The sequence below is a fragment of the Chionomys nivalis genome, chromosome 14 (assembly GCF_950005125.1).
Source record: "Chionomys nivalis chromosome 14, mChiNiv1.1, whole genome shotgun sequence".
Lineage (NCBI taxonomy): Eukaryota > Metazoa > Chordata > Mammalia > Rodentia > Cricetidae > Chionomys > Chionomys nivalis.
In genome coordinates, this window is record NC_080099.1 from 10,486,063 (window position 1) to 10,629,927 (window position 143,865).

At 44.0% G+C, this 143,865-nt stretch overlaps 4 protein-coding genes and 1 non-coding gene across 7 annotated transcripts in view; 2 read left to right on the top strand and 3 right to left on the bottom strand.

Annotated features, from left to right (window-relative positions):
* Window positions 1-13,185: 13,185 nt before the first annotated feature.
* On the top strand, window positions 13,186-61,022 carry Katnal2 (katanin catalytic subunit A1 like 2). The gene is made up of 16 exons (XM_057788889.1): window positions 13,186-13,239; window positions 25,210-25,280; window positions 26,443-26,609; window positions 28,172-28,217; window positions 31,211-31,325; window positions 32,322-32,420; window positions 35,078-35,176; window positions 35,362-35,439; window positions 39,199-39,297; window positions 41,614-41,677; window positions 41,770-41,888; window positions 46,516-46,607; window positions 51,161-51,271; window positions 58,490-58,652; window positions 59,862-59,964; window positions 60,679-61,022. The coding sequence occupies exons 1-16, from the start codon at window positions 13,189-13,191 to the stop codon at window positions 60,816-60,818; spliced, it is 1,617 nt and encodes a 538-aa protein (XP_057644872.1). The 5' UTR covers window positions 13,186-13,188; the 3' UTR covers window positions 60,819-61,022.
* A 5,071-nt stretch (window positions 61,023-66,093) lies between these two features.
* Window positions 66,094-92,820, bottom strand: Hdhd2 (haloacid dehalogenase like hydrolase domain containing 2). 3 transcript variants are annotated; one of them, XM_057788601.1, is made up of 7 exons: window positions 92,680-92,820; window positions 89,180-89,290; window positions 84,913-85,121; window positions 81,870-81,954; window positions 72,468-72,684; window positions 70,106-70,169; window positions 66,094-67,120 (listed from the first exon to the last, which is right to left on the bottom strand). In XM_057788601.1, the coding sequence occupies exons 2-7, from the start codon at window positions 89,278-89,280 to the stop codon at window positions 67,017-67,019; spliced, it is 780 nt and encodes a 259-aa protein (XP_057644584.1). In that variant the 5' UTR covers window positions 89,281-89,290; window positions 92,680-92,820; the 3' UTR covers window positions 66,094-67,016. The 3 variants fall into 3 exon arrangements, with proteins under 3 accessions (XP_057644584.1, XP_057644585.1, XP_057644586.1); XM_057788602.1 differs by having other exon boundaries at window positions 92,672-92,820; XM_057788603.1 differs by having other exon boundaries at window positions 92,755-92,800.
* LOC130887119 (small nucleolar RNA SNORA40) lies at window positions 86,755-86,878 on the top strand. Its single transcript, XR_009058345.1, has one exon. It is a non-coding gene; the product is annotated as a small nucleolar RNA SNORA40 (small nucleolar RNA).
* A 5,405-nt stretch (window positions 92,821-98,225) lies between the features above and the next one.
* Ier3ip1 (immediate early response 3 interacting protein 1) lies at window positions 98,226-105,679 on the bottom strand. Its single transcript, XM_057788605.1, has 3 exons — window positions 105,506-105,679; window positions 100,147-100,248; window positions 98,226-99,444 (listed from the first exon to the last, which is right to left on the bottom strand). The coding sequence occupies exons 1-3, from the start codon at window positions 105,594-105,596 to the stop codon at window positions 99,389-99,391; spliced, it is 249 nt and encodes an 82-aa protein (XP_057644588.1). The 5' UTR covers window positions 105,597-105,679; the 3' UTR covers window positions 98,226-99,388.
* An 18,183-nt stretch (window positions 105,680-123,862) lies between these two features.
* The window catches only part of Skor2 (SKI family transcriptional corepressor 2), a 42,422-nt gene continuing 22,419 nt past the window's right edge, over window positions 123,863-143,865 (bottom strand). Inside the window, exons 7-9 of the mRNA XM_057789011.1 lie at window positions 137,869-137,936; window positions 130,479-130,544; window positions 123,863-124,130 (exon numbers count right to left, since the gene is read on the bottom strand). Of these exons, the coding sequence (XP_057644994.1) occupies window positions 130,482-130,544; window positions 137,869-137,936 (131 nt within the window). The 3' untranslated portion in view covers window positions 123,863-124,130; window positions 130,479-130,481. The remainder of the gene's footprint in view (window positions 124,131-130,478; window positions 130,545-137,868; window positions 137,937-143,865) is intronic.

A 143,865-nucleotide genomic window follows, 5' to 3' on the forward strand; every position in this document is an offset into this window, starting at 1 on the left:
TTTCTTTACTTATTTCTCTGTGACTTGGTGTGTAACTGAGTGGCTAGCCCCTGGAATCTTCCTCCTTTTATTATTCCTCTCTGACTCCTAGACTTCCCCCTTCCAGATTTCTCATATTTATTCTCTTTCCCTGCAAGTCCCACCAGTTCTTTCTCTTACTTTGATATTCTCCATTCAGCTCTTTATTAGACCAATCAGGTGTTTTAGACAAAGTAGCACAGCTTCAAAGAGTTAAACAAATGTATCATAAAACAGTGTTTGTATCATTAAAATCAATGTTCAAAGCATAACACATCTTAAAATAATATTCCACAACACCAACTCCCAATGACACACTTCCTCCAACAAGTTCATACCTCCTAATCCTTCTAATCCTTTCAAATAATGTCACTCTTAGTGACTAAGCATTCAAATGAGTCAAAGGGGGGTTATTCAAACCACTACATTCTACTCACTGGCCCCCATAGGCTTGTATCCATTTCATAATGCAAAATTGCATTTAGTCCAACTTCAAAAATCCCTGTAGTCTGTCAGTCTCAACATTATTTAAAAGTCCAAAGTTGAAAGTTTCTTCTGAGGTTCATGCAATCTCTGAATTGTGATCCCCTGTAAAGTCAAAATAAAAAACCAGATTACACACTTCCAACATATAATGGCACAAAATATGTATTACTATTCCAAAAGGGAAGAAAGGGAAGAGAGTGAGGAAATACTGGACCAAAACAAAATGAAACCAGAAGGGCATACTCCAAATTCTGCATCTCTATGTCTGATGTCAATGCACACTTCAAATCTCCAACTCCTTTCAGCTTTGTTGACTACAACATACTTCTCTTTCTTGGGTGGGTTGCACATCCTGTTAGCAGCTCTCCTTGGCAGGTATCCCATGACTGGTATCTCCAATACCTTGAGGTTTTCAAGACAGTCCAGTCTTCACCTTCACAGCTTCACACAATGTCCTCTCTGGGCCTCCTTGCAGGGACACCCCTAACACACTTCATCTCCGCAGCTCTCCTTAGTCTCAGAGGGAGATTCCACAACCCCCTTCTTGAATCTTTAACTCTATAGCTGGAACCACATGGCAGAAGCTCTGCTGTTTGCTGGAGCTGGCCCCCACACTTTTCACCAGCTTTCTGTTGGTGGTGGTTTCCTTTACTGCCTAAACTCTTTTTAATTCCATTGCACATCTTGGAAGCTTAGCTGGGCAAGGGCTTTTTTTTTTTTTTTTTTTTTGGTTTTTCGAGACAGGGTTTCTCTGTGGTTTTGGAGCCTGTCCTGGAACTAGCTCTTGTAGACCAGGCTGGTCTCGAACTCACAGAGATCCGCCTGCCTCTGCCTCCCAAGTGCTGGGATTAAAGGCGTGCGCCACCACCGCCCGGCTGGGCAAGGGGCTTGTACTGAGGTTAAACTTTCTTTATTTCATTTACCATCATGCTTTTCTTTAAACTTTTTATCTCCTCAAGCACTGGACTTAGCTTCATTACACTTTCTCCTGCTCCTTTTCTCCCCTAACTATATTTGTATTTCTTTGTCCAGCTTACTCCTTTTCATCATTACAGGTCTGCATAAGAATTACTAATAACCACAGGACAAGGTCAATACTAAGCTATCTTGAAATCTCCTCTACCAAAGCCATTAATCCAAAACTTTTCAATATAGCCTCAGGCAGGTTTTTCAAACAAGGACAAAAAAGAAGCCACATTCTTTGTCAAAATATGGCAACAATGACAATGGTCTCTAGGCTATCAGTTAAGAATCTCTATATAAGCGGCTCTGGTACACAATAAAGGGGGCATTCTTGGGGCATTTTGGCATAAAGGATGACCTTTGTCTCAGTCTGTGAGTCTTTGTGTGTTTCAATATCCAGCCTCTTGCCCTTTTCACGAACTGTATGGTTGTGGATGGAGCGCAGACGGGCGTGGTGTGCTACATTTAATGTCTTAAAGTTCTAGTCAGTAGAGTAAGTTGGACATGTGATTCCAGCTCGAGCTGCCATTGGACATTTCTAGGCTTAGCCTTTTAGATCAAGTGTGCCTTGTGATTGGCTGACAGGGAAATTGGGAGGGGTCAATGGTTAGACATAAGAGAACTTTTAGGCAGGGAATACTTTGCTAAGGTTCAGAAGCCAACCTTATTACCAGGCCTCATGATCAGAAATGACAGAAAATGAGAATCGCCTTTGCTGGTACCTTTCTTTGAGTGTTTTGAGTCTCATGTTCATTGCCACCTAAAAATCCCAGAATGGGGAATTATCTCCCTGAAGCAGATTAGGATGCCTTTCTGAAACTCCAATAGTCATGTGATAGCCACTTAAAGGAAAGTCTTAATGGTAAAAGGTATAAAGCACACTTGTTACTTTTCTTCAGTGTTGTAAGTTGTTCAACTCTGATTCAGATCTGTATGTCTCACTTGTCCAAAAAAGAAGGGAGGTGGGATGGAGGACAGTGGTAGTCCACACCTTTAGTTCCAGCACTAGCACTTAAGAAACAGCAACGCCGATGTCTGAGTTCCAGGCCAGCCTGGTCTACAAAGCAAGTTCCAAGACAGCCAGGGATACACACAGAAAGCCTGTCTCAAAAACAAAACAAAAAACAATGATTGCCCTTGGTAATTAATCCCCGTATTTCCTGGTAGATTGGACAGAAGGAGAATGTCTGGGTGGTGCTGTGGTAATAGGAAAGGATCAAATGCTTTAAGCCCTAGGGAGTCGACTTGAATCCACCTAGAAGAGCATTTTGGCAGGTCCAAGTGGTGCCTGACCGTTCTACAGAGTTTGGAGAGTGAAGTGTAACAGCCGGGTACTGTAGGACATGGCCAGCATCGCAGCTTTCTCAGGTCACCCAAAGATGAACAACAACCCCAGGTCAGCAGGAAGTAGTCTTGAGAACACGGTGTCCACATCCCTACCTCACCTGCTACCCCTTTCTAACTCCTCACCTTTTTTGTTTATTTTTGTTTTTTAGGACAGGGTTTTCTCTGGGTAAGTCTTAACTGTCCTGGAACTAGCTCTTGTAGACCAGGCTTGCCTCGAACTCATAGAAATCTGCCTGCCTCTGCCTCCTGAGTGCTGGGATTAAAGGCTGAGCCACCACCTCCTGGCTTACCTTTTTATAACAAATAAAAAAGGAGGGATGTTAGTATTCAGGCATCTGTACTGGCCTGCCTTTGAAGTTCTCACAGGATACATCCTCAGCTGTGGCCTGTGCACATTCACTATGTTCCCTTTTAAAAGGTCCCTGCCCTTGCCAGGCAGTGGTAGCACACGTCTTTAATCTCAGCACTCAGGAGGCAGAAGCAAGCAGATCTCTGTGAGTTCAAGGCCAGCCTGGTCTACAAAGTAAGTTCCAAGGACAGGCTCTAAAGCCAGAGAGAAACCCTGTCTCAAAATAAGAAAGAAAGAAAGAAAGAAAGAAAGAAAGAAAGAAAGAAAGAAAGAAAGAAAGAAAGAAAGAAAGAGAAAGAAAAGAAAGAGGGAGGGAGGGAGGGAGGGAGGGAGGGAGGGAGGGAGGGAGAGAGAGAGAGAGAGAGAGAGAGAGAGAGAGAGAGAGAGCAGAGAGAGAAAGAAAGAAAGAAAGAAAGAAAGAAAGAAAGAAAGAAAGAAAGAAAGAAAGAAAGGGGCCCTGTCCAGTGGTGACACAGCCTGGTCTACAGAGTGAGTTCCAGCACAGCCTGAGCTATTACACAGAGAAACCCTTCCTCGAAAACTAAAAATAAATAAAATAAATAGATAAATAAATTAAAAGGGCCCTGCCCAGCATTCGGGTGGCAGAGACAAATGGATCTCTGTGAGTTCGAGGCCAACCTGGTCTACAAGGGTTCCAGGACAGCTAGGGCTACAGAGAAACCTTGTCTTGGGTAGTGGGAGTGGGGGCGAACATCAGGACACCTTCCACGTTAACTCTGTCGCATGGTGTTTTTCTCTCACCTGCCGGTCTCACTGTATAGCTCTGCTGGCCTGGAACTAACTATCCTAACTATGCTGACACTAAAGTCAGAAAGATCCACTTGCCTTTACCTACCTCATATGCATGTGTGTTTTAATTTTCTGCTGCATTTTTGTTTATTTATTTTGTGTAGGTGTGGGTAACCATATAACACATCATGTATGAAGAGGTTCAAGGATAACTGTGGGTATAGGCTCTCTTCTTCCACCATGTTGTGATTTGGATGGTGATTGACAAATGTCCCTCATAGTCTATGATATTTGAATACTTGGTCACTAGTTGGCATCAATGTTGGAGAAGCATAGTTGGTGTGGACTCCCTGGAGGAATTATGTCATGGCTTCGAGAGTTTAAATACTCAAACTATTTTCACTTCTCTCTCTCCTGCTTCATACTTTATTGGGTCTTACTACTTCAGAAGAGTGCATGGCTAATATGAATGGGAGCATGGCAGCAGACAGGCAGGCATGGTGCTGAGAGCTTGCATCCTGATCCACAAGTATGAAACAAAGAGAGTTAACTGGAAATTGTGTCAGCATTTGAAATCTTAAAGGCCACCCCAGTGACACACTTCCTTCAACAATGCCCTGCCTCCTAAACAGGTTCACCAAGTAGGAACCAAGTATCCAAACATAAGAGTCTATGGGGGCCATTCTCATGTAACCACTACAGCTACCATGCCTAATACTTGCTTCCATGTTTTCCCCACCATGATGAATTCTTATCCTCTGGAACCATAAGCTAAATAACTCTTCCTTCTCTAAGTTGCCTTCATGGTGTTTTTTATCACAGCAATATGAAAGTAATTAATATATACCGTGTGGGATCCAGGGATCAAACTCAGCTTGTCAGGCTTTGTGGTAGATACCTTTCCTTTCCTGTTTTGTTTTATTGTTATATTGATACAAGAATCAGAGTTAACTGGGAAGAGGGAACCCACAACCAAGACAATGCCTCTGTAAGACTTGCTTGTGGGCAAGCCTATGGGGCATTTTCTTGTTTGTGATGGATTTAGGAAGGCAGAGGAGCCACCCAGCCCATTATGAGATGTACAGATGGCCTTGGATAGTATTTGAAAGCAAGCATAGCAAGCCATGAGAATCAAGCCAGTAAGCATGGCTTCTGCATCAGTTCCTACCTCCAGGTTCCTGCCCTGAATTCCCTGAACGATGGACTAAAAGCCGTAAGATGAAATAAATTCCTTCTTTCCTAAATTACAAAGGTCATGGTGTTTTAGCAAAAGAGTAGAAACCATAGCATTTTTTTTTTTTTTTGATTTTTGAGACAGGGTTTCTCTGTTGCTTTTTGGTTCCTGTCCTGGAACTAGCTCTTGTAGACCAGGCTGGCCTCGAACTCCCAGAGATCCGCCTGCCTCTGCCTCCCGAGTGCTGGGATTAAAGGCGTGCACCACCACCGCCCGGCCCTTTTTTTTTTTTTATGTTGCCTTGACTGGCCTGGTGTCCTCCCTCTGCAAGTATGTACTCTTACCCACTGAGTCATTTCTCTAGCCCAATTGCCATATGCCTTATTTTTTTTTTTTAATTGAGTGCTAGGAACCAAACTCTTATATTTTTGGTTGTGAGCCTAGCTTTAATGGCTGAGCCATATCTCCAGCCCCTACCTTACTTTTTTTAAAGTTGTCTTGTTTGTTATATTTGTTTGAGACAGGGTCTTACTCTGTGTACTACTCTGGCCTAGAACCTGTTGTATAAACCAGGCTGACCTTGAGCTTACAGAGATTCTCTTCTGCCTCTTGAGTGTCAAAACTAAAGGTATACACGACTATGTCTACCTCTTACCTTGATTTGTTTAGATTTATTTGATTTTTATCTATTTATCGTGTGTGTGCACGTGTGCATGTGTATCTGTGAGTCAGTGTGCACCACGTACATGCAGAAGCTCAGAGAAGAATATCAGATGCCCTAGAATTGGAGTTGCAGGTGGTTGTGAACCACCATGTGGGAGCTAAACCAGGATTCTCTGCAACAGCAGTAAGCATTCTTAACTGCTGAACCATCTCTCTAGCCTCTCTTGCCATCCCTTAGTATAGGAGGTCCTTCTGTTTGTGTGTTTCTTTCATTGGTTAATGAATAAAGAAACTGCCTTGGGCTTTTGATAGTGCAGAACTTAGGTAGGTAGGGAAAACAGGACTGAATGCTGGGAGGAAAAAAGCAGAGTGAGAGAGAGAGCTGCCATGGAGCCACCAGAGTCAGACATGCTGAATCTTTCCCAGTAAGCCACTGCCACGTGGTGATATACAGATTAGTAGAAATGGGTTAAATCAAGATGTGAAAGTTAGCCAATAAGAGGCTAGAGCAAATGGGCCAAGCAGTGTTTTAGTTAATACAATTTCTGTGTGGTTATATTGGGGCTAAGCTAGCTGGAGGGCGGGACAAACAAGCAGCCTCTCCCTACAACAAGCCCTCCCTCTTTTTGTTGTAGAGTTTAACTGTTTAGCCCAGGCGACCTCAAGACTGACAGTTTTCCTGCTTTTGTCTCCCGAATTCTTGGTTTGCAGTCATGAGCTACCATGCATGCTTTCTCTCTGCTTGTTCTCTACCTTGATCCACCAAACTCATTCTCAGTAGTCAGAACAGTAGTCTATCAGTAAATCACATCCAGCATACCCTTTTTTAAAACTTCATCAGCTGCTTAGCGATGGTGACCCATGCCTTTAATCCCAGCCTCAGGAAGCAGAGGCAGGCAGATCTCTGTGAATTCAATGCCAGACTGGTATATAGAGTGAGTTCCAGGACAGTCAGGGCTGTTACACAGAGAAACCCTGTCTCGAAAAAGCAAAAATAAATAAATAAAAAACAAGAATAAAATACATCAGTCTGAGGCCGGGCGGTGGTGGCGCACACCTTTAATCCCAGCACTCGGGAGACAGAGACAGGCGGATCTTTGTGAGTTCGAGGCCAACCTGGTCTACAAGAGCTAGTTCCAGGTCAGGCTCCGTAGCTACAGAGAAACCCTGTCTCAAAAAACCAAAAAAAAAAAAAAAAAAAATACATCAGTCTGAAAAGGAGACTCTAATTCTCTACCATAGTCCTTTAGTTCAAAGTTCCATTGTCCTCTTCACTCTGTGATTATTATCTGTCTTCTTCCACTGCTTTATTTTCTTTTTATTTTTGGTTTTTCGAGACAGGGTTTCTCTATAGACCAGGCTGGTCTCGAACTCACAGAGATCTGCCTGCCTCTGCCTCCCAAGTGTACTTTATTTTCTTTATGAAACGAACCACTATCTTGAGTCATATTAACTCATGGATTACAGGGGTAAATAGTCCTAGTATTAGGTCCCTGCTAGAAAATAAGTTTCATGAAGGAAGCTTTGTCTGAGTCCCTTTGCCAAGAACATTGATTCATAACAAGTATGAAATAAATCTTTTTTAAATGAATGGATAAATGGATGCTTCTATTTTCACTTAAAGGAGAGAAGACATAAGAGTTTCATCTGGAACTCAAAATGTAAGAGGGAAAGAGGGGAGACAGTGGGAGAAGGGAGGTCATTTCTGTAGTAAACATGATCTAATAAAACACAAAGGCTGAATATAACAAGGGAATCTATACTAACGGTGGCTAAGATCCACAGAGAACTATGCTTAGGCATTTTCAAGCATTAGTGCCAGATCCTTTTAGTTTTGAGGGGACTCATCAGGGTTGCTCTTCCTCCAGTAGGCGCTTGCAGATCTATTTCTATTATGAGGTCATACACTATAGCCAGGGCTGATCCATCTGTCAGCCAGAGAGAAACATTCCATGTCTTCTAAGTTTGAGCTGAGTGTTACACTGCTGAAGAGGATTTAAAGTGAGTCATGCTAATGGCAGGACACTTCTGAGTGACAGGAACAGCTGTTGAAGCTGCTCTGGTCACAACCCTTTTTGAATTGTGTTGTTCAATACTTTCTGGCATAATAATCCAAATAACCACAGTCATTTGTTCTACTAACATATACTCCTCTCTCTCTCTTCTTTCTGCTACACAGAGAAACCCTGTCTTGAAATAGGAAAAGAAGAAGGAAAAACCCCAGGTTGTGCAACCAGCCCAGAGGAGGGAGACAGGAAGAGTTAAAAAAAAAAAAAGCCTCAGAGTTCGAGTTAACCTGACTGAGTGGGTGGACAAACACGCGTGCACACATGGCACTGAGAAGAGCTCTAGAGAAAGAGAGAAATCCAGACCAACTAGAATTCATGCTGCACTAGACCATAGTGCAAGTGCGAAGGATAAGTCTCCGGAGCGGGTTGGGGGGAGGCGGGGGGGAGGGGTGTGGGAGAAGGGCAGTGGGAGAGGGAGGAAGAAGCAAAGGAGCCGTCTCCGGAGCCAGCTCATGGTTGCACGTAGCTGCAATACTAATACTTGGCAGAGTTACACACTTGAGGCAGAACACTGAGACTGAGGTCATCTTTTGTGACCTTTTGTGTTCCAAGCCTTTCCAGACAACACAAGTAGTAAATTGAAAAGGAAGGAAAACAACTGAAGAGGCTTTTGAGGGGGCATGAATTCTAATTGGTCTTTATAATAAAAGCTCGGAGTCAGGTATCCGGGTAAAGCTGAAATATCAGAGAAGTAAAGGAGCCATCTACTAGAGAGACTTTTTAACTCTACTGAATCCTCAAAACGAATGGCCAAGATCCTGTCTCTACGAATCCTCTGAATGAATGGACCTGAGATCCTGTCTCCACCCACCTTATATTCCTTTCTCCACCTCCCTAGTGTTGGGATTAAAAGTATATACTTTTGAAGTACTGGGAACAAAGGCATGAGATCCCAAATGCTGGGATCGAAAGTGTGAGCCACCATCACGTGGCCTCTACGGTTGTCTAGTGGCCAGCTCCACCCTCTGATCTTCAGGCAAACTTTATTTGTTAGAGCACATAAAAAAAAAAAAATCACAATCTAGGCTGGATTTGAACTCAAGGAGGTGCTCCAGGTTCAGCCTTCTGAGTCTTCAGACAGCAGGCATGGGCCACCACAGCCAGCTCATGAGTGCTATTGATGGTTTCTAGAATAACAGATCCCAATGTGTTTCATTTTACTTTGCCCGGATCCTCAGGAAAAAATGCTGTGGAGTCAATCACTGTCTATGCCACAAGAACTTTACATATTTCCTAAATACAACTCGAAAATTAAATTACTGCCGGGCGGTGGTGGCGCACGCCTTTAATCCCAGCACTCGGGAGGCAGAGGCAGGCGGATCTCTGTGAGTTCGAGACCAGCCTGGTCTACAAGAGCTAGTTCCAGGATAGGCTCCAAAACCACAGAGAAACCCTGTCTCGAAAAACCAAAAAAAAAAAAAAAAAAAAAAAAGAAAATTAAATTACTGATTTACCCATGGGCTGAAGACGAGATATCTTTTTCAAAGACATGAAAATGACATTAATCTTGTAGGTCTCCATTGGAGCACTTGGGTAACCACAGGAATTATCAATGAGAAACATTATTTCAAAAGAGACTTTTTTCTTCTGATCAGTAGTTCTCAAAAGTGCTTAAAATACGGAGTAGACCAAATTGTAACCAGAGGTACAGCTATCCAAGCTTTGTTATTCCAATTACAGAGCACAGAGATTTAAGAAAATGATAAAGGGCCCTAGGAGGTTTTGAGTGGGAAATAAACATTGCTTTCTTCTTTAGTCACCAGTCCTTAGCCCCCGAGAGGAGCGGCAACCTGTCCTTTGAAGTTTTAGGCTAGGCATTGCCTTCTGTCTACACACTGAAGTCCTAGATAGCATCCTTTCTATCATGAGCTCTTGGGTTTAGCCACTTTAATCACTGTGACTTTTCTCAGCTGAAGTTTCTTTTGTGAGTTGTGCTATGAGGACTCAGTGCCATTCTCCCCAGAGAGCAATGAGTAACCAGACCAAGCAAGAGAATTGTCTTTATAATGATTCTTTATTAGTGGCTTCTATATCCAATGCATTAAGGGGGTTCACACTCTTAGTACGCATGGGAGGACTGTGATAGGCAACACACAAACAATTCGATATCACAATTATTAATCCTACTAATCCTAATACAAAAGACCAATTCCTCACCTCCATTTGGCTTATCAATTATCCATAAAACACTTCTTAACGTTAATACAACTTATCAATTAACATTTCCTAATCTTACCAATTATCCATAAAATATCTCTTAGCATTTCGCACACTAAACACACACATTGATACATCTGTGCTCTTCTAATTATCATTAATGCACCAATCTCAGATTTACAAAGTTCCATACTTGAGTGTAAATACAACCTGTCATTCTCTGTCCTAGGCTATTGGTATCGACTGGACACAGAAGGGTGGGGTCCTTCTTGTGTGGCAAGATTACTTTTGTTACCAAAGTTCCTGGATGCAGCCTTCCCATCTGACAGGGCCAGATGGGTGTGGAAGCTCTAAGTGGGCAAAATGTTCTCTTAATATTTCTCCTTAATAATTTTCTACTTCACACAGTTTTCTTAATTTTCTATTTTCTATATTATACTTACACTAGAGATTCCCGTTTTTTTACTCATTCAGAGGGATCTGTTTCCATGCTCATTACACTTTCCCAATGAAAGTTTGCTTCATCTGCACTGAGAATCACTTTGTTGTTTGTTTAAGACAGGGTCTCACATAGACTGTTTTAGACATGACCTCGAATTTCTGTTTCAGCCTCTTGAGTGCAGGAATATGAGCATGCACTACCGGGCCTGGTTTATTCAGCTCTGTGAATTGAACCCAGCTTCTTTTTCTTTTTTTTTTTTAATATTTATTTATTATGTATACAGTATTCTGTCTGTGTTGTGTGTATGCCTGCAGGCCAGAAGAGGGCACCAGACCCCATTACAGATGGTTGTGAGCCACCATGTGGTTGCTGGGAATTGAACTCAGGACCTTTGGAAGAGCAGACAGTGCTCTTAACCTCTGAGCCATCTCTCCAGCCCGAACCCAGCTTCTTACTTACTAGACAAGGCTCTAGTAACTGAGCTACATCCCAGCCTGATAATTTGTTTATATAACCACCTTTATCAAGAATCTTAGCTTCATTTTCTAGACAACTTGCTTCAGCTTTTACATCAGGCTTTTGCTTCCCTGGAAATTCTTTCTAGGAACACAGGAGACATTTAAACGATATTTATTTTAATTTTACATGTATGAATGCTTTGCCTGCATATATGTTTGTACACCACATGCATGCAGTGCCTGTGGAGACCAAAAGAGGGCCGATCAACCTCTGGAAATGGAACCTAGGTCCTCTGTAACAGCACAAGTTAATCCCTGAGCCTCCGTGTTTTCAGTAAGTGAGCTGCCAAGTAACACTTTCAGTTTCCTACAGAAGCGTCCCCTTTTCATTGGCTCTACCTTTCAGCCAATCTTGTCCTCATTTGTTAATTCATTTGTTTAATTCTACTGGGGATTGGATTCAGGGCTTTCACAGAAGCTGGGCAAATGTTCTATTACTGAGCTAGAAGGCCCAGCCCATTTGGCTTTTGACACATCTTCCTCACTTAATCATTACAGCTTTCTGTCTCTTGGACAGTTAGAGGCCATTGTAGCTTGTTAATTGGCTTGACTTTAATATCATTGTATATCTAGGAATCCATAGGCCAGTTAGTAGGGGACAGTATCAGTGCATGTACCACATACCAATTTAGTTCATTATCTTCTATGGGTACAGTCGGAGATCACCTCCAAGCAATTATAATAGTAACATCACAGACCATTAGTCACAGGTCATCATAACAGATATATAATAAAGAAAAAGTTAAGTGTCATGATAATTATGAAATATGGCATGAATATAGCAGATGCTGGGGAAAATAGTTTCCTAGCTGTAGGGCTGCCACACATCTTCAATTTTTAAAAGCAGGGCTGAAGAGATGCTCTTGCTGGGGACCAGAGGTTAATTTCAGCTCTCACAGCACCAGCTCACAATTACCTGTAACTGGTTTCAGGGGATTTGACATCTTTGACTCACTCACAGACAGATACATACACTTATATAACTAAAAATGAATGTTTAAAAACACAGTTGCTCCATAGGGCAATAAAGCACTACACAATAAAATGCGGTAGGACTCCAAGTCACGTAGTGCTTGGAGATGTTAGTACTTCTAACATAATGCGCATGGGCATCAGCTTTAAACAATGACAAATTTGAACAAGAAGGCTGGGTGTGGTTGCTAATGGCTGTAATACCAGCATTCAGGAGGCTGAGACGGAAGGACTGCCACATGTGAGACCCTGTCTCCGGATCCCAACTCCCCCCAAAAGAGTGTAAAATCATTTGTTATTGAATTTTACAAATAGGAAAGAATTAAAAAAATTCAGGGGTAGAATGTGTTGAGAAGTGTGTGGGAGATGAAGTAATGAAGAAAAAAAGACTAGTTATTCCAGAATGTCATAGTGACTGAGAGGCGACTCATTCAACAGTTAAGAAAGTAAGTTGTTTTTTTGTTTGTTTTATTTAAGATTGAGGACATTTGAGTACTTTATATCTGAATGAAAGAGAGAATGGACGAAGAAGGCAGGAAATAACAAAGAAGGGAAACTCCAGGGGATCAGATGCCCTCTTCTGGCATGCGTGGGCACCCTCCGCCAAATAAAATATTTTTTAAAATGTTCTACTGTATTAGCTTCGAGAGATGGGGGTGGGGGAAAGAAAGGAAAAAAAGGAAGACAATGAGGCCATAAATGAGTTAATATATTAAGAAAACGGAGGGAGAAAAATCCCAGAGCCCACATTTGTCCACTCCTACGGATCTCGGGCTGATGCAAAGACGAAGGAGAGCGAAAAGCTTGGTGCGCGGTTGTATTCCTGAAAGCCTATGTATTGGCAGCCTTCCAGCCTGGGGCAGGATTTCAAAGAAAAGCTGGGGGAACTCCCTAATCTTTACCCTTTGAAGCGGAGGCGTGTGTCAAAACCTAGCCATTGGGCCACAACAGCCTCAACAGCTGCCCAGACCAAGGGCAAGTGCGAACTGGGAGAACGCAAACAATAACGACGCCCGCCCCCGTTCTCTACCAATCACAACCTCTCAGTGTCTTGATTGACTGGGCTCGCGCAAACGCTCTGGATCAAACGTTTTCTGTAACCTTGACTGACTCGTTAAAGAATCTGTCTGAGGCCGGTGATTGGCTGGGACGTCTGGGTCCTGGCCAATCCCGAAGGGGGCGGGGTGGTTGAGCGTCGGATTTCTAGCTGCTGTCCTTAGACACGGGTCCGCTAGTGGCGGGCTTCTCTTCACTCCTCGTGGGCCCTGACTCAGTGTCTAATGGAGCTTTCTTATCAGACTCTCAAACTCACGCACCAGGCGCGGGAAGCGGTAAGGAAAGCTTTCCCAAACAAGCAAGACCTAGGATCGTGCCAGAAACTCTTGTTGCAACAGGCAGATTCGCGAGTCTTCGGTTGCTATGGTGACAGAGGCGGCTGCCCAAGTGGCGCAAGCGCAGAGGCTCTAGTTTCCCCTGTTGAAGGAGGCTGGGTTTGAAGTAGTGATCCCGGCAGGATAAATATAGGATCGAACCGTTGAGGGTTTGGTGATGAAGGTCGGTTTGTTATTACGGAAACTGAATTTTAAGGGCCAGGTTAGGCTGCTTGTGGATGTGAGTTTGGACCTGCGCAAAAGAGATTGTTAGGCTGGGCGTCGAGATGCACGCTTAGAAACAGGCTAGTAGTCTTCGTAACTAGTGCAGTTCAGCCAGAGAGGATGCATAGTGAGACCCCGTCTCAAAAACAAAACAGAAAAACAATAACAACACAATGACATTGTTGAAAGCGCCTCCTCCACCAAAAGAAAAAAAAAAAGCATTGACCTGAAGGTAGAATTCTAGATTTGGGTGCTCAGTTGTCATTACCAAGGCTAGAGCTCATAGGCACTAATTCGCTGCTCCCAACCCCCTTCAGGGTCTCCTTGTGAAGTAGGAGAATTGGCTGTGATCCTATTCACACGAGGGTTTTGTGAATTTACAATACTTCCCATGGTTTCCTGTGGTCTGGATCGTCTGCTACCACCAGCAATATTTCCACAACAATGAACATGAATTGAAAGCTTACCGTAAATGCAGGCACCGGGCGTGAAAACAATAGTGGGTACTGGGGGGTCTGGGCGGGGGAGAGGGGGCGGTGCTGCGGGTGCCGGGGCAAGATGAATAAAATTAAAGCTAAGAAAACAGGGACATCTGGCGCCTGCTCAGGGAGTCAGGATGGGTCCTTTTTATTGATAGCTTTTAAAGCTCCACAGGTGACCACTCCATTGTGTGGCTGAGGCTATGAATCATTGCTCTAGAGTCTTTTTACCTTAAAAAAGATATTTGTTATTTTTCTATATGAATATTTTATTTGTGTTTGTGCACCACCAGTGTTCGGTGCCTGCAGAGGCCGGAAGAGTGCACTGGAGCCTTAGAGAGTGGAGTTACAGACGGTTGTTAGCTGTGCTGGAAATTGAACCCAGATCCTCTGGAAGAGCAGAGCCAGTGTTGCTCTTCTTCAAATTATTATCATTTTTTACCCGGTTTCCCCTCCTTCCTCTATTCCCAGTCCCTCCCTCCCACTTTCCCTTTGCCCCCTCCCCTATCCACTCCTCCTGCATTTCTATTGAGATAAGGGCAGGCCTTCCATGCATATCAGCCAAATATGGCATATAAGACTAGGCACACACACACCCCTTTCTATTAAGTCTGGGCAAGGCAACTCAGTATGAGGAATAGGGTCCCAAGAGCCAGCAAGAGAGTCAGATACAGCCCTTCTTCCCACTGCTAGGAATCCCAGTAGAAGACCACGCTACACCACTGTCACATATATGCAGACTCCATGGCTGTTGATTTAGTCTCATGAGTCCCTATGAGTCCAGGTTAGTTGATTCTGTGGGGTTTTTCTTTTTCTGTGACATCTTGATTCCTCTGGCAGTCAGTGTTCTTAACCACTGAACCATCTCTTCAGCTTTTCTACCTTTTGAAGTGCCGATAATACCACACACAAAAAACACACATCCTTTTGTTAGTCAAGTTCTAGAGTCAACTGCCCTTGGAACTTCCTCACCCAGGAATTAAAACCCACTCCACACTGAGCCTGAACTACCTGCGTCAGAATCAGAAGCACCACCTGATGATAAAACTGATTCTAGGGCTTTGATGGGACTTGCCGAAACAAACCAAGCTGGGGCTTGTGAAACTGGCATCATACACACACACCAAACTGCTTTGAAAGCACTCTGCTCAGTGGACCCGTGTCTTAGAAAGATGCTGCTCAGAGAAGTGATGCTGAGTTCTTGATACAGCCAGTGGGGTAGGCTAGGTGTCTCCATTTGTTCAATAGCTGAATTACAACCTCTACCTTTTCCGTCTTCCTGACTCTGAGATCGTGCCGCAAAATACACCCAGTTATCCTAATCAGAATCTCAGTCACCCACAGTTTCACTTATAGAGGGAAAAACATCACCAAATATTCTTTATTCTATCTCTGTAACGTATCTTTAATAGTTCCTGTCACCACCCCCATTTTGATGCCCAGGGAGCCTTCATGACCACCCCATTTCAGTAGCCTTGTCTCTGTTGGGTTTGCCTCTCCCCAGTCTTCATTGAGTGTTACTCTGTTGCTGGGATCCTTTTAATGACTTTCCATTTCACTTGGAAAAGCAAACCCAAACTTTGACAGAACGTACAGAGCACTACAGTGAGACAGAGAACCGTCTGTCACAGGGTTCTTCCTCACTACCTTTGCTGCGTCTCCCGCAGCAGTAGATGCATTCTTCCTGATCAGACATATTTCCAAACTGTGTAGAGTTTGCACATTGTGATTAATGTATTACCTGTTGTCTGAATGTAACATACTTTCAAAAACGAATTTTCTGAAGCTTAAAGACAAAGATCCGAGTCTTTTTGTTTGTTTATTTTGTTGTTTTGTTTTAGGCCCTAGATGGCGCTAAAGCAGTGTTTAGATGAGCTCAGGGGTAAACGGGTCAGGATTGTTCTGCTTAGGGGTCCCAAGGAGGGGGAAGATAAAGCTGGAGGAGGTGCCAGGGGAATTAATTCATTATAAAGAGAACTGGCTGTCCACGGGAATTTCGGCCCCCTAATTCAGATGCTGTATTAGGATTTCCAGGATGTTTCCTTTAAGATAAATGTCTTGTGTGGCCCAGGATGTTCTCAGATTTGCCATGTTATTTAAACAAAGGAATCCATGCCCTCGGTTCTGAAAAATAATGTAGCATAGTTTAAGACACTTTTCTCTTCTCATTCCTTCCTTTCCTCTCCCCTCCTTTAGGAAGAATTTCTAATGGATGAGTAATCTAGAGGTGACTCTAGGTCTATGGAACATGTCCGGGTTATGTGCAAACACTGTTACATTTCACATAACATTGGAGATGCACAGGTTCTGCCATCTGAAGGGGGTTGTGGAGCCAGTTCACCCCAGGACACCAAGAGATGCCCCCCCCATCCCAAAGTGTGTGTGTCTGTGTGTGCAAGCATATATGTATCTTATAGGTTTTGATCCTTTGGAGAACCCTGATAAATACAGGTTTGTATCACAAAGATTCTATGAAATGCTGATGCTACTGGTGTCTTTGGGTGGCAGATTTTCTCTTACAGTATTTTAAATTTAGTGTTTCATTAAAATTAGCCTATATGCAGGGGCTAGGAATCTAACTCAGTGGATAGAGTGTCTTCATAGCGTGCATCTCCAGCACAACATGGACTGGGTACGACGGTGAATGCTTGTAATCTTAGATAGGTGTTCAGGGTCATCTTTAGCTACACAGTGACTTTGATGTCAGCCTGAGGTACCTGAATGGGACCTTGTCTCAAAAAGAAGAAAGAATTAAAATAAGATTGCATCCAATTTGTGTACCTCTGCCAGTTTTTTTTTTTTTTTATTTCTTTTCAAATTGAATATAAGAACCTCTAAAATGCTCTGAGACCAGGCAGGTTGTAACGAGCAATAGCGTAGGTGGTTTAAATGTGAACACATGATTAGAAACAAATAATGACTGGACTAATGTCCAGGAATGGTTTTTGGAAAGCCTTGTGTACACACACTCATGTGTACACTCAAGATGACTGGGACACGAAGCCAGTCTTCCTTTTTCTCACCCAATCTCACCTTCTCCTAGAACTATCTCTTCTTTCTCATGTACTTTTTAAGAGGTTTCTACTTTGCCTAGAGTGAGCCTTTTGTATTACAATTTATTTAATATCTGTTTAGCTAATGGATTAAGCAGTTGACTAACTTTTAAAATGAGTGTTAAATGCCTTAACTTTTATTAATTGCATGGATCTCTAAAAAACAAGTAATTGAAAATCTAATTACCTCAGTGTTTTCCTTCAAAGAACTGAGGCTTATTAAACTTTAAATGTTAAAACATTTAAGCATCTATTGAAATACCAATAGCTATAAACAATGTTCATTTTTAAATACTAATTAAACAAGTTCTAAATCACCATAAAGCTAGGCTGAATTGTAAGTAACTCATAAGTAACTCATGCTTTATACTCTGCTCTGTCCTTACACAAAGAAGAATAACTACTTCAACGCTGACCACTGCTGCAGCATTGTGGACACCTTTCAAGACTCTGTGGCTTTAAAAGCTGTGCTCTGGGATGCACAGCTGTGATCCCAGCACCCTGGAGGCAGAGGCAGGAGAGCTGCTGAGAGTTCAAGGGTAGCCTAGGCTACATATAGTAAGTTCCAGGCCAGTATGGCCTATTTATAGCTAGACCATGTTTTTTTTTTTTTTTTGGTTTTTCGAGACAGGGTTTCTCTGTAGCTTTGGTGCCCGTCCTGGAACTAGCTCTTGTAGACCAGGCTGGCCTCGAACTCACAAAGATCCACCTGCCTCTGCCTCCCGAGTGCTGGGATTAAAGGCGTGCGCCACCACCGCCCGGCTAGACCATGTTTTAAAACAAAACAAAACAAAATAAAAACCCAGAACGTAAATAGATAAAGTGCTGCTGTTAAACCACACTCTACTTGTAAACCTGGACTAAGAAAGGAGACTTACCAGAGAAGCCGGGACACTTTGCCAACATCATGCTGTACTCATGGAGATGTATTACCGTCACTGTGAACATACAGGCTTTGTATTAAAAACATCCTTGCTGGCTTTCTTTGGCACAAATAACTTATTTTTGGGGGGTGGGGGGAGAGGTGAGATAGGATTTTTACAATCAAACTCACTCTGTAGATCTTGCTGTTCTCTAACTTTGAATGATCCTCCTTCCTCTGCCTTCCACGTACTGGAATTACTGCCATGAACCACAATGTGTGGCTGGGTTTTACTTCTAACCACCAAGAAATAAAAATCTCATCACCCAGATATATCCTTTTTTATATTTTATTTTTTGTTATGTGTATAAATATGTGTGAGTGTGTGAAGGTATGAGTGCAAGTATTCATGGAGTCCTAAGATGCCATGGAGTGAGACTTAAGCAACTGTTGGTGCTGGGAACAGAACTAAGGTCCTCTGTTAGAGCAGTGCATGTTCTCAACCATGGGGCCACAGCTCCAGCCCTGATTTTTTTTTTTAAATATTTATTTATTATGTATACAATATTTTGTCTACATGTATTCCTGCAGGCCAGAAGAGGGCACCAGACCTTATTACAGATGGTTGTGAGCCACCATGTGGTTGCTGGGAATTGAACTCAGGACCTTTGGAAGAGCAGGCAATGCTCTTAACCACTGAGCCATCTCTCCAGCCCCTCCAGCCCTGATTTTATTCTTATCTATATGTATGTGTGTCTGCTGTGTGCGCAGATGCCTGCAGAGCCATAGGACCCCAATAGTTGTTGTCCTAGGTAGTTGTTAGTCACCCAGTCAGGGTGCTGGGACCTCAGGTCCTCTGGAAGAGCTGTAAGTGTTCATAACTTATGAGCCACATCTCCAGCCCTACCCAGATACATCTTTTTCTTTTTCTTTTTTAATATTTATTTATTTATTTATTATGAATACACTATTCTGTCTGCTTGTATGCCTGCAGGCCAGAAGAGGGCACCAGACCTCATTACAGATGGTTGTGAGCCACCATGTGGTTGCTGGAAATTGAACTCAGGACCTTTGGAAGAGTAGGCAATGTTCTTAACCGCTGAGCCATCTCTCCAGCCCTACCCAGATACATCTTAAAAGGACTTTTAAAAACTGGTTTGTGGCTGGGCAAAGTGGCACGCACCTGGTAACTCTAGCACCTGGGAGGCAGAGGCTGGCAGATATTTGTGAATTCAAGGCCAGCCTGGTCTATGCAGAAAGTTCCAGGTCAGCTAGGGCTACAAAGTGAAACCTTATCTCAAAACATTGGTGTAGCCTCCTACTCTGAACTATGGTACTGGTCCCTGAATTAGCTTTCTTGCTGTAAGGACCCAAATTTTATCCCTAGTACTCATATAGAGAGGAAAGTGGTGGTGGGTGCCTATAATCCTAGAGCCGGACAGGCAGAGACAGGGGGTTCCCTAAACCTTGTTGGTCAGTCAGTGTAGCCAAATTGACAAGCTCCAGATTCAGTGAGAAACCCTGTTTTAAGAACAACAATGGTGGGCTGGAGAGATGGCTCAGCGGTTAAGAGCACTGGCTGTTCTTCCAGAGGTCCTGAGTTCAATTCCCAGCAACCACATGGTGGCTCACAGCCATCTATAATGAGATCTGGTGCTCTCTTCTGGCCTGCAGGCACACATGGAAGGAATGTTGTATACATAATAAAAATAAATAAATCTTTAAAAAAAAAAAAAAAAAGAACAACAATGGGCAGAGCTGGAGAGATGACTCAGCAGTTAAGAGCACTGACTGCTCTTCCAGAGATCCTGGGTTCAATTCACAGCACCCATAGTCACGTGGCAGAGGTCAATTCTGGATCTGTATTAAATACAATAAGTCTCTTTCCCGGATTCTGGAACATTCTAGTTCCAGTTTTAGAAGTAGAACATAGTTCTAGTGTTCCGTTGGGGTGTGCAGCCTTTGAAATTTAGGAAGTTTCTTGGCAGAATCAAGGGAGTAATTGGAAAACAAACAAAACCAGATTAGAACCTATGGGCATAACTACTCAAGCTTTTAGCTGAATATTTGATGTGGGGGCTGTAGACTAGAACTATAATAAAGAGCATTTGAAAGAAGAGATGTGTCCTTCTTAACTGTTTTTGAGATAGAAAATGCAGTGCAAAATTTAGATATTATTACAGAGATTGAAACAAGCTCATGCAAATTAATCTCCACTGCACCCGTAAAAGGGAATTGAAAGCGCTAATGCTGCGTGTGGTATAGGTACAGTAGCATTTCCTATGTATATTTGGGGTCTAAATCTGGGAATGACATTCAATGCTTCCTTCTCCTTGGGCTACAGTATCATAGGATTCAATTTTGAAGCTGATAATGGAGCATTTTTGTGGCACAATAGCCCACAAAGGAAAAAGAGGAAGTAAACAGCCAGATCATTGAAACAGGCAAACAAGACCCCTATATTAGATGCTCACTCCTGGACTTTTTGTTCATAGACAGAAATTAATTGAGCATCTAATTGTGTCCATCTCTGGGGCACACCCTCACTTACACTTTCAATTGACCATTTGTTGGTGGTTCATTCTTGGTTTTTAATTCAGAAGATGATTTTCTATGCTAATTTGAAGGGGATGAACAGGAAGATATTGTAGGCCTGGCAGACTTTATATCATCAATTTAAAATTTTGTAAGTCAGGCATTGTGGCTGGGGCTCATAAGCAGAGGCAGGGGGGTCAGGAGTTCAAGGGCAACCTGAGATAGAGAACAAGTTCCGGGTTTGTAATGGATTATTTAAAATGCTGCAGGATCCCCAGTGGCAGCAGGCAGCAGAAATGCTGCAGGTCCCCAAGGGGTGGCAGCAGGCCATGTGGTGGCAGGCAGCAGGCCCTGAGAGCAGCCAATCCCAAGGCAGGGACGGCTGCAGGTCCCTGAGCAGTGGCTGGTCCAGGGCAGGGAGATGCACTGCACAGCGGCAGTCAAGAGACAGAGACATGGATAGGCACGCCATGCAGAGTGAAGTTGGATATTTATTTAGTGGTTATGGAAGGGAGGGGAAAAGAGAAGAAGAGCAGAGAGAGAGAGAAGAGAGAGAAGGAAGGGGAGAAGTGGGGAGAGGCAGAAGCTGCCTCTTTGAGAGGGAGATAGAAAAGAGAGAGAGAGACTCAGGCTGGAAGCTGAAGATCTGCCTGTCTTAGCAGACAGGGGAGGGAGTGGGTGTGGCTTGTCTCTTAAAGAGACAGAACAGATCATTACAAGGTTAGCCTAGGCTTTTTACAGAAGAAGAGCCTGTCTCAAAATTACCAGTAAAAGAAAACAAATGGGGGTCATATAAGCAAGATGAATTGTGGACATGTATAAAATAGTCAACAAGATAAATTCCAGGGGGCATTTAGCAGCATAAGGGGCGTTATCAAGGAGCTGCTAAAGGAGAGTGACCTATTGCTTTGTTAGGAGCAGAGTGTGTAGGCAGCTTGATGCAAATGAGGGTCCTAGATTGCTTGGGGCACTGTTAGGAAAGGAGTGTGTGTCTAACCCAAGCCAAGTGCAGCTCTAGGTTCTAAGCTTGACTGCCTCAGGAGTTCCTAGAGGGAGGCCATGGGGCCAGGAGAAGAGTGGAATAGACCCACGTACTGTCTGATGTGTCCCTCAGTGAGGAGAGTGACAAGACATTGTTGGGTATTTATAAACCTATCAGTCACTTTTCTGCTGCTGTGATAAGACATCATGACTAAGGCAACTTAGAGAAGTTTATCTGGGGCTTACAGATTGAAAGGGTTAGCGTTATGGTAGCAGAGCTGAGGTCACAGGCACCGGGTGCTGGGGCAGCACTGAGAGCTCACATCTCAAAGCCCACTGTGGGATTGAATGTAATTGACCCCCATAAGCTCAAAGAAAGTGGCACTATTAGACGGCGTGACTTTGTTGGAGTATATGGGGTCTTGTTGAAGGAAGTGTGTCACGGTAGAGGTGGGCTTTGGGGTCTTACATATGCTCAAGCCATTCCCAGTGTCTCAGTCCACTTCCTGTTGCCTGCGTAAGATGTAGAACTCTCAGCTCCCTCTCCAGTACCACGTCTGCCTGTGCGCTGCCATGTCCCACAATAATGATAATGGACTGAACCTCTGAACTCTAAGCCCCCAATTAAATTTTGCATTTATAAGAGTTGCCATGGTTATGGTATCTTTTCACGTCAACAGAAACCCTAGCCAAGACCCCCCACCCCCGTGAGTGACCACCTTCTCCAGCAAGGTCACACACCCTAATCATTCCCAAACAGTTTCTTCAGCTGGGGACCAAGTATTTAACATATGAACCTATGGGGCCACTTTCATTCAGACCAACACAATAAGCAATAAGTATATTAAAAAGTAACCTAATGAAATGAATAATAGCTATTAATTATAAGAAAAATACAACTGTCAAAGACTAGTAAATAACAACTTGTGGCTCAGCTGTAGACAATATTTATATGGTCCTAATCATATAGTTACTGCATTCACATAGTTACTGCATACGTAATTGTGAGGGGAAGGGAGAAGGAGGGGAGGGTGTGAGATGCTTAATTCTCATCTAACGTCAACAGGGAAGTCATTTTTCATGTAACTGATGTATTATTCAGAGGCATGGAGCAGAATATTAGATTAGTTAAATAGTTGATTTTTCCCCCTAAAAGAGAGTGAGTTTTTGGTTAATGTAGTAGAATTTGGTATGCAAATATTTTATAAGGTAAAAAATTAAAAATTTTATAATAGTATATTATTTTCAATTTTTAAAAAGATATGGGCTGAGAGATGACTCAGTGTTAAAACTTCTGGCTGCTCTTCCAGAGGTCCAGGATTTGAAATCCAACACTCACAGGTAGCTTCAGGTCTGTAACTCCAGTCTCAGGAGATCCCACACCCTCTTCTGGCCTCCACAGGCACTGCATGCATGTGTCACACAGACATGTATGCAGGCAAAAGACCCATACACATAAAAACAAATAACAATTTTTAAAAGTTATGCTTACTGTGTGTGTATGTATGTTCACGTGTGCATGCATGTGTACATGAGTGTGTGTTGTAGAGATCAGGGGAGTCCATTTTTCCACCAGAGGGACCAAGGGATTTATCTCAGTTTGTCCAGTTTGAGTTCTTCACCTACTGACGTCTCCCTAGCTTCCGTTTGCATTTAGAAGGAAGGAAAGTTTGACATGTGCTACAAGGTGGGTGAACCTTGAGGACCTTATACTAAGTCAAGTTTACCGAACACCAAAAGACGGCTATTGTACAAGTGATTCTACTGTGTAAGGTGTAGACCACAGAGGCTAGCACCGGACCCCGACAGTAAGGGACCCAGGATAGGCAGGGTCACAGGAACAGATGGCAGAATGTGGAGGCTGGGGAGGATAGGGGCAGGGAGCTGATGCTTAATGGGGCAGTGTCAGCTGAGGGAGGCGAGAGCACCCTGAAGATGGCGGTGGAGAAGTGGTGTACCCAGTGCCTCTTCCCTAGACGCTTATGTCTATTTTACTACAATAGAAAGTCGCCCAGAGGGGAAAAGGGAATGAATGGGCTTTGTGGCTCCAGCCTGTAGTTCTAGCTCTTGGGGATGGGAGACAGGAGTGTCAGAGTTCAAGGTCATCCTGCAGCACTTAGCAAGTCTGAGGCCAGCCTGGGTGATAGCTCCAAAATGAAAAAGGAATAAAACACTACTGCTTTTTGAATAATTAATTATATGCATGCTTTTATTTTATAACATTAGTTTTTAGAAAGCTATGAAGGTCGTGTGTGTCATGAGTGTTTGTGTATAGATTGATATTTTGACACAGGGTTTTCTGTAGCCCAGAGTAGCCTTGAACTCCCCATGCAGCCGAGGATGATCTTGAGTTTATGACCCTCTTGTATTCTGTCTTTTAATTACAGGGATTACAAGCATGTAATCTAGTTGTTTCATCCAGTTTTAGGTTTAAGGAAGTGCTGGGTTTGGGTCCAGCTCTCTGTGCATGCTAAGCAAGGACTCTGCTAACTGAGCTACATCACCAGCCCATGTTCACAGATTTTATGACATAATTTGAACTACATAGAAGCCATTTACCCTCCCCCCACCTACTTCTTATCTTTTGTCTTTTTAGATAAGGATAGTTATTTTTTAATTAGGAGAAGTGCTATTGGAAGTAGATATTTAGAGAATACACCAGGAGAATTTACAATCCCAGAGTACTAAATGTGCACATTAGCACTACAAATAAAGGTACAAATTCATTCAGCTTGGATGATGCCTTATCATGCTGGAATTTCCCTTTCCTGACTCAGTGACCTGTCTGGGTTCTTGATGTATGGTCATAGCTTGGGGAAACCCATAACTGAGAGTTGGTCAAGGAACTGGGTTGGACTCTGAGTGAATTAAAGATATATTTTCATGTGATGTGTGTTGTCAAGCTGATTTCTAGGTCACAAGTTTATTTTTAAAGTTTATCTTATCGTTTTGTTTGTATGGGTGTTTGCCTGCATGTATATCTGTGTACCATGTGCATGTAGTACCCCTGGAGGCCAGAAGAGGGCATTGGATCTCGGGATTAGGGTTTGTGAGCCCCAATGTAGTGCTAAGGATCAGACAACTATCTTCTCAGGAGAGCCATTTCTCCAGCCCCCACAAGTTTATTTTGTAACCATGTTCCTTAACCTGGTCTAAATAGCAGGGGAACGTGTTGTGATTTCTGCACGTTAGGGACCCTCACCCATGGCAGGTGAGGAAACGCGGGCAGGAGACAGATTTGCCATGCAGAGCTTGAGTGTGGAGTTTATTGAGATAAAGGAATGGGGGAGAGGAGAGAATGGGAAGAGAGACAAAAAGCTGCCTCCTCAGAGAAAATGGCAAAAAGGAAGAGAGAGGGAGTGGGAGGTCTCTTAACAGGGAACTTTTGCACCTGCGTACAGACTAGGACCCTGGGCTGGTCAGGGTATTTATTGCCTTGGTGCATCCTGCCAGATGTCAGGGCAGGCCAGCATAATGCCTGAATCCTCACAGTATGCATATTTATTTCCTTCTGGTTTTAGACAATAAAAGCCTAGCTAGCTTGGCAGTAAGTTCAACTTGTCACATGAAGTCCTAATTCAAATCAGTGTCTCTTAAATCTACTGATGAGGCACTGGACAGAGGAAGAAACAGGCGGTGGAAAACAGGCTTTACGCAGCCTCTGAGACCACAGAGGCGGGCCAACCTTTTGGCTAGGCTGCTCGGTTTTGACAGATCACCATTCCTCTAAGCCGTTATTTCTATAAAGCACTGCTGTGTCTTGCTGTCCCATCTAAATTTTCCTTTTTGTTTACAGTATGAGATGAGAACAGAAGCCCGGCGGAAAAACCTTCTCATTTTGATTTTGCATTATTTAACACAAGAAGGGTATGTTATCACAGTCGTTTATGGTGATGCCCCTCCGCTCTGACCCTTTGAAAGCAGAGACCAGACGTTACTTTTAGAATAGCTTTGTGTTTACAGAAAGATGAGCAGAAAGTATAGTGACTCCATATATACTCTCTTTCCGCCTGTTTCCTATCTTACTATTACTATTAATAATATTACTATTATTATACTAATATTATTTGTAGTGTTGACAGTGGATCCCAGAAAGCACTCTACAACTGAGCTCCAAACCAGTCCTTTATTATTAACATCTCGAGTTAATTCAGTTGATTTGTTATAACTGGCGAGCCTACACTAATACAATAACATTCTTCAAGTTCATAGTTAACTTCATGGCATTTTACGACAGCAACAGAAAAGTACCCAAATACACACATATTTAGCAAAAAATGAGGAAAGGCAAGCCAAAGACAGTTTCTTAGTGGACTGGCTTATTTGACTGTCAGCACTTTCAAACTAGTTTTGAACAATGGTAGCATCACTAGATGCCCCAGAAGCCGGTGACTTCCAGACAGCACTGTTGTGAATGACAGTGTTTGTATACATTTAACATGTGGTTCAGTTACATGTCTGTAATGATGACGTTTGGATACATTTAACATGTGGTGCAGTTACATGTCTGTAATGACAGTGTTTGGATACATTTAACATGTGGTGCAGTTACATGTCTGTAATGACAATGTTTGGATACATTTAACATGTGGTTCAGTTACATGTCTGTAATGACAGTGTTTGGATACATTTAACATGTTGGTTCAGTTACATGTCTGTAATCTCAAGGCTTCAGGGGCTGTCACAGAAGGATCATGAGTTCTAAGACAGCTTGAGCTATTTAATGAAACCTTGTCCCTAAAACAACCACTTGAAAACAAATAACAAAACCAAAACCACCAGCAAACAAAAATACCCCTCCTCAATACAACAGCATTAAAAAACCCGAACCAGAAAACAAAATCCAACACAAACCATAAAAGCCTATGTAAGGTTCCTTATCTAGAAAAATCTCTTCCTCGCCAGTTTTTCTATGATGTGCTGCTTACTGTCTGCTTGCTCTTTGTGTTGAATCTCTTTGGATCTGCACCCTCTGTTTGCTTTTATCCTTACACCCGACTTAATCTTTTCTCTTCTGTACAACTGCCAGCTATATCGATACCGCTAAAGCACTGGAGGAAGAGACTAAGCTGGGGTTACGGCGCTTTGAAGTTTGTGACAACGTTGACCTAGAAACAATTTTGATGGAATATGAGAGCTATTATTTTGTAAAGTTCCAGAAGTACCCCAAAATGGTTAAGAAGGCGCCAGAGACAGGTACATAGTTTTGGTGTATATCAGAAAGTACATCAGAATGGTACTTCCAGTGCCCACATCTGTAATCCCAAACTCAGGGAGTTGGGGACCTGAAGATCATAAGTCTGAAGACCAGCTTGGCCTATCTCTCTCCCTAACCAAAGATGTTCCCAGGAACATGACTATATGGTTCCTTCTGTGCCTGAAAGAGTAGACCAGAAAGATCTGGAGCCCATCTCAAATCCAGAACTGGCCATTCAAACACGATTGCCTGGATTTTTTTTTTTCTGAGACAGGACTTCTCTGTGTAGCCCTGGCTGTCCTGGAACTCATTTTGTAGACCAGGCTAGCCTCAACCTCACAGATATTCATCTGCCTCTGCCTCCCAAGTACTGGGATTAACGGCACGCGCCACCACTGCCCTGCCGATTGCCTGGATTTTGACATCCGCTAGTCTTTGTGGAGTTTGTTTGAGGACTGTGTTTTAGGGTAATAAGAGCAAAGCCCCAGTGTATTGAGGAGCTCTTTAGAAGAAAGACCAGCATTGACTTCTGGAGTGATGGAAAGGGCTGTTGGAAAACGATAAATGACAGAAGACTTCTTGTTAGGAAGACCTATTATCTATCTTGAAAATAACTTGGAAATGAGTATTGGTGAAGCTAATAGCTCATGTATAGATAATGAAATGCTTTTGAAAGCCATCAATCCAGATGGTGATCAATATAATGCAAAGACCCAGGATAGGTCAGCAGTCAAGGAGGCTTTAGCCGAGGGCCTAGGTTTGTAGTAACACTGACTTAGAAGTCTGTAAGTAGGGGAAGTAATTACAAACCGATGGAGATCATTGTCCTGTTTACAAGGCACTTGTTAAGCCACAGATGTTAACATTTCATGTAGGGACCAGGAAACGGAGAGGAACGTCAATTAAAAATAGCCAGGACCAAATCTAGACTTGGAGGAGGTCTGCAATTTTAATTTTCTTTCTTTTCTTTTCTTTTTTTTTTTAATTTTCTCTGAGCTCTCTTCCAGTGAAGGGTTCAGAGCTCAGCTTGTTTGGCTGGTTGGCTGGTTGTTTGATCTGGGCACTGGCTTCTGCACAGAGAGGCAAGCCCTGTTCTCAAGGAGCTGATTTCTAGGTGGACTGTCCTCATCTAGCCTGGCACCTGTTTTCTCCTGTGAGATTGAGCACAGTGGCTTAATTCGAAAGGTCAGTTGGCAGAATTTAACTCAGTCAATGTTCCTCTCAGACTCATGCAATCCTGGAGTGCCACGTGACCCAGAAAACAGTGACAAATTCGTGAAATCTCAGTGGAGTGGCCAGCCTTAGAGGCGGCCTGTTGTGGGCATGGCTCCACATGTGTCACCACGATGGGTCTCTCTCTGTGTGGTTCCGAATGCCTGAGAAGCTGTGGTCCCTTCTGCTATCTGGGGCCTTCACTTCTCATTAGAACAGCTGTCTGTGGTCCGGAGGCTGAAGCACACACTGTAGGACCGCGGAAGAGCACTGCGAAAGAACAATGTACCTGACAGTTTGCTTGCTCTCTCTTAAGACTAAATTCTCCCCCATATTTGTTTTTCCACAGCAGAAAATAATTTACCACCAAGAAGCGGAGGGAAGAACAACAGAAGGTAAAATGATTCATGATTCGTCGTCATCAATTTAACTTTTTTTTTTTTTTGAGACAAAGTCTCTCTATATAGCTCTGGATGTCCTGAACTCCCTCTGTAGACCAAGCTGGCCTTGAACTCACAGAGATCCGCTTGCCTCTGCCTTCTGAATGCTACGATTAAAGGTGTGTACTGGCATGCCAGGCCTGATCAGTTTACCGCTTAAGAGTCTGTGGGGGCCGGGCAGTGGTGGCGCACGCCTTTAATCCCAGCACTTGGGAGGCAGAGGCAGGTGAATCTCTGTGAGTTCGAGACCAGCCTGGTCTACAGAGCTAGTTCCAGGACAGGCTCCAAAACCACAGAGAAACCCTGTCTCGAAAAACCAAAAAAAAAAAAAAAAAAAAAAAAGAGAGTCTGTGGGATGTCTTTCTTAAAGAGTCTCCAGTGCAGCTCCATGTCTGCTAGCAATACCAGACTGAGGTCATGTGACCTTGGATTCCCCTCTTGTCGCCACTGCCTGGACTTGAGCCAGCGTCTTCAGATTCTCCCGGGGTCACTGCACATTTCTCTCAATGCTATCCAATCTTTCCTGGCCACGTGGCTTCAACAGTCCGGGTCTTCAAGGTTAAAAGATTGACACCCAGTTTCCACAACTTCTTTTTATGAAGATGGAGCAAGCTTCTGGTTTATGCCCCAGGGTTGGCTGGCTTGGTGCAGCAGAGACTGTAGGATTTCGTTAGTATAAAACAATCCAAAAGCTCAGGGGCAAATGAAAGTACAATTCTGGCAGGAACTACACTGTATACTCAGTTTATGCCATGAAAAAAAATTATTTTCCAAATTTTAGAATGTGCCAGAAAAAGGAAATTAAGATTTAGGTAAGTAATTAGGTCTTGAGAGGTGTGCGTTCTGTGTGTCCTATCAAGAGCCTCGGTTCTGTGACTTCAGTTCCCTGTATCCAGCCCGATAAGGAAGAACCAGAGTCCTCCACAGGGCTCTTGGCATCTTCTGTAGCAATGGCTGGCTGGAGCCCATGCCATAACAGCAGCTATCACCGTCTTCTGCCCGAGCCACCACTGCTTTGCCCTGTGCTTTAGGGACAGTGTCACTGCCTCGATGGAGCGCTGTTGCCCTATTCATGGTTCCCGTGAAGCTAGTCAGTCTCTGCTGATGCTAAAACGGCTTGTGCATAGCAACAGCAAGGGCATTTAATAGGCCAGCCTTGGCACGTCCTTGGGCTCCGCTTGTCTTTCAGTGCATTCATGCCTTCTGTGTGCTCAGGGCACATCACTTGGGGTTTCCTCAGTTCTTTTGGGTTGATGTCTGTGTGTGGCAAGCACAAGGGCTGAACCCCAAATGCTTAGTCAAGGAGGAGAATCAGGAAAGCAATGGGCAGTGTTTCTGGCCTCTGTGGACTTTTTAAATTTTTTGAATTTTATTTATTTATTTTTTTAAATGTGTGTGAGTGTTTTAGCTGTCAGTAAGGATGTGCACCACATCTGTGCAGTGCCCACAGAGTCCAGAAGAGGGCATTAGATCCCCCTGGAACTAGAGTTACAGGCAGTAGTGATCTTTGTGGCTGAACCATCTCTCCAGCCGCTCTGGGTGCTGTTTTATGCCGAGATGCTCGCTCAGTAACAGGGTGTGTCATCAGGTTGACTTCCAGTCGTCTAAGTGTTCTTTCCTAATTTTGTGCCTCATACCAGTTATGGATCTGCTGATAATCCAAGGGAGGGAAGTTAGCTAATGAGACAGGTGACAGAATTGGGGTCCCAAAAGGCTTGAGAATTTGGGGGAATATTATTTGAAGGTGTGTTGCTTTTGTTTATGCTGCATTTGTTTAACTCTGCGAAGCTGTGATTCTTTGCCTGTCTAAAACACCTGGTGGTCTAATAAAGAGCTGAACAGCCAATAGCGAGGCAGGAGCAAGGATAGGTGGGGCTGGCAGGCAGAGAGGATGAACAGGAGGAGAAATAAGGAAGAGGGGAGCAAGAGAACAAAGAGAAGAGGACATCAAGGGCCACCAAGCCACACAACGAGCCATGGAGAAAGTAATAAAGAAAAGTATACAGGAATAGAGAAAGATAAAAGCCCAGAGGCAAAAGGTAGTCGGGATAATTTAAGAAAAGCTGGCAAGAAATAAGCCAGACTGATGTCAGATATTTATAACTAAGAATAAACCTACATGTGTTATTTATTTGGGAGCTGGGTGGAGGGCCCCCTCAAAAGCCAGAAGAATAAAACATCACACAACAAAGGATTTGTGGGATGGGCCTAAGACAGTGGAATCTGATAGAATAAAGCTCAGGCTCTAACAAGTCCCTTCCCCACTGCAAGATCAGAGACCTAGAAATCAAGTTAACAGTATGTTCATATAATGTACAAATATTTCACAACAATGCTGGTGCTTACATTTAGGGTAGATCTTCCTTCTCTATTGAACGTCTCTGAAAACAGCCTCACAGACATGCCCCAATCCCATTTTTTGCCTACTGATGAGGATGTACTGAACGGATTAGTTCTGCCCTTGTAGTGATGTGTGATGCACACTCAAACGTGTGCGCTGTGACTCTTATGACAACTGCAGACTCCCTTTGTCCCCTCCACTTCCATAAACCCCATCTCTACCAGCCACTCTTCTGACTTCCAGTCCCATCACTGTGTTTTTCCAGACAGGAACATACTCATGAGAAATCTTTTACAAAGATGAGTGATTTGTGACAGTAGACATAGACGAAGTTTGCTCTCTTTCCATAGTGCGTCACAGCGTTTTATTATTTATGTGTATCTGTGTGTATCTGTGTGCAGTTACCTGTAAAGGTCAGAAGAATGTGTCAGATCTCCTGAAGATGGAGTTACAGGAAATTGTGAACTGTGCTGTGTGCATAGAGCCTCACTGTGCTGTGTGCATGCGTCTTTTGAGAACTCCCTTTAAATGTGCTACACTAGTTATTTACTTACCTTGAATCAAATGGTTAGAATATGTTTGTGAATGTTTTTGCTTTCTTCTATAGGGTGACAAATGACAATTGTCAAAATCTCCCCAAGATCTGTCAGCAGAGGCCACGATCCAAAACCTCAATAGTGAAGACAGGGGACACCAAATCTGTCAAGGATCATTCTAAACAGGTCACGATGACTGCTTGATGTCGTAATATCACACTTGACTGATAAATGACCTCAACAAAAATAGCTTATTTCTTTGTTGTTTTTAAAGTTCTCTTTTTAAAATTGCTGTATGGTTTAATTAAACTGTAGAGTTCCCTGAATGCGGTAGATATTTTAGTATGTTGGAGAAAAATATGGAAGAAAATGTACAAATTCCTAGATTTGCCAGCTCCTTCTCTAGTTTCAGATCAGGGTGAGGGTACTGGACGATTTGGGGCTGGCTGATAAGATCCTCATAGCTGAGAGAAGTGCAGAAAGGAGATCTTCCCATCCCAAACGTGTTTTCCTGCTCCCCAGTGTGGTCCAGGAGCAGCCTAAGATACAGCTGGGCCTTGGCACCTCCTGCTGAGCTTCTGCAAAGCGTGTAGGGTTACTCCTCACCCCTACCTCAACACTAGACTTTCTAGAAGGGGGTGCAGCAAGAGAAGTGGGCCCAGTAGGTGGGTGAAGTCATTGGCTCCCGCCTGCCTCAGGAGATCTACATCCAGAACCTTTTTATCTAGGGCAAAACATTCCAGGTTTTAAAGAGCAAGGGACAATGGAAATCAGGAAAAGGAACAGCAAAGGTTACTGCTGAGGACAGGTGGGATGGGAAGAAGTGATCATGGGATTCAGTTGTCTTGAGAGGGTTATGGCTGTGCCCAAGGTAGAAGGGAGGTGACGTGGGACAGGTGAGTTCCACAGGGGCTGGGCAACTCTGCTGAATCCCCAGACTTGGCCAGTCTTGGTCAGAGGAGAAAAAACAAGCTAGAAAAGCCTGTGGGAGTGGGCTGAGTGCGGGTGTTTGTGCACAGGCAGGCCTGCTTAGAACCCGTGGTCTGGAGTCTCAGCCTCAGGGAATAGCTTCTTCCTCATTACACAGGAACATGGTTGGTTGGTTCTGCAGAGGGGATGGGCAGTCAGAGCCTGGGTCTCCGCTTCCACATCTGGCTTCTCATCATCTTCCTTTTCCTCCAGGAGAATGTCAGTAATCCTCAAGTAGAGAATGCTGACTTTGGCCTAAACATATCAAAAATCCAGAAGAATGGCACAGAGGAAAAGGCCCACCCACGAAGAGTAAGTGGAACTCAGGACCCTAGGGTGGGACGGGGGAGTTTGTTTCTCTCTAGAAAAAGGAAATCATGTGATTTTTGCCAAACATGACCTTGCAACAAAAGTATGAAAGGTTGGCTGTGGGGTAAGAAAGGAATATCCCAGGAGGACCAGAAACCCGTCATGCGATTCTGATCTGCCTGCTCCTTTTTGGAAGGACCTTCTAGAGTGATCCTTCTCTAGGAACCACGGGCTCTTCATTTGAAAATGGACGTTCGGAAGAGAGAGGGTTCTTTTCAGCTTAAAAATTCAGTGATCAGCAGCAGGGGTATAATCAGGTGGTAGAGTATTTGCCTGCTGGTCACAAAGCTCTGTGTTTGCTCCCTGCTATGAGAAATGGTTAGGAGAGAACAAAGGGCCCCGTGATGACAATGACAGACATTGGTGTGCTGCACTAGAGTGAGGACAGCCCGGAGGGTCCCCTGCTCATTTGTTTATGACCCTGCCAAGGGTAGTTGCTTAATGTCCTCCTGCTTAGAGGCATGCTCCAGACTTGAGTACAATTTATTTGTGATCCATGAAGATTAGTTGATTTAGAGCTGACCCTGTGTTTAATAGATATTTCTGCTCCCCTTTCCTTCCTCCTCCTTCTTGTTTTTTATTTTGTTTTTTGAGATAAGGTCTCACTAGCTGGCATGGAACTTACTTTATAGACTAGGCTGGCCTCGAACTCCCAGAAATCCTCCTGCCTCTGCCTCCCAAGTGCTGGGATTAAAGGTGTGCACCACCAGCTATTTCTGCCTTTTTTTCTGATGAAACTCAGGTCTGGCTTTGTAAAAAAAAAAAAAAAAAGTTTCTCCAAGAGAAAAGTCCCAAATGGGGTGGATGTAGCAAAGGTAGGGCAGTGGACCCTTTGGCAAGAAGAATACATGTTCCTCCCGAGGGACCCTCCAGGGTGTCCTTCATTAACTCTTCTCCTTCAGCCAAGATGTTGAACCATGGGTTGCTGCCCTGCACACAAACTGGTCGCTGTGGTATGTGCTGGAAAGGCTACCAGGCACACAAAGCCTGTGAACTGCCTTCCCTGGCCTGCATGGCTCCCTGGAGGCCTCAGGGAACTGATGAGGCAGGAGAGGATGCATTTGCCTCCCCCCAGAAAATGCTCCCTTGTTAGTCCTCAGTGCCTTCTTCAAATTCTGAGTCCCCTGTGGTGTACCTAGCCGTGCTGTGGCTTTAGTCTCTTGTGAATGCCTCACACTGGTCTAAACGGTGCCTCTGCGAGTCACAAGGAAGGGGCTATTTAACCCAGCACTTAACCTTTGAAATAGTCTGCCTGTAAATTCTGTTTCTAGCAGAAATGGCTTTGTGTAAAATGTAGATAGATTTTTTTTCCCTCCTAGATTTTCAAATGTTCATTGGTTGGGTGACAGTGCCTAGGAGGTTTCCCCTAAGAAGGTTTCTCATCACTGTGTTAGGGACTCTAGCGTTGGATTCTGATGCCTTGCTGAAGATGTCAAAAGTATGTTGTTCTTTGGAGTACAGGCTAGGGGAGTCAGTTTGCCCAAGCCCCAGAGTGCTGCAGTGGTCAGGTTGTGGTCAAGCCTTATGTTTGTTTGTTTGTTTGTTTTTGAAATCTGTAAAATGGAAACAATAGCACTGCCTGCTTTAACTGTGAGGTTGAAAGGAGAGCCCATGTCTTCACTGCCACAACAGACAGTCGGCAAACACTGCTGGTTGCAAGTGTGTCTTACCTGCGCCGTTGACTTTCTTTCCGGACTCTAAGGGAAACAGGACTAGAGCTTGGAAGATTATATTAGTTACTCTTTCTATTGTGACCAAATGACTGACAGTGGCAGCTAAAAGAAGGGAGGATATGACTCCCTGCTTTAGGGGATGTCCATCATGGCCGGCAAGGCATGGTGGGGTGGTTTGTCTGTGGTAGTGAGACTCTGAGGTTGAACTCCTTCCCTGGTGTCCAGCCAGGATGTAGAAGCTAGACTAAAGTTAGAGGTAAGTGTAACAACCATCAAAGGACCTCTGGCGGTAACCTAGGTCTGCCAGGCAAGCAGCAGTGCCTCCCATGCCAGACCCATGCCCTTAGGGCCAGATATTCAAACTCATGACATTTCAGAATCAAACATAATAGCAACCATCTGGGTTAGAGTCCTGGCCTCAGCCTACTGTTAGTCTTGTGGCCCTTGGCAAATTGTTTAACTTCCCCAGCTTCCCTTCACAGAAACAAAATTAAAATGTCACTCACCACTAGCAGGGGTGGCCTGAGAACCTTGCCTACCTGTCTTGTCCCAGGCCATCCTCCCCTGAATGAAGCATACAGTCAGCACACGGGCCTATCTTTATCTGCGTCCCAGTGGGTTCTTCCTGAATATCTAACGTTTTAAAGGGGTGTGGTCAGACAGGCCAAGTAGTCACATAAGGAAGGAGATGCTGAGTGTCAGGGATGCAAAACGTCCATGAATTTTACTCATCTAACTCCATTCTGAAGAATTAATTTAGTTTTGTTTTTCTACATAGTCCCGACTTCTGCACATCATCTTATTCAGCAGTAGTTCAGCTTTCTCTTGAGATGAAATCTGCCTGCCATACAAGGGTATAGACACCCAGCTCTAAGGCTACTCTGCTCTTGTGTGTTTATGGCTTAAATAACCATTGCTCCCTTTTAGGGCCAAATCATTGACTTCCGGGGGCTGCTCACTGATGCTATCAAAGGAGCCACCAACGAACTCGCCTTGAACAGTTTTGAATGTAACCCAGACCCTTCGGTAAGTGACCAAACCACCTAAATCTCGTGGAACTTCTAGGAGTATCACCCCGAGTCCAGAGAACTGTGAGATCCGGTCAAAGGTCATTGTAACCAGTCACCGTTAGTTTCTCCAAGATCCCACTTTCCTTCCTACATCGCGGCGGGGCAGTTTTGTAAGGCCAGCCTTTCTGCTCCTCTCCCCAGGAGCGGCTGCTGAAACCTCTGAGTGCTTTTATTGGCATGAACAGTGAGATGCGAGAACTGGCAGCCGTGGTGAGCCGGGTAAGATCTGCTGTTCAGTTCACAAATTTATGGAGGCAGACCAGGGCTCCTGGAGCATTGTGGGCTGCTTCTTTTATTAATAACAATAAATATGATCATTTATTTATAAAGTGCCCCCACTTGCAGAGGCACTCATATTGTTTAGAGGCACAATAATGCATGATAAATAAATTATAGAATCATAAAATTACAATAGAAAAAGCCCACCATCCTACTATAGGGGCCAAGAAAACAGACAGCAAAAAAGATGCAGAAAGGGACGGACAGGTGAAAGGCTTTCTGGCGGGCTCCAGAGCAGGGGAAAGAGGGCTCTAAGAAAAGCACGGAGCACACGTGTGTTCTGTTTAAAGAGCCCCAGTCTGAAAATGCGGGGTCTGGAAGTGTGATGACCTCACACTTGGAAATTTCCTTGAACATAACCAGATTAGTAAGAAAGATTTTTTACCACTAGGCTAAGGATACTTGCAGCTTGCACCATGGACCTAAGGGTGGTGAAAATGAACGGCCAGTGATGCGACCCTGAAATCCTTTGACCTGCACTTGATTTCTGGAGCCTTCTCTTTCTAGCTGGATGGTTTTAAGCAAGCTTCTTAGGTTGAGAATAGATTATTGATTACAGATGATTTTTCTAATTTCCACTGATCTCAGTTTAATTGAAGAGGGAAACTGAGGTAAGGCCAAAAAGATTCTTTAAAAAAAAATCCTCCAGGGCTGGAGAAATGGCTCAGAGGTTAAGAGCATTGACTGTTCTTCCAAAGGTCCTGAGTTCAATTCCCAGCAACCACATGGTGGCTCACAACCATCTGTAATAGGGTCTGGTGCCCTCTTCTGGCCTGCAGGCATACACACAGACAGAATATTGTGTACATAATAAATAAATAAATATTTAAAAAAAAATCCTCCAAAAAGCATACAGTTGCTGAGCTGCAAGGGCATCTGCTTCAGAGGCACTACCAGAGGCTGCTAAGGACCTGCAGATAGAGGCGGGGGAGGGGGGGCACACGGGACGGGGACTCTGCCCAGGCTTGCCTCGAAAGACTCTGGTTGCATGGATGAGTGCATCTGGGGAGCAGCAAAGCTGGGGTGCAGAGAGGGGCAAGATTCTCCACCCTGAGCAGTATCCAGGATGGAGAACTGGGTAGAGAGATAAGAATCCTGGATTAGCATCTCTCTCGGTGCACAGGTCATCCTGTGTGTTGAGAAGCCATTTCGGTGAGGTGGATGTGGTAAAGGGATAGAGAAGAGAGGCAGCTATGAGGTTTCCACCAGCGAAGCAGGGTAAAAAGTGAGCCCGCCAGGATGCATGAGGAAGCAGAGGTTGATGCTCCTCAGAACCCCCCAAATCTGTAGTCTCCTTTCTGTCTCTACAAAAGGATAGCATGAAGTTCAGAGTAGAGAACAGAAGTGACCTGCAGGGATCCCACACTCCCGAGGAAGGGGACACAGCCCCTTCTTGTATGTTTCCAGTGATGGGAAGATCATTTGCAATGACAAATGACTTTGGATGTGTACAAGGAAGAACTTTGGGTTGGGAAATTAAACATCACCTTGTTAAACCCAGTGTCACCTCTAGACTGTGGAGGGAAATGCACTTATCTACAGATTGTTCAAATACCAAAGTAGATGGAGCCTCATTGTGTGCCAAGATTTCCTAAGAAAGGCCTCAATAAGAGATGTGTGCTCTCCCCAAATTTTGGAGTCCTGAGTTGGGTGTGATATAATCTCCATCATCTTGCACTCAGAGGATGAAGCAGGGAAACCCAGCCACACAGTGAGTTCCAGGCCGGGGTACAGAGTGAGGCCCTCTCTCAAAACACAAAATATGGAAGACTGGGTTTTTTATCCACTACCCTGTCCAACAATGGAGAATATACATCACGTGTGACCCAATCATTTCTAATAAATACTGTGGTGGTATTTTGTGTTTTAGCAAATAAAGCTTGCCTGAAGATCAGAGTGTGGAGTTAGCCACTAGTTAGCCATAGAGGCCAGGTAGTGGTGGCACACACCTTTAATCCCAGCACTCTGGAGACAGAGACAGATGGATCTTTGTGAGTTCAAGGCCACCCTGGGCTACCTAAGATTGACGTAGTCTAAAAGAGAAAACAAGCCTGGCAGTGATGGCTCACATCTTTAATCCCAGAATTTTGGAGTCACAGGCCTTTAATCCCAGCACTAAGAAGGTGGAGACGGGTAGGGGTATGGCTGGGCAGAGAGAGAAATATAAGAGAGGAGGAGACAGGAGCTCAGGGCATTCAGTCTGCAGATTCATAGAGACAGGATCGCCCTTTGGGTCTGAGGTAGGAGTAAGAACTAGTGGCTGACCGCTCTTTTTTTCTGATCTTTCAGCTTTCATCCCCTAATATATGACTCCGAGTTTGTTTTGTTTTTATTTCTTTTGAGACAGAGTTTCTATGTAGCTTTAGAGCCTCTCCTGGATCTTGCTCTGTAGACCAGGCTGGCCTCATCTGCCTGCTAGGATTAAAGGTATGCACCACCACCACCTGGCTTGACTCCGAGTTTTTATTGATAAAACCAATTAGAATCCGAGCTACAGTCAGGCGGTGGTGGTGCACACCTTTAATCCCAACACTTGGGAGGCAGAGGCAGGCAGATCTCAGTGAGTTTGATGCCAGCCTGGTCTACAAAGTGAATTCTAAGTCAGCCAGAGCTGTTACTCAGAGAAACCCTGTCTCAAAAAGAAGGAGGAGGAGGAGGAGGAGGAGGAGGAGGAGGAGGAGGAGGAGGAGGAGGAGGAAGAGAAGGAGGAGGAGGAGGAAAAGAAGGAAAAAAGAATTCAAGCTACAAAATACTTCTCAGAAAAGTGGAACTCCTGGTGGGGAACCCTGGGAAGAGGGGAGTAGCTGTAGGACCATAACATTTTTTGCCATTTAAAAAAACATACTTTTATATATTTGAAACATGTGCACATAGCACGTATTTAAACACACACACAAAACAAGTAGATAAGCAGTTTCCAGACTTGTTCTTTACTCAGAATGACATAGGAAAGGACCTTAAGAGAAAGTAATACTCCAGACGTTGTTTGCCTGAAATAGCTCTGATGGAGAAGGGCCCAGAGCGATTGTTCATAGGCGTCTTGTGAAATTGAAATTGGAAAACTGTAAATTAGTAATCAGTAAAAGTGACTTAATTGATTGCCCTGGGGTGGTCGCTACAGGGCTCTCCCGTAAGAGGGGAAGTGCGCACGCACTTGGTTGTTGGCTTCCTCGAACGCTGCAGAAGCAATCGCTCCAGCTGGAAGCAGGGAATGCTCACTAGGGAAAAGGGAAATTGGTTTCAGGGGAGCGTAGGAGAAGTCTCTGTTTACAACAAATTAAGAAAGTGTTTGCCAGATCAAATAGCTAGACAGATACCCAGCTATCGTAAGGATATGTTTTTCCCTAAAAATTAGGGTAATTTGAAGGCATTTCTTCACCTGGTCATAACGCAGCACAGGTTGCTATTGGCTGATGGCAGGTGTAGCTCACTCTTATACCCGCCCCCCCCCCCAAAAGTACCATATTTTACTATCAATATCTTCTCCAGGGAAAATCATTGACTATTTTCCCATCTCTTTGGTAAAGTAACCCCAACTTATAATGTATGCATAGGTCTACATTATAATACTCGGGAAACATTTTTTTTTTATCATCAGCACATTATATCCTATTTAGTCGGGTGTTCTGTGCTGCCGTGTTTGTTCCAGAAGTGGAAGAAAACGTCAGTTTTAGCAAAATAATCAAATGCATATTGCAGGACATTTATCTCCATAACCCCAACATAAAGTGGAACGATATTATTGGACTGGATGCGGCCAAGCAGTTAGTCAAAGAAGCCGTTGTGTACCCAATAAGGGTAAGTATGGGAAGCCATGTTTCTGATTGCTATCAACTAGACAAGCTATGTCAAGAAAAGACGGCGTGATGACTTTTCTGTCTGTAAGGTAGCCTTTTGACTGGGCCACCCTTGGTCAGGGCTAGAGCATCACGTGCAGTCTGTGCTATACCAGTTTAAGTCCTGTTCCTGTTGCAGCTCTTGCAGAGGGGAGGTTCCCAGCACCCACATCAAGTGGCTCGCAGCTGCCGCTACAGCTCCCCATGAGTTATAATACTATAACTCTAGTTCCAGGGCATCCACTGCCTTCTTCTGGTCCTCAGGCACTTGTATGTTACTTGTGCATACTACCACAAAATAAAAATAAATCTTTCTAAAAAGTCACATTCTATATTGGTTCAAAGTGTCTGCTCAGTGGTAACTGAAGACCTAAGACATTGTGGAATATAGCTTTTCAGATGCTAAACACTGACCATTAGCCTGCCTCCCTAAGAGTGTGCTCCCTGTCGTAGACCTCCCAGAAGAGGCCTCTCATTTGTTCCTATGGATCTGCCTCAGACCTAAACCGCCCCCCCCCCCCATTTGCCATCAGGGGCTTTGCTCGGCTAGACAGACAGTCCCTTCCAGGGCTGTGACCAGCAGGGCCAGCATGCTGTTCTCATCACCTGCTTTTGACCATTTTCTACACACCTCACGAAACAAACTGACAGAAGAAACAGCACACTTCAAGAGGGGTGAGGAGACGGTCAGAGTATCGCAGAGTGTTTGCTATCTGACAGGCCACCCTGCCACTCGGAGCCTTAAAACAACAATCTTTGAACAGAAGTTCGCTTGTCATTCTGTGGTGGGCAGTTTAAGCTGAACCCAGCCAGGCTGCCTCATCTGTCTCCACACAGTATCATTTGCCTGGCGCTCCCAGGGTGACTGGGAGAATTGGGGGAACAGTTGGGATAATGGGCAGTCAAGTCTTTTCAGATGGCCAAATCCTGCAACAAACAAGTTCAGCCTTGTACACAGGTTCTTAGAGAGAGGGAAGAAAGATCATGTCCTAACATGTGAGCTTTTTCATGGCCCCCCTTCCATTTGTTTATCTTATAATTCTTTAGCATCCCACTGGGCAAGGTCAGAAGGCCAGGAACCAGATACAGGTGGTGGAGAACCCCACTTTCTTCTGTGGGAGGCTACTATACAGAATTTGTGTAATTTGTGGTCTATAATTTCCTAAGGGCAAGATTACACATTCATTAAAATAACAACAGTAACTGTGTATTGCTACCTCTAACTCCATGAAGCTCTTGATTTTGCCGTACTTTCATTCTAAGGAAACAAAAAAACATTAAATTCAGATTATCTTTCCCTCCCTCCTCCCCCTGCTCAGGTGGGAGTAAGAAATATATTTATTCAGAGCTAAGAGTGAAACCATAGCACAAAACTTTTGGGAAGGATAGAGCATTTTATCAGCACCCTGGATATGCTGTTTTCTCATTATTCTGGGGAACAAACCCACAGTGTTTAACGTGGTCGGCAAGAGAATCTACCACGGAGCTACAGCCCTCCCCGTTTCTGGATGTGCTATTTATGTCCATGGCATTATACCCTTCACAGGCGATGGGAGTGTGTTTGCCATTTCCCCTGTCCTCCACCAGTCCTGTCGAGTTCCTAGAAGGTTTGAACTTGAGCTAATGGAAGAGACCCAACTGAAATCTGGTAGCATCCTCTGAGCCTCCGTGTCCCCAGCCTCTGCCACAGGCTACCCCATAGAGCTTCCCATGGGCACACACCTTTATGGGTTGGTTCTAGGCCTTATCTTGGATCTGTGTCTTCTTTATGATTTTTAAAAAGGAGATGAAGGCTCCACATGGAGAACATAGAGGGAAGGAAATTATATGCATAGAAATAACTATTGTCACTGGGCGGTGGTGGCACATGCTTTTAATCCTAGCACTCGGGAGGCAGAGGCAGGTGGGTCTCTGTGAGTTCAAGGTCAGCCTGGTTTACTGAGTGAATTTCAGGACAGCCGGGCTACACAGAGAAACCCTGTCTTGAAAGAGAGAGGGGGGGGGGAATAACTATTGCCACAGAGAAGAAATAGCTGCATATACCTTTCTTTTCCATATATATATATATATATAGCTTTTCAAGAAGCCACAAAAATTAAGTCAGACATTTTTACCCAGTGTGAAAATGCCCCTGGCACAAACAAGATCCACACAGAGGAGCAGACCTTAAAAAAGTGGGGCTAAGCTTTAGAGGGGCTGTTTTGCAGGAACTCCTGCCCTGCCTGCTAAGAATGTGCAGATTGATGTATTCATGCTCACCTTGTCTTTGTTCTCCAAGTACCCACAGCTGTTTACAGGCATCCTCTCCCCTTGGAAAGGTCTGCTGCTTTACGGCCCTCCAGGTAAGTGGAGGATGTCTGTGGGAGCCTGGCCTTTGCCTGGCGGTGAGGCAAGGAGCAGTAGCCCCTGCTCATGGTCATCCTTGTGTCCCTAGGTACAGGAAAGACGCTGCTGGCCAAAGCCGTGGCCACTGAGTGCAAAACAACTTTCTTTAACATTTCTGCCTCCACCATTGTCAGCAAGTGGAGAGGAGATTCAGAAAAACTTGTCCGGGTAGGAATTCTTAAGATGTTTAAAAATCAGTTTTCTAGAATACCAAAGTACAAAATAATGCTAGAGCATGTTGGTTTTAAGGAGGTATATATGTTAGCCTCGGCTTGGATTGTGACTCCCCAAAGCCCAGGAATTGGATTGACTGTCACATGTGGGTATTAATCATAGTGTCACCAGCAAAACATGGACTCCCTTCTTCTGGAATTTTACCAACAGCTATTTTTTGATTCACACAATTTAGCGCTAAAAGCGAGAATAAAAGTCTCTAAAGTGGCCTACTGTTTCCTCCACTCAAGAACCATTCATTATTAAGCATGTACAGTTTATCCAGTTAACATTTAGTGTGAGGCCACTGCCGTGTGCCAAGACCCTACACTAAGCACTCTGTGGAGAAATTGAAAGACGTAAACCTTAATTATTCTTTCAGATGTTCTGAGCAACTTTTCTTCCTCTGTTCATGGCATGCACAGTGTGTTCTCTCCTTGGAAGGCTGTTTCCATCTTTACAATATCTTGTTCTTGGTCCATGGCATCTCTTACACTCTAACATTTTGCTGTATCTTCCTGTCACCCTAAGAGAACAGATGCTGTGACGTACACCTCGCCATAAAGGGGGTTCCTTGCCAGGAATCCTGTTAGACTGTTGCCTCCTGTAGAGAGACTGATAAGTAATCAATACTAAGTGAATGTAAAATTACTTTCTGAAAAGAAATCATCCTAAAATATTACTCTGGAATTATGGTCCCTCATAAAGCTAATTTCCAAATGATCATAGACTGCTTAGAAGACATAATGGGATATTTTAGAAGGGTTGGTTAAAAAAAATAAGACCATACCTATTATTTATTACTTTGACCATTCATTCATTCATTCATTCATTCATTTCTAAGGATTAAATGCAGGCATTTGCATGTCAGGCAATTACTCTAACACCAAATTAGCCCTTAGCCCCTTGTTATCATTTTCAAGTTGTTTCAAATGTTTAAGTTTTTATGAATTTTTATCACTCACTCAGCATTGTATTTTTCTGTTGCTCTGTTTATTTTAGTGGTACTGTTTTGAGACAAGGCCTTTTTGTAGATGTAGCTCAGACTGACCTTGAACTTATGATCTGTCTTTTGGGATCACCTCATTGTCCTAGGTGCCGGAATTATAGATTGTGTACCACAGTGCCTGGATCAAGATGAAATCTATGAAAATATTTACATTTTCTCCTTTGGTCTTTATCCTGAGGCTGTCTCAGACCAGATCCCCAGGCGCTCCTGTTTATCTGCTGTGTGTGGATCCCTAGGGTTCTGGTCAGTTCTGTTTCAAAGGGCTGAGGTTCAATTAACTACCATCATTATCAGCCTAAAGCTCTTTGGGATGTGTGTGTGTTTAACTTCTGTGTGTTGAGTAACAGTAAAACAACTCACAAAAGACACCCTCCCCTGAAGAGTAGAGATTTGTGTCCCATCACAAAAAGTGTTTGGAACCATGAGCACAAGACACTGCAAAGGGTTTCAAGAAAGTTCCCAGATTCCTTGGACAAGCCCTAGGTGGACAGACATGTACATTTAGATACTTCATGATTATCCTAACAGAGATGGAGAGAAAATGGTTTCTTGTTTAGTGTTGAATGTCTAAAAATGCCAATCACACGAATGTTCCTTCTTTGTGAGTATTTTTTTTAGCTCAGGTTTTTTTGTTTTCTGCTTTAGTATCATTCCAGGAGTGAGGCAATCCTTCCTGTCCCAGGTCTCCATCTCCTTCACTACATATTTAAAAGAATCTAGCTTTATGGAAAATGCATGAAAGCGTACATTTCCTTGATTTGGGATCTATGAGCTCATATTCTCAAGGTCACACGGCAGGCCCCTTACTGAATGAGCCACCTCCCCAGACCCCTAATTTGAGCATTTTACAAGTTACTTTAGAAGATACTTATATTTCTTTTTTCTTATGAAAAATACATTTTCATTTAAATATATGAAAAATATTCAAGAAGAAACTGGAAACCTCTGCCAACCTTGAAGGGTCTTATTTCCTTGTAGAAGTTATTTTTTCCTGTTCTGTGAGATTTTGGGAAGATCCTCACTTGGGGAAGTTTAGTCATTCTGTCCACCCCTTCCTGTAAAGGTTTTTAAGGAAAGCAAATCCTTTAGGACCTTCCCCTCAATCAGAAAAGCGTTTTCTCCCATTTGTTTTTCTTTCTATTCCAATTAAGGAGTTATTTATAGGGAACCTTTGGGCTGTGAACCCCCCTCCTCTCCTAATGCTCCTGCCTCTTAGGAGTTGAGCACTATTGAATAGCTGAGTGATCTCTTTAGCAAATGCATACACCTGTTGATGGTTACATCTCCCTCCCCTTCATATGATTTAACTTCCTCCAAGCACCTCTGGATATTTTAGACTAATGCTTCTAGAAGCACTTACCAGGATTCTATTTATTCTCTGGGAATGGAAACTCAGTAATTTGAGCAATATGGACCTAAGCCCTGAATGCAGTTAGTTCTTCTAACTTTATGTTGAAGAGGCCCTTGATTTCCTACACCTGAGTAAGCTCCTTAAAACTGTGTGTAGTGATACAGGGTTCTAATATCCTCTTTTTCATTGAGTCAATTGGTGTTATTGTAATCACTTTTAAAATCAAGTATAATTGGGCTTCTCTTTCTGTGACAGGAAGAAAAGTTACTTGTTCCTAATTGGCTGGTCTCCAGTGTATGAGAGAGGTCTTAGTGATAAATTTCCCAGAATTGCCCTTTGTTTAATGACTTTTGCTGTGTGTGTGTGTGTGTGTGTGTGAACCATGTGTATTCACCCAGCTATATACCAAATAAACATTTCTACCCAAGTGTCAACCAGTGAGTTTTGGAACATGGATGACTGGCATAGAAGTAAAAATATCTGAATCACCAAAAAGCCCACCTAGCTTAGGTGATGATTCATGAAGGATGCATACCTGGTGCTCCCTAGACAACTTGCAGGGAGTTCCACCAATCACAGAATCTCCTCTCTGTACCAGTTGTTCATGCTTCTACACCCATGGGGATCAGCCTTGTAAGTCTTGTATTTCAAGAGTTCCCAGAGCCTTGTAAACTCCTTTTACTACCCTAGCCTGTAAATTCCCTTTATTCCCTGAGCCTTTTCAATTTTTGTTATTCCTTGAGTCTTCTAAGTTCCCTTTATTTCCTGGGCCTTATAAGTTCCCTTTACTTCCTGAATCTGTAAATTCCCTTTACTTCCTGAGCCTGTAAATTTCCTTTCCTTCCTGAGTCTTGTAAGTTCCCTTCCCTTCCTGAGTCTTGTAAGTTCCCTTTACTTCCTGAGCCTATGAGTTCCCTTTCCTTCCTGAGCCTGTAAATTCCCTTTACTTCCTGAAGACGTTTATGTTCCCTTTATTTCTTGAGTCTTCTTAGCTTCCGTCCTTTGTCTGGGGTGGGGGGGGATATTTCTATTAAAGGAAACATCTACACACAGTCCTTCTCTTAGTTTTGTGACAGGGAAATGGTGACTCATCACCTTGGACTCACTGAGTCAGGGGATGTGAGAGATTTCCTCAGAGGGATATCCTGCCACTCCTGAAAGCCACACGGGAGCATTTCCCTCTTGTTTATCCTGCAATGCTTTCCTTATGCTCAGTGACATGGAGAATAAATCCCTATGGCAGCTGAAGAATCTCTGCTTTTCTGCTCATCACTGCTGCATTCTCCAGTCAGCCAGTGAAGAATTGAACATGGCGCTCGAGAGATCGCTGCAGGATTTAAAAAAAAAAATAAAAGATTTAGCTCTTTATACTGTTCACTACCACTATATCTCCCTATCGAGTTCTTTATTTTGTTTTTATGTCTGTTCTTTTGCTGGCTGCTTTCTTGTTCTTGTTCAGTCTGTCATATTTTACTCTGGAACAGAACATCTTATTCCGTCAAGAACTGCCTTTGGGAATCTGCTCCTCTTGTATTTGAGAGGCAGGGCAGGAGGATCCCCTGAGTTCACCAGCCAGTCTGAGTTATACTGTGAGTTCCAGTCTAGCTGAAGCTGTTTCAAGACAACAAAACCCAGCAACAATAGCAAACAAAAGGGAAAAGGTGTACAAAGAACCTGATCCTAGCAAGCAGTGTTGAGGTGGAGCGGGGCCCTGTGGAATCACGAGGCGAGCAGAAAGGACATTTTCAGTTTGTTATCCATGAGTGTCCTTTTCCTGAATTTCTTCCTTCTGAGAATAATCCTATTTTCTATAGATGAAGGGGGGAAAGTTACTACATGATTTTATGTATTTTATGTTTGTGTCCACATGGAGCCTGTTATTGGCAGGTGTCCCGAGGGTTAACAAGGCAATTAGGAGCTTGGGAACTGAATTTTATCTTCAGCTCTCATACCCATCATTCGGAACCTTGAACTTGCTGCCCACTCTCTATCAACTGATAAATGGAAATAACTGGACCATCCATCCCCCTAAGGTGGAACTAGGGAGAAATAACGGCGATGGTTATAAAGTTGCCCCAGAGTACTGGTGTAGAGCAAATGCTTATTATTACAGCAGTTCTAAACTTTTAATCTGGGAACATTTGAGGGCTAAAGTTGACATGTTTGTCAAAGACTAACTTAAGAATACATATTTGACCCCGCTCTTGCCTTTCCCCACTCAGGTGCTGTTTGAACTTGCCCGCTATCATGCACCCTCCACCATCTTCCTGGACGAGCTGGAGTCTGTGATAAGTCAGAGAGGCATGACTCCTGGGTAACAGACGGTTTGGGTTTGGGTTTTTTTGGTCATCATTTCTCCCCTTCGTAAGTGTGTGTGATGGTCGGAAGCCCATCGATGTTTACCAGCAGAATGAGCCTGTTAATAAGCCCACAAATTTTCTGCAGACACATAGAAAGGTCTTTAAATTAGATCCTGTTAACTGAGTAGCTGATTTAAATAGTTTTTATAACCGGAGGAAACACCATCCCCCCCCTTCCCCACAGAGTGGCTTTCAGGCCTGAAGATCATCCAGCCGCAGGATCCCAGGCTGCCACGATGGCCTAGCTGCCTCAAAATAACCTCCTCTGGAGCCGGAGGGCTGCCTGTGGGACTGGGGCTGGATGGCTGCCTGTGGGGACTGGGGTTGGCCTATGCAGCCGCAGGATCAGCCGATTCTGCATTACATTCTCTGGAGGCAGAGGAACCGGTGATTCTTGGACATCTGTCACATGCATTATTTCTAAAGATTAAGTGTCCAAAAATGTCCCCAGAAGGAAGGAGCACCTCTCAGTTACAAATGCTTTCTGGTTATGCTTTCAAAAGGGCAAATACGGCTGTTTGTTTGCCTGCTTGATTTTGTGCGTGTGTGTGACATATGTTGTATGTGTGCACGTTTGTGCTGGTGCTTGTAGTGTGTGTGTGTGTGTGCATGTGTGTGTAGGTCAGAGGTCTCTTTCTGCATTGTTTTTGTTTGTGTTTTTGAGAGAGAATGTGCCCCTGGTCTGGCCTTTCACATGGATGCTGGGAGTCAAAGCTTAGGTCCTCAGGGCTGACATTTACCAACTTACCTATCACCTCAGTCCCCATTGTTAAGTTTTAAAAATTTATTTTAAAATATTTTATTAATTGAGAATTTCTTTTTTTTTAAAGATTTATTTATTTATGTATACAACATTCTGCCTTCATATATGCTCGCATGCCAGAGGAGGGCGCCATATCTCAGTACAGGTGGTTGTGAGCCACCATGTGGTTGCTGGGAACTGAACTCAGGACCTCTGGAAGAGCAGCCAGTGCTCTTAACCTCTGAGCCATCTCTCCAGCCCCGAGAATTTCATACAGTTTATTTTGCACACATTTGCTCTCAGTTACTCCCTTTAATTTCCCCAGATTCTCACCACCCCTCCCTCCTTTTTTTTTTCTTTTTTCCTGAGACAGGGTTTCTCTGTGTAGTCCTAGATGTCCTGGAACTTGCTTTGTAGACCAGGTTGGCCTCAAGCTCAGAGATCTCTCCGCCAATGCCTCCCAAGTGCTGGGATTAAAGGTGTGCGCCACCACTGCCTGGCTCGTGTCTTTATTTTTTGAAAATTATTTATTTAAAAATTCATTGACTCTGACTTGTGCTGACTATATACTTCTGGGTGTAGGGCCATCCGTTGGAGCATGGTCGACTTACCAGGAGCCACGCCCTTAAAGAAAACTGACTTTCCCCTCCCCTAGAAGCTATGGTCGGTACACAGCTTCTCAGTTAGGAGTGCGGGCTCCGTGCTAGACACTGACGGGCTGGCCCTTGTGCAGGTCTGGTGAGGCACTCAGAGCTACTGAGGTCTTGAGTGTAGTGGTTCTGTCATGCCCAGGAGATGCTGTCGATTCCGGTTCTCCCTGACTCCTTCCTACCCTGGCTTCTGAAATGGTTCCCGAGCTTCAGGAGAGGACGGCTGTGGCAGATCTGTCCCATTAGTGGAGCATGCCACAGCCACTTACTCTCTTCACTTTGACCAGTCTGAGTTTCTGCATTGGCCACTGTCTATCGCCCAAAGAAACTTCTCTGAAAGAATATGAGAGCTCCACTATGGGCAGAGAGTTAGGACTTTAGAGTGCAGTTTTATACTATGCCCAGTTAGCGAAATCATAGTAGTAGGTTGACCCCTGGGGTCTATGAACTCCCCAACCTTGGGTTATTGGCTGGATTTGTAGTACCAGGCATGCACTTTCTCCAGTGAATCAGAAAGCAGTTGGATAGCTCCATAACATCCATGTGACTATTACCATATCCATCATTACTGCAGTTTACAGGGGTTGGAGCTGGATAAGACTGTTGACTCCCAAGCCAGGCATAATGGTGCGCGCCTTTAATCCCAGCACTCAGGAGGCGGAGGCAGGCGGATCTCTGTGATCAGCCTGGTCAATATAATGAATTTCACATCAGCCAGAGATACAAAGACCCTGTCTCGGAAAAACAATAACAACAAAAGACTGTTGACTCCTCCTCTCCTAGCATCCTGCATAGCACCCTCTGGTGAGTTACCCAGTAGGGAGGAAGCTTCCTGGTCAATACTAACATGATTTCTCAATGTGTGTGCTGTCTTCAGCAACAGGGTCTTGCAATCAAGTTCTGATGGGCGCTCAAGAGCAGTATCAGTAGCCCTTGTTTTGGGTTCTCTAGGACACCCCTGACCAATGATAGAGGAGAGGAAAGTCTGAGGCTTTTTATTTGACAACCTACGGATGGGTTCTGAGATGAGTTTAATTCCCTGTGAGGGGCAACTCCAGTTAAACTCTTGTATGAATTTGTGTGTGTGTGTTTGTACACATATATATGTACACACACATACATGATACACACATATGTTGTATATATTTTGATCACATTCTGACAATAAAGTTTTATTTGAGTAGAGAGTGGAGCTAGCCATTAACTGACCATATTAACCATAGAGGACTGATAGGAGACAGGAAGTAGTAAGGCAGGGCTTAGGATCCCAGCCCTTTTGGATGGAGGAACAGAAGAGATAGAAGATCTCAGGTGGCTTCTCCTCTGCTTCTTTGTTTATTCAGGCTCTTACTCTTACTGATATCAGATATCTTACTGATATCCGACTCCCAATTTTTATTGATAAAGAATAATTAATTAAATACATCACACATATATATGAAGCATAAAATAGTAAGTTTCCATATAGCTTTCCCAAACATCCTTAGAGTTCCCATGTATCGTAGACTGGCGTTGAACTTGCTGTATAGTTTAGGATGATCCTGAACTTTGATTCTCCTGCATCTGCCTCCCAAATGTGGGATTACATGTGTGAGTACCGGTGCTGGGGATTGAACCCATGGCTTTGTGGTTGCTAGGAAAGCACTCTATCAACCTGATTGATTTGTTATGATCAGAGATACTTTTTGAAACTTTTATTAAATTGGGCACCTCAATCTGGAAATATAAAAAACAGGTGTTTGGAAAATTTCTGTGTAGCTCTATTTACTAGTGACCTTTAATAGTCTGTTATCGAGACAAAGCCCAGGCTAATAAAAGGCAAAGAATTTGCTTGTTGGAAATATAAAAGTAGAATTAGAAAATAATTTGTGAAATTTTACCCAGTGGAAACCACTTTCCCAGCAGGAAAACAGAGGAACGAAGCTGCAGGCAGGATGGGTGGACTTTACGTCTGACTGACATGGGACATGGACCTGACCTTACTGTGCCTTGTCAGATCCCACTGCAGCCCTCTGCCTTGCTCCATCAGCCTGACAGGAGCAGCCAGCTGCACCCGAGCCACAGGCCCCTGTGTGCTCTCACTGGTCTTCCCCTGCAAAGACAGGCCTCTCTGGCCTGCCTCAGGGGTGGCCTAGATTTGGCTAATTTGGTTCTTCCTACCCCTGGTGGCAAGTGCTTCACCCAGGTTCTCCTTGAGTTTTGGGGTCCCTGTATGGGACTTGAAGATCCCAGTTTAAAACACAAGGACAATGAAGCTGAGCATGATAGTGCACACCTTAACCCAGCGCTCAATGAAGCTGAGCATGATAGCACGTACCTTAATCCAGCGCTCAAGGAGCAGAGGCAGAGGCAGACAAATCTTTGTGGGTTGGAGGTCAGCCTGGCAGTGGGTTCCAGGCTAGCCAAGGCTATATAGTGAGACCCTATCTGAAAAAACAAAAACAGACAAAAAAATTAGGGCAACTGTTTTGATCATGCTAGTTGTGCATAAGTATGGACAATTACATTAACATTAGCACATGCACACAGAGAACAGACACTAATCTTTGTCATTATTATACATTTCATTAGGAGAGGATGAAGCCAACTCAGTGCAGGGATTTTATAAGCACAAATGCACACATACACAGGAATAAGAAGTATGAACATCATGTGAAGCCTGCTCTATAAATGGGTTATTCTACTATGCCATTTCAACTCAAGTCATTAAACTTGATTGTTTAAGCCCAAGCTGGCTGAAGCTATGGAACCTGGGCTAGCTACAAACTCACGGCAGTTTTCCTGCCTCAGCCTCACCAGTTTCAGGCCATCATGCCACACCTGGCAATTATGGCATTTTAAAGGGTTAAATAAAGGAGCAGGTAGACAAAGCTGGGTTACGTTTAATTTCACCATCCTTCTATCATTTTCTTTTAGTTCTATGTCAACCTTCACTTTTCTTCTAAATATCATCATTGTATTATTTACTTTTTATACTTTTTTATGTGAAAATAAAGCACCTGAAATGCCCATTTATTTGCTATCAGAATGGAGCCTGTTTTTCAGCCACAGGGCATTGTTGTGAGGAGGGCAAAGGCTCTGCCAGTGAGGGCCTCCTATCTCCTTGTCTCTGCAGAGGAGAACACGAAGGGAGCCTCCGAATGAAGACGGAGCTCCTGGTACAGATGGATGGGTTGGCCCGCTCGGAGGATCTCGTGTTTGTCTTAGCAGCGTCTAACCTGCCGTGGTAAGGTATCAAGAGAACACGTCACACACGTTGCACGCATTTTCATGATCTACTGAATACTGATAAAAACTTCAGTGAGAGCTATAGGAGGAGGCACTGAAGCCACACACGAACTGAATCCCTAGTGGATGTGAGTGACAAGGAGTCAATCTCCCATGGCCATAAAGACCAATGTGAAAGCAGGCAGCGCCGGTCCCAGCGGTCGGGGGCCCTAAGCTGTATAGGAGTAGAGTCTAGCTCATCAAGAGGCATGCATGCTTTCATCTCCCTCTGCTCCCGGCCATGGCTCCTGCCACCTGACTGCCCTGCGGTGATAGATAGTAGCCTGGAGTTGTGAGCTAGACAAGCCCTTTCTCCCTGAAGTCGCCTTTGTCAGTTTTTTATATTATTATTAAAGTAACAGAAATTAGGATATAGGAGGGACTATAGGTTTTTTTTGAATCAGGCAGAGGTTTTGCATAGACCTATAAATGCTTAATATCTCTAGTTCTCAAAGAACATTTCAGAAATAATGACTTGATTTTTATTGGAATTAAAATTAAAGTTTTTTAAGTTAGGAGGAAAATTCTATCTCTAATGCCATATAGTAAATAGAAAACTAAATAATCTCTAATTGAAAATATAATCTACTCTCAGAGTTTCCTATTCAAACTGTATCCCAGAGTGGTCTAAGAACAATTCTAGAAGAACTGGGAAATAAGAGATGCTGATTCGGGGAAAACAATATCTACTCAGAGAATATATTTTAAAAATGTTATAATGCTCTTACAGTTTTCAGAACATTTTCATATTATTATTTTTTATGTCCTGGATAGGGAAGGATATGCATAAGAAAATATTCTTAGAGGGTGACCAAGGTCATGAAAGGCAAATCAGCCTGTGGCCAACAGCAGTGAACAGGGCTCTCTCACCCCACCCCATACAGCAGCAAGCAGGGGGGGGCTTTCTCACTCCACCCATCTCCTTTTTCATATTTAGGGACAAACGGAAAGCTCCTTCAATCATGCTAATCCTCTGGGTTCCAAAACAAGAAGGATCCAGCATCCTTTCTCCCATACCAGACACACATGTCTTTCATAAACATACATGTAGCCAAAACACTCATACACATAAAAATACGTTAAAATGGTATTAATGAACCTTCAAAGCTATTCTTTGTATTTTGATTAAAACTCTCTGACCTATAACCTTAACTGAGCATGCTCAGAAATGTGGACCTTAGTGAGTATACTCAGAAATGTGCCTTCCCCTAAGCGAACTTTCCTCCTTGCATGTGTGGGTGGCCTGGATAAAACTTTCATGTTCTGCTCAGGAAGAACAACGCTTTGGAGAAACCCTAGTGCACGCTTGCTCTTCCTCCCCTGCAATACCAGCTCTGTCCCCGACCTTTCATCTCCTGTTGGCTTTGTACTCACCATGACATGACCCATTGCTGGAGGTGACGGTTTTATCATTGCTTCTGGTCGACAGCCAAAATCACTCTCTGTAAGGGAGCTGTCCCTCACCCTATGGGGCTGCTTGGTTACCCCAAAATGTCGACAAACAGGTGTCACCACTAGCAGTGAGCAAGCCCCCTTCCCCACTTCTCCAAACTGAGAACTACACCATGGTGTTTTGTTAGTGATTGCCTTTCTGGCTTTTGTTTTGGTATGATCTTATTTTACAGCCCAGGCTGACCTTGATTTCCAGGTCTTCCTGCCTCTGCCTCCTGGCTGCTGTGATTGCAGGAATGCAGTGTTGCCTCTGGTGAGTTCTGTGAGTTCTGAAAAAACACTTTCTTGAGCGCATGCTGCACAGCTCATGGCCAGGGCTTCTAAGTGGTCATGCCATCTCATTGTGCTGTTATGTTTTCATTGTATTATTATTATTATTATTATTGTCATTACTATTTGTATCATGTAGAAGAGATGAAAGCCAGGTCTTTGTATGCCTATGTTCTGAAAAAAAATGCATATCTGTTATTATAGGGTGTAGCAGAGTTCTCTAGAGGAAAAGAACCAATAAAATGTATGTGTATCACAAAACAGGATTTGTCCCGGGCCCAGTTGGACACACCTATAATCCCTCCTGAAGCAGAAGCAGGGGGATCTTCGTGAACTCCAGTCAGTCTGCTCTACATCCTGAGTTCCAGGACAGCCAGGGTTCCACAGTGAGACCCTGTCTCGAAAACAAACACGAAAATAAACCAAAGGGATGTGTTTGCCAGAGTGGCTTCCAACTGATAATAGCTGGACAGTCCAACCCTGTGACTAGCACTCCATATTTTACAAGAGCAGTCTCACAATCTTGCATTTATCTCTTACACAAAAGACTGCACACCATAGAAATTGTTCTGAGTTTTTTTTTCTTAACAAAATACCAGAATATCCTGGAGATCTTTCCAAATAAGGCCACAAATTCTTCCTTACTTCCTTTATAGCTACATAGTCCTCCATTGTGAATCTCTGAAAGTTGATCTAATCTGTCATCAGCATGGCAGCAGGGTTGTTCCTCTCCTGCTATTGCAGACAGTAGGGCAGTAAGGAGTGGGCATGGATAGGCCACTTTTTGTTCCAACCAGTGTAGCTTTGAGATAGGTTCCTGGAAGGAAAACCCCCAGGTCAAAGGGTAATGCACATGGAGTTATGGTGTAGCTGCCAAATTTCCCTCCATAGAGGTTGTGCCATCGTGCGGGCCCACTAGTGTCTTGGTTTCATTACTTAACATTATAGTGAGAACATTTCCAGTGTCATTAAATAATCCTTGAAAATTGGATTTCGTAATAGCTGCCCAGAATTCCCACACGTGGGCTATACCATCATTTAATCATTCCTTTCTGTTCAACATGTATGACGTTCCCAAACTTTATTCATAAGTGACAGGGAAATGAGCTTTCTTGCATAGAAGCCTTTGTGAACAGGAGGGAGCAGGGAGGGAGCTCAGTCAGGAGAGCACTCATAATCCCAGCACCGGGAGGTGGAGACAGGTGGGTCCCTGGGGCTTACTTACGAGCCAACCAAGACTACTTCATGAGCTCCAGGTCAATGAGAGACTCCCTCAAAATGGGGGGGGGTTGCGCCTGAAGAATGACACCCCATAATTGTCCTCTTGCCTCCACACATTACATGCACCCCCAGCACACATGAATGTACACACATAAACCAGTGCACACATGCACAAAACAGCACCTTTGGGTACAGTTCTGGTTGTTATGAAAGATATCTGGAGTGGAATTACTGGCTTTGTATTTTAACTCCTTTGTGGTATATTGCCAATCCCTTTAATAAGGAAAACTTCTAGGAAGAGGGAATATTCTTGATGAATAAGATTTTCCTTGGCTTCAGGATCTCATTTCATCCAAGCAGTCCAGCTTGGGAAAAGAACTAATTCAGAACAACCATGTGAGGAACATCAAATTCCTCACAGTTGGGGTGGCTTTCATCAAGAGCATCATTCTGGCATTGGCAATTCTTTGTCACTGTCTCAGCAGTGAGCTGGCTTACAGCTTTTGTTCACCTGCCTTGGCTGGTCTAGAGCATGGGAGAGGGCCAGAAGGAAGCAGCAAGGAACCAATTCTCTGTGTTGTCCGATGTGTAAGTGAGCAAAGAGAGGCATAAAAAATGTTGTACATTTAATATCACCACTTAATGTAATAGCAATGCTAAGAAACTTAGCATAATTAGGGCTAATTTGACCTGCCTTGATTGTTGCGTATTCACAGGCTCAGGCCTAGCGGTCCAGAGGGAATGAATGCTGAACAGGGCTATTAAGGCAAATTCCATCTAGAGATGTCTACTTAACTCTGTGGTAGCTTGTACAAACGAGGTGGGGGGGGGGCGCTGTGAGTGGTATGCGGACTCTACTGTCTCCCTTGCTGCTTGCTGGTGTCAGGAAGCTGATTCAGGTGCTGTGTCAAAGTATAGCATACACAGTACAGAGCATACACAAGTGTTACAGATTTACATGTTTTCTGTTACTTGTAATTTCATTAGTGGTTTATTCATTAATGGTAATTTATTAATGGTTATTTTGTAATTTTATTAATGACATAGATGCTATCTATGGGAGTCATGCATTGGAACCCTATAGAGAAAATTTGACTGTTTGGGGTTTTGAGCCACTCTACCTTAATTTTTCTTTTCCTTCCTTCCTTCCTTCCTTCCTTCCTTCCTTCCTTCCTTCCTTCCTTCCTTCCTTCCTTCCTTGCTTTCTTTCTTTTCCTTTTTGTTTTTTCTTGTTTGTTTGTTTTTCGAGACAGGGTTTTCTATAGCTTTGGAGCCTGTCCTGAAACTAGCTCTTATAGACCAAGTTGGCCTCAAACTCATAGATATCTGCCTGCCTCTGTCTCCTGAGTGCTGGGATTAAAGGCCTGTGCCACCACCATCCAGCTTCTGACTTAATTTTTCTTCTCAGTTTAAGATGTCTGGGCTGATGACAATGAGGCCAATAGTTTTGAACTATCCATGCAGACTTTCTCTTCCCGGAGTGCAAGACAAAGAGACTCATTTAGCTGATGACTTCCATTGCTAACGGGGAACTATCCTAGCCTAAGCTATCATAATGGGCATGTGCCCTTCAACCATATAGGGCATTTGCTTTATGTTGTGAGCCTTGGCTCTACCTCTGAGGAACCCAGGCTTTCTTGGTTGCCCCACATGAAGCCTTTACAACGAAGAGGCAAATAGCTTAAGTTCCCTATAATTTCAACTTTATCTATCCAGTCTTGACTTTGAGCCTCATTAATTTTAGCATTTGGGAATTTTGCTTCTGCCTCCAGAAGGGTTCCACTGTGCATTCAAAAAGTACTTTTTATATCACGACAAGATTTCTGATCTAGTTCATCTGTGGTCAGAGCCGTCAGATCTTCCCCCTCAGTTACTGGTATTGTGTTTTGGGGTGGGAGTAACCAATGGGAAACATGAGGTGGTTTTTACCCCTATGAAGTGAAACTTCTAGCTCATGCATGCGTACAGCAAAGACTGCACTGCTGCGGCTCCCTTGCTTCATTCTCTGGCCTCTCGGACAGGAGAAGCCGGATGTGCATCTTTCAGGTTCTCTTCAGAAGCACTGCTGTGGGAACCTGAAGGATTAGTCCTGAAATTTACAATTACCATAATCTTCCCCGAGAATGATAGTACAATGCTCACCTGGCGGTGGTGGCGCACGCCTTTAATCCCAGCACTCGGGAGGCAGAGGCAGGCGGATTTCTGTGAGTTCGAGGACAGACTGGTTTGTAAGAGCTAGTTCCAGAACTGATAGGACTATTACACAGAGAAACCCTGTCTCAAACAAAACAAAACAAAACAAAACCAAAAACAAAAAAGGAAGTACAGTGCTTTGTTTCCATTGCCCAATTTCGGAATGATCTCAGTTCCAGGGCCATGCAGTACGGCAAGGACAAAAGTCAAGACCTTAGGAGGATACCTGAAGGTCTAATCTAAGGCATTGTGGCCCTTGGTAGCGCTCAGTGTGGCCAGCGGTATACAGTGTTTTGTGTTTACAGCAGGCAGGGGTCCTACGCACCTCATGCTTACTGGTTGATCTGACCACTGATGAGCTACAAGTACTGACTAACCAGGAGAAGGGAGTCACGAGAACACAAATAACTAGTGTAAAATCTAAGTGCAAGGGCCAGGTGGAGTCTTTTCTGGTGGCCACAAGTTACATTTTTATATAAATATATTGGCATAAAGAATGATTTCTGGGTACATTCCATTTGTCCTTTGCTTCCTCCCTCATATGATTCTATGATTATTGATGTCGCTAAGAGTGCATCCATCAGGCCTGGCTGTCGGAGAGTTGCACTTATTTTGTACCCACAAGCAGTTTTGAGGTAAATCTCTCACTTTAGGGCATTAGTTGATCAATATAGACATCTATATTGAATAATTGCTTTCCCACCCCCACCATGTGATCCTGTTGTCTTGATCTTCCTCTAAAGAAGCCACTCAGGATGAGCTGTGGACACGAATTAGGTACTGTCCAAATCGACACTTGCTTGATACCCTCAGATGTACCATTCTGTCAAATTCTTCCCCTTGCATGTATGTCGTCTAGAAACTTTATGCCAGGTCCAAACTGGATTGCTTGTCCAGTGCACCTCGTGTGCAGAGGGGACCCTGAGCTCTAACCTTGCCACCCTGGTGGTTCCCTTACCTTCTGTGTCAGGTCCTCTGGTGCTCGGATCCTGCCCAGCTTTGCTTTGTTTTGTCATTTAGACTTCACGTGTTAAAATTACCTAAAGTGCTTGATCGAGATATAGATTTTTTATTAGAAATATTGTTTCCTCAGAATTTTAAAGGCCTTGGTCTCTTTTAACATCTCACACTGCTATGGATAAAATTTGTTGTTGGTGTTTTTAATTAGACGTGATCTTGTTCTGCTGCCTAAGCTGATCCAGAACTTGCTGTGTAGCTCAGGCTAATCTTGACCACTTGATTGTCCTCCTTCAGCTTCCCACATTCTGGAATCACAGCTGTGCACTGCCATGTGCAGCTTGAGAAGTGTTATGTTTAATCCATTGTATGTCACTTGTCTTTTCTCTCTGGAAACTTTTGCCACTCTGTTTTGTTCTTGGTCTTCTGAAATCTTACCATGAGGCAGCTTGGGAGTCATTGGGTAGAGAACCGCACCAGCTTCAGTTTTCCAAGTCATACTGCCAGTCCTGAGTCATCAGTAGCTCAGGGGAGCTACTTACCCTTTTAAAGCCTTTGTTTCCTCATCTTCAAAATGCAGGCAACAATAGCACAGCCTCATGGTGTTGCAAGTGAGTTAGCATCTATAAAAATGCTTGGAACAGTCATTTAGTAAATGCTGTTTAAACATTAGGTCTCATTATCATTTCAAATGCAGAAAGCCTTTCACTAGGAGTGTGGAACATCCCATCGAGTTGTTTTCTGCATGAGATTCCTCTGTTATTTTCTCTGAAACTCCTGGTATTGGGCTGTTGGTCTTCTAGACTAATCTCTGTAGGCAGAGACTGCTTGTTGGTTCCCAGCTACCCAGACCTGATATAACCACTCAGAAACTGTATTAATTAAAACACTGCTTGACCTATTAGCTTAGGCATATTCCTGGCTAACTTCTAAAATCTGTCCTTTGACTTCCACACATGTGCCATGTACCCTCACACACCAAACAAACAAACACACACACAAACAAGTGTGAGAAATCTATCTTCTGTCTGTCTGAAGCACTGATTGCTGCTCCATCCATTTCCTGTCTTCTTGTGTGATACAGGGAGCTGGACTGTGCCATGTTACGGCGCCTGGAGAAGAGGATTCTGGTTGATCTCCCCAGCCAAGAGGCCAGACAGGCCATGATCTACCACTGGCTGCCCCCTGTGAGCAAGAGCCATGCCCTGGAGTTGCACACAGAGCTGGAGTACAGCGTGCTGAGCCAGGTGGGCAGCCTTAGAGGGAGCCTCCGAGCTGCCCAGGAGGGCAGAGGAGCCCTCCTCATGAAAGAATGGGCTGCAGGAGACTGGGCTACAGAAAGTAGGAGCTGCGGGGAGTGGCATGGGGTCCAGATTCAGAGAGCCTATGGTCCAATCCTGGCCCTGCAGCATATCAGCTGTGAGACCCCAGGGACCTCACGGCCCTCAGAACCCAGTTACTCCACTTCTAAGTTTCACAGTGGGTGACTGTGATGAATGAACTGACGAATCCTTTGCAAAGGAAAGCTCAGGGTAAGTATCTTGTTAATGTTCTTTGTGTGTTGTGTAAATCAGGGTTCTCGGGAGGAACAGAATTTATGAGTATATGTATATTCGATATATATATATGCGTGTGTATACACATATGAAGGGGATTTACTAGAATGGCTTACATCCTATGATCTAGCTACATCAACAATGTCTGTCTATCAAAGTAAGGCCCACAAATTCAGACCGTGGGGCTGGACGTCTTCAGAATACTCCAGAATTCCCAAGAGGTAGTTGATGGTTCTCTCATCCAGTGAAGGAATGGATTTCCTAGTGAGGACGAACAGAGAGCCAGCTTCCTCCCTCATGGCCTTGAATAGGCTGCCAGCAGAAGGCGTGATGCCGACTGAGGGCATCACCTCGGAAGAGCTTAATTTTAAAGGTGGTTCTTCCCACTTCAAATGATTTAATTAAGAAAATATCCCTTACAGATACACACAGCTGCTTCAGTTTTAGTTAAGCCCAGATGTAGTCAAGTTTACAGCCAAGAACAGCTACCACGGGCATCCATTCCCAGGATCTCTGCTTTGAGTAGACTCTTAAGCCTAATGCTTTCTAAAGTCCCTCAAAACAAGAATGACCTTGTTTATCACAAGCACAAAATGTCCACTTTAGCCAATGTGGACTTGGGGTAAGGGCCCCACTAGGCAACACTGGGTGATTCAGTCTTCCAACTGGCATCTCACAACGTCTTCGAAGGTATGAGGAAGCTATCGCCCAGATGGCCAGTTTTCTGGGCGTGTTAGCATCTCCTCTCTGTCCAACATTGCTTACTCAGAGAGGCTGACATAGTGAACAGGGATGACAAGATTGTAAGCCAGTGCTCTGCTACTGGATCCTGCCTACAAGAGCGAGTCAGATGCCAGCCTTTCTGCCTGCTGACTGACCCTGGCTTTGTGGCTATCTCAGGAGACGGAGGGCTACTCAGGCTCCGACATTAAGCTGGTCTGCAGGGAGGCAGCCATGCGGCCCGTGAGAAAGATCTTCAGTGTGCTCGAAAGTCACCAGTCAGGTATGGCTGAGACCCACAGCAACGGCAGCATGGTAGAGAAATTTGTGCCCATGTATTCCAACTCTTAGAGGGGTGTGGTGGTGCATGCTTGTACTTCAGCCACTTGGGACCTGAGGCAGGATCAAGTTTAAGGGCAGCTTGGGTTACATAGTGAGCTCAAGGCTAGCCTGAGCAATTTAACAAGACCCCGTCTCAAAATCCAAATTCTAAAATGGACTCAGTGGCAGAGTGCTTGCTTTGCGTGCAAGAGTCCCACCCACTCTGACCAGCAGGTGGAGCCTGGAGCCTGGTTTTCCAGGCTCTGTGGCTTTTAACATTTGTATGCTCTCTGGTGAAATCATCACCCCCCACGTACTCAGCTGCATTCTGTTGCAAGATTCGGGCTGCTGTTTTTTTTTTTTTTCTTTCTGACCCATGCTGACATGAGGTCAGATTTATCTGAGATACTGTGTAAAATGTAAACAGTAATTTGATAACAATATATTTAAGTCCCTTTTGGAGGCAGGGTGGTGGGGTAGTTGGGGTGTCAGGGCTGAAAGCCTCTGTTGCACTTGAGAAAGGTCCCCCACAACCCTCTTCAGATGTGAGTTTGAGCTGCATTAGCCGTCAAGAACGGGATATTGTGCAGTCTCCAGACCTGGCCCAGTAACCTGTCAAGAACCCTCGTCACCGTGAGGTGCCGCACCTCGCCTTGACTGTTGCCTTTTTGTCTAGAGAGCAGCAATTTCCCCGTGATCCAGCTGGATACCGTGACCACGGAGGACTTTTTGGATGTGTTGGCTCACACCAAGCCTTCAGCAAAGAATCTGACTGAGAGATACTTGGCCTGGCAAAAGGAGTTTGAGTCTGTGTAAATAAAACTGCACTCAGCCTGACTGGCCAGAGGCAGCGAGAGCCTCCACCGCGTGACTGGGATGGAAGGGAGGAGATTTTTCTTGAACGCTGGATGAATCTGGACAAATGTGTTATTTTGGAGACGAGATCTTGTGTCATGGATGTCAGCAAAGTGAAGGCTTTGGCCACGAGTGTGTGGGTCAGGCAATGGAGGGTTCTTACAATTCCACTATAAAAATTTGAAGAAGTTTCTTGTGGTATTCCTTATTTGTCAACTGAAGTCTTCATTTTGAAGAAAAGTATTTTCTTAGTCTCTGTTCTTAATTTCACATTCTCAAGCCTGTCAGGTACCATCAGTATCCCCTCCCTCCCTCCCTCCCTCCCTCCCTCCCTCCCTCCCTCCCTCCCTCCCTCCCTCCCTCCCTCCCTCCCTCCCTCCCTCCCTTTCTTTCCTCCACCACAGGGTCTCATTGTGTAGTGCTACTGGCTTGGAACTCACTTCGTAGACCAGGCTGGATTTGAACTCACAGGGATCCCCCTGCCTCTGCCTCCCGAGTGCTGGGATTAAAGGTGTGCGCCACCACCCAGCAACAGGCCCAGTCTTGGCAGCCCTGTACAGGTGACTGCAGCTGCGTGAGCTGATGATTGTAGAACCAAGACATTCTTAGCAGAGTGGTGCGCAGCCCATCTCCCTGTCCCCCAGCTCCTCTGAGATGTTCTCTGGACTATATAGAAAGGCCTATAGAAAGGCCTAAAGTTATTTTTTAGTGGGTCAAAGGGTTGGGAAGATAGCTCAGCTGCCTTGCCTTACAAATATGAGGGCCTGAGTTTGACCCTAGCATTCACATAAAAATGCCAGGTCTAGGGTGCATGCTTCAAATTCCAGCGTTGGGGAAGTAGCAGAGAGGGAGGAAACCCTGGCTCACTGGCCAGGCAGGCTAGCCTATTTGGTGAGCTCCAAGTCAATGAGATGCTGCCTCAAAGGGGGTGGGTGATATTTTTGAGGTGACACCCGAGGTTGTCCTCTAGTCTCTCAAACATAGGTACACTTGAAAAAGATTATACACACATTTTATGTATATATATATATATGCATATACATATATATGAAGTTGTATGAGAAGTTGACTTCTTAGTAGTTGGAATAAATAAAATTTAAGTTAATCCAACATGTGGGATATTTTGTTGTCTGTTGTAAATCAGAGTTCACCACACTAATGCCTATGGTAGCAAGGAAACTGATACCACATGAGTCAAGCGTGCCAGGTATAGTGTGAGGCAGAGGCAGGGAGGGGTGAACTGGTGAGGGCCAGTTCTCTCTGAAGGACACAGTAGTGAGTCAGCTCAGACCCAACATCTGCCAGGTCTAATCTACCCAGAAACAGTGGCGAGTGACTTGCGTCTGAACATCATCCTCCAATGGTGGCAACTGGGCTTAGTCACCCTTTCTCCTGTAGCTCTCGCACCCTGTAGACGTCTAAGTGGACCACACTTAGCTCCAGCAAACCCAGCCTTTTTGTCGACGGGTGTCTTCTTCATCTCTCACCAGCTGCCGGCAGCTGCGACTCTGAGTGTTCTCCTCAGACGAAAAGGGACCATGGTTTGAGGTTCTTTTTTCATTCCTGCTGATTTAATGAGATGTTCTTTAAAACAGCGCAGGCCAACAGCTACCTGAGCCCCAGAAGTTACAGAAACTGTTCCCAGCACCCAGCTTCTTGGAAGCACCCAGACTCTTATAGAAAGTCTACCATTGCTTTGACTATGTCAGAGTCCTTTGCATGGCTGGGTTTGTTTTTATACACATCAATGCCCTGACTTGCAGACACTCATCTTAGGAGACAGAGCTGTGCCTGCTATCTTCCTTCTGCTTTAGCCACAGTAAGCATCTAATAAATACAAATTTCTCAGGCACGTCAATCACAGAAACAGTTCCAATGCCTATGACATGAAAGTAAACACTAGAAGATACTCAAAGTTGTTAGTGACCTATGCAGTTCATATGATTTTTGATCTGGCGCCTCACTGTTGCCTCTTAAAGACAGAAATGTGCTTCTAGCTAGGCCTTGATGGCTGCTATCATAAAAAGCCAGCAAAGCCCTCCCTCATGAATTTCTGTGGAGAAACATCTTTGTGATTGATGACAAACAAACATGATAATGTAAACATGGCTCCACGCAAATGACTGTCATATCAAGAAGGGATTCATTCTGCCACTCAGGAAGGGCTGTTTTGGTCAAATAGATTAATGCAGTTTTAAAAATTTTTTACTGCAGGTGCCTAAGGACTTTAATCTCATGTCACTAGAACCACTGATCCAAAGCTAACTGAACATAATAAATACAGGGTGTTTCCACCTTCCCCGCCCTCCAGGATGCTGGAGTTTGAAAGTGTGGGATTAAGGGAGAAGCGACAGAGCTATCATTCCAAGGTAGCATCTGATATCACACCTGGGGACATCTGTGGACCTGTCATAATGGGGTGGCCCCTTTTCTGTGCAGAGCCATCACAGCGGGCTGGTCTCTGTCATGACAGATGTGGTGTGTCAGGCAGGCAGAACCCAGCCTCTAGCTGTGTGAGTCAGGAGCAACAGAAACCCAGCCACTACTGGACTGACTCCCACTCCACCAGTGTGTTCCGTGCTCGTGACAACCGTCAATTCCTATCATGCCCTATCGTCTGTACCTTTCCACACTCCTAGTATCATTTTGGCCATTTGCTGGCCTCGAAGATAGTTGTCAGGAGCCGTGTCCCCCCAAAATTTACAGGAAGCACCACCGTGAGGAGTTTTTGCAGAGGGCTTCATTTTCCAATTGTATTGAGAATAGTCTTATTGACCAAGCCTATCTCACACCCAAATTAACTGTTAATAGAGAGCTATCTGTTAACGGAACCTGCCTCACATTCCAAACTATCCAGACAACTAGGTGTGTCACCTTGTGACTTCCTGACCAAGGAATCGCGACCTGACCCATCGTAACCTTAGACTACGTGACCGGCATGGACCACGTGGCAAGACCCATGCCCCAGCCCCCCAAGCTCCTCATCCAGGGGCTATATAAGCTGTAACCATGACTCTAATAAACGAAGGCTTCGACAAATATGCTTAGCCTTCTTCCTCTTATCAGCCTATGTCTTTCAGGTGGTGCCTCTCCGTGACCCTGGAATAACTGACCAGCCAGGCGGGTTACAAACCCTAGACAGAGTAACCCGTCGAGGCGGCGACAGATAGTGATGAAACCAGTGTGGATCCAGTCTTTTGCGTCAGCACAACATAACCCTTTAATTCTAAGGTGACCTGTGTGCTGTCCCAATGGAATCTGGAGTCACTCTGGGCTGTCGGTGGGGGATTATCTTGATCTGAGGTGGTGAGAAGTGTGTGTTCAGGGTGGCACAATTTCCTGGCTGAGATCCTGGACTGTGTAAGATGGACAAAGGCCCTTGCGAGGTACAGTACATTCTCTGAGTGGGGATGTACGGAGGGTCGCTGCTTCAAGCTCCTGATGCCTTGAATCCCCTACCAAGAAGGACTTGTACTGTGAGCTATGAGCTAAAACCACCCTCCCTCCAGTTTCTTTCCTATTTTTTTTTGTTTTGTTTTTTTTGTTTTTCGAGACAGGGTTTCTCTGTGGCTTTGGAGCCTGTCCTGGAACTAGCTCTGTAGACCAGGCTGGTCTCGAACTCACAGAGATCCGCCTGCCTCTGCCTCCCGAGTGCTGGGATTAAAGGTGTGCGCCACCATTGCCCAGCTCTTCCATATTTTTGATTGTGAGCCTCGCCTTTAACGGCAGAGCCCTCCCTCCAGCCCAGTTTCTTTCATATTTTTGGGTGTGAGCCTAGCCTTTAATGGCAGAGCCCTCTCTCCAGCCCCCCTCCAGTTTCTTTTATCAAGGCATTTTGTCACAGCAGCAAGGAAAACTCAGACAGCTGGTAGAGGAAGCCCCTTAAACACTTGGTTACATTTCCTGCAGGAGGCCAAGAGACTGCTGAGACCCTTACTGGAGTGATTCTAGCAAGTCTAAGATGAGCTATCCTGGACTGCTGGAAAGGCCAGTTAACAAGCCCTAATGTGTGTTAATTATGTTACAGAAACACTCCAAACTCAGATTCCCATGGGCCTCAAGGACACTAGAGCAAGCTGCTTCTTCAGGCTGGACGCCTGGCTGAGGTCCCTCCCGTCCTGTGGCCACGATCCATATGGTCCATCATGAGCTTGACCTTTGCTTTAGCTCTGTCTGTCTCCAGAGCATCAGCTCCACCGTTTCCTCTCCATCCACAGTAAGCCTCCAAGCACTACATTCCTGGGATATTCAGTTCATTTCCACTGGTTCAGTTGTCTGTGTGACAGCAGACATAAAAAGGACTCAGTCTTGCTCAGTGAAGAGATGTGGGACGGCTTGAGGGCACTGTTACAAGATGGCCTGGGCAGGAAGCCGTGAGGCTGCACTCCATCTTGCAGGTGGGGCAGTCATCAGAAAGCACAGGAGTCCTGTGTTCCTAGTGACCTTCGGTATAGTCTCCCAGGTTCTCAACTAGAAAGCCCCTTAGCGTAAAAGCCTTGTCTTCTGGTCTTACTATTTCCCACAATAACTGAAGCCAGCACAGCGTCAGTGCACAGCAGCTACAGAATATGACTCCTGAGTGGGAACTGCCCCTGGCACCCCAATCCCAGACCACAGATGGATGTGGCCCCTTGTCCAGGTGCCAGGGCAGTGCTGCTTTCTCGCTGGCTATTACCCACATGCAGCTCTTCCCGAGGTCTGTGCAGCATAGCATCTGACCTTGAAGACCAACCTCAGCCCTTGCAGGTTCTCCAGGCTGAGTACTGAATGTGGGCTCCCACAATACTGTGTGGGGAGGGGCGAGGTGACTTACTCGCAGCTGTACCCCCAGCCACTCCACACTTCCTTCTGACTGGGCGTGGTAATCAGGTCACACTGTCACCTGCACCTGATAGTGTGTAAGCACTAAGTTGGGGGCATTTGCAGAAAAGAAGGAAGCACTCACTAAAGTACATTTATTTAGCTTTGTTCCCTTCCATCCAAGACAGAGTTGATCTCTAAACAAGCATCAGAGCCTGAGGCTCATTAACATCAGTGTGTGCCTCAATAAGGTGAGCACAGCAATGATGCACAATTACATTCTAATAATTCAATGCCCAAGAGCCCTGGGAAACAATTGCCACGGCCTCGGATTAGCACAGCATGCAAATGCATCGGGAAAATCATTACCTACTTAGTCTCCTTCATTTGGGTGGGTTTAACATGAGAAGAATAATCCAGGCGCCGAGACGAGATCTCATTTTACCACTGTAGTAAGAAGTACATAAAAGCTTGAATCTGTCCCAATAGCTCCTACAAGATTTCTCCCATAGTGTCAGAGGCAAAAATAATGAAATCTTGCAAATGTACAGTTAATAGGTCCCCAGTGGACACTAACTTCAAAAATGCACGGTCTATAAGACATTAAAGGCTTGATTTTAGTTTCTGCACTGTTCCTGTTAATAACAATGTCTAATTAAAACATCTGTAAAATACTGATAGTTTTAATTTTACATAAAATTTCCAAAACAACTGTTACACAGTATAATAGGTATCTGCAATGAATAGGTTATTAATGGAAATATTATTTTAAATTAAATCCGGGTTCTAAATTTAAATTAGTCATCTCTGGCTAATGAAGAGAAAAAGAAGTCATCTGTGCTGGGAATACTGTGGAAGATTTCCTTTCCACATCTGTTAGAGCAGCTTCACTGGATCTCAGTAGAAGGACTTGCCATGCTGCTTCTGTCTTGCATTCTTCTTGGCTCTTCTGCTGGGCTTCAGAGTTGAACTCTGAATCTCGCTGGTAGCCTAAAGCACCTTCCAGTGCATCCCTGTGTGATGCACTGTGCTCAGAGGATCCTCTGTTTCCAGCAGAGAAGTGAGGCCTGCTCCTTCACTCCCGCAGGAGCGGCTCCCCCACAGCCCAGTGAGCCTGATGAATATTTTAACAGGAATGGCACAAAATCTCAACTCTCCCTTTCTTTGGGTCTCATCTTCTTTTACAAAACAAAACAAAAGAGATTAGCAAGGCTTAGGGCTGGCTGCAATTCAATACCCTCTCTCTAATTAATGCACAATGAAGAAGGTTCCACAGGATCAGCACTGGGTGGCGCTGTCTACTGGTGCCACTGTGTTAGAAAGGGATCCATCCGGTCCAGACGATTGGAAGATGTGGGTTCACAGGAGATTCTGCAGAATGTGGTCTACAGCGTGAGGGAAGCTCTCGCAAGTTAAGTAGGGAGGTGGATTAATTTTTTCTTCATCTGTGGCTCGGTATTTCCCTGAAATGAAGGCAAAGTCAGTGAACAAAAACTACAGCTAGAATGCCAGGTTCAGCACACCCAGGAGCACCCCTAAATTACCAGAGAATCAAGGACTCCATTTCCCCCGAAGCACTCTCCCCTGAAGCTTCAGGAGACAAAGGGGCAGTTCAGGATGGTCACATTCATCACTTTCCCAGGCCTTCTGATCGCTCACAAAGGGTAGCTCTAGGTATGGGGTCACCTCACAGCTGAGGCTCCCTTCACATCACAGAACCATCTTCTCTCGACCCTCAGTCCTAAAGATGGGCTGCTGATTTAAATCAACGCGTTTTAAAATAGGAGAGTAGATATAAAGCAGAGGCCAAGTGCAGGCCCGCCGCCTAACTTGGAACTCTCAAATTCATCAGTTCCTGCAGGGGCCGTGGGGGAGGTTTTACAGCAAGGCCCCTCTTCATCACTCTCCCTCCCTACTCACATCCGGTTGTCCCCACTATGTTTACAATTAGTAGCTACCCACTTGTTTAATGACTCACAGCAAGAGGGGCTGTGTTTTCTGGGAGCAGGGATTATATTTGCTCTGCATCCCAATGGATTCCTATCACCTAATACCATGATGGCCACATGGCAAGCATTCCCTAAATATGTCTTTAAAAAATGGGCAGGAGAGAAGACAGGGAAGGAAGAGGAAAAATAGGTAGCTAGGCTCCACCCTCAGCGAGAGGAGAGTGCCTGCCGCTTGCCTGTGGCCTGCATACTGCAGCACATTTTGCTTTCCTTTTCTGTCTCCTCTTCTATCACCTCTATTTATTCTTCAACTTTACCAGGGTTTCTCTGCCTGAATTTAGTCAGCTTCCCTCACAGAACAGACCCGTGTTCTGCAGTTCCCTGATCTGTCAGAGGGCGGTTCCTGTTCTGTCCTGCTGGAGTTCATCCAGTGAGGGAACTAACATCAAAGGTGTAAAGGTGATTAACACACACCTCACTCACTGCCCCTCTCAAGGTGCTAGCTCCCACAGCAAACTACTGCTTAATTCCTCAGCTAAGTCCTGCTGAGAGCAAACTTGCGGGCAGTTCCTACTTGGCATGTCAGTGACTGACTATCCACCTACTTTCTAGATTCAGTGTTCTAAGGCCATGGGCTTCTGGAGTGCTCCTGCTAGAGCAGTTAGTACGAGGGTTTCTACACGGCTCAGTGACACAGTGGCGAAGGTCTATGTCTAGTTGTTGCCCACGCTATGTGTCTGGCACAGAGCAGGTGCTCAGTAATGGTGGCTGAAGGAATGAGGCAGAGAGCCACCTGCCCCATTCACAGCAGCGGCCCTCGCCTGTGTGCTGTAAGATAAGAGTCACTCACAGTTCTCTGTATCAGTATTTCACATCCTAAACGGAAATAAATTCTGGTTAGGACAAGTCAGAAGTCCTTTTAACCAACAGCTGAGCATACAAAACTGACCATATGCTACCACTAAGAAACAACATTGCTCAAGACAGCTCACAAAAAGCACTTCTTACTGAATATGGATTTAGATGTTCAGAGTAATTTTAAATTCTGGGATAGCTAGTGCTTGTCCGCTGCACTGTATTGAAAGTCATCTGCGCCAGCTGTTACCGTGGTTTAGAATGATGGGCTTCCTCTTAGTTTTTCTAAGATCAACAGTACGAATGGCCTGTTCTTGTGAGGGCTAGAGTTGCTTTATTCTTTAGGACTAACTTGATGCAGCGGAGATAGTCTGCTGACAGACCAGCTGGGGCAGATGGGCCATTCACAGTACTGCATAGATCCAGTGGGTGGCTGGTAGATATCCTTAGCTGTATGAGCTGAAAAAAGGAAACATCCAAGGACTGAGAGCAGTTATCCTAGGGCCCTCGAGGGCGGGTGTGTGTGTGTGTGTGTGTGTGTGTGTGTGTGTGTGTGAGTGAAAGCAAAACAAGGAAGGAGGGCGAGCGCTGTTCCTCTTGACTTCTCTCCTGCTTCCTCGTGACCACACCACAGGGCTGCAACGCTCCGGGGTGGGAGAAGATGGAGAAATCTGGAGAGATGCTGTGTTAATTCCGAAGTGACAGCGTTTACTGTCTGCACGGCTCTCAACGGCCCCAGTGAGCTCAAGTGTTTTCACACTGCACACAGTGCCTCGTCGGCTCTTTCTTACTGAACTGCCTGACATTTCCCAACCATCTACACTTTTGTTTCTGTTGCTAATCTCAAAGCAGTTCTGGAGAGACCGCACTTTGGTGGTCACTGTCCTGTACTAACTCTTCCGTGACTCCATGTTTCCATTCTTGCTTGATCCATCCCACACAGCTGTCAGCACAGCTGAGCCCAAGACGCAGGATAGTTAACCACTGCATTGCTGTCAAAAGACCGGGTGAGCTGCACCTGCCAAAGAAGGCATTTCCTTTCCCCTAAACTTGAGAGACTGTGAAGGAAACGAATTTTAGTGGAAATAATTTGTTAACTCTTGTTTTTCTCTGATGCTAAAGTTCAACCCCAGGGCCGTGTGTGGACATGCATTCTACCACTGAGCTGTATTCCCAGGCTCCTGAACTTTTGAGCATCAAAACAGAACAAGTTATGAGACAAGAAAAATGGTTTCTGCATAGACTTTTAAAGAGTGCACAATGAACAGACAGGAACGACCTAGCAGGCCTGTTCCTGGAGATCCTATACAACTGTGTGTGGCTCTCTGTGAGTGTCCCAATGCCTCTAGCCTGCTCTGGCTCTCAAGCACAGCATCCCTCGCTGCCTTTTCCCTGGAACCTAAACTCATTTGCTTTCAGCTTCATGGCGGGAGAGAGCTAACGTGCCGAAGAGCTCTGCCACTTCCGCCAAGGCTGTTGTGGCAACTGTGACCTCTGATAGCCTGGTTCCAGGGAGACCGAGTTTCCTGACTGCCCCAAACTCATGGCAATCCTCCACTCTCCGCCTCCCAAGTGCTGGGGTTAAAGTGTGCCACCACGCCCCACCCCATCTTATCTGTGAAGTCACATATAGGAGATACATACCAGTTTTGACTAAGATGCCCAGCATGCCAGTGTTCTGAGCCCCACCAACATCATCCCTGCAATCCTGGAAAAACAAAGACATTAAGACTTGGCTTGCCAACAAACTCCACCAATGACTGATTGGGCTGCACTGGTCACCTAAAATTCCCTGAGTCTTGGTTAGGGTTTCTATTGCTGTGAAGAGACACCATGACCGCAGCAACTCTTAGAAAGGAAAACACTTAATTGGGGCTGGCTTACAGTTTCAGAGGTTTAGTCCATTATCTTCATGGTAGCGTGCAGGCAGACATATTGCTGGAGAAGGAGCTAAGAGTTCTACATCTTGATCTGCAGGCAGCAGAAGCGACCTGCCCCACTAGGTGTGGCTTGAGCATATATGAGACTTTAAAGCCTGCCTCCAACAAGGCCACACCTCCTAGCAGTGCCACTCACTATGGTCAAGCATTCAAACAAATGAGTTTATGGGGGCCATACCTATTCAAACCACCACACCCTGCTTATCTTCTTTCTTAAAATACAAGAAAATAACATGTGTATAAGGGGTTAAGGAATTCTGTGTAACGTTCTTGCTGGAAGCCATGCTGGAGAGCAAGATCAGGGCAGAAGGGAAACATTACAGCAGGAGCCCCAGTAACTGAACACAGAACACAGTGATGTCTCCATGCTTCTCACATGCTTGTCTCTGAAAGGAGACCACGAGAAACCACATCCTTGAGAGGTAAATTATCTAGCTTCAGTCAGTCAATGAGCCAGATTACAAAATAACTTTTCTGTGGCTCAAATGTCTTTCAAGCCCACCCAACCAGCTAGGATCAAGTGAAGGAGTATATGTAAGCAGACTGTCTGCACACATTTCACACTGGGAGTCAGGTGTCTGGAGGGAGCTCCTTGGACCAATTCTTACTCAAGACAGAGATGAATATGCCTGGTGGGGCTGGGTATGGTGGCACATATCTATTTATGGTCCCAGTACTCAGGAAGCTAAGACAGAAAAATTGATGGAGCTCAGAAGCTTGAGGCTGGCTGGGCAGCACAGTGAAATTCTATCCTAAAAAATTTCCCAGAAACCTGAAACTTAGCTGACATATACCTGGTTGATTTTGACAATGGATGTGGGGTAACTAATAACTCAAAGTCTGGAAGGGGCATCAAGACAATCAACCTTGCCAGTTCATGCCTGAACACACGCTCACTTAGATCATGCCTGAAGACAATTCCTTTCTATAAAAAAGATCACTATTACTCAATAGCAGTCCATGGAAGTGATTTTTCCCAAACACCAACATCTTCCTTTCGGGTCTACCAAAGATCTTTTATGTTAACACAGCTGAACCTTCCCTGTTGAAGAAGTGAGGATGGGGAGGAGCGGAGGGGAACTGCCTGTCTCCTGGATAATGGCAGCACACAGCTGAGCACATTCTCATGCTTCTCCCTCCTATCCTGCAACCCTTGGGGTTTTCAGCCCCGGATAGTTAACTTGTCAAACACATTTGTCTGGGGATCAGGTAGAATGCCAAGAGAAAAAGGTGGGACAAAAACCATAGTTTTTCAAATGATGATCAAGTTCAGTGACCGTTCCATCAACTTCAGTGGAAGACTCCAGAAGCAGAAGGTGGCACCAGGAGGAGTGTGGCACTTTCACCCCTAGGGACTAAGACCCGAAGAGGGACAAACCTTGAGATCTACATGCGGCAGGGCTAGGTGGGAGACCTACTTCTCTAGGTTTCCGTTTCCTAATGTGTAAAATAAGGGTTGGACCAGACAGTCTTAGTGGTTGCTTCCTGCAGCATGCTGTCATGTAGAGCATTCATACCAGCTTACCATACACAGCACACACAGCAAATATACCGGCTCAGTTCGTGAGGACAAAAGCCAGGTGCACATCACCACTGGTGACTACTGAGGGCCTTTACTCATTCTGGGCTCTGCCCCACCACTCAAACAGCTAAAATGGTCAGCATCCCTTGCTAATGGATACAGCGATTGGGTAATTCCATAAGTATATGCTAAAAAGGTAACAATGATAGAATTCTTTTAGTATAGGTTGTTTTCTGCATAAGCTACATTTAAAAAATGAGATCTGTATTGGGATTTTCTTTGGCAGAATACATAAAGCATTTAGCTGACTGGAGTATAAAGGGTTTTTCATTATATATATATATATATATATATATATATATATATATATATATATATATATATATATTCAGTCACTATGGAGACACATTAGACACAACATCTCTGTCTTTACCAGAATACCACTGAACATCCACAGGAAAGCTGCTATAGGAAGCAGGGATTTGAAGCTATATCTCAAAGCAAGACAGATAACTCAGGACATCTCTTTGGCTCTAATACTTACATCTCCTATCATGATGGCCTCCTCTGGGGCACAGCCAGTGTCCCTCAATGCTTCCAGAAAGAACGTCTTCTCTGGTTTCCCCACGACAATGGCTTTCGTGTCTGTGGCATACTCTAAGGCGGTCACGAATGGTCCTGGTCCCAGGGCTAAGCCATCTTTTCTCTTGTAATACCTGGCCTTGTGGATAGCTATCAGAGGGGCTCCATCCAGGAGTAACCTAGAGAGATGGAGGAAATGGAGATAGGCTAAAAGCAAGTCTTTTATGAGTGGGGGAAAACGTCAGACTTACAAAGTGGTTTTACTCACATTCACAGAAACAAATAGTTTCTTATTAACTTTTAATGACTTGCTGTCTTCTAATGAATTCACAAAGAACTGCTGGGAATTACACGCAGATACAAAAGAAAGGTGATAGATTATTAAATTTGGGATTGCTTCAACCTTTTACCTTTAGTGATTTTACACACTTTACCCAAATCACCAGGGAAAGAGAATTAAGAGAACTACAGCTAAATAAGGCACTGGAGGGAAGAAGCTTAACTTAATGAGACGAGTTGGTTCCCTTCCCTAATGGGAAGCAGGAGGCTCCCGAGCCTCTGAAGACACCACAGGGTTGTTGCTGCCGTGATGAAGGAGCCCATGCACCAAGTATGTGCAACTCTGTCTCCTCTACTTCAAAATGTAAGTTGCTTTTTACTTTACAAGCTTACTAGAGAATTCTCTAGTTTCTCCTTGTAATTTTCCCTCTTCATAGAGCCTTCTGACTGCTCTCAACACTGCAATTAGGCCATCATCCCGAGAGACCCACTAACCAGGTTTGAAGGGCAGCCCACCACCAGGTCTAACACAGGCCATACACTCACAGAACAGAGGTGTCAAGACTTCCCAGCAGTGTGAGAAACAAGCTCTACATAAAACTAGGGAGCTTAGGGACTCAGGCAAAAACATCGCAAATCTCCACAAACTCAATACCTACCTCTCAAATCTGCCCCCATCCCAACAAAGCAGTGTTAGCCAAACAGAGGTAGTCGCATTTGGTTACTGTGTAATGGAATTGGAGACATGATATTATTACTTAATCTGATTTTAACCATGAAATAAATGACCTCACTAGCTTAATTTACCTTAAGTCATCTACTTAGTTAAAATATTTAGTATGTCCATGGAGGAAGAATTCATCACATCTTATCCCTCACAATTATGAGTAATTAAGCGCTCGGCTATGAAACTGCTAAATTATTCTTGTCAGTGGGCACAGAAATAACTTCCTGTGGGAGATGCAGAATTCCGACATTTATGATTAAATATTTTATTAAGTAAAAACCAATGCCGGACTATTAGAGAGGTTTACTGTTAGTTACTACAAATTGCTCACAGAACAGGACCGAGGCTGCAAAGCCCCTCTGCTGGTCTTAAGGAAGCACAGTGCTAGCAGTGGCTCAGTGCAGCCCGGGATGACTCACCTAGCCCCGCCTCCCAAGTCCATTTATTTGCTTCTCCACCACGGAACTGAAATTCTTTATGTAGTAGACCTCAAAATTGCTTTCCACTTATAGAGCTAAACTAAAAACTCATTTGATTTAGCTTAGTTAATATTTTATTATATATTAACTGGGGATGAGAATTACCATTCTGATCGATGTGTATACTTAATTTCGAGTGTCTTCCCTGGAAGGGATGAACTTGTGGGTTCCTCTCCATCTCTCTAAGCCCGAGCTGTCTCCATAGAGGCTGGGATGGTGGCTCTTGCCTACTGCTCTCGGCTCAGCATGAACCTCACTGCGTCTTGGAAAGGTTGAAGCACATTTAAGTATATGTTTTCTAGGCACAGATTTAAAGGTCTTTTGTGGTTAAATATTTTTCAGAACATATGCAAATAGAGCCAGGCATGGTAGCACATATCAGAATTTCTCTGTGGAGGCAGAGGCAGGAAGATCTCAAGTTCAAGGCCAGTTTGGACCATACAGAGAAATGCTGTGTCAAGGAAAATGATAAGTGTGTTAAAAGCAGCTACTTTCTTCCTCGAGTGCTCCAGTATCTACTAAGTCGGCAACAATGGGGCGTTTCCATTTCTATTACTAGAAAGAACATGTTGGCATGAAATGTGAAACTTCTGAACTATAAGCCTATTGTGGCATATGAAATAAAAGGAAAAGACAAGAAAGCCTGATATCAAAGCCTCTGCCTATAAATTTCAGTCCAGCAAAGACAAAAAAAAACTGAAAAAATCCTAGCTGGGGAACAGAGTCACACAGAAAACCCAAGGCAGCACAGTAAGGGATAAGCTGCCCAGAAGCAGATGGGGAGTTACATCTCAAAGCTGCAGAGGACCTTAGAGGGACCTTCTTTCACAGAGAGCCAGGACCAGGGTCAGAGCTGGGAACTCTCCTAGATACACTACTCCACCTTTTCAAGGAACTGCTCTCTGAGGCTAGGACCAGTCTGCCAGCATTTGGGGTGAAGATGGGCTACGTCTGATCTGTCAGATACCCACACATCTAACAAGCAGCCTCCCTCACCTAGTTCCTCCCTGACTGCTCTGTCCACCTCAAGAAGCTTACCCAGACTCAAGCCAGAACCCAGGTTTACCTGGATTCCCCACTCATTCCACTCTCCCCGTATTCCGATCCACTAACTGTTTTCAAAACAAAAATTAAAGTTTCTCAAAACACTCTTCTCTCACATGCACTAGACTCAACAGCCTCCCCACAGATCTGCAAGCTGCCCTTGCCTGAGGATCCAATCCGCTGCCCGGCAACAGGGGGAGTCTGTCATGTTCCTCCTTAAGACCTTCAATACTTCTCACTACAGGCGACAGGGAATGCCGGTCACACAGTGGCCAGGTCTTCCCCATCCCACCCAGAGCATCTCCAGCCACCTTCCCAACCATGGGCAGTGTTAAGACACTGTCCCCTCTCATTTCCTAGAAAAACCCTAAAACTCTGTCCTGCTTCGCAGACTCAATGTTCCCACCACCGAACGGTCCCACACTGTTCACAGAGCTTTCTCTGACAGGTCTGAGCTTGAGTGTTAGGCATAAGAGAGAGCATTCCCAAGCTCCTCCTTTGAGCGAGCAGACTTCCTCCTCACTTGCCCTGTAGTTCTATCCGTCTGCTTGGTCTGTCTTCCTCACTGGAATAGAATCTCCAAATTGGCCTTCAGTTTTATTCCTCACTATATTTTCGGTTTAAGATGGCCTCATACCTCTCACAAAATGGTTCTGAATTAAACTCCAAATAAATGAATTTACATTCTATTTTTATAGGCTGGAAGATGTATTATCATTTAGATGCAAATCCATATATTTAATAAGGCATCTGAATGTCAGGGATCTCCTAAAAGGTTAACTAACAAGCTGAGTCTAAAATTTATATGGAAGTGCAAAGGCTAACGCATAGCCAAGGCGATCATACAGTAACCATGGCAGTGTAGCGATGAGGAATCTACAAACACGCTACATACATGGTCACTTGGTTTATGTCAAGTCATTCAGTGGGGGAAAGAACAGGTCTCTTTTATAATGTTTCTTGAACAAGTGAATATGTATTAAAAAATGACTCCATCAGTGGGCATGGAAATACACACACTCAGCTCTTGGGAAGCTGAGGCAGGAGATCACAAATTCAATGCCAGGCTGGGCTAGATAAGAAGACCCCGTCTCAGGCCTCACTCAATCACTCGTTCTTACCTCTTCTGAGTCATAAAGACTCAAAAAGATCCCATACATAATAGTTAAAGGCAAAACAACAGCTTAAGAAGAAAATATAGCATCTCCATGTCCTTGGGGTATAAAGAGTTATAAAGTGGAACAGAAGAGAAGAGTCACAAATTGGACCCCATTAAAATGAAGAACTTTGTGCTCTCATTATTAAGAGGAGAGCAAAAAGACAAATCCAGTCCAGGCTACAATATCTGCAGTACCTACGGAAACTAACACTGGCATATACAACACACCAAAACCAATCACACACCCGGCGGGAGTGGTGCACGCTTCTAATCTCAGCACCTGGAAACAGAAGCAGGCAGATCTGAGTTCAAGGCCTGGCTGATCTACAAATTAAGCTCCAGGACAGACAGAGCTGTTACACAGAGAAACCCTGTCTTGAAAACCCAAAATAAATAAACAAATAAGCAAATAAATAAAATACCAATTACACATCAATACAAAAAATAACTCAGCCAGAAAAGCAAAAGATGCAAATGGACACATCATAAAAGAGGCTGTCTAACGTGCAACAACGAAGAGTTTCCTAACGACATTACTCATCAGAGAAAGTAAGACCTCACTGTGCATACCAAATGGAACAGCCGCAACTCCACAGACAGTCAACGGACTGGTGAGAATGTGGAGTAAGTACAACTAATGAGAATGCTAGACTTAGTGCTAGCACCGGGAAAACTGGCAACACAGACTAAACTAAAGCATTGCCTGTTTCACTATCTGGCAACTTCATTCCTCAATATATACCCAAGACAACAAATGTGTATGTCCCCAGAGACATGCAGAAGAATGTTCCAGGAGCAAAGCTGCACACAAAGCCAGTGCCCAGGAAGAGCAGATAAAGAGGCCTGGAGAACACATGCGATCTGCTACACCACACAGTGCAAGAATGAGCAGACAGTCCTCTGCCTGTCAACACGCAGGCAAATCTCAGAAGAACAAAACAGATCATGAACTGGCCATAGTGACAGAAACCAGAGCAGGGGTTACCTGGGGGAGGAGCAGTGCTACTGACAACGGGAGCATCTGGGGTGCAGCGCTCTTTATTGTGAACACAGCTCAGGTTACACAGCTGTCTAAAATCTTCTGGTAGCATTTTCTGCATTCCTCATGTCCAAAGCTTTAACTTCTTTCTGTTTGAACTTGTAGGAGTAGGTTCTCTCCTTCCACTATGTGGGTTCCAGAGATGGTCCTCAGGTCATTGTGCAGCAAACACCTTTAGTCACTCAGCCATCTTGTTGACCCTTTCGGATTTTAATTAGGACTGCATAGTAGAAAGCCACTTCAAAAATAGAACAGTCCCACAAAAAATTTCTAATTTGATCTTGATACCACACTACTCTGAAATTGCTCCTGCACAGGGTTCCAAATATCTAGGTTCAAGAGTATATGCAAACCGTACTCACAGAGGCCATAATGGCTCATCTTCTCCTGTCCCCTTTGCGCTCCTCTTCTGATTCATAATTAACATGCTGGAACACTTAAACCTGATTTTTGTTGCTATTAAAGGAGATAAGTTCCTAAGGAAGTACTCTTCTAGTCAACAGCAACGTTAGCAATTTCCTCCCACCTTGCTGGGAAGAAGGAAGGTTCAGTGGGAGAGGGAGGGGATGAGAAAACAGAACGGGAGATGCTGGGCAGAAGGAAGGTTCAGTGGGAGAGGAGGAGATGAGAAAACAGAATGGGAGGTGAAAATAACTACATTTCTTTATATGAACATATGGAACTATAAAAAAGAATTAAATGATATTATGAATGTTCTGCCTGTGTGCCTGAGAAGGGCCTATGCATCTGGAGCTTCCTCTGGAAGGGCAGCCAGTGTTCTTAGTGGTTGAGCCGTCTCTCCAGTCCAACCAGCTGTTTAATAAGAAGGAAAGAACCCCTCAATCCAAAACATACCCAAATCTTCACAGTTCTGACCCTGCGAGAGTACTCAGACAAGAGAGAGGTCATCAGTAGAACTGCCCCTCAGGCAGGCATCCCCTACGCGTCTGAATGTGAGGTTGTGATGCCCCGTGTCTCTGTGTACTGTGACATTGTTCTAGTATATACGAGTATACGCACAGAAACTGGCTATGTGCCGAAACACTGAGTCACTATTATGATTCTTTCTAGGTGACAAAAGCAGATAATTTCTAGTTTGCTCTTTCTTAGCCTTTATAATTTTCTGCAATGGAAACACGCTATTTCCATGACTAGTTATCTTTTCGACTTATTAATACTAGGATAAGGCTAGATTATTAAGTGATCGACTTACGCTGTCTTCCTTACGCTGCATTACTTAAAGGCTCAAAGACCGAGCTCCTAGTTATGATCATAAGATAAACAGACCTTTCTATAATCAAGTAAGACTGTTGTGAAATTTAAAAATATAACTATGTTCATATTAATAAATCATACAATATTTCTAAGAAAGAAAACTGGTGAAGAATTATAAAAGATAAAAATTAATACTTTCTATCAGTTCGGGATAACGACATATGCAACACAGATGAAGAAACGTGTGGGAACAGGAGCACCACACTCACCACACTCATGGTCCAAACACTACAGTTACCACCAGGGCGTGGGTGTGGGGGCATCTGTAGGCACTATCAAATGCACTGGTGATTTCTACTTTTTAAAATTGCCAATAGGTACAGAACACTACCTCTTCCTGTAGTGTGCATTAAGAGGAAAGAGGTCACTATGGGTTCTTGGGATTTGAATGTTTCAGACAAAATAAATCTAGATCATACGCATTTTTTTTACAGCTGGTTTATATTCCTTTCACCAAATCAATTCTTTAAAATCATTTGCAATTTCACTCAGGCAGGTAAGACAGATGTATGTATGTGCCATGCATTTTAGAGAGGCCAGTTCATTAAAAATATAATAGAGATGAAGCAGTGTAATATGAAATTTGATGCATCTGTCTTGACGCATAATGCCTGTGAAGGCAGTTATGCAATGGGCTTTAGCATCCAACGTTTATTCTCATTATCAACGTGAATAGTAATTTAATCGGTGTTTCATTTGAGATGCCTATATTTGCCACATATAATCCAAACAGCTGCAGCCACTGGGTGGAAGGCACGGTCTCTGTGGGAACATCAATATGCAAACAAGGCCAAGACCCAGAATCTTTGTTAACTCTCCATCCAGCTGTTAAGTGCGTTTGTGAAATTAGAGTTGACCTATAAGTACACTGTAATGTTTAAAACGTGGTCTGAAAAAATCAATATGGTTAGGAAAGTGTACTAATTAGACAGCATCCGAGCAATCACAGAGCCAGTATTATGTCAACATACATTTTATTACCCTGAGCCTAGTATTCATTTAAAAGAGACCTCCCAACTTCCTATTCAATATGTCCTTCCCAAATTACCAGCTAAAATCAATCAATAATTTCTTCTTGAAATCTGTGGCTAGATGAATGCATAAAAAGTAACAGGCGTAAGGAACAATGCAGGTTTCTATTTCAAATAAACCCCAACTCTGATATGGTTGGAGGTCTTACAAAAGGAAGGCAGACAGGACAATTAAAGTGTGTGAAGCATAAGATATTTAATAGCATATACTGTCAAGTATATTCTCAAGCCATTCGGCAATTACTAGACGAATTTTAAGTAAAGGTTTGAGCATCACAGTGCCTACAAGAGCTGCAAACAATGGTGATTTGCAAGGATCAATCCATTAACCAATGATTCACAATGATCATGCACAGAGCAAAAAACCAAAAAAAATGCCTGCCCTCAAACTGCAATTTCTGCCCATTCAGTTTTACATGAGGATGGCTATTTTCCAAAACTGACAGTAAACAATGTAGCCAGATGTGTAAACCAGCTACTGTGTTTAATTAAAGCTTCTTACAGGACATACACATGAATAAATGAATTCTACATCGAGGATATGATAGGGTGATTCTTGTATGTCCTTATACTGGAAAGAAAACTAAAAATAGTGTTCTTGTGGTTAAAATACTAGACATCTACCAGGCCACTGTTTGTTTTTCCTTCTTTTGTTTGGTTATTTTTGGTTGCTGTTTTGAGTTAGTGTCTTGCTTTTCAGGCTAACCTTGAACTCTACGTAGCTGACTGAGCTTCTGGCCCTTCTGCCTCCATCTGAGAACCAAGGACTTTGAAACTGGTAGGCAAGCACTCTACATCCCTATCAAACCATTGACATTTTTTTGTAAATTGATTCAATGTATCTTCTGTAATATTTTTAACTATTTATCTGCCATAAATGCAAAGGCAAATTATACTGTTCAGTTGTTTGATAAGAAAAATCACAATGAGAAAATGAAAACTTTAAGGGGGAAAAATCACGAGGGGCTGGAGAGATGGCTCAGTGGTTAAGAGCACTGGCTGTTCTTCCAGAGGTCCTGAGTTCAATTCCCAGCAACCACATGGTGGCTCACAACCATCTGTAATGAGATCTGGTGCCCTCTTCTGGCCTGCAGATGCACATGCAGACAGAACACTGTATACATAATAAATGAATAAATAAATCTTTAAAAAAAAAAATCACGATATCGCTCCAGATCAGATTTGTAAGTAAATTCTGTCCAACTTATTTTGGAAAGTAAGAGAACAAGTCCATGGTTTTCCTTTGGAAGAAGCTGCAGGAGCTCGTGCAGGCTAAACACACACATACTGGATTGACAGCACTGGCGTGCATGTGTCTGTGAACACTGCTGGAGCATCTCCACCTGGCTGTCTCACCAGCTCTCGGCTACTTGCAGAGGCTGGAATCTGACATTCTTCTGGACTTACTCTTCTTCAGCCTCCATCCCAACAATTCAGCAAGTGATGTACCTGAGCCTCCATCTGTACTCTACAGCCAGGTTCTAGGGCAGTCCTTCATTAGCACCAAGGTTCCACTCTTCATAGCCTGGCTTCTCATGAGGGGAATCACCTTCACTATTTTCAGTTGAGGAGCTGGATGTTTCTCTCTCTCAGTGGCTGGCATTGTCAGTGGAAAATGCCAAGAGTAATAAAATAATAATAATAATAGTAAAAACCACAAAAACCTACTTCTTTTCTAGCTGCAATTTTATTATGAATTCCTATTCTAGAACATTGCTTCAATATATAAGAGGGGGAAATGATCACCAGGCATTAACGTCCAGATTATTAGAAAAACAAACAAAATGAGACGATGCACGTAAAGGCGCTTGCATCAAAGCCTAGTGACTTAAATTTGATCCAAAGGACACACATGGTGAAAGGAAAGAAGACCCAACTCCTGAAAGCTGTCTGAACTCCATGCAGTGACAGATGTGTGAGTGAGCATGTTTGCATGTATACACACACACATGCACACATGCACAAGAAATAAATGTTAATTTAAAAAATTAAAAACAAAGCTGGGCATAGGGGCACACGCCTTTAATCCAAACGTATGGGAGAAGGAGGCAAGTGGATCTCTGTGAGTTCAAGGCCAGCCTGACCTGCATAGAGCGTTCCAGGACAGCCAGAGCTACACAGAAAGACCTTGTCTCGAATGGATAAATGAATGAATATAAAACAAAACCCAAGATAGTCAGTATTATTTAATGCTGACCCAGAAGTGACCTGGAAGATGTTGTCCTCATGTGCAATCCAGGTAGTCAGAAATTAAAAACAAAATCTCATGTGCTAAATTCTAAAGAAGAAATGAAGGGTGAACATAGGTCAGAGGGAAAGTAGCTGGCTTACCGAAATGCCTGATTCAGAAGCTGGTAATGGAAATGTTCTGGTGCCAGGCCGATGACCACAGCGTTGGGGTCACCTGTTTGTACTCCTGGCAATGGAAAAAGGGAGAGTTTAAGGCTGCCACACTGAGTGACAAAATCTCCACTTATGTGCACATTGCTGTCACCATAATTTGAAGTACATTTTGAAAATCTTAAGAGGAGAGAGAGAAAAAGAGAGAGGGGTGGGGTAAGGTGAGGAGGGGGAAAAGATATTATCATTCCATATTCTTTACACATGGTTTTATAGCTATTGAGTATCTAGAATACTTGCACTGAAAATTATAACCTGGTATTTTCTGGGGATGTCTGATTTCTGAATGTTTCCCTGATTACAGCCAGGAGAACATCTATCAGAGCATCAGTGGCTGATGAGGGAATGAAATTCTCAGAGGCAAGGGAAATTAGACTTCCAATTGGCATATGCATGACAAATATGTAAAGTACCATCATATAGAATTCTACAGCTTCATAATAATTTCCTAATCTACCTTTAGTTTCATACATATTAAAGCATGTTTTAAGGTCTTAGTATTTAATAATAGAACATCAAATATGACAAACACATTTACTTTCATAGTGATAATTTATGTACATTCAAACACATAATTTTGCATATACTAATCCACGTTTGCCCATCATTGTGTTCAGACACCCATTTTCAAATGTCTTTCTTACTAAATGCCATGAGTATTAAATAACTTGTTAAAGTTTGTTGCGGGAACAAACTAAAATAACTGCCTGCAGTGAGACCTGAGGTTTAGTGTTAATTCTTCGTCTTACAGCTGGCTTTGAAGCAGAGATAGTGTTGGCAAAGATATTCTCATTTTCTTAAAATATTCACACACATTGATTATTTTCATGTAAATAAACATGTTCCAAGAGGTACAGTCCATCACTGAATGGCAAGATTTCTTTCAACCCTGACTGAGGATTCTGCTTTTATGTGCCAATTCTAGCTTACTGCTGCACATTGCTTCTGGCTTCTCAGCCCTGAACACTAACTCTTCAGCTTCCTTGACAGTTCTGCGGGCTACCACATGGCCTTGTAAAATTTTACATTTTAATTGTGTGTGTCTGTGTGCGCATGTGCACAGCAGTCATGGTGCAAGTGTGGAGGTCAGAGGACAACTTGCAAGAGTCAGTTCTCCCCTTCCACAATAATAGTCCCCTTGGATCAAACCCAGATTTTCAGGCTTGTGGCAAGTGCCTTTATTCATGGAGCCATTTTGGTAGCCCATGACCTTTTTTTGTTCTCATGAAAATATCCATAAACACACGAAAGCAGAAAGCTAGTATTATGAGCCTAGATAGATCCATCGCTCTACCAATCCGCCCTTGTGTTTCTGGAAAATCTTTACAGAGAAAATCCCAGGTTACTGTGTCATTCCACTCTTTCATATTTCAGTATTTTTAATCAATAATGAAAATATTAAAAACCTTAATATAAATACCAAAAAGTCAACAGTTCCTAATATCATCCAATACTTGAATTTCCCCAAACATCTCAAACTGTTTCTTAACATAGGGAATGTCAAACTGGCAGCCTATAATCCCCCTGCTGCTTTTGCCTGTTATCTTTTATTTCTCATTTTCTAAGTTCACTTCCACCCCTTCTTGGTGCAATTAGACGCTAGCCCTGGAGAGGCCAAACACTGCATTTGGCTGACTGTAGTGGTGTTTAAGTCGTTCCTTTATCCCTATCTTTCCTTTATATACGTTCATATCCAACTAGTTTATTTCATAGGCGATGATACTATGAATTTCCTACTATACTGTATCATGAAACATGAATCTGGTATTCTACTTGCAGCGATGCTGAAATTGATCAGCAGAGACAAGGACCCATTACCCACACCCCTCCACTCTGAAGGTCACGTCACCCTTGCCACTAATGCTTTAAGGTCTATTGATATTCTTGCCTGTTTCTTGAGGGCTTATCAAGTGATGATGTTTAATTCGGTCATTTCTACCTGGGATTCTTTATAAAGAACTTAATTTTTATCAAATATTTGGTTATTCTAAAATATGGTTTAATTGAAGAAGTAAGGAAGTGCTTGTTGCAGTCTTTCCAGAGCCAAGGAGCTAGAGCCCTCCCACACCGTTCTCTTCGGTAGTGAAACATTCCCTTCTAGTGTTCTCTGGACATGCACTCATTATGAGGTCTTTGGCAGTTTCTTTACAAACATAATGCACCAAGCACGACTCATCTACTACTTGCTGAGGCAGGGAGCTGCCAGCCACTTTTCAGGAGCTACAGAAGGAAATGGCATCAGACAACATAGTCTGAATACGAGTTTGTCACTGCTCGAAGGCACGCTCAGCGGAAGACTGTACAATCCGGAAAATTTTCAGAGATGGTAATGTATTTGTTTTTCAGTTGAAGGCAGTCAAAGTTGGTTTCTGTTTCCCTACAAGTGATAATTCTGATTGGTACCTGGGTGTATTTCTTATTAGTACAGGTCTGGAGGTTCTGACCAACCTGGAAAGCTATCACGTGGAATTATAATTAGAATATTCACATCTATTTTGTATACTTATCAGTCACAGTCTCATCTAGGACAACAAAGCAATGCAGCAAAGCTTCATATAACTAGGACATTTCTTACAGTTACTGTTTCCAAAGTAGAAACAAGTTTTCTCTTTACTGAAAAATATTTCCTATTAATTGCGAATGGCATGTGTTCCTAAGAAGGCCCTTATTTATCTCATCTAACCAAGAGAAGAGGTGGTGAAAAAGAATTGAGAAACATTAGCTCAGATCCACACTATTCACACAGCAGGTGACCTGGCAAAGTCGACCTCAGAAGTGCAGGAGCAGCTTTCATCTCATCTGTAGGGCTCCATATGCGGGGGAGCTGGCCGGCCAAGCTACGGACAAGGCTGCTTTCTGTTTTCTCGGTTTGTCTTGTGGCCCATTTCAGTACTAACAGAGAACTCTAAGGAGATGCCTTTTCCACACGCTCTCAGGTCTGTGAACTTGTTTGTAACTCCTGAGTCTCTCTCACCTGTGAAATCAGGCAGTGCACGGTCGTCAACCAACAGCATGGGCCTCACTTGCTTCTGCTCTACTAAGTTCCGGGCCGCCGTCAGAGAAGTGAAAATCTCATCCTCGGAGATGTCAAACTCCAATTTCTTCAACCTTTCCAGTAGGTCCTGCTTGCTCTCTTTGGTTGTATTGGTCACAAACCTAACCATCACAGAGGCAGCGCGCAACCTGGGGAAGACAGACCAAGAGAGAAGGGCTGGCTGGTTTTGTCTCATGGGCCACAGTACCACCTATTTTTTTAATAATCGCCCGACACTTACAAATTGTCTATACCATATGGGCAGTGCTTCACCTCCAAAAGCTGGAATTTTAAACTCTGAAAGCCATGTCTACTTTTGTGAGACCTTCTGGGCTCCAGCTTCCCTGTGCTGTGGAGTTTAGTGAAGAAACGAAGCCCTACCATCCTCATGGGTCTGAGAGGTGAGTTATCATAAAGACTACCCACTGATGGAACATGAGAAAACTAGGCTCAGGGAAGCGAGTAACTTCCCCGCTAGGCAGCACTGTGGGTACGGCAATGCTTCCATGTTCTGGAATAGTGTTTTATTTCCCTTACTTGAAGAACAAAGGATGCCCAGTTACTAGAGACCTGAGAAAGGATTCTGGAAACAAGTGACATAAGAAAAAACCCCAAACAAGTCCAATAGATAATCCAGCACATCTCACAAATGTGCTGCACCCCAGTGAGTCGCTGTGTTTATAAACAGAAGTTACTTGGACAGCTCAGAGAGATGCTCAAAACTGGTTTTCTAGCTGGGCGGTGGTGGTGGTGGCGCATGCCTTTAATCCCACACTCCACTCAGAAGGCAGAGGCAGGCAGATCTCTGTGAGTTCGAGACCAGCCTGGTCTACAAGAGCCAGTTTCCAGGTCAGGCTCCAAAGTTACAGAAAAACCCTGTCTTGAAAAACAAACAAACAAACAAATAAATAAATAGAATAAAAAAACAAACAAACTGGTTTTCTTGTCAGACCCAAGAGCTGTTAGCTGTACTTCTACAGAAAATTTGAGGCTGCTCTGGGCATAGTGAATTTAAGGCCAGTCTGGGCTACACGCAAGACCCGATCTCCTCTTGAACTGCTTACATGAAGGACTGATTTGATTCCATCTGCTTCTGGATAATTGGATGGTTTCAGAAAAATAATTTGTGAATCTGGCCTTCTTTAAAAATAATCTTTTCTTGGTTCAATAGTGTTTTAACATAAAATCTAGAAGTAATTATAATTTAACTATAGTTTAGAATTTATATTAACAGCGTTGCTTTTTATGTCTTCCCCAGAAGGCTACAAAGGCATAAAAGTACTAAAAACAATTTAAAGCAAGCAAACGAATAAAATAGAAAAGAGTTTTAAGAATTCACCCAAGGAACATTAAATAAAATTATTTGATTAATTCACTGTAATCACGATTACCTCTATAATGTCTGTGTGGTAGTTTTTCAGCAAAACACACTAAATGCGGTGGTTTATCTAATAAAAGAAACTGACTACTTCAACATGGCTCTTATCCCAAAAATGGGAGTTACTGCGCAAAAACCACACCCGTTCAACAAACAAAATCTTTTCGTGTCCTTCACTTCCCTTGTCTCCTTGTTTCTATATAAATCACAGTGGTAGGGCCAGTGGAAAGATTTCCCTGGGAGGAAAACCTGCCAGAGACTCAGACAGAACAATGGATGGCCTCCTGCCTGACAAAGTGCTGGTTCACAGGCCACACAGCCTCACAGAGGTGTCTCTGTTCAGCAGAGAGAAGATTTTTCTCTCAATCTAGAGCAGAAAACTCCTCTTCAGAGCAGTAAGACCTAGTACTGATGTGTGATTTTGTTGAACTTATGGACAAAGACTTAGACGGGTGGTAAAGTAAGTCCTCTTTTTCAACCCAGAACTCTTTGTCAGTGTGGGTTTGGATATATACATAGAGGAATATGATACTTAAGACAATTAAAAGTAATGGAGGTACTGACAATAGGTTTCCACTTGAACATGAGGTCTGGAGTTGAAGGTGCGAGTTTTACTGTGAACGAATTGTGTTGGCTTCAATGAAGCACTGGCATATCCCACAGGTCTGTAGTCTTCCTCAGCCCTCAGCATGACCGACAGTTTGTGGGAATATTACCTGAGCTCAGCCGTGCTAAGAAGTTGTGCAGGGTTCATTCTAAAAGGGATGCTGAAGTAAACAGCTTCTAGAAATTAATGTTAATAATCGCAGGGAATGCTGACATTGCCATCAGTATTTCCATTGTTCAGATGTAGATCAAAGAAAATCAAAGAGAAGAACCGTGGGTTTGGAGGGAGTAAACATCAGCTCACTCTAACTGGAGGGCGATCTGGAGGGGAAATCAAGCTCTGGCTCTGGAGAAGCTGTGGTGACTCTGACAAGTAGTAAAGGAATCATAGAGGAAATTCCCTAGATAGAAAAGCAGAGAGTTTAAATAATTCTGCCTAATTTTACTTATTTTTATAAAGCCCTTTATACAGTGTGTAGAAAGTCAGCATTATTGTTTAGCTCAGCTTCTCTGGTATTTTTTATGGAGGAGATAAAAATTAAGTTTAGCTGTTAAAAATAAATAAAGCTGGGATGTCCCTCAGTTGGAAGAGTGCCTGCCAGCGTGCAAAGTCCTGGGTTCTGCTCCCCAGTACTGCAAATGCTGGGCGTAGTGGCATACACCAGCAATTCCAGTCCGAGAGGTTAAAGTAGGAGGATCAGAAGTGCAAGGCCACCTTTGGCTGTATTTTAAGTTCAAGGCCAGCATGAGATACTTGAAAAAGCAAGAAAGCAAACATAGAAGCTCACCATAGAAGGCCTGACTCAGACAGAGATTATGCTAAGCGATGCAGTCTAGCTGGGCACCCAGTTGTCTACTGGTTAAATACTGCTCTACCCGTCTCTCCTCCAATTACAAAGCTAACGTCATGACTCCAGAAGAACAGGCCAGCTCCACTGCATGAGCACCAGCGACACTGGCATTCTTATGTTTGTGCGTCTACATGGAGAGGGAGGATGCAGCCTGTGTCAGCTTTTGCCCTCATACCCAGCAGTGGTGATACTTGTCACCTGAATTTAGATTAACAGCACACAGTGAATATTCTAAGGTTTGAAAATGACAAGTACCAAATTTTATATTGCTGTTTTGAAAATCTCTAATTTTGTTCTCAAATATCCATATTCAGTTGACGATGTGTATATATGTGCACACTTGTGTGGGTGTGCACGCGTGTACATACATTAGGCCAGAGGGCAAGCTCAGGTGTTTCTCCTTCGGTGCTGTCAACCTCCTTTGAGACAAGTCTCCTACTAGTCCGAAAATTGTGAATTTGGCTAAGCTGGCCTGCCAGTGAGCCTTGGGTCCACCATACCTGGCTGTAAGTGGGTGCTGGGAACTGAACTCGGGTCCTCATGCTTGAAGAGCAAGCACTTTCTTTAATGTTAAAGATAACCTCTAGTGCCTTGGTTATCTTTAACATGCCTTTACCACGCATTCTCTGCTTGTTCCTAGACTTGTACTTGTTTATACTGTAACTGATGAATCAAAAATATAAGACAGTCTTTTTTTTTTTTTCTTTTTTTTTTTTTTTTTGGTTTTTCGAGACAGGGTTTCTCTGTAGCTTTGGTACCAGTCCCGGAACTAGCTCTTGTAGACCAGGCTGGCCTCGAACTCACAGAGATCCGCCTGCCTCTGCCTCCCGAGTGCTGGGATTAAAGGCGTGCGCCACCACCGCCCGGCTAAGACAGTCTTTAATCTTTGGAAGTATTAAGTTTAGTGGAGGGAAATATTTCAAAATTTTCCAAGTCTTTCAAGCAGTTTTAAATTCAGCATTAGATTTTAGGAGTTCAGGAGGCTGAACATGTATATATATTTCAGCTGGATTCCAGGATTCATATGATTTTTTCCCCCAGTGCTATTTATTCTATATTTTTAGAATTAAATTATTATTTCAGGTTCTTGAGTCTTCATTCCCAATTTACATTATCGATTTAAAAAACCATACTGGGGGAGGGAGGAGAGAGAACAAACAGAGAGAGCCAAAGGCCAGACCTAATAAAGGCAGGGAGAACAGTCTCGAGGATATTACAACACATACATCTTCTAGCGAGACCCAAGGCAGTTCCTCCATGGATGGTGAGCTGGTGAAACACCATCTCAAGGCCATCCATTTAGCTAATGATCCGCCTTGGTAAAGCGGCACTTAAAAACGTATTTGTCATCTGAACCTGGAGGATAGCTTGCCTTTTAAGAGCTTCCTGTGCGCCTGGCACAGCTGCATCTTCAATGTGAAGTGTGCCATTGAGATCTACCAAAACAGCTTTTAACGCACGGCGCGCTGCCATCCTTCATTCCCTAGGAGAGAGCAAATGAAATTAAAAATACAGTTTAACAAACAATGGACAATTAAAAACTGGTAAGCAATCAAAAATACCATCCATTTCCAGGAAGATATTGCTTAGTGCTAAGCTGCTTTTCTTTTGGAAATAAACAGCATTTAAAAAAAAAAAAATCAAAACTACAACATTTAACGCAAGAAACTTTTAATAAAGCTTAGGTTTTTATGTATTTTCTTTTTAATATTGAGTTAAAACTTGGAAGGGAAATGCTAAAATGAGATGCTACTACCTAATTTCAGGTTTCGTAGAATAACTCTGGCGAATGGTTTGTGTAAGCATGAGAACGGTGAGGACAAAGACAGGAACCCTACATTAACAAGGTCTTTTCAGTTTTCGCTATGGACAGTTAAAACATTCTAATTGCAACTGCTATGTTCTGAACTGGTGTGTGTGGCCAAGGAGCTGCCAGTATTTATATGTTACTGAGGGTGGAAAATCAAGTTATATAGCTAACAATAAACGGTATATATAAACACACATATATAAGTGTATTTAACATAAGGTCTCATACAGTCCAGGCTGAACTCCCCGTGATCCTCCTGCCTCCACCTCCCAGCCGTGCACCACCATACTTGGTTCCTACAATGGTGGGGATGGGATCCTGGGCTTCATGCATGCAAGGTTAGCATGCTAACATTGCTAAGCTACATCTCTAGTTCCCTGTAGAATTGTTTGCTGGTTTTTTTTTTAGACAGGGTTTCTCTCTAGCTTTGGAGCTTGTCCTGGAAACTACTTCTTGTAGACCAGGCTGGCCTTGAACTCACAGACAGCCTCTGTCTGCCTCCAGAGAGCTGGGATTAAAGGTGTGTGCCGCCACCAACTGGTTCCATGTAGAATTTTTAAAGATCACTTCCTCACTTTCTAATGTGCAACTTTACTTTGCATATTTCCCCCTCATTTAATACTTAGCTTATTTTGACAAGGTCTTGTTATAACCCAGGCTAACCTTGGATTCACAATCCTCCTGCCTCCTAAGAGCTGGAGCTACAGGTCTGTGCTACCATGCCCAGCCCCTTAAATCTCTATTATGAGTTATGGGATCTAACGATAAATATGGTTACAGATCATGGGGGAGGTGGGCTTAAATATAGAGGTTCAAGAGGAGGAATGATATTTGAGACTTAGGGTTTGTTTTGAGACAAGGTCTCACTATGTAGCCCTACCTGATCTGGAACCAGTCTGTAGACCAGGTTTGCCTCCAATATGGCGCCACGGTCAGGGGACCCTAAAGCCAAGATGGAAGGGCTCGTTTGCCATCCTGATGACAATCCCCAGGGCCCTAGAGGTGGATGGAATGGCAGCCTGGGTTCACTACTCACACGCCTGCCCCGCAGATCCATTCGCCCTCCAGAAGGACTACAGAGGAGATGGATGGGAGGCTTCGCAATACCCCACCAACCCTTTGAAGAACAGCTCAGGGGACAGCAGCTTCAGCCACCCTGCTGATGCTGATCACCTCTCTCACGGTACTGGCGGGTTCGCAGCCGTCCCCTACGCCTCACTACAATCACGTGACTGCCTTGTGGGTTTTGTCTTTATAAACCCCTTACAATAGTAGGTGGGGTCCTCCTCCCTCCATCTGCTGCAACAGACTGCGAGGCAGGGGTCCCTCACTAGCCCATATACAATAAATGAAACCATGCTTTCGCATTTGTAAGAGTGTGGCTCCGTGGTGATCTTTTTTTTTTTTTGGGGGGGGGTCTCAGGACTTAGGCACAACACCCTGATAGCATCATTGGGCCAGTTCCATCTTTACCTGAAAGCGGTTTTCTCTGTAAACCACGAGGGGCTGTACCTGCAGCCCCAACGCTAAATCCAGTTAGTCCTACCACCCTGGTTTTCAGCCTAACTTCTCTTTATCTTTAAAACTATCTTGGTTTTAAGATCACCTCTTAACTATTTTAAGAAAACCCCAGCCGGGCGGTGGTGGCACACGCCTTTAATCCCAGCACTTGAGAGGCAGAGGCAGGCGGATCTCTGTGAGTTCGAGACCAGCCTGGTCTACAGAGCTAGTTCCAGGACAGGATCCAAAGCCACAGAGAAACCCTGTCTCGAAAAACAAACAAACAAAAAAAAAAAAAAAAAAAAAGAAAGAAAGAAAAGAAAACCCCAAACGTCCTCTCCGATGGTCTCTTAGTCCACTCCCACATCATTACCTGGAAAGCAGGAGCGGCCGCTGAGTATGAAGGAACAAAGGAAGATATGAACCCTGCCTACAAGAACTCGGGAGAATTTAGCTGCTTAGCCTGTTTCTTCACTGCTGGGAATATTCGACACCATGAACAGTGCTCTACACTGGAAGAAGCGGGGTTCTACAGATTTCTGAGATTGGGAAAGGAGAGTACTTAATGATGCAATAAGGACTCTAAAAAATCTCCAAGGTAAATACGATGTAAGGGTTGGGAATTTGAGAAAACTACCAAAAGCAATGATATTTGAGACATATAATTTTAAAAACTTGTGCAAATATGATAAAACATGAGATTTCAAAGAAATCGTTCTCGGCGAGTTTTTCCAGTAATGCCACCTGGACGCTCGGGATTAAAATGCCTCCATTTTCTTACAGTACCCAACATTTTGGGAAACCATGCGTGCGTCAATAAATATTATTTATTCAGTCATTCTCCTATTAAATCATCTGCAGGATGCCCATTCCCTCAAGCCGAAGTCCAAACAACGAACAGTGGTGTACAAAGTGGAGCCCTTCACCTCTTCTACCGATTTTATTTACTCCCATATCCACGTTCTCGGCAGCTTGCTCGGCCGAAGACTTCTGCTTCCCTCATCGGTGGCTGTCTAAAACTGCCGCTTTCCGTCCCATCCTCCTTCCCTCTGGCCGCCTCGTTTAGTGCTCAGTCTTGGGTATCATTTCCTCTGGCTAACTTCAACTTCTCTCCGGGCGTCTGTGCGTCCCCGGTATAAAGTCTACCTGCCTTGCCCAGCCCTGCCTGCATCTCCCACTAAACGGTAGAGCTCTGTAAATGGAAGGGCTGTTGCCTTTTCCTATGTGGACGCTCAAAAGCGTCTTAAATCAACTAAACTCATGCATTTATCTCTGAGTTGGAAAAACCCAAGAGCAAGGACCTCTTTTTGCAAACTCAACTGCAAGGACTTCCACCTCCTCGGACCCTGCCGTCCGCACTATACAGGGAAGGACAACAGAAACGAACACCTCGTAACCACCCGCCTTGGGAGACTGAGCCGGGACGCCAGAGCGGACCCGGGAGACCAGCTCTGCGCACGCGCATGGCGCAGAGGGGGGCGGTCACCAGCGCGACACGGGGAGGCTCGGCCCGAGCAGCTCGGCCCTCTAGGGTGGTGCTGGCTTTTCCCTAACCCGCTCACAGGAGATGTGCCTCCGGCAGGGGTGCGGCCGCCGTTCCGGAGCCCTCCGCCTCTTGGTTGCGCGCGCCTCCTCACCCTCGCGGCCCTGCCGTCCTCTGGAAAGGCCAGGGCAACAGCTTTCACAGCGCCTGACCCGGACGGAGTCCCGACGCGCCGGAAGTCCCGCCCCACGTCCCAGCGCAGCTCCTGGGGTCTCTGGTGCGCCTCCTGAGGTGCAGAGACGTTTGGAGGTGTTTGGAGCCGTCACTTCTGCAATTGCTCAGTGTAGCGCTCCGTACCGCAGCACCATTGCACAAACACTGCTTCCTCCCTCCTTCGCTTCCCTGTTTCTTGTCCTTTTCTTAGGCTTCACACGTCTTCTGTTTTGGCACTTAAAGAGCGTTTTCTTGTGTGCCCCAGTAACTTCAGGCCTCTACATCTTCCCATCATGCCATAACTGCCTTCAGCTTTCTTAGTCCGCTTTTTCTTCCATGAGAGCTCCCATGGGCCTTACCTGCTTTGAAGGGAGCAAGATCTTGGTCCATTTGTCTCAGCCTTCCTTACCACCCCTTTCTGCACACATTAGGAGTCACTACTTATGAAGCTGTTTGCAGAGCTTATCCAAGGAAAGGACTCATTCTTAATGTGTGCCGTACCATCCTGTGGACAGAGGTCCCAGGCTAATCACAAAGGGGTTGGAGAGAAGCCAACTGAGCTAACATTTGTCTCTGCGTCTTGTGGCCAAATGTGACTGGTTTCTGTTGTGCATTTCCCCATTATGATGGACCACCGTATCCTTAAACCAAAACGAATCCATCTTGAGTTGTTTCTGTTAGGTATTTCGTCACAGTAGTGAGAAAATGATTAAGACATGAATTAACTTCAGGAGCAGTGTGGTAGGACGGCCTACACATATGGAACCTCTTGTCGGGATTGCTGCTTTGATGCTGGCCCAGAACTCACATGCTATCAGAGCACCATCGAGCACTTTCTCTGCCCGGTGTTGCAGTCACTAGTGTTATTGAGACGGACGAGGGAGACCCACCTCTCCTCGGGGAATGGGGTGGAAAAGTCTGTTAAGATCACTTTGTGTATTAAACCGCTCTTACTGTGAGCACTCCCTTTGCAGTGAGCCAGGACTCCACGGAACAGGCAGCTGTGAGCAAAAAGGCTGAACCGCCCACCCTGACTCACCCATGCCAGCACCAGTCGTCTGGAACATTCCACAGCCACTGTGGAGGTTTGAGTGAGAATCCCTTTCCCCCATGTTTGCACGCTTAGTCTCCAGTAGATGGACTGTTTGGGAGGAAGATTGTCGTTGGTGGGTGGGTTTTGAGGTTTCAAACACCTGCCAGGCCTAGTTTGTCTGTCTCTGCTTGCAGCCTGGGCATCAGGATGTAAAGCTCTTCCCTACTGTTCCAGCACCGTGGTTAGAACAAGTGGACCCTCTGGACGTGTAAGCAAACCATTGTATAGGAGTTGCCAATGCTATGGTGTCTCCTCGCAGCGGCAGAACAGTGACTAAAAGTCCTGAGATGCCAACTCTGATGGCTATTATCAGCTGTCACCTTGACTACATCAAAACTCAAGCTAGGGACACCTGTGAGGAATATTTTTCTTTCTTTTTTTTTGGTTTTTTGAGACAGGGTTTCTCTGTGGTTTTGGAGCCTGTCCTGGAACTAGCTCTCGTAGACCAGGCTGGTCTCGAACTCACAGAGATCCGCCTGCCTCTGCCTCCCGAGTGCTGGGATTAAAGGCGTGCGCCACCACCGCCCGGCAGGAATATTTTTCTTTACGGTTTTTCAAAGACAGGGTTTCTGTGTAGCCTTGGCTGTTCTGAAACTCTTAATGTAGACCGTACAATTTTCTTTCTTAAATCATTTGAAGTGGGAGGACCAACCTTTAATCCACATCTTTTGAGGTGGGATGATCCACCTTTAATCTGATCATCTTCTGCTGGCAGCCTATAAAAAGACACTAAAGGAGGAAGTTCATTCCTTTTCCCTGCCTGCTCTTGCTGGCAGATCCATTCTTTCACTGGCACTAGAGCCTGCTTCTTTGGGAACCTGGCATGTGCTGAAGACCAGCTGAGACATCCAGCCTCGTGGCGTGAACAGCTACTAGATTCTCGGACTGCCCATTGGTAGATGGCATTGTTGAACTAGCTGGACCAATCTGAAAGTGACTAGGTTGTAAGCCACTCTAGAGAACCTTGAGGAATATACCACCGTCCTGCCTGAATCTCCTACCTTCTGAAGGTGCAGCCAAAGGCAGGTCTGAATGACACATTTGTACCCGGCATTTTGTTAACAAGCCTGGTGCAGAAGTTGTGACTGTGACTGACCCCAAATACAAGTCTTACTACTGTAGCTGGCAGTAAGAGCAAACCGAACATCCCTTTTTGGCTCTGGAAGTAAGCTGTCTAGGTTTACTGAGTCAACAGGGAGACATTTTCCTGTGCTATCTCCCCTGGTACTGCAACATCCAGTGTCATAAAGGGCTTCTCTTGAACAGACTTCCTTCCTTCCGTTGTGTAGGGTGGCATGGTAATGCCAAGAAAGAAGCAGGAGAGTAATGGTGGCATTTATATAGCTCAGCAGGTAGCGAGGTGGAGTTACAGAGGGGCTGCCACTGCAGCTAAACAGCCAGAGCAAGAATAAAAGGGAAGGGCAGCACAAAAGAGCAAAGGGCAGAATGCTAAGACAGATCAAAAAATAATAAAAGCCTGTAAGGGGCCGGAGATATAAACTGTAGGTTTGGTCACTGAGACAAGAAACCCCGAATGCACAGACCTATACAAGAGCTGCAACACTATAGCTGCTGCCAAGGGCTGAGACCTAGGACTGCCTGGGTGCTGTGATGCCAAACACAGTTGGCAACCTCGGAATCTTGGCTTTGTAGGCTCACACCAGAGCTATAACTCTAATAGGACGAAGGGTGCTGAGGCCCTCACCAAGTCTGCAGCCCTGTCACTGTAGACTGCCCCTAACACTCTCTGCTGCCTAACACCTACACAAACGGTGACTGCCCAAGACCAGCTCCTATGGAGCCTCAGCTGTCAGGGCATCATAGTTCTGTTCCTTCGTAGTCTGGGTCTACAGTTCATGAGTAAAACTGTGTTGTGAAAATTTTAATATCTAGAGTAGTATCAATACCCTTTAAAAAGGAGCAAGGCACAGACATTGGTCAGAGCACGAGGACCGTAATTACTAAAACACTTTGGAGTCTAGAAGGATCACACAGTTAATCCTGAGAGTGGACAAGTGGACAAGGGGGAGGATATGGGAGGGACCTGGGAACGTCAGGCTACTAGACTAGAAAAAGACACTGCAGTTTCTTTTTTTTTTTTTTTGATTTTTTTTACAATTCATTTTCCTTTAAAAATACATGTCAGAGACTATCTTTTTGTTGGTTTCTTCTTTTTTTTAATTTAGCTCTACATTTTTTTCTCTGCTCCTCTCCCTGTCTCTCCCCTCCCCTTCAACCCTCTCCCATGGTCCCCATGCTCCCAATTTACTCAGGAGAACTTGTCTTTTTCTACTTCCCATGTAGATTAGATCCATGTATGTCTTAGACTCCTCATTGTTGTCTATTGGGATTGTGATTTGTAGGCTGGTTTTCTTTGCTTTAGGTTTAAAAACCACTTATGTGTGAGTACATATGATAATTGTGTTTCTGTATCTGGGTTACCTCACTCAGAATGATGTTTCCTAGCTCCATCCATTTGCCTACAGTTCAAGATGACACTGCAGTTTCTGAATCTCATCCGCTCCAGGGAAATCAAGCCCCGACCGACGTCAAAACTAGATCACGAGCACAGCTCCAGAAGCAAGTGTTCTGGAGCCAGCACTTCATGCTCTCAGAACTGCTTCGCTCCAGTACACTGGTCCTGCCAGGCTCCCAGTAGAGTAAACTTGAACAATATTCCAAACTAAATTAATAGGAAGGTGTGTGGTTATGTATAGGTTGCTAATGGATAATCATAAATAATAGTCAAGCTTGTAGTCACGTTAGTTAGATTTTCTAGATATATAGAGATATATTTCAATTAGGCATTCTTCATATCTTTCAAAGACTACAGAACATGGCATTTAATGTTTTAATGACTTAGGGTTTTTCATGACAATGAGACACGTCTGCTCCTGGCAGCACCAATCTACTTCAAGAGGAAGATGGGCATTGAAGAGGCTCCTTATGGAGTTTGATAGCCATTTGGGCATGAAACTGCTCATGCCTGGACTGTTGCATAAACTGGACACAGAGAACCCTCAGAGAGAGGACTGCTGAACTTGCCTAAAGGTGAGATGGTCTTTCGGGGTTCCTGACTCATAAAAGAGTCTGCGAGACATTCTGCAGGACACAGCAAAAAGTGCCTGAACTGTCTTTGGAATTTCCTGCTTGATGAAAATGTCTGCTGGATACTATGGGCCTGAAGGCTGAAGATGGATGCCCCAACGGTAAAAAAGAACTTTGGTTGACTGTACAGGCAGCGAGATGTCTCTGTCATTTCTAGAGGTTTGGATTTCTTGTTTGCTTAGGTAATATTATATCCTTCTGGAGTCTTTGATGGAGTTGAAGAATGGTTAGTTATAGTTATAGTTTTCCTTAGTTATGATAAGAGATAAAACAGATATAAATATTGTAACTCTAATTCTTGCTTGATAACCATTTTGTTATATGTAATTTTACCACGTTAAAGTTAAAGCCTTTCTTTTTTGTTTAAACAAAAAAAGGGGAAATGATGGAGGAGTTACTTTCATTTAATAAAGAAACTGCCTTGGCCCATTTATAGGCCAGCCCTTAGGTGGGTGGAGTAAACAGACAGAATGCTGGGAGAAAGAAGCCGAGTAAGGAGTCGCCATGATTCTCCCACTCCAGACAGACGCAGGTTAAGATCTTTCCTGGTAAGCCAGCTCGTGGTGCTACACAGAATATTAGAAATGGGTTAGATCAATATGTAAGAGCTAGCCAATAAGAGGCTGGAACTAATGGGCCAGGCAGTGTTTAAAAGAATACAGTTTCCGTGTAATTATTTTGGGGCATAAGCCATGCGGGCGGCCGGGTGCTAGGAACTTAGTCCACCGCTCTTATTACAACAGTTATGTCTTATATGAACAGTGGGTGTAGGACCAAAGCCTCATTTTGAAAATTTTGTATGACTCAGTACGTAGAAATAGGAATGTCCTGAATTGATCACTTTTTAAAGAGCTGATTAGGGGCTCCAACTTGGATTTAATCACCTTCAATGTTTTTAGAAAATAAAACTGGGTGTGAGTCACCAAGACTGGTCTATTAACTCTTAGTCTACAGGATCATCCTAGTACCGAGTATGCTGGTTCCTCGTAGAGCCAAGCATTCAAATGCTTTTTCCTGGTCTAGCTGCCAGCCCTTGTGTCCAAATGAAAGATCAGCCCTCTCCAATTAAGACATGACCAGATATTCAGCAGGGGCTCCACTTTTAGAAGTAACTTAAGCCATAAAAGCTATTTGAGGGTTCTCTTGACTTATATCAGCAATTCAGTTAATTCACTGAAGAAATACACAAATTATGAATATTAATTTTATTACAAATTTATTCAACAGTTTAAACAAGTGAACAAATTAATAATACTAGGTTTATACTAAGGCACAAACCAAATGCATGAGTTGGAAAGTCAACTTTATTTATGAAAGTTTTCCTATACAGAAAGATGCCATTCCACCCCTTTGAAATACTGTAACTGAAACATTTCATACAGTATTCGCACAGTTTAAATTTTCCTATGTAAAACTGTACTGCAGTATTATGGGATGAGCAAAGACCTTCTCAAGGTTGGCCTAAGACATTAACAAAAGACATAAAACCAAAAACAAACAAAATATAAAAGTTACCGAGCATAAATGGTCTACAGACAGAATGGCAACCAAGAACCGCACCTTTACCACACTACTCCACAAAGACATGGAACTATGACAAGGGAGGAGGCACACATCACGATAAACAGCCTGCTCCAACACTTACTTTGTGAACATATGGGCTGATTTTGCCAAGTAACAGTTATACTGATTTTATCAAACAAATCATCGTTGTAAACAGGGAAGACTTTCTACCAATGAAAATATGTAAATACTCTGGTCTCATTGTTCAGGTCAACAACAGCTTAAAAAGAACTTAAACCCACAGTCACCAAACAACTGATTTACAGAATTGGAATTCTTCCTGAAATCAGGGTATTGTCTGATATGTAGTTATGTATATATTTCTTTACAGCAGAGATGGTGTAGACTAGTTAACCAAAGAGATCAAAATAAATTACCCAAATTACTAATTTGTCAATTATATGTCATTGTTCCTTTAAAAAACTCTTTAAGTTTATATAGGAAGTTAATTACTCTTAGGTAATATCTAAACAACAAAGGATTCCAACACTTTGGGGCAAAGTCCATCCCTGAGCTGTGAGACAGAGCAGTATCTAACAGGCAGAGGCAGCAGCCCTTTAACAACCTCTGCCCATTTTAATCGCAGCAGTGTGTGCAGTCCTGGAGCGCTCCTGCTGCCGATGAGCTGATCTTTGTACTGAAACTACAAGTGCAATATTGAGAAAAATAAGGTAAATAGAAACTGGTTTTATTGTCAACTTTACATTTTTGTCAACTGCAAGATGAGCCTGCTAAAACATGGATATTCCAGTCACAATGGAAATAGTAACTTCTGGGCGTCTCTTCTGAGTCTCTGGTTTCCCAATGACATTCAGCCAAATAACAAAAGCAATACAATAGTAATTGAGTTTACTATTATCAATGGCACTGCAAGGAAAAAAAAGTTTGTTACTATAAAAAGAAAACAAAAAAATAGAGAAAAGCTAAACAGTAGCAAGTAGCTTCCAAGGAGGATGAAGTATCTAAAAACTATGCCATCATAATCATAATGTAATAGTAGTAATAGAAAAATTCACTATCATAAAGCTTATGATATTTTCCTCTGTACTCTAGGCTGGCCTGGAACTCGCAAAAATTTTCTTTCCCTGCATCCCAAGGGATGGGATTACAGGTGTGGACCACCACACTGCATCTTTGGATACAGAGGACCAGGCAGATCCACATGGCTGCACACTTGAGCAGAAATACAGTGCAAAGAAGGTTCTGTGGTTTCATTAAAAAGAATAAACTCACGAACAATGCATCCCAGGTTATGATTAAGACATGAAAAGTCTCTAATCTCAATGTTTAAATTCAAGGTGCCTGCACTCTTTGATTGAATTGCTCCACAATATTTTCCAATACAATGCCAGATACAGAACCTTTCTACATTGCAATGTGGAAGTCACTAGTAACAGTCCATCTCCTAGAAATCAGATGCAATGTAAGTTACCAGCAACCTTCAAGCAGTAAATCCAGGTTAAAGAAGAAAGAGTTCCCACTATAAGTGAGAACCCGATAGTTCTCACTCTCAAAAGCTTTGCTACTTAAATCGTAACACACAATTATAACCTAAAGGTTTCTTCTTACCTCTCATCACGGTTCGTACAGATCGAATCAGGTTCATTAGTTGAGATTTAATTCCTGGCTCCTCTCCGAATCCACCAATTCCCTGGTCTGTTCCCCAGCCAACTGTATGAGAGAAAGATGATTAGCTGAGTTAAATGTATTATGTGCTGTCTTATTCCCTCATTATGAATCTTAAAAGATTAGTTTGAGCCCTATAAAGACAAAGTATAAAGTCATACATCTTAGAGTTAAGATATTGAGTTCAATAGTTTTTTACCCCCTCTTTTGATAGTGGCAACAATCACATTCTCTTCATTGCACTTCTGAGTTTGTAAAATAATCTACAGTCCAAACAATCTCATGGTATTCAAGTCACCGAAAATGGCTACTGTTACAGCTTGCTTATTTCTTTCTTTAAAATGATCAAAGGACCCTTTCTCAGCGTAGAACTGAAAATATGCTAGGGTGAATAATTACTAACACAATTAAAGAGTTATATCATCTAATAAAGTATCAACAGGAAAACGGAGTAGCCGGGAAGCACGTGGGCAAATTTTGACGTGCAGTTTGGGCAGGCTTTTGGAGCACATAGTTTCCCATTCTCCTTGATCATTCTTCATGTTTGCATTCTCTGTAAGTGAGTCTTTCACCTCCTCTGTCATTTCCCTTGTCATCACAAGCCACTTTCACCCTTTATCTACCAGTTCTCTTTTTGTTCTTTCTTCTAAAGACATGTCCTCATTTCAGTGATTCGTCCTTCTCTTGTCCTCATTTCAGGTCCACTTTCACATGACTACAGAGTTAATTAATTCCTGGCATGCTAACCTCTAAACTGAAAGACGAAGAACAAGTCTATCTTATAGACGAGAGAGCCCAAGCGTCAGGAAACTCACACCTAATCAGCTCTTACTGGGTTGAGATAATAGTTAAATAATGGCTGTCCGCGTTTTTTGTCCCGCTGTAGCATGAAACCATCTCAAATTCAACTTCACAAAGAAGTCGATCCCCCCACTTCCGCACCCAGCCACAAAGGCTGCTGAGGGGCTGCTTCTAGCCCTTCAGCTCTCAAGGGCGGCAGTGGGTTTTGCTTTCACAGTGTACTCCATCCTCTATCACAGTTGTTAGTGCCAGACTTTCAAGATCTCACTGTTTCAATCCCTTTAGATCTTCTTTAAACTCAGAATGCAGTGACAATGGTCAATGGACTGCAAACCCCTTAAACTGACTTTGTGGAGCGTGGTACGATGAGCCCAACAGACACAGAGGACAATTACCTAGTGGTTGTTAAAGCCAGTTTCTGATCTGGGTCTGACTGCCACATCCAGACCCAGGCCACAGTAAATCCTCTTTCTCTTTGTTCACCAAATCCCACTTATTGTAGGGACTTTCTTCTCTTTGTTTGGGTGTCTTCAGGAATTTCCCACAAACTCCTGGAGGACAGGGACTGTAATGCAGTCGCCTGTCTTCATGTTTCCACCTCCCCACACCACAGCAAGTACTCAGCAAATGGCTGTGGAACTAAGTGGGATTACAGTGAATTGAGTTAATCGGGAATACTGGAAAATAAGATGAATTCTGGGCTGTGGAATTGAACTGAACTAAAACTGAGTTAAAACTGAGAAAAGGGAAGATAATATGAATTCTAGGATCACAATATTTCTGAATAACCCCATTTACTTATTTTATTTATTTTCTATTTCTAATACACATGAATTATAAGATGGACAAATCATTCCACAACAGTTTTAGGGAACAGGTAGATGGTTCAGCACATAGAGCACTTGCTGGGCAAGCACAAAGACATGAGTTCAAACCCCTGCCCCCACACACAGCCAGCTGCACATCTGTAACGCCAGTGTTCCTGTGGAGAGATGGGAGGTGGAAATAGCAGACTCTCTGTAAACCTGAGGCCAGCAACGCCAGTGTGTGCAGCAACAAACGAGATCCTGTCTCAAACAAGACAGAATGCAGAGACCCACACCTGAGTTTGTCCTCAGACTCCACGCATGCTTGCCCTCACACACTTGCACACACAAAGACCAAAAAATAAAGAACACAGTCGGGTGGTGGCAGCGCATGCCTTTAATCCCAGCACTCGGGAGGCAGAGGCAGGCGGATCTCTGTGAGTTCGAGGCCAGCCTGATCTACAAGAGCTAGTTCCAGGACAGGAACCAAAAAGCTACAGAGAAACCCTGTCTCGAAAAACCAAAATAATAATAATAATAAAAAGAAATAAAATAAAAAAAGAACACAAACTTTTTAAAAGTAAGTTTTCCTTTTAAGATTTATTTATTATGTAGTTTTCTGCCTGCATGTAAGTCTGCAGGTCAGAAGAGGGCACCAGATCTCATTATAGATGGTTGTGAGCCACCATGTGGTTGCTGGGAATTGAATTCAGGACCTCTGGTAGAGCAGGCAGTGCTCTTAACTATGGAATTTACCTCTGTGACTAAGGAAGCTGCTGAGGCCAGGTGTGTGTCAGGGTGTTCCTAACTGGAGGTCTAGAGAACAGTGTGTGAAGTTGTGAAGTTTAAGCTTGGAGACCCCAAGATGCTGGAGATGCCAGAGCCATGAGACTTTACACTTTCTCTGCTTACATTTTAATGATGCTATATTTCACTCAAACATTTCAGTAAATTTTCTGAATGCTTCCCTATACAACTCTAATACTATCTTTGTCTTTCTCTCTCTGTCTCTCTCTCACACACATACAATTCCTTACTGTCATCAAGTACTAATTCAAATTTCATCAAATGTTCTGTAGAGACTTGTGGTGGCTGTTCTTGGCTGTCACCTTGACTGTATCCGGAATTAACTAAGATCCAAGTGGCTAAGTACTCCTGTGCAGGACCTTTTTTTTTTTTTTTTTTTTTTTTTTTTTTGGTTTTTCGAGACAGGGTTTCTCTGTGGTTTTGGAGCCTGTCCTGGAACTAGCTCTTGTAGACCAGGCTGGTCTCGAACTCACAGAGATCTGCCTGCCTCTGCCTCCCAAGTGCTGGGATTAAAAGCGTGCGCTACCACCGCCCGGCCTTGTGCAGGACTTTTTTAAAAATTAAATCATTTGAAATCAGAAGCCCCACCTTTAATACAGATCTTCTGAAGAGGGCCACACCTGTTGTTGGCAGCCTATAAAAAGGACATGGAGGAAGGAAGCTCACTCTCTCTACCTGCTTGTTCTCCCTCTGCCTGGGAAGTCATTCCTTCACTGGCATTAGAGCCTACTTCTTTGGCATTCCGGCATATACTAAAGATGAGATAACACATCAGCCTTGTGGACTGAAAACAACTAGACTCTTGGACCTTCCATTGGTAGACAGCTAAAGCTGGGCTAGCTGGACCACGGCCTATAAGTCATTCTAAATATATGGAATACATACTGTAAATTCTGTTCTTATAGATTCTCTAGTCTAGAGAATCCTAATATAAGGTCCCTTACAGTTACATTTTTAAAAAATCTTTGCAGGTATGAGCACACGCATGCATTCTCATGCTCATTTGTGCATCTTCACGTGTGTGGACTCATTGGTGTGGAGGTCAGAGACAACATCCTGTGTTGGTCCTTGCCTACAGGGCTCTTGTTGTTCACCTGACCACTGAGCTTCCAGGGACTCTCCTGTCTTTACCTAGGGCTGCCTTCATAAGGCACCATGGACAATGCTTAACACAATAGAAATCACTTTCTCAGTTTTGGAGGCCAAGTCCAAAATCCAGCAAAACTGGTTCCCTCTGGTAACTCTGAGGGATAATCTCATCCAGGCCTTCTGTAACATCTATCTGGTAGTTGCTGGAATTCCAGGGTTCCTTGGCTTGAAACCAAGCCACTCCAATCCCCGCCTCTGTGACCACTTCTTTAAGTGTGTGTCCGTCTGCTTCTGTATCTCGCTCTTCTTATAAGGATATCAATGACTAGATCTAAGGCCTAACACCTAATCCACATATGAAGAGCTCAATTTGATTACAAATTTTCAAAGATGTGTTTCCAGATAAGGTCACAGCCACAGGTGCCTTGGAGTCAGAACACAATCCAATGCGTCACATGATCACAGAGAGTTCTCTGTATAGTCCAGAGGTAAAGAAATGGACTCTGGAGTCAGTGTGCTTAACTGTGCCACCTTCTTCTATCCATGCGATCCTAGAAGTTTCCAGCTCACTTTCTGCTTTAGATTCCCTACCTGAAGGCAGGAATAAAAACTCTAACTGTATCACAGAGCTGCAGTAAGCTCTCTTGCACGTTCTCTGTTACACACACACACACACACACACGTAAAACACCTAACACCAATCCTGCACACAACTACACAGTTACTGGTTATTACCAATACTAAGGTTGTACCTGCCATCTCTGAGCTGGCTCTTTCCAAATCCACTCCTTTCCCTTCCCATCCCTTCTCCGCGCTGCACCTACGAGAACTCAGTAACATAAACCTGGCCATGGCATGTTCTTAGTTACAACTATTTCCACCTACCTTGGCTTTCCCACCAAAGTAACAGTATTCAAGGCTTCGGCCTCCAAACTGGCTCCAATCTTTTCTTTCACCTAGTTAATATTTACTCATTTATCAGACTTCGGGTCAGACACATCTTTTCTCAGGCCCTTTTTCAGATTCTCAGGCTAATATGACCCTACATCTTTCTAATATTTGACACATCTGTTACTCATTTTAGATTAAACTTCATCTTAAGGACAGGTGATTGGTGTAACCTGCTTCTGTTACAGAGGCCTGGCACATATTCGTGTTCATCTCTTCCGGAGTGATATATGAAATGCATCATTCTTGCCTGTGGGTTTGAGTTTCAGTGATTCCAAGGACACAGTTGGTATATTGAAACAACTGTCTAACATCACGTAGTCCTGTCTGTTTTGTCCTATACAGCAAGAAGCAGCTGGACCAGTCTGGCAAGAAGATCTGATTGTGAGGACGAAGAAACCATAACGTGTGCGTGTGTCTTCATGTTTGTATTCCTCGATTCCAGCACGGTCGTTGGCACACGGTATACACCCAATGGGGCGTGCACCTAGAACAAGGGTGGCTGGAGTCCTTGCTAACTCCTTTCACCATCAACCCTACCTCCCACCAACGTCTACTGCTCCCATCAGGTTCCCCACCAGTCACTCGAACGACAGGCACGCTGAAAGCGCCTCCACTCCCAGCTCTGAACTCAAAACTCCTCTGCCAGCTTTCTCTCTATAAAATCGGTGACAACACCAACAAAAATGCACGGATTTGTCTGAGCGAAACACCAGGCGGGCGGAATCGAGTCGCGGCTCCTCCGCCGCCTGCCCCAGGCCCCACACGCCCACCCCGGCTCGCCGCGCGGGGACGCCCCTCTCCCAGGCGCCCCGCCGAGTCCCAGCCCCCACCCCAGCCGCGGCACTCACTGTTCTTGAGGAAGCGCTCCTCGTGCAGCACGGCGATGGCGTTCACACACAGCAGGGCCGCCTGCAGTAGGGAGTACAGCGTGAAGGCCATGGCCACCACAAGCAGTTCCAAGGCCTATTGACTCCTTCCCGGACACCACCCGGGACGTGGCGCCACCACCGCGCCCGGCTACGGGAGCCCGTGCGGCCCAAACCGCGCTCACCGAGGAGCCCCGCCTCTTCTGGCTGAGCCCCGCCCCGTCCTGAGCCCGCGACGGAGTACCGCATCCTGAGGTGAGCCACAGGAGTCTGGAACACTTGATACGGTAATCATTCTTCCCAGACAGGGGCCGAGAAAACAGATGTAGAGTAACATGCAATTTAAAAGTGTTCTTTATATATTGAAGTAATAGGAATATATTTGAAGTAATTTTTTTTTTCTAGCAATTTTTCTGCCTACTTTTGCCTTTTTTGTTTGCTGTGGTTGTCAGCCACGCGTGAGGCTTGTGTTGGGCTTCTCTTGAGCCCGGCTGCCCTAGATGTTCCCAAGAACTGTGCGAAAAGTTAGTTTTCAGATTTTACCCTTGAAAAAATGGAGACGGAAGCGTTCAAACTTGATCAAACTCTAGCCAGAATATAAATAATACAGAAGGGGAAAGGAAGCTTTTTCACCCACGGCCATATGGAAAGACTTGGATATATTAACATCCCTAACTGTTCATGGATAATGACCCAGCCCTTCTTGAAGAGTATGTCCAGGGTTTTGTTGTACCAACAGAAAATTAACTGAAACAGGAAGTGATGGACCATGGGTGGATGGATTGGAAGCTGGATTAGAGCTGCCCAGAGCAGTGCCTTCCAATTGCCACATGAACTGATTCTCCGACTGCCATAAAAACCAGGTTAATTTCTCTGGGCTTCTGCCACTTTCCGTTCTAAAATTAGGTGATGGTCATCTCCGAGGCCCTTTCCATTTTAAAAATCTAGCAAAAGCAACTTGGAAGGTAGTATACACGTTCTGCTGCCGTGTTATTTGATTTATTATTTCTCAAAATTCCAGGTTTGTAGCCTAAACTGCTAACAGCAGATTATATCCTGTAAGAGAACTGTTGCACCGGGCAGTGGTGGCACACACCTTTAATCCCAGCGCTTGGGAGGCAGAGGCAGGGGGATCTTGTATACAGTGAGGACAGGACAGCCAGAGCTACACAGAGAAGCCCTGTCTCAAGAAACAAACAACAAAGACAATTGTTGCTTTATTTTCAAAGAAATTCAAAATCCTAGAAATTGTATCACACACACACACGCACACACACGCACACATATGTATAAAGTAGATATTTCAGTTTATTTACTTATTTAGGGACAGGGCCTCACTGTCTACCTGTAGCTGGGCTGGCATTTTCTGTGTAGACCATGCTGGTCTAGATCCCACAGAAATCTACCTCTGCTTCTGCCTTCTTAGTGCTGGCTTCAAAGGCTTATGCTACCATGCCCAGTGCAAGTTGTTACAATTTATAAAGCTCTCCAATGAGCTTTATAAATTTTGTTGGTGCAAGTCTTTAATCTCAGCACTTGGGCAGGCAGGTCTCTGAGTTCGAGGCCAGCCTGGTCTACAGAGTAGTTCTAGGACAGCCAGGGCCACACTGAGAAACCCTGTCTCAAAATTAACAAAACAAACAATCAACAAATAACTAAAAGTCTCTCAAACAACAACAGAAAAGAAACTAAAAGAATGTTTTTGCTTTTGTGTTTTATCTTTGAGGGCTGAGAGTTTTAAACTGGTTGTGGTCTGGTGCTGAACTTCGGATGGACGTTTGAGAGGTTTTATGGACTCAGCTCACCACCCTATCAGACGTTCCTGCTGGAGGTGAAACTGTCTTTACAAGGTCAGATAGCGATGACTTTTCATTTCCTTCAGGGTGTTTTATTTGTTTGGGGTTTTCTCTCTAGGCAAAGAGATAACAGTATGATAACAGTTTGTTATCATATGACATCTTACTATAATAACTTTATATAATATATACTATATATGCTATATAACTTATAACTACCGATTTGGAGTCAGTGATTTTTTTTGCTTCTTAACAAGAATCAAGGTATTAGGGCCTTCAATAATCAGTTGGTTTCTTCCTGAAAGAGAAAACAAGAGTGTGTATTGGATAGGGCTGGAGAGCTAGCTCAATGGTTAAGAACATTTAACTATTCCCGCAGAGGACCCATATTGGTTCAGATCACACCCAAGGCCACTAGGTTCTATAACTCCAGTTCCAAAGGATCCAGCACCCTCTTCTGGCTGATTCTGGAACTGCACATATGCATTGCACCAATATACATGCAGGTGAAACTACCCAGAAACACAAAATAAAAATAAACAAATCTTTGAAAAATAGAGTATGTATGAGTGAATTCCAGAGCTGGGAGGAAAATTCTAGGACCGTTCCTGGGTCTTTCTTTCACTTTTACATCCTGCATACAACCCAGCAGTAGATCCTGTTAACTGTTACTTTAATAAACACTGTGGTTTGAATGTTCTCTCCAAAATGTATGCTGAAATTTAATCAGCATTGTAATGCAAAGGGTGTGTGTGTGTGTGTGTGTGTGTGTGTGAGATATGCATATGTGGTGTGTGTGATATGTATATGTGGAGTGTGTGATATGTATATGTGGAGTGTGTGATATGTATATGTGGGGTGTGTGTAATATGTATATGTATACATGAGTTTTCAGGTACAGATGCCCATGCTTATGGTGCTAAACCCAGAGGAGGAGGCTGAATGTCTTTCTATCGTTCTTTGACTTATTCCCTTGATGCAGACTCTTGCTGAACCTGAAGCTCACTAGGCTGGCTGGCCAGTGAGCTCCCAGATCCATTTGTCTCTGCCTCCAGCACTGAGGTTGCAGGCACAGGCAGCCACGCCCAGCTTTTACATGGGTACCAGGGTGAGAACACTGGTCCTCATGTTTGGACAGCGAGCTCTCTTGCCTGTCGAGCACAAGCTCATCTGTGGTGGGATGTTCTTTTAACTGGGTAAAGGTGGGGTACATTTGTTTATGCTGAGGTTTATTATTTTGTGTAAAGGTGTGTTACAATCATCTCTGCCGCCTCTGTTAAGGATGTAAAGACGTGTTACATTTGTTTATGCTGACGTTTATTACTTTGGTGTGTTACATTCATTTCTGCCGCCTCTGTTAAGGATGTAAAGATGTGGTACATTTGTTTATGCTGAGGTTTATTACTTTGGTGTGTTACATTCATTTCTGCCGCCTCTGTTAAGGATGTAAAGATGTGGTACATTTGTTTGTGCGGCATTTGTTTGATCATGAAAGGATGTATTGCTGTTTCACCTTGCCTGCCCAAGGCACCTGATTGGTCTAATAAAAAGCTCAACATCCAATAGCTAGGCAGAAGAGGGATAAACAGGCCTGGCTGGCAGAGAGAATAAGTAGGAGGATAAATCTAGGTTTGAAAAGAATGAGAGGAAGAAGAAGAAGAGAAGAGAATGAGGGAGAAAAAGAGGGACACGCCCAAGCAGCCACCAACCACTGGATACAGAGTAGGACATACAGAAAGAAGGGTAAAAAAAAGCCCTAAGGCAAAACATAGATGAAGAGAACAGGTTAATTTAAGCTACAGAAAAAAGAAAAAGCACTAACCAGAAATGAGCATAAGCTAGGGCCGAGCATTCATAACTAATAAATCTCTGTGTCGTGATTCAGGTGCTGGTTGGTGGCCCAAGAGAGAAAGCCTGGAGTGTCCATCTGTGGTGGTTTGACTGAGAATGGCCATCAGAGCCATATTTGGATACTTGGTCCTCAGTTGGTGGAACTGTTTGGGAAGGATTAAGAGGCATGGCCTTATTGGAGAAGATATGTCACTGGAGGTGACTTTTGAGATTTTAGAAGCCGATGCCCTTCCCAGCCACCTCTCTCAGGCTCAGGTGTATGGATAAGATGTGTGGCAGTTACTGCTTCAGCACCAAGTCTGAAGCTGTGCGGCCATGCTCCCTGCTGTGGTAGACGGACTCGCCCTGTGACACTCAGTCTCCATCAGGTGTTTCCTTCCACCAGTCACCTTGGTCATAGTGCTGTCATTGCAGTGGAAAAGCAGTTGAGACACCAGCACTTTAACCCAAGTTTTTAGGGCAAAAGTCCAGACCCTGGCAGCTGTAACAAGTCAGGCCTGGCTAATGATCCCCTGCACAACAAACACCAGAGTAAACGAGCCAGGAAACTTAATTGGTGGGATTACATTCAGAAGAGGAGCAATTGTGCATAACTAAGCAGTCCTGCTCAAGATGTGGCCCCACCCATCGCTGACCCATCATTGGTTACGTCTCTCTGGTCCATGGTGCAAGCTGGCCTGATAAACTCTTCAGAATGGCGTGAAATCTCTTTTTGTCTGGCAAGTTCCTCTCTAGGCTAGCACCAGGGCTTCTTTCGCTACCTTATTTTAGTTCTTTGGACTTCACTGTTTCAATCATCTGAGAGTCAGCGGGAAGGCTATGTGTGTCTTTGTAGAATATATCCTTTCCTTTCAGGGTGGGTACAGGGACATTGAGAAGCAATTGAGTCCAGAGGACTCTGCTGGGACTAGGTTAATGCTGTTATTTCAAAAGCCAGTCATTGTAAAAGCGTAAATTCATATCTCTTTGCTTGTTTACCATGGGATGGCACAGCAAAAATTTCCTCACCAATTGCTAGCTCTTTAATCCTGGGCTCTCTGGCCCCCAGAAACGTGAGTCAATCTATTTTTCCTCATACAGGGCAGAGTCTGGGGTGTTCTAACTGCTCCACCTTCTCATCAACTGAAGTCCTGGCTTGAGCTCCCATGGCCTCTTGAGGATTCCTGTGCGGTTGCTCTCCAAACGAGCTCGTGTGTTTGGGAAGGTCCTCCCCTCTCTCCATTAATTCTTCCTAGAGCATCCTAAGTACTTCTTAGGAAATCAAACAATGAAAACGAGTTCTTTGTGAGGAGAGTTTGGGTCGTCTGTCCCATAGAACTCCCCACATTTTTGTATTTCCCACAGTCCTGTCTGAGCCAAATCACAGGAGAAAAATTAAAACACTGACTGAAGAAAACAGTCATTATATTTACACTGCCTAAAACCTTCCCCTGGCAATGAAAACAATGAGGTTATGGTATTTTTTTCTCCCTCAGTTAGATCTTAGAAGAATTTTTCCATAAACTTTTTGACTTGGCCCTTTCTCTTTCTGGTTTTGCATCTCAGCATCTCTATTCCTGCAGTCATTAAAAATAGCCCAAGGAGAGACATATTATGTGTTATTTATTAAAAATTTAGAATCAGTGTGAGGTCTGACAAAAATGGATTATTTTTTTAAGCATTTTTGTCCTGGTCATATATAGATATATTAATTTTCTTATCTATGTCTGCAGAGGGAATCATGGTGAATGAAGTATGTTTGCTTTTAATCCTGTTATTCACAATAGCTACCCTGGTTTAAACGGGCTTAGGCAGTAGAATTCACCCAAATGGCTTCTATTTGGGTCAGCATTGGACCAAAATAGAAAAATGCCACAAGTGAGCTCCATTCACGTTTGTGGACACGTACAAGCTATTTTTACTATAAGACACAAATGAAACCCTTTGCAAGCTGAAAATTTGTGTGCTATAGAGTGTTTCTGGTATAGAGGGCCTTAAAATGGAAAGTTTCTTTAAAAAATTAAAATGAGTCACGGTACCTCTGGTATTAATCCCGAGTAAGTAACTATGTTGAGCTGACTAATTTTAGGTCAAAAAGTACTACTTGAGTAAATAAAATCAGAATTGAAATAAATTAAAGAAACTACTTAAATGTTTATAACTTATTCATTTATTTGTTCATCTTTTTCATTCATTAAGAATTTATTGAACCTTGGGGGCTGGACAGATGGTTCAGAGGCTAAGAACACTTGTAATTGTTGCAAAGGATCTAGGTTTGGTTCCCAGCACCCACGTGGTGACTCAAAACCATCTGTAACTCCAGTTCCAGGGCTAGGGTATCCGATGCCCTCTTCTGACCTGCAAGGGTACCAGGCACACATATGCACAGATGTCCATGGAGGCAAAATTCTCACACATACAAAGTAAATAAATCTGAAAGTCATTTAAAGGAATTTATTGAACTTTAAAGAAGTACGCTACATCATGCAGGGGGCTGGGAAAGGTGCAGCAGGGTAAGCACAAATAATCAGCTGTGTTTCTTTTGCTGGGGTGGGAGAGGCTGCCTACTAAGAAAAATGAGTTATAGGCTACAAGCATAAAGTTATAAAGCTGCAGAGATTCAGTGCTAAGATGAGCAGGACATGGAACAAAAGGGCAGGTTAGGACCTGGCTGGACATCAGGATCATTTGAAGGCTTTAAAATACATGTAACTGTCGTTCAGTTAGAGGTGGTGGATGAAGCACACAGGAGTGGGACTTCACAGACCCCTTCCTGCTCTGTGCTTGCATGGCTTGCTCTTGAGTGGGCCGTGTGCGTACAGGCACAGTGTTGTGAGCTCGTGCAAGGAAGGGCCGTCATGCCCTACAAATACTGCTTTGCTGCAGATGCTGGCTCTTAGATCCCCGAGCGCGTGTGTGTTTGCATGCATGTGTGCATGCGTGCATGCCTGCCTGCCTATGTGTTTGACATGGCTTTCCCATGTAGAGCTGAGCACTTCAGCCTGCACATTGTGTGTCTCTGCTTTCATCACCAGCTACTTGCAGAAAGAAGCCTCCCCAATGAAGGCTGGGAGAAGCACTCATCTACAGGTGCCTGTTGTAAGCATGTGTAAACTCCTCAAATGATAGAGATTCCAAAAATAGAAGGAGAAACTAACTACTACCAAATACAGGAGATAAGAGTATACTTCTTTCATTATTTTGAGAGAAAACAAATTAGAATCTAAAATTTTATATCCAATCAGAATATCTACTATCTACCAATATCTACCAATTTTAAAATGACAATTAAAAAAAAAGAGCAAGCCAGGCGGTGGTGGCGCACGCCTTTAATCCCAGCACTCGGGAGGCAGAGGCAGGCAGATCTCTAGGAGTTAGAGGCCAGCCTGGTCTACAAGAGCTAGTTCCAGGACAGGCACCAAAGCTACAGAGAAAACCTTGTCTCGAAAAACCAAAAAACAAACAAACAAAAAAAACAAAAAAAGAGCAAAACAAGGAAAAAAGTTTTGCATTAAAAATTTAAGTACGAAGGAAAATCTAGCATTTTATAAGGAACAAATATCTTCTGAAAATCTTTTAAATGTGCAAATCACTTTGAAATATTTCTTTTGGCATTTTTTGCAACAATAGCAATGTAACAATATGATAAGGCCACATCTTTTAGGAAGCTTATCATAAAGATAGGTCCTCCCATATTCTCTTTGAGAAAACTATTTGAGATGTACTCCAGGAATACATTGATTTAAAAAGGAGGAGGAAGGGGAGGGGGAGAAATGACAAGTTAATAGGAGAGTACAAGAGGGGCGAGGGGTAGGGATGAAGATTATCAAAATATATGCATTATAAAGTTATCAAAGGATAAATTAAAAATATTTTAAATGACAACTAGACTTAGCAGTCAGGGGGCGTATCTTAGATGACAGTAATGCCACAATCCCACAAACTTGGACTAAATCAGAGTAGGAAATCGGTGTAGTCTGTAAAGAATTTCTGACAGAGATGGCCCCGTGGGAAGCATGTTCTCTGCACATCTCTGTGGTAGGATGGCGCATGCTTTGGGAAAATGTTCACCAGTGGTGCAGCTGGGTCTTGAAGTAGGTTGATTCCCATCTTCCCTGAGGACATGCCACACTGATTTCTGTAGTGGTATTTCACTTGTATTTTAATAAATAAAGCTTGCCTGAGGATCAGAAAAGTAAAACAACTGCACTGGCCAGCCTTACAGACCAGGCAGCAATGGCACACATCTTTAATCTCAGTAGCCATGGTGACACACACCTTTAATCCCAATAGCCACACTAGTTGCCATAGACACCAGGCAGTAGTGGTACACACCCTTAATCCCAGAACTAGACAGCTCTAAATCACAGGCTCAGTCTGAGATTTCCTGGAGTCAGGATCACTGTTTTTGGACTGAGGTTGAAAAAGCTGCTTTGCTTTTCTGGTCTTCAGGTTGAACCCCAATATCTGTCTTTGAGTTTTTATTAATGAGGCATCAGATTTCCATAGTAACTGTACAAGTATGCACGCTAACCAGCGATAGATGAATATTTCCCTTACTCCATATCCTCACCAGCACAAACTGTCACTTATCTTTTTGATCTTAGCTGTTCTGACAGGTGTAAGATAGAATCTCAAAGAAGTTTTGATTGGCATTTCCCTGATGGTTAAGGATGCTGAACATTTCCTAAGTGTTTCTCAGTCATTTGAGTTTCCTCTTTGGGGAATTCTCTGTTCCCCATTTTTATTTGATTATTTGGCTTTTGTTTGTTTGTTTTTTGCTATCTAGTTTTTTTAAAAGTTCTTTATATATTTTGGATATTAGCCCTAGGTGTGAAAATCTTTCCTGCTCTGTAGGCTAAAATGATCTTTGTCTGAATGATGGTGTCTTTTGTCAGGCAGACGCTTTTCAGTCCCATGAGGTCCCGTTTATTAATTGTGGAACTTAGTGTTTGCACTATTGGTGTTCTGTTCAGAAAGTCTTTTCCTTTTCCTGGGAATGAGCTCAAGCCTACCAATGGCTTCATCATCTAGGGATATATATGAGAAATCATCTCAGCCAAGGTCTTCTAAGTGTTTGATGTTGTTAATTCTTTTTTCCTTCCTTCCTTCCTTCCTTCCTTCCTTCCTTCCTTCCTTCCTTCCTTCCTTCCTTATACAATATTCTGTCTGTGTGTATGTCTGTAGGCCAGAAGAGGGCACCAGACCTCATTACAGATGGTTGTGAGCCACCATGTGGTTGCTGGGAATTGAACTCAGAACCTTTGGAAGAGCAGGCAATGCTCTTAACCACTGAGCCATCTCTCCAGCCCCTGATGTTGTTAATTCTTTGGTGGTCCATTCTGAGCAGTGTCTTTCTGGAGTATTTATCAGTCCAGGAGCATGACACCATAGGCAAAGGAATCAAGAGAGCTTTGAGTGAGTTAGGGAAGGATAGGTTGTTAAAAAGATTCTGTCAGTATCCTTACAAATAAGGTAACTGTTATGTGATTTCCCCCATTACCCCAAACATCTATTCACACAGGCAGGGCATTGATGGCAGACCAAAGAAATTATTTAGTCCTAGTCTAATTAGGTGAGCCAGTCAGTTGGCCAGTTACTTAGGGGCGCTTCGGTCAGGGGTTGTATAGAGGGACACGGATGACTCAAAGGCAGCTGCATGAAATGTCCGCCTGTCTTAGCTAAGGTTTCTATGGCTGTGAAGAGACACCATGACCATGGCAACTCTTCTAAGAGAAAACATTTAATTGAAATGTGGCTTACAGTTTCAGAGGTTCAGTCCATTATCATCACTGTGGGGAGTAGGGTAGTGTGCAGGCAGACATGGTGCTGGCTACAACAGGAAATGAACTGAGACACTTGCTATCTTGAGCATAGCTAAAACTTCAAAGCCTGCTTCTACAATAACACACTTCCTCCACCAAGACCACACCCACTCCAACAATGTCACATCTCTTAACAGTGTCACTCCCTTTGGGAGTCATTTTCTTTCAAACCACAACACCACCCAAGCATGGGCGAGGACTCACAAAAGCTGCATCTCTGGAGCTCCCTGTCCGATTTGCAGTCAACTGGCTGCAGAGTCTCCTCTCCCCTGGATTGTCCCTGCTTTTGCAACCTTGGGGAAGGGCCTTGTGGATCTAGTTTCAGGGGCATCCTCACCTGTATTTGTTTCCTTCCTGAGCCCTGCAAACTTCATTTGCTTCCTGAGTTTTAAGAAGCTCCCCCTCCAGAGGGAATGCTTCAATTAGGAGGAAATAGGCACAGAAGACTCATCCTCAGGAATTTTGGTACACTCGGTGCAGATGGGGGTCGGCGTGGCTCACTTACCAGTGAGCAGCGGTACTGAATGGTCAAATTCAAAGATTTCCAAGTGTCCCTGGCTCCAGGTTCAAATCCTTGCTTTTCTACTTTGTAATTTAATATCTTAACCCGGCAGTTCAATTCGATAGGCCCCACTTCGTAGAGTTATTGAGAGGATCATATGACTTAATAGACCAAGAGATTCATCACAAGGTTTAGCTTACTGGGAAAGCTCAGCTGATGCTCGTTGCTGCTATTGTGATTGGCTGCCAAGTAACTGGATGATCTCTTCATTTAAGCAGAGAGATGAGAAAACAAGGACATTTAAAGTTGCAGTTTTGCCAGTAATAGCGCTGAATTTGAGCAGTATTTAACCGTGTTTTAAAGTACACAATTTGGGGAAAACGTTGAGCCTTTGAAAAAGCCATTCTCTAGAGGGCTGTAAAAGCTATTTAAATCACTACAACTAATTACAAGGAAGTATAAATCAATAAACTTTGCTAAATGGTCTAAAATATAATAAAGAAAACCATCATTAACAACCACCCAGGAAGCCATTGTCCTTAGGAGATGATGTAAAAGCTGGACGAGAGCAGCGGCTTTTATCATTTGAGAACTGCAGGCCTTGCTTTCAGGGACGCTCTTGCTGTCGTATGGAGTCAAGGGGTTTCATGACGATGACTCACTTCAGAGAGCAGAGCGTGAGACTACTGTTTCTAAATCGCATCTCTGTCCTAGAGTAGGAAAAGGTGGTGCCTGTAGAAAGTTGTTTCCCAAGCATCCTTCTCAAGTGAAAGCCAGTCCACTTTGATGGTCTCCTTAAGACTGCAAATCAGCTCAGACTAGCTATAGACAGAGAGCCTCAGCCCCTCCCTCCCAGGCATGCCTGGCAGTTGCTGGCTCAAGTCTAGGCATCCGAGGGCTGTGGCCTGATTTATCAAACTCCGCCTGCTACCCTCCTGTTCAGGAGAACTAGTTACTATGTGAGGCTTGTTTCTTGATACCCTGTTTTTTCCTTGGTGTTCTTTTCATCCAAAGGCTGGAACCTGCCCACAAAAGCCTCATGAACAGCGCCATTGTGAGTGCTGATTGACAGTCAGCTGCTTTTGAACTTGCCTGTGCTATGGAGCTCTGGCTTTGTTGGAACTGGCTATGCACCTGCTTGCATCTCCGCTTGTGTCGCCATGAACTTGTGAAGACGATGCAGAGTGTTCCCTTCCATCTCAGTTTCTGACCTAGCAGATCGCTTTCAGGACCTGCTCTGTTCTCTATGGTTTTCAATGGATGTTTGTGTGTGTGTGTGTGTGTCTGTGCAGCATAAGTGCAGTGCCCACACAGGCCAGAAGAGGGCGATAGATCCTCTAAAACTGCAGTTACTGTCATGAGCCACTGTGTCTGTGCTGGGAATCAAACCTGGGCACTCTGGAAACCCATCCAGTGTTCTTAACGACTAATCCAACCAAGAACAGTTTCTCTGCCTCCTACCTATCTCAATCTGCCTACTCACAATGAGAAACTCAAAGAATGTTACAAGCATTGGCTCAGTGCTATGGTAAGGCCAAGAAACCGGCAAGAAAGCTTCTCGTGGAAATAACTAGGTTAGGGTTGACTCTGCAGCTAGCTCATCTTTATACCCATTACCTAAACCAAGCGGCAATGAGTTCACAAATGATTAACAGCATTAATGTCCTCTGGAACATTGTCACATAAGCGAGCGCTACTGCTGGCTGAGCCACAGCCCTAAATAGAGCTAAGGGTTTGCAATCAGAGGCAACAGAAAACACCTAATGTGTCTATTGTTAGATAAAGAGTACCCCTCCCTCCCTCCCTCCTCTCTTCACCTTTTTTCCTTCTTTCCTTTTCCTTCCTTCCTTCCTTCGGTCCTAATAGAAGTTTTTTTTTTTTGTTTTTTTTTGTTTTTTAAACTGTTTTCAAAACCACCTGTACATGTAGGTCCTTGAGCCTGTATGCCCATAGAGCACTATCATGAGGAAAGGTAGTTAGAACCCTTGGAAGTTCTGACTAGTTCGTTCTTCAGCAGTTAGCATTTCTAGAAATACCACCTAGAAAACAGAATGACCAAGACACAGCGCAGGCTCCTTCTGACTGATCCACCCTGTTCATGTGGGCAACCATACGGAAAGAAAGGTCCATCTTATCATTGTCGCTTTTAAAACTCAAGTTTACTTTCAAATGGAGATTAACTTTCTCCTAAAATACTTAACCCTTTATATATCTACAAAACTTGGGGTTTGGAAATGCTCCTTGCTGGCCCACTTAGATCATTTTAAATGCGACTAGTACTCTCGGACAGTCGAGGTCCTGGCTTATTTATAAGTGCTAAAGCATTATGTTCAGATTGAGATTTTCCACATTGTTTGGAGCCGCTTCCCTCCAAAATTAGAATACCCAGGACAGAACACCTGCAGGACATGACTTGACAATTTGGGACTTCCAGATACTGCTCCAGAATTTCTGTGTTTTGTTGAAAACCCCATTCTTCAAAATGGTCGCCGGCATAGTTAACTCAGGGTGATCTGCACTGGAGACCCAGAGTGAGCGCAGCACTGGCAGGTGTAACAGCTCTTCTGTGACCTAAAGGACCACGCATGAGTGAGCGGCTGGTAAGGGAGCAGAAAAAAAAAACACATTTAGAACTTTGCCTTTGATGACTGCACGTCCAGCCTTGATGCTTGCATTTTAACATCCGTATTAACAGCCACACTTGACGCTTGATGGGTGGAAGTGGTTTTAAATTAGTTGGAGTAAATCTTGGGGAGAAAAGACACGATGTAGCAGGATTAGGACTCAGAGAAATACAAGGCAAAATCCAAGCCCCGCCATGACCTGCCTCCTCATACCTGGGCTCTGGCAACAATTTCAGAAAGGACTTGAGCACGGACAGTCGCTCTGAAGTAGGCAGACCCATCTCAAAGTGACTTATCAGAAGGGGGGTACTCATTTGAATGGACGAAAAACTAACACGTTCATTTTCTAGGTTTTTAATTCTATGTGGTAAGTTCACACAATATTTTTTAAAGTGTAAGTGGGGTGGTTGTCTGATAACATTATTCTAGTATAAAATGAATAAAACCTCATTTTTCCTGTTTTCTTCCTGATGTAAAAGAAATCTGGAAATAGGAAGCCCAAAGTTGGAATGGTGACTCAGTAGTTCCCAACTTTTGTTCCCTTCCTGTGTCCTATTAGCATATTGTTCCCGTCTTCAAACTCACCACCTTTGTCCCAAATGGCTGCTATGGCTCTGTTCACATTACAGACTTCAGGAAAGGAGAAGGGCTTCAATGAGATAGCTCAGTGAGCAAAGCACTCGTACAAGCCTGGTGACCCGAGTTCAAATCCAGGACCCACGTAAAGGTGGATAGAGGGAACTGACCCTGGAGTTGTCTCTCTGGCCCCCACATGTGTACCATAGCATGTGTGTATGCCCCTCACCTCCCCCGCTACACATATACACACACTATCAGTTCCTTTTCTGCTGCTGTGTTAGAATACCCTGAAACACCTCCTTACACACACATGTACACGCACACACACATATACACACATGTATATGCACACACACACAATCAGTTCCTTTTCTGCTGCTGTGTTAGAATACCCTGAAACACCACCTTACACACACATGCGCACACACACACACATATACACACATGCATATGCACACACACTATCAATTCCTTTTCTGTTGCTTTGTTAGAATATCCTGATGAAAAGTAGCTTAGAGGAGAAGGTTTATTTTGACTTACAGTTCCAGGGATTGAGTGCATTGTGGAGGAGGAGGAGTAGCAGTGGGAAGGTGAGGTCACCTAGCCAGAAAGCAGAGCAAGAATAGGAAGTGAAGCCAGGCTATAAAACCTCAGAGCCTGCTTCCCTCTCACCTTGTGATGCAATTCCTCCAGGAAGGCTCTACCTTCCAAACATAACCTTCCCAAATAATGTCGCTAAGGGTTCAAACACAAAGGGAACTTTTCAAACTCAAACCACAGTAACAATCTCCCCACAAAAGTGAGTATAATGGAAGGAGGTTTGGGTGGGTATGGAAAACATGATGAAGGGGTCAGACCTGGGGCATACAGTCAAGAGAGACAAAGGAACTGTCATTGGACCTTGGGGTCAGTTGGACGACCCCCTAAAGGACATGGTCACATATCTGCCCCACATGACAGAATTCCTTTTCTCTGACTGTCTTCATTTCTGTTGCTGTGGTAAATGCCATGACAAAAATCCACTTAAGGAAGAAAGGATTTATTTAGCTTACAGTCCCAGGCTGGAGTTTCCTGTGGGAGAGTCCGGGAAGGACCTGAAGTGGCTAGCCACATCACACACACAGTTGGGGCAGAGAGAATGGACGCATGCACGCCTACACTCAGCTCATCCTTTCCTCCTTTACACAGTTCAGGACTCAAACCCAGGGAATGGTGCTGCCCACAGTGGGCTGGGGCGTCCCATTTCAAAGAACAGAATCAAGACCGTCCTCACAGACATGCCTACAGCCTGACTTGATCTAGACAATCCCTCATGGTAGCATCCTAGGTGATTCTAGACTGTGTCCAATGGACAAAGTAAACATCACTAACACTCCCCACTGTCGATCAAGACTGTCTTTAATTCTTAAACAACAGAGCTCTTCTCTGGCTGATCATGTCCCTTGTAGCTAGGGGAGAGTTCTCCCTCTATTGGCCATGCTTACTGCTTAGCCTAAGGAAATTGGGATGGGACGCCCCCCTTTCTCCTTGCCTTCAGCAAACTGAAGCAATTATTTGGGCATTCTGAGGACTGGAAGCAGCAGGCTAACGTGTCTAACAGGAAGTGCATTATGAGTTGGGTGGGCTGAAAGCTTTGCTTTGTTTCAGCTTCTTTTTTTTGATCTTATCATTTAATTGGGCATTAAAATCGAGAACACTCTGTGTACCACCTGTCTTATTCATTAGCTAGCATTTGGGCCGACTTTGGATTTTGATGATGCGACAGTGAGAGAGAAGAGCGTCACATTGCCCTGGTGTCATTTTGGAGAGCCAAGAATTTTTATTTGTCCTTCCAAAGAGTGGCTTTACTTTTAGCCCTCCCACGGCGCTACAGATGGAGGCCCTGCTGGTTTCTACAGGTTTCTCAGCTAGCCCAGGCACATCCAGTGTTAGATGGATGCTTTTCTACAGATGCTTCTGGGTTCCGGTGAGATGCTTTACACTTGCATGGAGGACTGTTGGGTTCTAGTGCTTAAAGGGAAAAGAGAGATGAAAATACCTTAAGGTGTGGGCTCTGGGGGCAGGAAGGCTGTAGCACTCAGGGAGAGGCGTGCGGTGGAACGACTCTGGAGCCTGGGATTTAGAAGAATGGGAAGACACCAGGGTAGCATCTTGTCCTTAGGTAAGAGGCCACTGGTCTCTGTGCCGCGCCCCGCACCCCCGTGTCTGCGCTCTGTATACTGCACCCAGATCGCGAGTTTCGGGCAAGGGGGCCTTGAGGTTAAAATACACAAACACACACAGACGGAGAGACAGCGACACAGGTCATCCTTGAATTCCCCAAGAATGCCTCCTTTATTATGTTCAGGGGCAGATTATATAGAGATAGCCACGCCCCAGCCAAACCCATCAGAAACCACTCTCCTGCCATCAGGAACTCCTGAAGGTCTCGTGCTCAGAGCAGCTGTAGGCACTCAGATCAGGGGATTACAAGAAATTCAGGATCTGGGGTCTCACTGCTTGCAACTCTGCACTGAGTGCTCAAGTCAGTTCAGAGCTCTGCTAGGGCTGTAACTTGACTCTGGTTACAAGTTATCCAGTTCAGATTTCCATTTTACCTCATAACCTTTTGCTGGTATTTGTGCAACAACTACTGGGGCATTTGAGGCTTCATCGGAAGTCAAAGAAGGGCGTTTTAGACAGTTTCTCGAACAGGTGTCTCCCCCGTCCTGGTCCATCCCTACAGGCAGCAATCTTCAGGGCAGCATCCATCAGGTGGCTGCAGGGACTATTACATATTGTCTCCCATGTGTCTTCTTTCTTCATGAGCCAAGAAAATAGGTACAACTGAGTAGGCTTATTTTGGTTTCATCTCCAGGCACTAACCTGTGGCGTTGCTGCCTGGGGTTGAACCTTAGAAGGTAGAGACTCATGGGAGGAAGTGAGATTATTAGGGGTGTACCCTTGAGTGGAATATTGGGATCCTGGGCCTCCCTAATTTTGTCTCTCGGCATCTATATGGTGCCTCTATACACTTCCACCATAGTGTGATGCCTTGCTATCAGCCCAAAGGCAATAAAGTCAGCTGACCATGGACTGAAGCCAATACAGCAAAGCATGGTCTCTGATTCTTCTGTTTTCAGTCTCTGTCTCTCCCCCCATCCATCTCTGGCGTGTGTTCATTCACATGTGTGAGCGCAGTCATGTGCATGCCAAAGTGCATGTGTGGAGGTTAGAGGAAAACCTCCAGCACTGGTCCCTACCTTCTACTGTGTTTGAGGTAGGGTCGTATCCATACTGTATAGACCAGGCTAGCTAGTCCATGAGCCTCCAGGATTCTCCTGCTTTGGCCTCCCATTCATCTCAGGAGCGATGGGATTATAGATGCATGCCATCACATCGAGATTTTATGTGGGTTCTGGGGCTCCAAATTCAGTTCCTCATTACTTCTGAGGTGATTGCTTTACCCACCGAACCTTCTTCCAATTCTTTGAGAAATTTTCTTAAAAAATATGTACGTGTGTGTACCTGAATATATGTGCACCATGTGCATGCAGGGGCCAAAGAGGCCAAGAAAGGGCACTCTGTCTCCCAGAACTGCAGTTGCCGTGTTGTGAGCCATCTAACATGGGCGCTGAGAACCAAGTCCAGATCCTCTGCAGGAAGACCAAGTGCTCATAGCCTCTGGGCCATTTCTCCAGCCCCAACTTTTTATTTCTTTTTATAAGTTCATGTATTTCAGATGTTTGCTACGACATAAGAAAGCTATCAAAATGTTTCATCTGAGATAAAAACATTTATCTATCTCAGGAGGAAGTTGGGGGCACTTCCTTAGACAGTTCATGATAATAGAGCTGGTGGGTAAAAATATTAAATATCATAAATATGCATTTTTAAAATTCACTCTATTATTATTGTGTGTGTGTGTGTCCACATGGGTGTGAGGATGCCTGCATAAGCACCAGACCCCAGATCTTTAATTACAGGTGGTTGTGAGTAGATGAATCTGGGTGCTGGGAACTGAACTTGGGTCCTATGTAAGAGCAGCAAGTGCTTTTAACTGTTGTCTCTCCAGCCTCATGGAGATGCCTTTTAAAAATCTTTTAAGGGGGCTGGAGAGATAGCTCAGAGGTTAAGAGTATTGCCTGCTCTTCCAAAGGTCCTGAGTTCAATTCCCAGCAACCACATGGTGGCTCACAACCATCTGTAATGGGGTCTGGTGCCCTCTTCTGGCCTTCAGGCACACAGACAGAATATTGTATACATAATAAATAAATAAATAAATAAATATTTAAAAAAAAAAAAAAAGAATCTTTTAAAGTCTGTCAAGGGTTGCCAATAGCAGCGAGTGCCTTCATTTAGGATGGTTTTTGGCAACTTCAACAGGTCATCCATGGGGTCATCCAACGGTGGGCCCAGAGCTACCTTAGAAGTCACCACTGCGAAGGGGCACGATTTTGGCTCTTCTGCTTATTACATCTAAAAACTTTTTTCTTTATTCACAAAACTATTATACGGATTTGAATTTGCCATCACAGCCAGGAGGAAGCCATGACACGAACTCTGTCACCGAGCCTGGTAGACCGCCTGACAGGAATTTAGAAAGATCCTAGAGTCATGGAGTAGCTCCCAGATCTGACAGGGTCAAAAGCTAGTCTAACCTTTAATAATCGTCTGTGAAGGAATTCTGTTTTCAAAAATAATTTATTCAAATATTTTATGCCAAAATAACTCTAAAAAGCATAGTTTCTATGAGTTGCCCCCAAGCAAGTGTGCATTTAACTACATGAACACATCTATGACTTCATAGTTTTTTATTATAGACTTTTTATCCACATGAATGTTAAAGAAACTACAACAGAGTTAAATACCATTTTTGATAACATGATTATATTCTTAATTACACTCAATATTAAACTGTAAAATATTTCCCAAGGAATACAATCTTCATACAGCAGGCAAAGTACCAGAGAGGGCGGGGCCATGTGTGTCTGTCCCAGCTTGCTATGAAAAGTGGGTGTGTCTAATCGTAAGTCCCCATTCTTGGGATTGCTTTTCTGTTTTCTTTTCACTACAAGTCACTTCCGTGAAAGCAAAGGACAATCGTGTGGCACTGCAGAGACCACATGGAACCATCCTGGATCCCCCCCACCCAGCCTGTTGGCTAGCAGCACTTCCTACGCTCTGGATTTAGTTATGCTTCAAAAACACAAACATTCAAACTTTGGTTCCACCAGGAGATGTGACAAGTATTAACGGCTGTGGTTGGCTCCCCCCTCCCCCCACTAATGAATGATGGCCACAGTCTATTTTACATGGCTATCCGTGCTGCTGTGAGGCCACTTGTCCTTGGCGACTCTTGAACCTGATTTTGATTCCCAAGCCCTTTCAATTTGCAGTTCTTCTGCAGGTCCGAAGCACTCAGTGGTAGAGTGTATCTTACAAGAGAACGAGAGTAAAAGCGTCTGTCACCTGGGATAAGACAATAAATAAATAAATAAATAAATAAATAAATAAATAGAATGTCACATGACAACCTAAGCATGATACAATCAGATGATAAAAACACTTAGAATTTTTTTTATTACAGTTTCAATACATTTCAAATAAATGTGAGTGTGTGTTATATGCATGTATATGCATGTGTGTGTATGCATGCAGGTGCACATGAATGCCCACCAGTGTGTATGTCGAAGCTAGAGGTCAATGTTGACATCTGGTATATGCATGTGTATAGGTTGTTGTGTATGTGTGCACACGGGTGCACATGCATGCCTATCAGTGTGTGTGTTGGAGACAGCGATCAATGTGGATGTCTTCCTAGATCACCCTCCACCCTAGTTTTTGAGGCAAGGTCTCTCACTGGGAGCCCCTTGACTTGGCTAGGCTGGATGGTCAGTGAGCGTTGGGGGTGCACCTGTCTCTGCCCTTCCAGTGCTGGGTTTCTGAAATGCACAGCTGCATGGTTGATGGAGATCTAAATGCAGACTCTTATGCTTGTGTGGCCAACACTCTGCCAGTGAATCTATCTTCCCAGATCCTTAATATTTTTTAAAAAATGTAAATGCGCTAGTTTCTTTGTTTATATATATTTGTCTGCTGTGTTTGAGTCTGCATCTCTGCTGACAGTGAAGCAAACCAGAGTGTGCCGTCTCACTATGCCTTCTTTGCAGTAAAGGTATCTGACTTGCTTCAGAAAACTCCAGTTTCCAGTTGTTGGGCAAGTATCAAGCCAGCCTGCCGTGAAGGAGCAGACGCAGCCCACGCCCCCTCCCTGCTGGTTTTGGCTGGGTATTCTAAGTCACGCTATTTTATTTATTATTTATTATTATTTTGCCTTATGGTGTCAGTGACACTGTAGAAGCATCCCTGAGGGTTTTGCAATTCAAAATCAGATTGGCACATTGACAACGGACGAGAAGATGTGAAGCAGGCGGCAGCTCCAGGCTGCAGATCAGAGAAGCACAGATCAAGTCCAGAGTCTCAGCCACGCTGCAGAGAACAGGCCCATGTGTCTGCTCTCAGATGAAAGACAGCAGAAACAGCTGCCTGCATCTCAGTGGGGTGACTTGGGACAACTGACAGAAGATGTCTGTTCTGGGAGAGGTCCTCTAGGGTTTGACTAGCGCCATCCCCCATCTTCATCTCTGGTCATACTTATAGAAGGCAGAGTAGAGTGTTTAGCTATATCCCCTTGAGAGCCTTTTGCAATTTTTTTTCATCGTTGTTCTTAAGACTGGTTTTTGCTTTGGTTTTCCCACAAGTGACGCGAAAAGACTAGTAATTTAGCAGAGAGGTAGATATTCTTAACATGGGGGTGGGAATCACATTTTCAAACTCTCCAGAAGTGTTCAAAGCAGCAGTTAGTGATAGAAAGAATTCAAACATTAGGCAAAAATAAGCAGGTTATCATCTGAGGGTCTGTTACACATGGTCCTGATCCGGCTTTAATAAAAATAGCTTCTGGGGCTGGAGAGATGGCTTAGTGGCCAAGAACATATGATGCTCTGGTGGAGGACCCTGGTTTGATTCCCAGCAGCCATACTGGGCTGGTTACCTATGCCTGTGGCTCCAGCTCCAGGGGACTCGATCTCTTCCTCTGGCCTCTTTGAGCACCTGTATTCTTGTGCACCCCTCACTTAATTCAAAATAAACTGATATTGTATACAACTTAAAAATAAACAAACCGGGGCTGGAGAGATGGCTCAGAGGTTAAGAGCACTGACTGCTCTTCCAAAGGTCCTGAGTTCAATTCCCAGCAACCACATGGTGGCTCACAACCACCTGTAATGAGATTTGGTGCCCTCTTCTGGCCTGCAGGGATACATGCAGGCAGAACACTGTATACATAATAAATAAATTTAAAAATATATACAAAGAGCTCAAGAAATTGGACACCAAAAGATCACATAATCCAATAAAAAAAGAAAAAAATAAACAAACCAACCCTTCAGGGAAGAGAGAGAAAGCAGCAGAAATCTGGGATGTGAGAGCCATCCCCAGGGCTGTGGAAAAGGAAGAGACTTTGCCTTCTATAATGTATGGGTAAGAGCAAAGGCAAAGACATTGGATGGAATTACTCCAGGCGACAAAGGCTACTATGTCATATTTAGAATCCCGTCTGCTCCTCATCAGCCCTAGGATCCAAGGAAGGCAGGAAAGTGGCTAAGCAGTGAGCAGACCAAGTTATCATTTGCTAACTCTGTGGCCTCCCTATGCCTCAGTGTTTGAATCTATGAAATGGGGGCTGGAATGTGATCTGCCTTCCTGTCCTATAGCATCTACCTTCAGGGTTATATACCACAAGGGTAAAAGAGCAAAGCATTTAGTCCCCAATGGCACAGTTACTGCTAAAGCAATGATAGGTACTGTTGTATCTTTCACTAGATAGATACACTATCTTGGAAAATGGCATACTACTGTAAATGAGCCTTTCTATGACTCACTTTCCACTGTGGTAAAACAATCTCACGTAAAGACACGGGTGTTTCTACCGGTGACATGAACAGCATTTGTAATATTTTGAAGGTAATTAAAAGAAAATGAACATAAAGTCAAAATGAAAGCAATGTTGACATTGTAACATTTTCTATTTGGGGTAGAGATTGTAGGCCGGTGACACTGAGGTGTCTTGCAGAGGCTGTTCAGAACAATAACTACCCAGGAGGAACAACATCAGAAGTGACCCCAGACTTGAAAATGGGTCAGGAGAGAGGGCTCGGTCCTTAAGAGCACAGACTGCTCTTGCAGAGGACCAGGTTCAGCTCCCAGCACTCATGAAGAGGCTCACAAGCATCTCTAACTCCAGTTCCAGGATGGCACTTTTGACCTCTGTGAACTCCTGCACATACATGGCACACACACACACACACACATGCATGCATGCAAGCACGTACACATGCACACACACACAATAAAACAAAATAAAAATGTTTAGAAGGGTCCAAGTGAGTACCCACATAACTCTTGGACATGTTTCTCGACTCCTTCCCTCTGCTCTCCTGAGCTCACAATACAACGGACAAGCCAAGCAGAACAATGTCTAACCTAATGGGGCTTGTTTTAGTAGCTGGTTTAGAGATAAATAAACTAAACTACCCTTTACACAGCTGGTTGCTAAACAAATAGAATTCATTGCCCCAAAGGGGACTGTGCCTAGGTTGAAGAAAGACTTTAAATAAATCCACAGATAATGAATATACCAAGGGCGAGTTAAGAGTGCTCGACGCATATGCCTTCACTGTGAGGCTGATGTTAGTAAGAGTAGCTTGGCTCTTCCAGTGGATGGCAGTTAGTGTGCTGGCCTGGGTAGACACTTTAATTGGACACACCATGGCATTTCTTATGTTCTAACAGAGGGCCAAAGAGGACTTGTGGAGCAGTGATATGTGGTAGGACTTGCTCGGCTGATTAAATGGATTGCCTGTGGTTTTGAAAAGCTTCCTCCCCTTAATATTCACATTGGAATCCACTGGGTGGCATGAACACTACCTTAAGGGTCGCTCTTGCATAAGATGTTAATGCATCAGGCCCTAATTTGGAAACCTGTGGTCACTCAGCAAGACAGAACCCGTCTCTCTGCCTTGCTGTAATGATTTTTATCTCATAATCTCTCTTGGGGTAACTCCTTGCAGGCTCCACACGTGGAAAGTCAGAGACTGCCTCTAACAACATGGTCATGATTCTCTGCATGGCTGAGTGGGCTAAGCAGTTAAGTAACCGCTAATCTTCCGAAAGCACCAGGGTCTACTTAGAGAAATCCCTGTTGTCTGCAAGGATGGAAACAAAATCAGTATGGAGGAAGCATTAGTTTCTAACCATAAATCAATCTCTTTCTCCACCTAGCCATATGCTCTGCCGTTGTCAGAGATTTCAGGGCAATGCGTCTTCACTATGTAGGTGCGAGATGGGATTTGTGATGCGCAGGGAGGATGAGATGGGAGGTGGAAGGAATTAAAGAACTCATTGAAGCTCCTACATATAAATCAAGCCGCCCTCTAATGGATGAATCTCACAAACACTGAGTCAAACATTCAATACACCGTCTTTGACGTGAGGCTCACAAATATGCAAAATGAACTCACACTGGGGGGCAGGAAGTGGGAGAAAGGCTACTGCGAGCAAAGCAAGACTCCCATCAAGGGCTCGAAACCTAAAAGTGGATTTATATTGTCTACAGTGACTCAGCTTTGATTGCGGACACCACCATGTACGCGAGTTCATAATTTGGAGGCTTTGCTGAATGTGCATTACACAAGGTTCTTTTTAAACACCCATGCTAGTATTTTCTTGATGATTTGGAAGACAATTAGTTTGGCATTTCCAATATTCCCCACAATTCATTTGGGTTAGTCTTGTCTTGATTACCTTGATATTCTCTGACTTAAGAATCATGGAATCTGAACACCATAAAAATTTCCATTCGTTTTACTAGTACCAACCTGCTCTACTTTCATATGAGAAAAATCGTTCAATCATCCTCAGACTTAGTACAAATACTTCAGCTGATAGCCAAACTCACAAGCTCATTTGAGTTTAGTTTTATGGAGACAGAAGCAGAATAATGTTACTTCTAATCCTTTTACTTTCTCCGCTAGAACAAGATGTACAGGCTAGAGCAGCCCAACACTGTATCTAAGGCAGCCTGCGTTGGCACCTCTCCTAGCTTTGCAACACACACACATGATGTCACATGTCCTTTCTCTACAGTTCATTTCCCCACAGACAAAATGAAGAGGCAGCACGTGAGTGTTTCATGGGGTTTGAGAGGACATGATATGTGGGATTATCATTGTCAAAGCAAAGACTGAAATATACCCCTGATAGAGAGGGCAGCAAAGACGGTCATCCGCACATGGCGGGTACACAATATGTGGAAGAGAAACACAGATGACAGAAAGGACGATGAGCCAGCTTTGTAAGGCCCCCACTCCCACCCTGCAAAGAGACTCTAGTGAGCTGAAGACAAGTTTCAGGGGGAGGGGCCTCTCAGTGTCATCTGGAGGAAATGGATAAAATGTGCTTCTTGAGCTGGAGAGATGGCTCAGAGGTTAAGAGCATTGCCTGCTCTTCCAAAGGTCCTGAGTTCAATTCCCAGCAACCACATGGTGGTTCACAACCATCTGTAATGGGGTTTGGTGCCCTCTTCTGGCCTGCAGGCACACACACAGACAGAATATTGTATATATAATAAATAAATAAATATTTAAAAAATAAAAAAAAAATAAAAAAGATTTATAAAATGTGCTTCTTGTCATGAGCAGGAGGGAAGGCTACCGTGAGGCTTGGGAGATGGCTCAGTGGTAAAGTGTGCTTGCCGCGAAAGCACCAGAACCTGAGTTGTCTTCACTACCCACAGAGAAGCTGGGTCTGGTGGCGTATCTCCATAATGCAAGCGCTGGGGTTGGGGGATGGGCAAAGATAGGTGGATTGTGGCACCAGCTTACTGCCCCCTAGTCTAGCTGAGGTGGTGAATTCCGGTTTCAGTGAAGACACAGTATCAAAAAGTAAGACAGAGAGCAATCTAGGAAGACAAGCCAGCATTGACTTCTGACCTCCGAGGGCATGGATGGACAAGTGTACGTGCACACCTACACGCATATACCATAAACTTACACACACACACGGGGGCGGGTGTTGCATCTAGCAGTGAACTTGCAATCCTGATTGTTAGGTCATCCTAACCTAGTCGTGCTGTAGTTTGTAGCCTTACAGTTCTCATGAATATGCGTGTCTTCCTCAATAGACCCAAAAGACTGCTTCCCTGATTATAATTAGAGATTCCACTGCCTGCCTTTTTTTTTTTTTTTTTTTAAGTTTAGATGTTTTTCTTTCAAATTGTTGGCAGGAATGTGCCCATGAAGCCTGTTTCATTTGAAAGAAAAGGGTTGGCTTAGGGAAAGGCCTGAACAGGATCTCCATGGCTTGTGTGACTCCTCAGTTTTTCATGTCATCATGGGCAGTGAGTCACTGAAAGTCAGACTAGGAGAGACTTTTGGAAACAGCAGAGAGAATGAGATACTGTAAGAATGACTGTTGACGTTTCGAAGGGATATGAAGAAAAAGAAACTTCAGAACAAAATGATTGTCACTTCTAAAGATTGGAGAGAGAAGTTCTTAAATTTAGGAGTTTTCTGTGTCATTTCTTAGAAGCACTTAGCCATTACTTTAGGAAGTCTGAGCCTGGGATAACAAGTGCATTGGCTTAAACAGAGGATACAACTTTCTCAATCCCTCGGGCCATTACAAACACTCCATTAAGGAACATCCCCAGCATCTGTAGGAAGAATTAGGAAGAACCGTCTCCTCTGGCAAGCTCACCTTTTAGCTTTTGCTGAGATGGGCACCAAGCTTCTCTTTCCTGATCAGACTTGCTGCATAGGGGATCTGTAAGACAAACAAGATCATCAAGCTGGAGAACCATCATCGCCCCTAACAACTTGAATGCCCGTGGAGCTTCCCTGCTAAGAACCCCTCTGCCCAGCTGTGTGAGGCTGCCAGGTACAGCTCGGAGTCTGCCTGCAAAGTGTGGCAAGGACTGAACGGGCAATCACACACTGGGTTGTTGCTACAGCTAATCATTGAGGTTACCAGGAGGCATTTTCTTTTTGAAAAGGTTTTAAGGTCTTTGTGTTTAGCAGTATGGTATTATTGTTACTTGAAAACTGAATTACAGTGTTGAAATAGGTCCAAGGTCACAATAGATGAATGCGATTGCAAACTCGTTCAAGATGATTATGCAGTTTAATTAGAGTGTTTTCTTTATAAAACTGTCATTGTGGATCACAAGGAAGTCTAAGCATAAATTATTACTTTGGGTAAATTCTCAATTACTGATGAAGGGAATTAGAAACAAGTGCATTGAGTGGGAGGCACGACCCGAGAATTCTGTCTGGGTGGACCTGGAAAGTGTGTCTGAATGGTGGATTGTGAATGAAAGCCTACCACATTTGATACGCGACGTTTCATTAGAAAATTCAAATGCCTGAGAGAGACACATGCATTATTTACATTCGCTTTCCTGCTAACCCGGTCAGACAGCTCTGTCATTGTTTTATTCTAACCCTGGTCAAGCATCTCTGTCATTGTGTTACCTGCTTGCATCAATAGGAAGTTAAATTTAGGACTCTAAATTTGCATGTATGTTACATTTGAGGGAATAAATATTCAGCCCTTTTTGATATTTTATTTATTTCTATTTTGTTTTATGGTTGCTGTGTCTGCATGGTATATCTCTGTACAACTGCATGCAGTGCTGTGGAAGCCGGAAGTGGATCAGATCCCCTGGGATTGGGATCGGGGTTATGCTGGGACTTGAACCTGGGTCCTTTGGAAGAACAGCCAGTGATCTTAACAGCTGAGCCATCTCTCCAGTCTTTTAAAATGTAACCCAAAATATGACTGTTATATAAAATTAGTGAGGGAAAAAATACAATCATTTTTCTTCAATTAGATAATACTTCTCTCCCTCCATCACCCCTCCTCTTCCTTTCCTCCCTCTCTCCCTCATCTTTCTTCCTTTCTTTCATTTGTAGCTCAGGCTGAATTCAAATTAGTGATCCTCCTGCCTCAGCCTGCCAAGTGCCAGAATTAGAGCTGTGCACCACCGTGCTTAGCTTTGGAATATTTTAATAATTCTATGGTATGCATCTCCCCACCCCAGAATTTTATTGAGTATTTGATTTGCTTTCTTGCTTCACTGGTCCACACATGCGCCTTTATTAATGGAGAGAGCCTGTGAGCTTACACTGACGCGGTGGCTAAGACGATAAGCAGATAAAGCTTGTCACTTGAATCAAGCAGGATTTTAATTGACAAAAGGAAGATGAAAACAAGCACCTCACCATGATGACACATCACGTATTGGATAAAGTGAAAGCAGCAGCATTGAAATGAACGATTCACACGACAGCAGAAAATGCTGAGCGCCCTAATCTCATGTTTTAGGGCCGGGTTAGGATCATCTCGAGAGCTATGACAAGGGCAGTTAGGTGGGGACCTATACCATCTATTTTCGTGGAAGGTTATGCTATATCTGCTATTCACAGAGACAGATGAGGATTTCCCATTCTGCTTTGGCGTCGACCAACACAGGTGGCCTCTCTTGTCAGCTGCACGACATGAGAGTCTTCAATGGGGTTTTATTATTTAGGGTAGCAAGATCTGATGTAAACCTCTAAGCGTGAGAGTTAATAGTGAGATGCACTCGTTCTATTTTTCTGCTCACAAAGGGCATTTAAAATGATGGTTAGATGCTGCAGGACTTTGTAAGGGTCTGTTACATCCCAGGCACCATAGGAGAGACATTCACACCACCTGAACCACTCACCAGAGTAGACCACATCCTCACCCGGAGAAAACCACAGGAGTGATGATGCTTTTGCAGCCAAGTCACACGTCTTCCCTCTCACTGTCTTTCCATTCATTCCCTCCCTTGCTCACATTTTATCTAGCTAGAAAAATGAAGGGTGGGGAGGTGTTTCAAATAACTGCACCAGAGTCTTAAAGCTCCAGGTTAGAACTTAAATTGCCGCAGAGTGCCATCCTCATACAATTGTCGTATGGAACAAGGACAAAATGAAAGGCAGGCAATAACAAAAGCAAAGAGCAGAAGCATCTGGGCCAACCGCTGTATGCTTTAAATTCCAACCCCTGAATCATAAATGATAAGTAAAGATGATCAAATGGCCCACTTGTTGCCAAGAGCTATGCTATTTTACTGCTTCCAAGACACACTTTCCCCTGCACATTTCAACATCTCTAGAATTGGTGGTATCTTAGAATTAGAAACTTTTCTTCTTTTTGAGTCATTAGGCAATGGTGCCTTGTACAATCGATGGCTTCTAAGATTCTATAAAACATAATATTACATTTACAGATGTCAGCAAATACTCCTGACTTGGGAGTTTCATATTCTAGAGACTATGCTTTAGCTATTCACTCCTGTGAAGTCTACTATAGAACTTACAAAAGTTTTTTTTTTCCATTTTTACCAGTGTGAAAATCACCAAGGCTTAAAAAACTTCAAAATGTTACATACTTTATATCTTACCACGCTGACCCTAATAGGTCAAAAGTAGTGGTGTCTCACCAATAGAGATTTCAAGTTTGTGTTGTGGGAGAGTTGGTTTGAGCTCAGATACTCAGATGAGTCGATAGCTCAAAGCTAGAAACATGAGAAGAATACTTCAGGATGGAAGGACAATGGAGCCGTTGTCAAAGCACATGGCACTTGATTACTGGTGGAAAAAAGATGCATAGCATCAAAGTCTGCCTACTACTATAGAATCTGGCAGAAGCTCCTATGGCAGTTCAGAGTTTTCATCAAGCCCAAAGCTTGCAGGGACCTTCTTACCACACATGCTTAGTCACGCAAGCAAAGCTGCTTGATAGCCTTGGAGATCTTTTTGTAAAAACGCAAGAAAGAAACAGTTCTATTCGCATTTTAGGAAGAAGATAGACAATGTAATTTAAAGAACTTTCTGGTTTGAGTCTGGGGAAATTTTGTCAAGTTCCCATCCCAAAGAATACTGGATGCTGTCTGAGGAAAGACAGTTATCACTGGGAAGCTGTGTCCCCGCCTCACTGGTGCCCACCAATGAGAAGGGTTTACCGCTCCTCCGTGAAGAGTTACTGTGTTCCTCTCACAGGGAAGTGGTAAACTGAGTTTCCAAGTCCACCACGAATGAAACATTAATACTTAATTTATTGCTTGAACATTATTTTAATTCAAATCTTTTAATGGGGAACTTGTGTTTCCTTGGCTGCGTGTCACTGCAGATCCTAGAACAACAGCAGAGGGCACTTCAAGACTAGCACATCAGTCGTGTCTCTGAGCCTAGGTAGTTGTTAGGCAAGTTCAGGCGCTGAGTCTGGGCCTAGCCCTGGATCAGGAGCTCTGGATCAGTAGTTGACAGCATCCCTGAAGAGCTCAGGGTTGGAAGAGTGTGCCTTAGACAACCCTGCAGTGATTGCTTATACAGACGCACTTTCTTCAAGAATGATCGTCAAATTAGCAGTGAAGAAGCAAGCCAAGTCCTCGCTATAAATTATTACATACTCCAAGACGTAGGTCAGTTTCAATGGAAAGTTATGCGCTGAGTAAAACATCTTCAGTTTCTTTTCAACCCTAATAGACGACAGACTTGACTTTTTAAAACTGAACACATTTCTCCCAGAATCGTAATTTACTGTGACTTGAGAAGTCCTTTGCCTTTTATTATGCTAACACGTTTTTACAAACTTGCTAAATTTTAAAACGTTTGCATTTTGTTCATAGCTAGAGGAATGTCTTTGTTTTGTAGAAATAAATCTGGTTTAGTAAGGAAAACACTTTAAGGATTTGAAAGCTCAGATCAGGGATGCCAGATTCTTTATTTCTTTTGTGCACACAAGTAATATAAAAATTCAAAATTTAATTATCATTTTAAGAGTCAGCTTGTGGCCATTTACAAATGGTAGGTAACCTAATTCTGCCTGTGTTTTAACATTAGCATTGCGGTATATGCACATCCGTTTCTAAATGCAGGAGGAGGCTCATCATGTAACTGTATAGCCACTGCATGTGTGTATTCAACAAACTGGAAAAAGAAGACGCAGAAATTATAATCAGGGGAGGATCTAAAAATGTAGGAGCCAAAGAAATTCATGACTTTTCTTTTTATGGCAATAATACCCAAAATGCTTTCTGTGTACGTATTTTGAATAGGAGCACTGTGTAACAATACAGAATAAATGTGCTGTGCATCTGCAGGAACCATCACCAAATATGATGGTTTTAAATATTTAAATTCTCCGGGATTGAAAGACAGGCTAGGTTGTGACTTCATCTAAGGAAAAGACGGCGTATTCTGCGATTCTATGCTGTGTAGACTTTGGATATGAAATGCCGGAAGTCGTTTGCTTTGCCTGTTACCAGGGCGCACAGTGCATAGCCACACCGACTGACAGATGAAGAGACTATCCCACTACAATGCTGTGAGAGCAAATCAAACTGCGCCACTTTGCAACTCCTAGCTCATCTTCAGCCATTCTCAAGCGCTTCGCGGATACGCAAGGCTGCATAAGGAACTGGGTAAACAAGTGTTCAAACAACATTGTATCTGCTGTCTCCTTTCTAAAGGTAAACAGAAGGGTAAAAATACAAAACAAAACAGGTCCTTCCTGCCCAAAAGCAACTCTGACACCAGGCTTATTTTGTTCCACTATTTTGAGAAGGGCCATGCTATTCTCCTGGCCGCTCATACTGCAGCTCACGTGACTTTGGATTATAATACAATCTTGTCAGGTTCAGTCTTCCAGCAGCTCATTTGTGGGAGAGCTGACGCTCAGGGAATGGGCCTTGGGTCCAGCTTGGTAGACTTTATAGCGTGTCTGCTAGTGGCAGGCAGGGCAGTAATAACACACGAGCGAGCTCTCTGTAATTCCTAGCTGTGCCGTCCTTTACTGGGGTGTGGAGAGCATGTGAGGACATCAGTACCAACCCAGGAAACTCTGAGAAAGAATGAAAAAGAATGGCTGTATTGTGTGGGGTTAGGCTGGGGTGATCAGTGCAACGAAGCGTTTGTTTCAAGTGTTGAAGGCTGTCACTATGCCGGGTGTTTCAAGTGTTGAAGGCTGTCACTCTGCTGGGTGTTGGAGGCAGCTCCACAGCCCTGGGTGTCTTATTGTAGGGGACCCAAAATAGAGGGACTAAAGAAAAATAAGTCATGTTTGTTTCATTAATTTTCTTTTTTTTTTTTTTTTTTTTTTTTAGGGACAGGGTCTCTCTGTAGCTTTGGTGCCTGTCCCGGAACTAGCTCTTGTAGACCAGGCTGGCCTTGAACTCCCAGAGATCCGCCTGCCTCTGCCTCCCGAGTGCTGGGATTAAAGGCATGCGCCACCACCGCCCGGCTGTTTCATTAATTTTCAGGTTGCTTGCCTACAAATGTCTTCGTGAATTTCAAGAATTGTATTATACCCAAAGGAGTGTGTGTGTGTGTGTGTGTGTATGGTTCATGTGTGTTGGGGAGGTCTTGGCTCTCCCAAACTGTTTCATTAACTCCAGGAGCCCTCTGCTACCTAGTAGGGCATGAATAAATAACATTTGCATGTTTAATAACACCAACGTGTATCTTTCTTGAACGCAGTACATAGAAATATCTGATACAGTTTCTCTTCTAGCAATAGTACATGCTTGTTATATGCCTATACCATTCTTTCCTCTTTTACTAGAGAAACCAACTGTCAAGAGAAATTAAGACATTAAAGTTACCCAGGTAGCCTTGAAAGGGCTAAACGCTCATTTTGTCCTATTCACAGCCGCCCTGAAATCTCAATTCTTGTTTGTTTCTTGGATGGAAATTTCCATTTTAAAAGCCAGAAAAAAAAAAAGATACCGTAAGCAGATTAATTTAGGCCTTAACATCCTGCCTGATCTCCCTCCAGTCCTTCACTGACACTCTCCCCCCAGAGGGAGAAAATGACCAGCATGTTCACTGTAAAGAATTTTAGCTCGTATCATCCAACATCAAAGGCTGAGAATAGTAGACACATTTGTTTTTACCCTCTGTATGGAATGTATTGTCAATCAAGATATCCTCAGCTTCCCAGTGGATTTAGGTATAATCAAAGACCAGCACACACACACACACACACACACACACACACACACACACACACACACACTTCCACCACCACCACCACCAACAAAACCTCACAGGAAGACCCTGCCTAAGCATTATCTGGCATAAAGGTTTTCTAAACCTGGAGCTATTAATGAGCATCTGAGACCAGAGAAACCACAGTGGGGGTGTCACCGTTATTATAAACCCCACTTTTAGCGGAGACCCTCATTTAGAAAATGTAATGAAATCCAAGGTTGCTTTAAAGTACTCCCAGGAATCTCTGTGGAGACGGGCATGCTTGCTTCTCCCATACAAAGACACAGCACCAACCATCTTCTTCAAATAATCCTGACAAAACTACATTTGGCTCTTAAGACACTTTAGACATGCTCAGTGGTCTACGGGTAGAAGAGATCAGTGAAACACAATATCAAACAACCCAAATTATGACAACCGCATTTCCAGACATCAGCGTCTTTAGCCAGGTGTTTAAAAATAATCTCAAAAATATTCCGTATAAAATTATTTCCTCTATTGCTTGCTCTTTGGGAAAAGAAGAAACTTGGGAGACTGATTTAAAATCCAGGGCTTAAACCAAATGTGTCTGCATGGGTCGGAACAGTGAGGCATTAGGAAAACAAAACCCGAAAACCAAATCTTCCTGACTGTTGCTCTTTCCCATTTAAAGAGATCATTTGAGACAGGATGAGGATAGAGAAGAGCGCTTCATTTGGGAGTGATTTGCTTCTTTTCATCGCCACTCAAGTGCACGTAATGGAGGGCCTGGCTGGTAGAGGGTCCGGAGGGCAGGAGCTGTGCCCTTCTGTGAGTTCCTGTTTCGTCCCCACATGGTGCCTGCTAGTTTGCAGCATGAAAGGGCGCTCCGTACCTCTGATTTGCCCATGGAGGCGATGCACACATGGGAAGCAGTTACAGATCAAAGAAACACACTGACACATCTGTTTACTCTGGGTTTACGTAAATCCCCTGGTAATTAGCATCTTAACCAGCCCAGAGGGAAGTGGACCAACAGTGTGGTGTGCATTGAGGGCTTTGAAAACAAACTAGCGACCTTACATGTATCTATAAGCAGAAATGGCTCTTACAATTTGTAACTGTTGCACCATTTCTTCTCGGTAAGCCAGCTCCCTTTTCATCTGATCCTGGAAGTTATCTGGGGAAGAGAGAGACAGAAAGGAAATTAATGCAAGTGCAGAATCCACATTTAGTATGCAGTTGGTCCTCCAAATCCTAGACTCCTGGTGCTGTGGATTGAACCAACCTTCAACAACATGACACTGGATCTGTAACAAGGAAGACGGAGTAACTTTCACCCACATCTGCCTGTGTCAGTGATGGAGACACCCATAACAGCGTCTCTAAAGCCTGAGAACCCCGCAGGACCTCTTTTCACCTGAGAAACTTTTGTGACCCACGTATGTAGGTATATAAAATAGGTAGACAAGCCAAATACTGATGATATATAAATATATAAATCATAAAGAAGTTTATTTTAAAACCACTCTGTGGTATATATCTAACTTCACAATTTATTAGTGACAAAAATCAAACCTGCTACACAGGTGGATATATATGCTGGCCTAACTTTATGTAGAGTCAAATGTTGGCAGAATATTTGATACTATATGATATCTTCAGCATTTTTTCATTTGACTGATGTTCTGATCTTATAATTATCAATACTGAGAGTGTGGTTTTTACATAAACATGGACCACAAAATGCAGATGTATGCTTAGGAAATTGTTGGAAATTCTATCCTAATCCCAAACCAAAATTCATTTATTTACTATTTTAGGAAACCCAAATCAGCAACTCAAACAAGCAATTTTTAAAAACCAAACATCCTTACACAATATAATCAAAAGACACATTACATTGACCTTTATATGATGAAGAACGATGATAGGGGTGTATAAAAAAGTGCTCAGGTTCCTGGAAAGATGTCTTAGAGGTTAAAGGCACTGCCTGCTCCTCCAGAGGCCCTGGGCTCAATCCCTAGCACTCAGGTGGCAGCTCACAACTGCCTGTAATTTCAGTTCAAGAGGACAGCACATCTTCTGGCCCCCACTGGCACGTGACATGTATGTCAAGTGCATAGACATATATGTAGGTGAAATGCCCATATATGTAAAAATAATTTAAAAATTTCTGTAAATAAATCATTTTTCTTAAAGAGCCAAAACTTTATATGGTAATTATGAAATTCAAAACATGCAGTTCCTGAGCCGAGGTGTTCCTGTAGCGTTCCTTGGCGCTGCATGACTTGGCTAGCGGTAGTGGTTGGGTCATGCTACATGACAAGGACAAGTCCCGCCCCCAAAGCCTTGGATTCGTTATGCACTTGATTTTGAATTAACTTTTGCTCATTTAATGTTCAGAAACCTTTTACTGTTGCTCTAAATCGCATGACTCACTCGCTCACGTATGTGGCCCCGAGTGAGGGTTGTGACTGATGCTTTGCTGTAGTAGGTATAGTCTAAAGCATGCAGGAGGATTATCCACGGGTCATATGAGAACACTAAGCAATGCTATGTGATACTGGCACCGCAATGGATGTTTGTTATCTGCAGAGGGTTCTGGAGCCAATCCGCCATGGGTACGGAAGAATGAGTACATCTGAAAAAATATGACTGACAGCACCCTAGAGTCTGCTACCCCTTTTAGGCCTCTCCTGACCTCACCCCTCCTCTCCTGTCCCCCCTTTTCCTCTCCTGACCTCTCCCTGTCTGTTTCCTTTTCTTTTTAAGATGAGATCTCACTGGATAGCCATGACTAGTCTGGAACTCTCTCAGTAGATCAGGCTGACCTCAAACTGTTGTTGATATTTCAAGGGCAGGGGTTGCAGACACATGCCACAAGTCTGTTGCTTTTCTTTCCTTGTAAGCAAACAATTTAGTTATTTGAAGATATATTCTCAACACTGTAACTTGATTAGACTGCATAGGAAATTCTGAGACGTAAGAGCAGGTCATTCCTTTTACAGTACCACATCTTCCATCGAATCTATTTCCTTGCATGTAAGAATCACCCAGAAATGAGCAGTGCAGTTGGGTCCTCTACTTATGCAAGGCACAGCGTGGAAGGTACCTTCAGTCTGCAGCTACTGCTACAGTGGAAGGGATGCAGGTCATAGGGCGCTAACCATAGGGAGCACTGAGAGCTGTGTAAGACAGGGAGAATGCTTGCCCTGCTCCTGTGCACCTTAGCGCCCTTGTATTCCACTCTGACTCTACAAACGACGAGCCTTCTCACCCATGCCAGCCTTGCTGTGGTCCTCTTTGGTCTCATGAATGCTATAGACTTGGCCACAATCCGAGGAAAGGGGAACTTTAAGAGACACTGCTATAAAGTCAGGTGGAGGTGGCACACACTACCATCACACCTTTAATCCCAGCACTTGGAAGGCAGGGGCAGACAGATCTCTATGAGTCTGAGGCCAGCCTGGGCTACAGAGAGAGTTCCACCTTCTCTCCCTCCTCCAACTCCTCTTCCTTCTCCACCTCCTCTCCCTCCACCCTCCTCTCCTTCCTCCACCTCCTCTCCCTCCACCTTCCTCTCCTTCCTCCACCTCCTCTCCCTCCACTCTCCTCTCCCTCCTCCCATTCACAGTTGCCTCTTTCTGAACAGGTTTCTGACTGACCTCAGCCCTCTAGTTCCTCCTCTACAAACCCTTTTCATTTCCTTAAAATTCTGCCTAAAAAAATCTTCAATGGCTTCCTAACATTTTCAAGGTAACAAATCCTAAGTCTCCAGGTGCCTATCAATAAAAAAATGGTCTTTTCATTTTCTTGGCATTTGACTTTCTATATGATTAGAACTCAATGCATATATTATCATTCATGTTTGAAAAGCATCCAGTCCCAACTTTCACTTCCAAATGTGATGGGTGGAAAGACTTTACAGTATAGGGGTCAGTGTGTGAAGACTTTACAGTATAGGGATCAGTGTGGGAAGACTTTACAGTATAGGGGTCAGTGTGGGAAGACTTTACAGTATAGGGGTCAGTGTGGGAAGACTTTACAGTATAGGGGTCAGTGTGAGTCAATGACAGGGAGTTGGGAGGGAGGGAGTTCCAGAGCAGAGAGGTAAACAGCACCCTAGGGAGGCTTGTGGTGGAAGGAGGGGGAGGAAGGAGCACTGCAGATGGCTTGGCTAGTTGACGCAGAGGGCAAGGAGGAAGTTTCCAGAACTCTGCTGCCTGTGAAACCACTCTCCAGTTTTCAAACAGGCATTGTGTTCCCTGTCTCTGGATCCTTGTTCCTGCTGAGGTCTACCCTTACAGCAAGTATCTTCATTGACCTCCAATCCCAGTTCAAATACTTCCTCCCTGTAAAAGTCTTTCAATTTTCTTGACTCTCCTGCCAGAATCAATTACCTTTCTTTTGGACTCTTCCAGCTAGCTGCCCAAACCATTACTAACATATCCATAACATGTATTACTAGTTGGGATACATCTACCTTCCAGTTTGCTATCTAGTGAGTTCATAGGACAGAAAGGTAAGCTTTAAATTCTTTAAAAATCTCCAGGCCCACAGCAGTCCTCAGCAGGCAATGAGGGAGAATGATGGAACAGAGTATAAGAAAAACAAAACTATATCAACCGAGGGTCAGGCTTGGGCACCAATGGCAAATGCCCTGCTCTGGGGCCTTCGGCCTTCCTGGAAGGAACGGGGTGGGGATGACGCCCCTAAGGAATATTCTTACTCTAGCACTAAGATCTGATGACAAAGCAAACTGATTTGTTCAGGGTCCAAGCACCCTTCCTACCAGGAGGGTTTGATTCTGATACGCTCTGATGACAATCAGAAATAAGGTGCCCTGTGAGAAGTCAGGAGCCACAGTCCGGGGCACCAGGCAACAAGAGACGCAGCCCCCACCACAAACTGCCCTGTCTCCATGCCTCTCCCAGAACCCTGCCGCCATGTTGGCTGGCACAGTGCTCCACAGTGCCCTTCTGCATGGCAGCCAAGGACACTTCGGAAGCGCAGTTTTCCGAACAACAACAGAAAATGCGCGGCGTGCATCCCTGGGACTGTGAGCCGGAAGAGTACCATCTGGCACATCTGGCTACTGGAAGGCTCTGCTCACAGAGCAGTGGGCGTGCGGCTCATCATCTTTACCTTTTGTCACAGTTCGCAAACAGCTCTGGGGACTTTTGTTCTGTCGGTATTTGGAAGTTTTCTCCTATGCTCACTTCCAGAGGAGACCACAAAAAGAGAGGCGTGAAGGTGGTGGACCACTGAGTGTAAAACGAAGCCTCACAAATAAGCCACAGAGAATGTGGACCGTAGGGTTTGTGTGGGTGGCAGTGAGTTTGTTTTCAGGGGGCTGTGGAGATGCTCAGTGGGCAAAGGTTACCTTGTGACCTGAGTTCAGCCCTCAGAAACCATGGAAAAATGCTAGCGAGGCATGGCTTCACAGGTATGTAATCCTGTGTTGGGGAGGCAGAGGCAGGAGGATCTCTGGGACTGGCTCTCCAGCCAGTCAGGTCTAATTGGTGAGTTTCAGGCCAATAAGAGATTCAAAGGAAAGAAAGGGCTTCCCAAAGGAATGACACCCAAGATTGTCTTTTGGCTTCCACAGTGTGTGTGGGCAGTGGAGAAACTTGAGCTGTACCACACACAGATGAGGAGGTGGACCTGAGAAGGGAGGTCTCGAGAACTAGAAGGCCAAGGGAAAGGAAGAGGAGGGGCCATCTCCATGGCCACTGGAGCAGAGAGGGGAAGAAGTGGAAAGGCACCAAGGCAGAGGGTGTCAGATAGGGGCTTTCTCGGGGAGGAGCTACTGTAGACACTTAAATAAGCAGAGGGGTTGAAGACAGCTTCTTGGGTGCAGAACTTGGTGTCAAAGGTGGTGTTTCAGGGAATGAGAGGGTTGGAGTGGAGAAGGATGGCGGTGGACACAGAGCATCCATTTACTGCTGTACGGCTGGAAAAGAGTCTGGGGAACATGCCCCGTGCAAGCAGGAGGGTATGCTGCAGCCAAACCTGGACCCTCCCTCGGAACCCCTGTTCTCAGCCTGCTCTAGTGACCGTCTGCCTGGCACTGGGAGTCTGTCCTCCTCCAGTGTTTCCCCAGCAGGGCCAGGGTTCTGGGAAGCCCTTCTCCACTCTGGGCAGGATTAGCATGCTACCCCACCCCCAGACTTCTGCTCCTCTCCTAGGATGCAGGCTCCTCCTTCTCCCCTCCCCCATCCTCATTCTTCACTTCTTTTTTCTCCTTCCTCCCTTTCTCCCCACCCTCTCTTCTTCCTTTTTCTCTTCTCCTGCTGCCTCCTTTCTCGTTTACTCTCACATCATCTATTCACTCTGTGTCCAGGACTCATTTTTGTGACTCTGCTCAGCCCTCAGAACCACACAAAGACCGCACAGCCCAATGTTTAGAAACTCTCCACATGGTTGAGTCTCTCCTCCTCACCCTGCCTCAGCCTCACCACCTGGGAGTACAAATGACAGCTATTGAACACCTCACTTGAGTCAAGTGGACGCATAGAACTTTACATGGATTGTGTCATTTAGTTCTTTCATCCCGTGGGGCAGGAATTATCTGCCCCAATTGGCAGCTTCTAAGGTCAAACAACCTGTGAGGAGAAGCTTGCTTGGGTCTGGTAGATTTTAGAACCTGCATTCCTAATGGAAACACCCTACAGATTCTCCCGAGCCTCAGTGCTTTAAAGCACCAGGATATTCTCATTCTCTCCCTCCACCCCACCTCTCTCTCTCTCTCTCTCTCTCTCTCTCTCTCTCTCTCTTTCACACACACACACACACACACACACACACACACACACACACACCATGGTTTCTTTGTGTAAGCCTAGCTGTCCTGGATCTCACTCTGTAGACCAGGCTGGCCTCGAACCCAGAGATCTGCCTGCCTCTGCCTCTCGAGTGCTGGGGTTAAACGCATGCACCACCACTGCATGGTCTAAGCACTGGATTTTGCCTGTGACTGTGAAGATCTGTCCGCCTTTGGAAAAGGCTTTTCAGACTTCTTGCAGAATCTCCTGCGCTTCCTCCAGGTGTGGCTTTCCAGAGTTTAGATTTCCCCTCCTCATCAGTGAAGGCTGCGTCTGCATTGG

Coding starts and splice junctions, on each gene's coding strand:
- Ier3ip1 (XM_057788605.1), bottom strand. CDS start 105,596: ATGGCCTTCACGCTGTACTCCCTACTGCAGGCGGCCCTGCTGTGTGTG. Junction 100,249..105,505: donor GGAGCGCTTCCTCAAGAACA/GTGAGTGCCGCG, acceptor TCTCTCATACAG/TTGGCTGGGGAACAGACCAG. Junction 99,445..100,146: donor TGTACGAACCGTGATGAGAG/GTAAGAAGAAAC, acceptor TTTTCCTTGCAG/TGCCATTGATAATAGTAAAC.
- Katnal2 (XM_057788889.1), top strand. CDS start 13,189: ATGGAGCTTTCTTATCAGACTCTCAAACTCACGCACCAGGCGCGGGAA. Junction 39,298..41,613: donor CCGTTGTGTACCCAATAAGG/GTAAGTATGGGA, acceptor TTGTTCTCCAAG/TACCCACAGCTGTTTACAGG. Junction 59,965..60,678: donor GCTCGAAAGTCACCAGTCAG/GTATGGCTGAGA, acceptor CTTTTTGTCTAG/AGAGCAGCAATTTCCCCGTG.
- Hdhd2 (XM_057788601.1), bottom strand. CDS start 89,280: ATGGCAGCGCGCCGTGCGTTAAAAGCTGTTTTGGTAGATCTCAATGGC. Junction 85,122..89,179: donor GCACAGGAAGCTCTTAAAAG/GCAAGCTATCCT, acceptor TGTCTTCCCCAG/GTTGCGCGCTGCCTCTGTGA. Junction 81,955..84,912: donor TGCACTGCCTGATTTCACAG/GTGAGAGAGACT, acceptor TTCCATTGCCAG/GAGTACAAACAGGTGACCCC.